The sequence below is a fragment of the Marmota monax genome, unplaced genomic scaffold (assembly GCF_021218885.2).
Source record: "Marmota monax isolate L192 unplaced genomic scaffold, Marmota_monax_Labrador192_F-V1.1 WCK01_AAM20220418_F8-fsc00097, whole genome shotgun sequence".
NCBI lineage: Eukaryota > Metazoa > Chordata > Mammalia > Rodentia > Sciuridae > Marmota > Marmota monax.
This window is the reverse complement of record NW_026694162.1, coordinates 2707147-2851325: the sequence shown is the minus strand read 5'-3', so window position 1 is coordinate 2851325 and position 144179 is coordinate 2707147. Positions and strand designations below refer to the sequence as shown.

At 35.6% G+C, this 144179-nt stretch overlaps 3 protein-coding genes across 8 annotated transcripts; 1 reads left to right on the top strand and 2 right to left on the bottom strand.

Moving 5' to 3' along the window:
- Positions 1-9526: 9526 nt before the first annotated feature.
- On the bottom strand, positions 9527-22540 carry Cdo1 (cysteine dioxygenase type 1). The gene is made up of 5 exons (XM_046465819.2): positions 22148-22540; positions 19230-19307; positions 15698-15852; positions 11448-11617; positions 9527-10268 (listed from the first exon to the last, which is right to left on the bottom strand). The coding sequence occupies exons 1-5, from the start codon at positions 22315-22317 to the stop codon at positions 10239-10241; spliced, it is 603 nt and encodes a 200-aa protein (XP_046321775.1). The 5' UTR covers positions 22318-22540; the 3' UTR covers positions 9527-10238.
- Positions 22541-29061: 6521 nt separating this feature from the next.
- On the bottom strand, positions 29062-39539 carry Atg12 (autophagy related 12). 2 transcript variants are annotated; one of them, XM_046465817.2, is made up of 4 exons: positions 39238-39539; positions 35702-35838; positions 31727-31789; positions 29062-30828 (listed from the first exon to the last, which is right to left on the bottom strand). In XM_046465817.2, exons 1-4 carry the CDS (start codon positions 39398-39400, stop codon positions 30769-30771), a joined length of 423 nt encoding a protein of 140 aa, XP_046321773.1. In that variant the 5' UTR covers positions 39401-39539; the 3' UTR covers positions 29062-30768. The 2 variants fall into 2 exon arrangements, with proteins under 2 accessions (XP_046321773.1, XP_046321774.1); XM_046465818.2 differs by lacking the exons at positions 29062-30828; positions 35702-35838 and having other exon boundaries at positions 31728-31789.
- On the top strand, positions 39536-128856 carry Ap3s1 (adaptor related protein complex 3 subunit sigma 1). Of its 5 annotated transcripts, XM_058585980.1 has the most exons (7): positions 39761-39951; positions 65949-66040; positions 69420-69531; positions 102995-103066; positions 119369-119476; positions 122376-122416; positions 128139-128313. In XM_058585980.1, exons 1-6 carry the CDS (start codon positions 39883-39885, stop codon positions 122409-122411), a joined length of 489 nt encoding a protein of 162 aa, XP_058441963.1. In that variant the 5' UTR covers positions 39761-39882; the 3' UTR covers positions 122412-122416; positions 128139-128313. The 5 variants fall into 5 exon arrangements, with proteins under 5 accessions (XP_046321772.1, XP_058441964.1, XP_058441963.1 ...); XM_046465816.2 differs by lacking the exons at positions 39761-39951; positions 122376-122416 and adding an exon at positions 39536-39666 and having other exon boundaries at positions 128139-128856; XM_058585981.1 differs by lacking the exon at positions 102995-103066 and having other exon boundaries at positions 39760-39951.
- Positions 128857-144179: the final 15323 nt, after the last annotated feature.

The following is a 144179-nucleotide window of genomic DNA, read 5'->3' as shown; positions in this document are numbered from 1 at the left end:
TCAGAGACCAGCCTTACATTCTTTCTCAAATGCTTCCAAGGGTTAGGGCACTGATCCCTACCACAAAAACCACGTCCTTTCCTTTACTATCTACAGAGGTTTCTAGAAGCTTGCCTCCCCACCCTACCCAAACCCTAAATACCATAATCTCTTCAATCACTTTAGGCTTTTGATAAACAGAAAAAAAAAAAACAGGAGGAGAAACTGTCCTGGAGCAGCTTCTTTTAGCCCCCGAGGCAAAAGAACACAAAGAAATAGTTCTCGCACGTAGACTGAGGGAAGGAAAATACAAAAAAAAACCTTCAAAAACTGTAATCTTTCTGATTTCTCTAAAGCAGCAAAAACTAAGACACAAATTAACATCTTTTTTTTTTTTTTTTTAAAGTTGTCCTGCAACAACTCCATAGAACAAGAATAGGCTGGGGCCTACTAAACAGAGCTCTGTCTGAAGGCCTGTTCTGACCTTCAACAACCTGTTATCTGGTAGCAGAGCAAACACAACTAATCCTTGTTTCAGAGAAAAATATGGCAAATGCCACAAGAAATTGAAAATAAAATTATATGGAAGTAAAAAAAAAAAAAACCAAAAGAAAGAAGGAAGGAAGGAAAGAGAGAGAGAGAGAGAAAGCAAGCTCTATGGAAGTTCAAAGGTGGAGAGAGGCCATCCCCCTGGGGAAAGAGCTGAAGAACTGGTGTTTGAGCTGGACCTTGGAGGGAGTCGTTATTTTGGTAGAAGGCAGTAAAGTGAGGCAGAGTACATTTTAGGCAGATGGTGGCAGGAGAACAAAGCCAGTGAGGTAGGAAAGTGTTATTTGGCTGGAGCACAGGGAAACCTAAGAACTGAAGAGAAAACCTAGCTCAACTGGGCAAGATGGGGAGAACAGAGTGTGAGGGTGGACTAGAGAGATGTGAGATGTGATGCTGCAGGAATTGGGTGAGGTCCTTAACAGATCCAATGCATCATAAGGACTCATTAGTAGGGGGTTTGAGTAGCTCATATGGCAATGAAAAAACAGCCTTGGGGCAGGGGTGCAGTTAGGAGAGCAGTCTCTAATAAGTCCTTAAGGGAAGTTTCTGACCTCCAGCACTTAGAAATTTCATCTGTTTTTTCTATGATAAGAGGATATTTGAGCTGGGCAGTGGTGGGGCACACCTATAATCCCAGTGTCTAGGGAGGCTGAGGCCAGAGGATAGGGAGTTCAAAGCCAGCCTTAGCAATTTAGAAAGGCCCTAAGCAACTAGCAACACGCTGTCTCTAAATTAAAAAAAAAAAAAAAAGCCTGGGAATGTGGCTCAGTGGTTGAATGCCCCTGGGTTCTATCCCTGGTACAAAAAAAAAAAAAAAGAGAGAGAAAGAGAGAGAGGAGTGGTAGGAGGGAGTGTGTGGCACATTCTGTTTTCAGTCTAGGGCCTTAGCTAGATTCTATACACTGGAAAAGTTTCAACTGTCTCCTGCTACAAAGCTTTAATTCTGGTGGGAGAATTTTGAGATGGGCGGAGTAGATGGAGGATGTTTACATACTAGAGCTTTCTTTGCAGCGCAACCATGAATCTGTGTAAAATCCTCTGTCTTTGGAGCAATAGGGGTGTTTTTATAATAAAAGAACAGAAACAAAACAACTAGCTTTTCATTTTTAAAATTTGCATTATCAAGGGCAAAAAGGTCATGGTGATTTAGTTGCTATGATCTTTTATTTAATTCCTTTTTTATTAATTCATTCAATAAATGGAGCTCCTACATAGTGGAAATCTACTAATTTTGCCTGCTTAGCCTCTAGTCTACACTTTCCTCTTCTGATTTTCCTTGGTCTGTTTGGTTTAGTGGAATAGGTTTCAGCCTTGACTCCAGAGGCACACACACATGTGCAGGCCAGGTCAGAGATCAAGCCCTGCCGGTCACAGCAAGTGTGTCAGGGAGCCCTTGTGATGCAACCAGGGCCTGTAGAGTTGGATTCCTCAACTGACATAAAAAGATGGTGAAGAAAATTCCCTTGGCTTGCCAAAATTGAAACTCAGATTTCAGGTGGCAGGCCTATAGGTATTGGGAACCATCTTAACCACAAAGACAGATTTTTAGAGTCAAGAACTGGGGCAAGGAAGATGGAGTCCAAATAAGCTGTTTGAGGCCCTTTGTCTACCCTGATCTGATTACCCTCTGGACTTTGCAATGACACAAGCTTGTTTTGTTCTGGTCAGTTTAGGTCACATTGTGTCATTTGGAACTGAGCAAGTCCAAATTGAAACAACTCAGAATACTGGCTTGGTACCACGCGGTGTATAGCTGTGAACAGCATCCCAGGTTTATTGTTTGTACCCCATCAAATAAGCAGCAATAAAGCCCAGCCCAATACCAGCCTATGTTATGGCATATAGTTAATGGAATCCACTCAGAAAAAATAAAACTACTCTCTGTTTCTTCCAGCCTGAGTACCTCATGAATATTTTTTTAAACTATGAAGTCAGAAACCAGTTGACCAATTTCAGACAGGAAGGCATGGAGTCATTATTGAGTTGGCCACATTGTTGAATTTCTGTCCTTGTTTGATAGTTTTCTCTTTTGCCAAAGGTTTACCATGTCCTTCCTGGGCAGACTGAATTTATTTTTTTCTTTTACCTAGCTGTGTGTCCTTGAGCGAAATATTTCATCTATGTGTTCCTAAACATTCTCATCTGTGAAATGGGATGGGGAAAAATGATATCTACTGTCTTACCTTAAAAGATCTATTTCTTTATTATTATTATTTGTTCTAATTAGTTACACATGACAATAGAATGTATTTTGACATATTGTACACAAATGGAGCACAGTTTCTCCTTCCTCTGGTTGTACACGGTGCAGAGTCACTCCAGTAGTGTAATCATAGATGTAATTATGTCTGTCTCATCCTACTGTCCCTCACATCCCCAGAGCCCCACCGCCCCCCACTCTCCTCTACACAAACCAAAGTTCACTCCCCTCTGCACAAACCAAAGTTCCCTCATTCTTTCCTATCCTCTGCCCCACTATGGATCAGCATCCTCTTATCAGAAAAAACATTCTGCTTTGGGTTCTGGGGGATTGGCTTATTTTACTTAGCATGATATTCTTTAGTTCCATCCATTTACCAGCAAATGCCATAATTTCATTCTTCTTTAAGGCTGAATAATTTTCCATTGTGTATATGTACTACATTTTCTTTGTCCATTCAGCTGTTGAAGGGCATCTAGGTTGGTACTGTAGCTTAACTATTGTGAATTGTGCTGCTATAAACATTGATGTGGCTGTGTCACTGCAGTGTGCTGATTTTAAGTCCTTGGGTATAAACTGAGGAGTGGGATAGCTGGGTCAAATAGTGGTGCCATTCCAAGTTTTCTAAGGAATCTCCATACTGCTTTCCATATTGGCTGCACCAATTCGCAGTCCCACCAGCAATGTATGAGTGTGCCTCGCCAACACATTATTGCTTGTATTCTTAATAGCTGCCATCTTACTGGAGTGGGTTGAAATCTGAGTAGTTTTGATTTGCACTTCTCTAATTGCTAGAAATGATGAACATTTTTTCATGTTTGTTGATCGATTGTATTTTTACTTCTGTGAGGTGTCTGTTCAGTTCCATTAGTTGATTGGGTTATTTGTTTTTTGGGTGTTAAGTTTTTTGAGTTAAAAGATCTATTTCTGTAATGTGATAATAACATATGTATGCATATATAATCATACACACATACACAACATTTAAAAATTTTGAAGTTGAATAAAAAAAGGGATACAAAATGCAGATTCAAATAGTATAAAGCAAATCTTTACTCTGGATTGAAAACACAAGCACACTGATCTGCTGGTCAGTTTCTAATGACAGGTTCTCTGGAGGAAAAAGAAAGTACCTCAATTTAGAGCATTGACTAATTTCCATGGTACCAATACTTGCGATATGGCCTATTTTTTTTTTTTTTTAAATTTTAATCTACAAATTTGCTTGCCGAATTCCTGAATATCAGCCCTCAGGGGGCTGTATGAGTCCGTGCCAGCACTTTGTTGCTTAGATACATTGGTTAACCTCACCTGCCCCAGTTTCCTCTTTTATCAGAACACCTATTTGACCATATCCTTACTCCAGTACATTTTATCAAAGGCCAATCAATCTTCGATTGTATTAGATTACTTCCTTCCGGTAATATTTTTCCCCCTCATCAGCTCTAATTCTGTACTATTTCTTCCTCTCGAAAGAAACTGTTGTGGTTGTGTTTTCACTATGTGGATATTCGCTACGGATGTTTTAAGCAGATGATCAATTCCTTGAGCTTGTATAAGAAAGCTCCTCAAACTTCTGAGGGAAATTCGATCTCTCCTTGTTGCTTGAAATCTCTCTAGGAATTGCTCACTGGGGGTTTAGCTCAGTGGTAGACCATCTGCCTGGCAGATGCAAGGCCCTGGGTTTGATCCCCAACACCACAAAAATAAAATAAATAACCAAACGCCTCTCTAACATGAAGCATCATGTGTTCGCCCATAAAACTCACATTGTCAACCACATAAAATGCTTAATGATAAAAAACACATATTGTAAGCCAATCCCAAGAAATCAAAGGCTGAATGTTCTCTCTGATATGTGGATGTTCACACACAACAGGCTGGGGTGGGGGGACAGAAATTCATCGGATTAGTCAAAGGGGAATAAAGGGAAGGGAGGGGGAGAGGAATAGGGAAGACTGTAGAATGAATCCGATGTAACTTTCCTGTGTCCACATATGAATTCATGCCCATTGTACTTTCACATCACATACAACCCCAATAATGGGATCTTAATTAGAATATGTTATACTCCATGTATGTATAATATGTCAAAACACACTCTACTGTCATGTATAATCTAAAAAGAACAAGTAAAACATGAAGAAATTGTCGAGAATGCATCAATTCTCTTCTTGAGAGCAGGGAAGAATTCAAAACTGATCATGACTAGATTGTTACTTTTCTTACTAGAACTTGGACTTCCTTTGGGTTTCCTTGGTAGTGATATGTGATCTCTCTGTGGGTAACAAACTTCTGAAAGCACTCGTGTGACCTCATTTAGCCTGTAGACAGGGTGGAGTGAGGACGTTGAGTGGCAGGCTCTGCACTAAGGGAGGCTTCAGGCAAGGACAACTTGCTGTGACCCTCTGCCATTACCTCAACTCCTGAGGCCTGTTTTCTTGCTTGCCTTGCAATAGAGAAATACAGCAACTGATATTTATGACACTATGCATGTGGTTTTCACTGTAGAATTGTTTGTAATGGTAAAAGGTTGGCAATAGCCATCAATGGAGGACTGGTTAATTAAACTATGGTCCTTTCTTATAAAAGAATACCAAGCAGCTGTCAGAGAAGAATGATGGATCTGACTGGCTTCTGATATGGAAAAGTCTTATGAATGCACACCATTAACTCTAGAATACTGTGGGGGTGTGAAAAATGGGGTGGGGGTATGGGACAAAAACAACAAAACTCAAGAGAATGGCACATTGTGGAGTGATGCAGCTCAGTGGTAGAGCACTTACTAGCATCCAGGAGGCCCTGGGTTTGATCCCTGGCAAAACACATACATGTGGTATATTGGCTACCTTTAGGAAGGAAAACTGAGCACCCGGTGATAAGAATGGAAGGAGAATTTTCACCATACGCCTTTCATATCTTTTGCACTATTTGCGTGTGTATGTATGTGGGAAGGTACTAGGAATTAAACCCAGGGATTCTCTAGGAATTGCTCATTGGGGCTTTAGCTCAGTGGCAGATGCAAGGCCCTGGGTTTGATCCCCTAGCCCTTTTAAAATATTTTATCTTGAGACAGGGCCTCACTAAGTTGCTGAAGATGGCCTTGAACTGATCCTCCTCCTTAACCTCTGGAGTAGCTGGGATTACAGGCATGCACAACCATTTGCGTTTTCTATGATGAATAGGTCTAATCTTTTCCAACACATGAACACATAGCTTTTTCACACATCATTTTTAGAAATAATTTGTGATTGTGGGAAAATGTATATATAAAGTTTAACAATTTGTGAATGTATAATTCTGTGGCATTGAATTCATTCATAATGCTGTGTACCTATCACGTACCCAAAACATATATATCCCAAACATTTTCATCAGCCCCACCAAAAACTCTGTACCAATTAAATAAGAACTCTTCAATCCCCTTATTATAATCTCCCATAACCTCTATTCTACTTTCTGTGAATTTGCCTATTCTAGGTACCTTAAATAAGTAGAATGATACAGTATTTATCCTTCTTTGTCTGGCTTATGTCACTCTTCCACATTTTCTTTTTTAGTCCACCTATCAGTTGGGTAAATAAAGTTGTGAAAGTCCCAAACATCTTTAGAAATAGAAAAAATCTTGTGAAATGTGTGGACATGTCTTGGACAAGGTAGTTCCTGCCTCATGTTTCCTAGGAACCCCTACATAACCTTTAAAAGATTAACGGATGATTCTGTGGGATAATACCCTCTTAATCACATAAAATAAAGTCATGTAGTCACCACCTCCCATGAACCTTGGCTCATAGATGGTTGTTTAACCAGGACCCCAGAAGTCTTCAGGGGATCCAAGAATCGTTTCTGAAATTGTGTGCAAATTTTTTGGTGATGCCTTTCTGAAAAAATGCTCCTAAGCACCATTGCTAAATAGAATAAATAATGCTGTTCCCTCCCATGAAATGTACGAAAAAGCCCTTTGTTCATTAAGTAGACTACATGCATGATTAATGAACCTACATCAAAAGATAAATCTCTGACATGGGTTTTACTTAAAAAGTCTGGGGCTTAAAAAATAATCCTTAGGCCAGGCATAGTGGCACATGCCTATAATCCCAGTGGCTCAGGAGGCTAAGGCAGGAGGATCATGAGTTCAAAGCCAGCCTCAGCAAGGCAAGGCGCTAAGCAACTCAGTGAGACCCTGTCTCTAAATAAAATACAAAATAGGGCTGGGGATGTGGCTCAGTGGTTGAGTGCTCAAGTTCAATTCCCAGTACCAAAACAAACAACAACAACAACAAAATGATCCTTAGAATTGGTATACTTAATGAAAATAACATGACATATTCGATTTTGTGGCTCACAGGACAGATAACAGCAATAAAATTACAAATTATCATATAAGGGGGTGGGTTTTTTTTCCATTCATTTCATAGATACAAAGCACACACTGAGTCATCTACAGTGTGAGTGTCCAGAATATAGCAGGAAATGAAACCATGTCTCTACTTGAATCTTATTAGTAGAATTAGTACATCAGGTAAGTGCTTCAGTGGAATTGAATAGAAAGTACCTGGAGATTTTATATTTAGGGTGCTTGGGAATTCCTCTGTGAAGAAGGGCATTTGAACTAAAACCTGAGGGGCAAGAATAAACCAGCCATGTAAAGAGATGGGAAAGGGTCATTCCCATTAGAATTAACAGCAGGTGCACAAGTTTAAGCCACAGGTGAGCTGAAAGTTACTGAGTGCTGCAATGGAGCTCAGGCTCCTCTGCATCTTCCAGCCTTGGGCCTTTGAGAGCCTTTGCATCCTTTTACATCCACCCATCTTTCAGCAACCAGAGTGCTTTCAGCCCCCACATTTCCTTACTCCTACAAAACCCACTTCAGATTTTGGTTCTGTCACTGCCCTGCTTTGCGTGCAAACACCCTAGGTGACCCAAGTGAACATGGAACACAGTGGGAAACAGCAGCAACACTGCTCCTGGGGGAATATTGTGATGGTGAAGACAGTAGAGACAATCACAGAGGCTGGGGGTGGGGTGGCAATGCTACCAGTGTGGCCTTGTGGGCTGACCCTCACATTCACAGGTGTCTTCAAGTCTACATGTTGCCATACATGCCATACAAAGGGTATTACCTTATTTGTGCATTAAGGTGCCATCTATTACAAATTTAAGCATATTATATGTATATAATATATAAATATATAACTATACCATAATGTTTTGGTTTTGTATAGTGGGATACAATGAAATGGGAAGTAGTCCAGGTTTCTCTTACCCTGAAAGACCCAAATATAATGAGTTTTAAAGGAAGCTTGAGATAAAGCACTGAATTTAAATTCTAGATTTCTAATATCTTGGCTGGCTACCTTTAGTAAATTTCTTAACCATGTTTGTAAGTTGGTCTGCATATAGAGATGAATATTCCAGGGTGAATTATAACAAGAATCTCCCCCATATCTAATTTAGGTGAGATTTCGATAAGATTTTCGGACTATAAGTTGATATTATAATAGAATGAGACTTTGGGGTCTAGGGATGCATGAGTCTTTGTCAAGTGAGATGGACATGGTTCACTGGGGACTAGAGATATCATACCTTATCCCCATAACTTATGAATGTTACCTTGGTAGGAAAAAGACTGTATGAGTGAGAGTACAATCTTGAGATGGAGACTACTAACCATGATTCTCAAAGTAAAAAAGGGAGGAGTCTATCATAGTGATGACATGTAGAACTAAATCTTTCCGCTGCTGGAATTTTGTTTGTGTGTGGTACTGGGGATTGAACTTTACTACATCCCCAGTGCTGCCTGAGACAAGGTCTTGCTAAATTTCCCACGCTGGCCTCAAACTTGTGATCCTCCTGCCTCAGCCTCCCTAGTCATTGGGATTATAGGCATGTGCCACTGGGCCCAGCTGCTGCTGCTGGTTTTGGAGATGGAGGAAGGGGCCAGTCAAGAGGCTGGGAAAACCAAAATACAAGAAAACAGAACCTACTCAGGACCTACTGAAAGGAAGGCAGCCCTGATAACACCTTGATGTTTGTGCTACGAAGCTGTTAGACTTCTGACCACATATTGCTTTAAGTCATGGAGTTTGTGGTGTTAGAGCAACAATAGACAGTCAACAACATCTTATTCCTTAAGCTTGTTTTCCAGAAGTTTGTCAGTATGCCCAACTATAATAAGGCCTTCTATGTTGTCAGCATTTATTAACATTTATTAAATGTTAATATCCTTCTTGAAGATGAGAGGAAGCCAAGATGTAAATAATCATGAGCCAATATAAACACAATCAGAAATTTTCAAAAGACTACTTTCTAATTGAGTTTTCAGAGATAATACACTTTAAGATTGTGATAGATATTCCTTAGACAATTGCCTAGCAAACTCAAAAAAATATGTATGGTTTGCATGTAACACAAACTAGGAAAGCAGGTGAGTTAAGGGCTGCAGCAGGTGGGATGAGTGGTCCTTTAAGGGGCAGACCCTAGCCTAGCTAACTGATAGTAATGAATATGTAATGCAGGCCCAGTGTTGCCAGATACTTCAAAATTTCAAGAAGCTAGAAATCTTCACCTTTTTCTACAAAATATATATATGCATGTATGATGTTGGAGATGGAACCCAGGGTTTCCTGCATGCTAGGCAAGCACTCTAACAATTCCCAGGTAAGTGGCTTTCGAATGCAGTTTTTTGACACACATGTTCTTAAAACAATAAAGTATTTTTCACAGTGCTTTTGGCATGCTTTCTAAATCTAAGAAGCTATAACTTATATGAATTTTTTTCAGAAAGACAGCTTCAACTTATATTCACATCTAGTTTTATTAAAATTATTTGGCAATTTTGATAGCAGTACAAACTCTTTTAACTATGACCATGGAACATATTTGATATGAGTCTGTGTTTTTGGTTTGTTATAGTTTGGGTACATGTACATTTCTAAATCCTTTACCCTTCATTTCATTACTAAAGGAGAATTGCCTTAAGTTTCTCTATCTATTATCCATAGAAAAGGAATTTGTAAAATAAGGCTGAAAAAATAAAACACACAGATCCAAAAAATTCTCTTTGAATATCAAGAACATACAAAGAATATTAAAGACATCTACGTTTAGTCCTCCAGATAGCAAAGCAGGCATTTGATGTCTATGGGTTCTTGTTTTTACTTATTGCTAATTACAATTCAGAGACCAAAGTATTTCTGAAAGTCATTTAAAAAACCCTCAGTGAAACAAACTCCTAGCCTGGTTCCATGGAATTAGAGGATAGAACCAGGAGAGCACATGATTTGGCCTGTAAAATCACAAGACTTTTTCCTTTAGTGAGATTTTTTCTTCTGCAATTGCACAGGGCACTATGGCTTGTTTAATGCCTTATCATTAACATCTGCCTTACAGTAGATCTAAATATTGGCTTATTTAAGTGTGTTACTGGACAGCAAGTGGTGAGAGCCTCCCTGTCCAAGGCAAAAGTTGCGTGGACCTTAAAGCAAAACCTTGTGGGGTTCAGTACTCCTTAGTTGTTCTCCAGCGAACCTGAAGTTGGCTGTAAGAAAGGAGAGAAGAAAGCTGGGTAAGGATTTTTTTCTCAAGACATTTCAGCTTATTTTAAGTCATCTTTCTTCTGCAGCAGGGGATGAGAACTTGGCAAGGCAGTGGAGCCTGGTTGTTTTGTTCCTGATAAGATTATCTCTTGGTTCAGAATAAGGGAGATAAAGACACAACATGGCAGTAACTTGAGAAAATTCCACTCTTGCTTCTCTCAAAGGCTGTGCTTTTGATAGCTTCAAGGGGATTATTTTCAGGTGCTATTTCTGGACATTCCAATTACCAGTAGAGACCATTTCACTCAACAGCCCATTTATTTCACCAGGTGTAGAAGACTGCTTGCTGTACAGATGCCGTATTATTTTTAATTGGGCAGCTGTCCTATTATTTTTAGGTGGAAATGTTTGTTCCTCAAGAAGGAATAGAATGAAAGTGGCAGAGCACTTGCCTTGCATGCACAAGGCCCTGGGTTCAATTCCCAGTACAGTAAAAAAGAAAAAGAAAAAACAACCCAAACTCTATTATCTGTGATCTAAATAGCATCACATCTCAAAGAAAAAGCAAATTTAGCAATCAAAATGGACAAGTTTCATTAGTTATATCATCAGAATAGAACCTCAACTTTATAAAGTTTAACTATGCAACTTATTTGTGCTGCTCCAACAAATGAAATCTATGAAGAGTAAGTCATGAAAGTTATGTGAAATCACTTCAATTGCCCAAATAAATGAAGAGAAAACATTTTCTTTTTTAAATTTTTTTAAAAAATATTTTTTTGGTTGTTGATAGACCTTTATTTTTATTTATTTATATGTGGTGCTGAGAATCGAACCCAGTGCCTCACACATGCCAGGCAAGTGCGTTACTGCTGAGCCCCAGCCCCAGCCCCAAGAAAACATTTTCTTTAAGAATGAGCTCACACTTTGAAGTTTCTCAATAAATAATATTTTGCATCTAATTTTTAATACAAATTGAGAATATAGTCTCCAAAATTCAAGATATAATTAAGATATATTGGGTCTTTCCCCTGAGCTCAGGTTCATCTCATTTTTTTAAAATTTGAGAATACTTAAAACTTAAGATATTCAAATAATATTTATAACAATAGCAATGCATACAGTGTAATATTGCCAACCCACAAAGCAGTAAAAACCCAGAAAAGAGAAATTATACTTACAAATGGAGTTCTGATTCCAAATTTGCTGTGGAATGTCATGGTGACTTTGTTTTTATGTCCTGTTCTTTGATCAAAGGCGTGGCACGTATCAAAAGGAGGACTGTACAAGTGCAGACTCACGGCAGGTTCTGTATGGCTGATATTCTCTACTCGGTGTAAGCCAATGGAATCTGAGTAATATCAAAGAGGAAAGAAGAGATACAGGAGCTTAGATTCTAAGACAGGCAAAAACTTTTGTTAATCACCTGATTCTGAGTCAATATTGTTACATATGGAATTAACAGAAATTAGTTAGAATTAAACTTTTATTTAAAGTCAGTGACAGATGGTTAGTGACAATGATTACTCAGACACATTAGCTTCTGCTCCTTCCTGAAAATCCCCTCCTATTGCAGTAAAGGAATAAAAAAAAAAAAAAAAATCAACATACAAAGACAAAAAAATGTAAAAGAGAAAATGTTAGTGAGGAAAGTCAAGGAATAAACTGATTTATGTCTTGAAGCTCTTACATAACTAGGAATTGGCAGCACCAGTTATTTCTGGAAATTAGGGTGAATATGGGGCTAAAATATACCAACTGGTTGAAAGACTACTTAGGAAGCAGAGTCTCAAATCTTTTACCGATTCTCTCTCCCTTTCCTTCCAGTAGAAAACAGATCTATTCTTCAGAAAGTATAATAGGTGAACTTGGGACTGGTGGACCATAGGTAAAAAACAAAAAAAAACAAAAAAAAACAAGTGAATTAAACAAAAATTTACATATTGAATGATAAGAACCCTGCTTTTATAACTACCTAGCTGCTGGACAGAATTTTTCTTTCCAGGTAGGAGATGGGAAGCTGCTTCTCAAGGAATTTTATTGGCTCAAAAAAAAAAAAAATACCCTAAAGTATATTTTCATTGGTAGTTTCTAAAGGAAAGGGCTCTGTCAGATGACCACAGAGTGAAATCCAGTTGACAAGCCCCGGTAGTTTAGATAGTTTAGAGCTATCTATTAACTTTTTTCTCCCTTGGTTTTTACACATTAGCACATGGCCAAGGCCACAGGATATTTGAGCTGGCCTCTAGTACATAGGCCAGAGCAACCTGAAAAATGCAACTTCAAACAATGGTTATTCAGGAAAAGACTTTAGAAGGCCTCTCATTAACATCCTCAGTAAGATAAAATTTTATAAAAGGGATCAAACAAGAAAAAAAAAATAAAAGGGATCAGAAAATGAAAAGGGCTTTAGAAATAAAAATCTGGATAGAAGAGTGGACAGAAAAAGCCGAGGGTGATTCAAAGAACAAAACGACAAAGAAAAAATAGAAAAGAAAAATATCAGATAGTTGAGGAGGTTTAAAATTTAAACAACAGGAGTTTCAGAAACATAACAAAAAAGAAAGAACCTGAGGATATTTTCTAGAATTGAAGGACGCAAATGTCCAGATTCAAAGAACCCACTGAATACCCTGCACAGTGAAGAAGTCATCAAGCAAGATGCATCTGTGTGACATTTTGCAACACAAAATAATGGCACTGAAAGAAAAGATTCCAAAAATTTCTAGAAAGCAAACAATGTCTAGGTTTCATAGATTTAAGAATCAAAATTGCACTGGACTTTTGACAAGAACACTAGTAAACCAAAAGACAAAAATGATGATCTTCATAGTTCTGAGGGATGGTGTTTGCCAGATAAGTCATCATCTATATCCAGCTTAATTACCAATTGAGTTGTAGGGACTGAAAACACAGATTTTTAGATATTTGAGGTCTCAAAAATTTACATTCCATGATTCTTTTCTCACAGTGCTGCTGGAGGATATGTTCACTAAAATAAGGGTGTGAAGCAAGAACAAAGGAAACAGGAGACCAGGAAACAGAGAACCAATACAAAGGAGCAAAGGGTTGCTTGGGATGTTGTAAGGGGAATCTCAAGTTGACAGCCAAGCCATGGTTTAGAGATCATCCCATTTGTATTGAAGTAGTCAAAAAGCCCTGGGAGAAATACTTTCAACCAGATTTTAAAAAACAAAACCCCAAAAGACTCAATGAAGAGTAATATCTAGAAGCAGAAAACTTAGGTTCTACTTCTAGCTAGAGTGAAAAGCTAGGCTACCATTGAACAAGTCACAATTTTGAGAATCTTCTTATTTTAGAAATAAGGGTTTTCCTATTTCTAAAAGTGCCTTGACTCTATAGCTTACTGCTTTTGTAATGCTTTAAGCACAATTCTGAATAAATGCTCAGCATTCCTAAGAATTAACTGCCCTGGATACAAATAATTTTGTTTCTCCAGTTGCAGGCACATATACCATCCAATCCACTATGGAAATCCTGCAGAGAAAGACCCTGAAAAAATAAGTCACCATCCTTTAGAGAAGCCCTTAGTCTCAGTATCATGTGTGAGCTCTACTATTAATAATCCCAGCACTGTCACTACTGCATTTTGATTTTTGCCTTCTCTTCCTTTATGTTCATGATGTGCCTTGCCTTTCTTAGTGATATTTAGGAAGGCTAGTTTCACCCATGCACTATTGATTTTTCACACATTACAATAGGTGACTTGGTCTCTTTACCCCAGTTCTCCCTTCTCTTCCAGCATGTGTTACCAAATTGATCAAGATATTCCCAATTACAACTCCATTTACTAAAGAAAGCTTATACTTTCATCTGTTTTTTGGAAGTCCAGGTCCCAATATCTCTCTGTTCTCTTACTACCACCTTCCAAGCCCATTCTTCCTTCTTTGTTTCCCCATTCCTGAAGTTTCCAGTCTTTGTGAGGACTGCCTTCACTCATCCTCTTTCTTGTACTCTATCCTCAATCTTGCATCTGTACAAATCAGAGGTTGAAAATCTGCAGCTTTTAAGTTTTTGGGGTAGTCTACAGAAAGATTTAGTATATCCCACCCAATATTTTATTGATTGACAAAAATTCACATAAAAACCAGAAGTTCCAACTTCTATGGAAAAAGAAATCAGTTGATATCATTGGAGCTGGCAATCACTGCTATCCCCTTAGTGTGGCTTGCACACTTCAGTTATCAGGTCCTCACCACAGCCTTATGCCAGGCTGCAGTACTCACTTATCTACATGCTTGGCTTCTACAGCCTTTTACATTGGAGGACCCCTGAAAAGGCTTATCTATTTTTCAAGATCTAATCTATTTTCTCAAAGACTCACTCCCGCTGCAAGTGATTGTTCTGAAAGGCTTTTGGCTTTATTGTGTATGGTACAGTTAAGAAACTGTCTTATAAATGTGGTATGCCTTATATATAGCAACCCTCAAATATCTGAGAAGATAAGTTAAGAATTTTCAAGTGCATAGGAAATGAATAACCTTGTGTTATGTAAATAGACGGAAAAATTCCCATGTGGTCTGACCTTTGTAAGTGACTTGCATTCCTAAACCAATGATTTAACAAATTTAGGCCAAGTATTAGGGCCAATAGAAGACTAAGACATATGAAGGAACAACTAGCTTTGAAGTCTATGTAATTCTTTGTTTTATATAAGTGGGAGAACATCCTAATTAAGAGCATATGCTCTGAGAGTTCAAATCCTGGCTGTCACTTAAAAGCTGAATGACTTCAGAAAAGTTATTTAATCTTCCTATGTGTTGGCAACCTCACATATAAATGAGAATTCAAGTTATTTATCTCATATGTTTTAATGAGCTTTTTGGAAAGTTCCCATCCCTTTTGGGAAAATAGAAGTTAAATCAGTACCTCTTCTGAAAAGTATTTGGCTTTCCTATACCATACCCAGGAAAAGAATGAATTCTTAGTAAGACATCTATAATAAATCACTGCCTCCAGATATATTCTTTTCCTTGAGGAAAGTCTTTTAAATATGCTGTTTGCATTTTAGAAAAACAGACACTAGCTGGTGTTCTTAATCACTTCCAGAACATTTCTTTACATTTTCTAACACAAAGATTACTATTTCCAACTTGATCTCTTTTGTTGAAAAACTATACTTAATGTGTGTCTCTAATTTTTTTTGTTTGTTTTGTGTGTTCTAATCTTCCCAAGTTTTGGCAGGTAAATCACCTTTTACCACCCCTTTAAGTAGTCTGCATATTTTTAATAAACGATTCAAACCCAAAAGCAAAGTTTAAAAAATAAAACACACTGTGTTTAGGTCATTACCCAAGTATTTTAAATCATGACTCTGACAAATTTCAAAAGATGCATGTAAGTAACCAGCATTTTAGATAAGAGACCATAGTTTATCCCACTTGCCCTTAGAGAAAGGATAGGATGTTACCATTGATGTAGGCACACTGGTTTTCCCTCAAGGTCCTTTCAGACTTCTTAATCATCTCATTGGATTTTTTGTCAGGCCAGGCAAATAAAGTCTCCTTTAGATTTCCTTGCAACAGCTTCAGAAAGCAGTGGGAGTCCGTGTGATCATGAATACTGCTATATATACACAAAAGGACAATTGAACTCAGTAGCTGGTCAAGTACCCAGTCTGCCCAGAGTGACACGTACATACTGTCCAGAGGACAACTCCCAGGCCCAAATCAATTTCTGCCAAATTTTCAAAATGTCATCAATTTATAATGCAACATTGTTCAGGGCCAAGTAATAAAATAATGTTTGCGTGGGGGGGAGGGCAGCTCTACCCTTCCTCAGGCCGCTGGGCCTGTTCTGTCTGTCGGTTGCAGGTCTGGCCTGTTCTGTTGGTGGTCAGCGATACCAGACTTCAAACTATACTACAGAGCAATAGTAACAAAAACAGCATGGTACTGGTACCAAAACAGGCGGTTGGACCAATGGTACAGAATAGAGGACACAGAAACCAATCCACAAAACTACAACTACCTTATATTTGATAAAGGGGCTAAAAGCATGCAATGGAGGAAGGATAGCATCTTCAACAAATGGTGCTGGGAAAACTGGAAATCCATATGCAACAAAACGAAACTGAATCCCTTTCTCTCGCCATGCACAAAAGTTAATTCAAAATGGATCAAGGAGCTTGATATCAAATCAGAGACACGCCGTCTGATAGAAGAAAAAGTTGGCTACGATCTACATACTGTGGGGTCGGGCTCCAAATTCCTCAATAGGACACCCATAGCACAAAAGTTAATAACTAGAATCAACAAATGGGACTTACTCAAACTAAAAAGTTTTTTCTCAGCAAAAGAAACAATAAGAGAGGTAAATAGAGAGCCTACATCCTGGGAACAAATCTTTACTCCTCACACTTCAGATAGAGCCCTAATATCCAGAGTATACAAAGAACTCAAAAAATTAGACAATAAGAGAACAAACAACCCAATCAACAAATGGGCCAAGGACCTGAACAGACACCTCTCAGAGGAGGACATACAATCAATCAACAAGTACATGAAAAAATGCTCACCATCTCTAGCAGTCAGAGAAATGCAAATCAAAACCACCCTAAGATACCATCTCACTCCAGTAAGATTGGCAGCCATTATGAAGTCAAACAACAACAAGTGCTGGCGAGGATGTGGGGAAAAGGGTACACTTGTACATTGCTGGTGGGACTGCAGATTGGTGCAGCCAATTTGGAAAGCAGTATGGAGATTTCTTGGAAAGCTGGGAATGGAGCCACCATTTGACCCAGCTATTCCCCTTCTCGGTCTATTCCCTAAAGACCTAAAAAGAGCATGCTACAGGGACACTGCTACATCGATGTTCATAGCAGCACAATTCACCATAGCAAGACTGTGGAACCAACCTAGATGCCCTTCAATAGACGAATGGATAAAAAAAATGTGGCATTTATACACAATGGAGTATTACTCTGCATTAAAAAATGACAAAATCATAGAATTTGCAGGGAAATGGATGGCATTAGAGCAGATTATGCTAAGTGAAGCTAGCCAATCCCTAAAAAACAAATGCCAAATGTCTTCTTTGATATAAGGAGAGTAACTAAGAACACAGTAGGGTCGAAGAGCATGAGAAGAAGATTAACATTAAACAGGGATAAGAGGTGGGAGGGAAAGGAAGAGAGAAGGGAAATTGCATGGAAATGGAAGGAGACCCTCAGGGTTTTACAAAATTACATACAAGAGGAAGTGAGGGGAAAGGGAAAAATAATACAAGGGGGACAAATGAATGTCAGTAGAGGGGGCAGAGAGAGAAGAGGGGAGGGGAGGGGGGATAGTAGAGGATAGGAAAGGCAGCAGAACACAACAGACACTAGTATGGCAATATGTAAATCAATGGATGTGTAACTGATGTGATTCTGCAATCTGTATATGGGGTAAAAATGGGAGTTCATAACCCGCTTGAATCAAAGTGTGAAATATGATATATCAAGAACTATGTAATGTTTTGAACAACCAACAATAAAAAATTAAAAAAAAATAAATAAAATAATGTATCATCCATCTCAAGGCTTTTATGGGGCACAATTTTGATACGTACCTCTACCAAAGAGCAGTTAATTTTTTTAACGTTGTTGTAATACTAATTTGACAACAAGAACATAAAACCAGAAATCTTTTATGTTTCCCAAATACAACTCTAAATAACTCACGCTGAGCTAGAATTTGATTATGATGGCACATTAGAAATGGCAAAGTAGTATGCAAGGCCCTGGTTTTAATTCCCAGCACCACGAAACAACAAAAAGTGCATTAGTGAAATTCTGAAAAGAATAAAGATAATCATCCATAATAATTACACCACACTGAAAAGATCACTTAATATTTTATTTAGGCCTTTCCTCTTTTCTCCTTTACATTTAAGGAAAGAATGGATTTATCATGTAATCTTAAATGGTCTCTAGGTATCTGAAGTAGAAATAACTGCAGAATTGATTAAAATATACATACCTATATATGTTTTTAGTATATATTTTGTATTTTGAATTCTATAACTACATCCACAGTCTAGTGATAAATACACTTTTAAAAAATGCTGGATGAATAAATACAACTCCATTCTATATGAATAAATAAACTCTAGGGACCTAACTTTCTAGAGTCATGTAAATTTATGTTTCCTTTCTCTAATAATTTTTTTTAGCACTCTCAAATACTAGGAAGGACCTGTTTAAAAAGTATTCAGTTGGCAATAAGACTGGCACATGTACAAACTAAAAACAGGAACCAGTTTTTATTTTAATTAATTAATTAATTTATTTATGGTACTGGGATTGAACTCAGAGGCACTTGACCACTGAACCACATCCCCAGCCCTATTTTGTATTTTATTTAGAGACAGGGAGGGTCTCACTGAGTTGCTTAGCATCTTGCTTTTGCTGAGGCTGGCTTTGAACTCACAATCCTCCTGTCTCAGCCTCTGGAGGTGCTGGGATTAAAGGCATGTGCCACTACACCCAGCCAGAACCAATTTTTAAAGAACCAGCATTAGTTTTAGTTGTGTACAGGTAAAGAAACTAACCAATTAACATGAAGTACAAAGAAATTTCCTGAATTTGTAAATATTTTTCTAGCTCAAAATCTTGAAGATTTGGTCTTTGGTCCCACAAATGTTTACATACCCCAAACACCACAAAGGTCAGTTTAAACAGAACTCCATTATTTTTTTTTTTTAACTACATAGAAGGCAGGAGAAACATTGAATTAGATAAATACTTACCTGATTTGCCTCATTTTGGGGACTGGTTTTAATATATAGTGTATGCCTTAACTCCTTATACTAATTTCCATGGAAATTTTTATTGGAATTTGCGGACCATGTGATCAAATAATTCTAAAATATGACATTAGTGGCTAGTCTGGTACTGTGTACTTCTCATATGCTTGGACAGATACTCTAAGAAATACCAAAAGGAATTATTATATTACCTGCCATGTCCTTCACCCCAACATAAAATCATCAAATTGAATTTCCCATTTCCTTGATCCACAAGATTTCGGGTATACCTAAAAGAAGAACATATTCAGACGTTTGAATTCACCGAAACAAGTACCAGGAAAAACAAGTGTTACAAAGTACCATTGCATTTACAAATCCAGGTCTCCAGAGAGACTGGAACCTAGATCTAGTGCCTTAGGCCACTAGGCCACACTAACTGTCCTGGGTACCTGTGTTACTACTTTTACCTCAAAACAACTTTGAATGTTTTTTTGCCCCCTGTATTTTGTGGTTTTAGGTTGTTTGTTGCAGGTCCATGAAGAATGAGAAGATCATATTGTGAAGCACCACATTTACAGAGTTAGCTAATCAGTTTTAATTAATTGCATGGAAAGATTATAGTGGTGGTGGTGGGGGGAAGCAGATTCCACGTTGGTCCATCACACAATCTCAAACTGATAAAAAGTTTCTTATAGAAGGTATTTGAAAATTGCTCCAGGGAAGAATGTTGCTATTGTTTTCAGCAATTTTTCTTCCCTGTAGCTAATGTAGGACTTGAGAAACAAGGTTTCATTAAATAGCTATTCTAGAATTCTCTTTAATTTTACTACTAAAGCCCAAACACAAACCACATTCAGAAGCACTCATGATGAAAAGTACTCTGCAAATAAGTTGGGGGTACCAGGGATATTATTGCCCCCATCTAATTAGCCAAGTTTGATAATTATGATATTTATTTATTTATTTTAAGAGAAAGAGATCTATACTTTTTTTTTGGTAGTGTTTGTTCCCTTAGTCACTCATATCCTGCATGCCCTTTCTGTCCTGTCCTTCCCCTCCCCAAAGCTCAGGGCCAGGTGCTTTGCAGCATGATCCTTGAGGGAGTTGCTTGGTAAGTGGATTTTAGCTGACACCCTTTCTTTGTAGCTCTTTATGACCTAGAAAGGGGTGGTACGTAAGAGTAAAAGTATTTCCAGTAAACTGAGTTTCTATACCAGAATCCTACTTTTCCCTCCACCAGTCTTAGGTGATCTCTTGTTTCTTTGGGCCTTATTCCAGAGAATTTACTGTCTGGCTCACACTAGAATATATTTTGTAGAACGTATTCTGCATTGGTAATGCATAGTCCACCCATAGGTCATACATCAGAATTCTTCAGTGCTAGGAACCTAGGCTATGATCAAAGTACTTCATTTCTGCTCTCCCTTTTTTCTTCTTCTCTATTCTCCCAACTACCCACTCAGGACTACACCATTATTTTAAAGAGCCTTGCCTTAACTCAAGCAACCCAACCAATTGTATTTCAAAAGGTTTTTCAATCAAGACTAATTCAAGGTCCCTAGAAATGCTCTTGTTTAAAGATGAGGAGCTATTATAGCCCACCCTGGTTAATTAATTTCACTTGGCCAATACGATATCTAGTCAGATATATTACTGGAATAAAACTATTAATGTCATATGTCCAATGGAAATTGAGTAGTGGTTTAAAGTGCAGGCTCTAGAACAATAATCTTATTTGAACCTTGACAGAAGTCCTCCTCAGGTTGTTCAGTCTTTTTGTAGCCTACTAGTCATCTCTTGTAAAGTCGGGATAAGAATGATGCCTGTATCATTCTTTGTAAAGAAGTAACTTTATATACATCTTTGGAAGAGTATCTAGCCCATAAGAAGTTCTCAATTGTATGGAGCAAATGCAGGCACATTTTAAAAATGTGGTAGGATTGTTGACAGCCATGGAAGGACTTGACTAGCAACTGAGTTGAAAGGTACCAAAGGAAATTCCTAAAGCCACTTTGCAAACAGAATGGAAGCCTAAGTGGCCTTCACCTTTAATCCTACAATAGTTGAAATGTCCCTGATAACAAAACTACCAAATACCCTTCCTGTTACTGGGAAGTAACTAACAGAAACTACTACCTGAGAAAAGAGATGTCATTCTTTGCTTGTTCCTTTCTTTCAGGTTTCTCCCCTCTGCCAGTCTCAACCCAATCAGCCATTAAAGATTGAAGCGCTGGCTGCCCTTTGGAAAAGCTGAACCTCTCACCCTTAGTGGTAATTAAATTTTATTTCTGCCCCTAGGGTATAGTTAATCATTTTTACTTAACAACTATTCTGGGCCTTTAAAGGTCTCAACCTACCAGGACATCTCCCTCAAGCTCCTCCTTGAAGTATGAGTCTTCAACTTACTTCCTACCCCTAGGATAAGAAAGAGCCAAAGAGCAGAAAATGCGACACTATTTTTAGTTTGCGGAAACCAGTTAGTGGATTTGAATAAACCCACAGTGGAAAAGTTAAATTGGTTTGGAAGAGGGAAGAGCAGAAATTGAATAGTAGCAACTGACAAACTCAAGACTCTGGTGCCCGGTTGGGGCAACCGAAGGCATAGTGATAGAAAACTGATGTCAGGGAATTGTGTCCTCTGCCATCACTCCATTTCCTCAATAGCAGATGTAGTTGTCTTCTCCGGACACCTCTATTGGTCCAGCCAGTCAGTTCCTCCAGGCTGCTAGCAAGCCAGAGCCTGAGTTCCTCTGGCTGTGGGGATGCGCCCGAGCCTCTGAGTGCGGGATTGACAATCGCTCCCTAGCGGAGGGCATTGTTCCTGAGGCTGAGGACCAGAGCAGTTGGGGTTGGAGCAAAGAGGTTTGTCGGGGAGAAGAAAACCTCCGCTGAAAAGTGGCCTCCCTCTCTTGGCTCCAGCCTGCCTGCTGTCTGTCTCCCGGCTGTGGCGACAGTAGGATCCACCTTTTGCATGCACGGCTGCAGCGCAGCCCCAAACGCAGAGCGCCAGCCTAGCCACCCACCATCCAGGGGCGAGAGAGTGGCGCGGTGGGCGCGGTGCGGCCTGGGCTCCACAGAGACAGACTCTTGTGAGTGTCGCTTGGCTTTAGGGCGACAGCGCACTCACCTGTACTGGTCGAACTTGGCATACATCGCCCACTCGGCGGGGTCGCTCTCGTAGGCTTCCAAGACGGCCTGCACCTCCTCTACATTGACCTCATCGCCTGCAAAGAGCTGGTGCAGAATGCGGATCAGATCGTTCAGGGTCCGGGGCTTCAGCACCTCAGTCTGTTCCATACCGCTCTGAGCTGGCTGCAGTAGAGTCGCTGAGCGAGTGGAGGCAGCGGGGGCGGAGGACCTTCACAGCAGAAAACACACACACACACACACACACACACACACACACACACCAGACCCTCGAACACCAAACGCAAAGAAACCCTTTCTAAAGCTCTCAAGACTCCCGACAGGCAGCGTGGAAGGTAGGAGGGCCGCTATAGACAAGCTGCGCGAAAAGGACTGGACCAAATCTGCGAAGATCACCCTCCCGGGCCCTTTTTAAGCTCTTGGAGTCGGCCGGGAATGTACCAATGGCCCTCAGGGGGTGGGGTGAGGCGGAGAGCCACCCAAGGAAGGTGGCAGAGGCGGGGACAGCCTGAGGGAAAGGCCAACACACACAGGCGTTCTTGCGCGTTCCCTTGGCTCCGTTCGCCCTACGAGGGCCCCATTCTCTCCCGTGTCCCCAGTGCTTGCCGTGGGCTTTGCGCAATCTCTCCCGGACCTTAACATTGTATTTTTGGCGGACCATCCCAACCTTTCTCCCCGCACCACTTCTTCCGCTGTGGATCGCATGCCGGGGTCGTGGACAGAAAGGGTCAGAAGGAGACCTCTGGGGTTACGCTGAGGAGGGGGATGGAAAGGAATCTGGGCTTCCAAATACAGCTAAGAAATTGTGAGGACCCTGCAAAGATTGAAGATGGATTCTTTTCCCAGGCAGGAAGGACTGTTTTATAGGTTGAAACTATAGATAATATGCCCAGGCCAGGTGACTTTGCCTTTTTTTCCCTTAATATTTGGTATTGTTAAATACATTTTAACAAAGGGAACTCTGATTTCTAGTAAGTATAATTAGTGAACCGATAGGTCACTCATTCTAGACATGTGTGACAGTGCATCAAATAGTATATCCAGTACAAAGAACCTAATGTTTTAATTGATGGTGAGAATAAGACACCCCCCTCCCGAAAAATGAAGTAATTATGCAGTTATTTGAAAGGTTTTAATTAGATTATTTGAATCCTTCAAGTTTAGGCATGTGCTGAGAAGAGCCTCCTGGTACTTACAAATAAGAAACATTTCTACCTGGTGCATAGCAACTAACATGCCTTGGTAAACCACGCAAATCAATCAAGTTTGGTTGAAAATGAGAAAACAGAACTGTAATCCTAGCGACTCTGGAGGCTGAGGCAGGAAGATCACGAATTCAAAGCCATCCTTAGCAATTTAGGAGACCCTAAGCAACTCAGTGAGACACTGTCACTAATGAAATACAAAAATAGGTTCCTTCTTTCTCAGTATAAATAGGATCCAGGGAATAACCTGGATTCAAGGTTATCAAATATATAGAATTCTGGAAGAATGGTCTGGATTTATCTAGACTTTGCACGTGCTCCCATTATATAAAATGAAACTTGTGCCACCGGAAGTCTTATTTTAACATTCCTAGTTAATGTTATTACACTATATTCTAACAATGTTGTTAAGAAAGAAAAACAATAGCTCCATCACCATTGTTCAAAAAGGGCTATAAGTAGAAAGCTTTTCAGAAGCCAATATTGGTAGGGTGTTTAACCGAGAGGTAATTTAAGTATATGGAGATCAAGTAATGTGTACACTTTTCATTATTTACTCAAAAATTATTTTTTATTTTTGTCAGTGTTTTTCCTTTTGCAGTGCTTGGAATCAAACCCAGGGACTCCAGCATGCTAGCAAGCAAGTGCTTTCCACTGAGTTACATTCCCAGCGGTTTTTTTTTTTTTTTTTAATTGAGTCAAGAATCTTACTAAATTGCCCAGTTTTGGCCTCAAATTTGTGATCCTCCTGCCTCAGCCGACCTGCTAGCTGGAATCACAAGCATGCACCATTGTGCTCAGCTTGTCAATATTTTGAGTCTCTTAATTACTTCATTTCAGCTATTCTAAGCCATTAATATTTGGAATGAACAAAAATCAGATACAAGCCAAACTTAATTTCTCTGTATTTCACGGTTGACATCTTACATTTACCAATTAAATTTCTATTTTCTTGACTCTATCTTCAAAGAACTCAAAGATCTTTACTAATATAGTTATAGACATTTTTATCCATTGTTGTTCTTTTCTCTAAATCTCTGTCTGGCAGGCACAGTAGCACAAGCCTTACTCAGTAGGCTGAGGCAGACAGATCACAAGTTTGAGGCTAGCCTGGGCAACTTAGATCCTGTCTAAAAAAATAAAAATAAAAAGACATGGGAATGTAGCTCAGTAGCAGAGTGCTTGCCTAGTATGGCTGAAGCCGTGGGTCTAATCCCCTAAACCTTCTGTTCCCTACCTTCATGATTTCATTGACCACCCCTGTGCACATCTTTAGTTTTACATGCTGAGTGCACTAACACCTTCTGGCACCTCAAATGTAGTACGTTAGAAACTTTTTTCAAGCATGTTCTTTAACTCTTAGAGGTTGTTTCTGCATTGAGGTACAAAGGCTCAGAACCCTCAACCACCACTGCCAACTCTTTCCCTTTTAACTAACTGCCAAGTTTTATTTCTCCTTATCTTTGTTTTTACCTCCTTTCTATCCTGTTACTCCACTTATTCTGTTGTGGCTGGGTTGCTGCTCTAACTTCCTATACTGGATTAATGGTTCCAGTTTTTCTAAAGCAAATCCTTTATGCATAGCCTTATAGATTAATTACTCCAAAGCATAGAACTGATGTTTTCTGGTCACAAACTTTCAGAAATGCTGATTTTCCAACGCAACAGGTTTTGTCAGATAGGCATTAAAGCTCTCCATGTTTTGCTCTCAACTACCATTTTTGGGTCTTTCACACTTTATCATTCATTCTTTACAAATATATCCTCCAGCCAAATTGAATAAGTCATTTTTTGTGTGTGTCTGCTCACTAAATCTATTTTTGCTTAATTTCTTCTTTCTACATAGATTCTAGGTCATTTCAGCATGTCCAAAAATCTTAATCCACCCTTTGCTTTCCTTTCAAATGAGCCATCTTTCCTCCTCTGGAACAACTGGAGCTATAATCATTTTTTTTTTTTAAAATGGCACTTAGCATTTCTCAGCATGCACTGCAGTCACTTATGTGAATCACCTTGATAATGAGAACCTTTAAGAGAGGCTCCACTTACATTTTATTTTTGAAATGAAGCCTCTCTATGGTTTCCTAGGCTGGCCTTCCACTCTTAGGCTCAAGCCACCATCAGCCTCTGTGCAGCTGGGGCTACAGGCATGCATCACCATGCCTAGTAACATTTTATATCTACATCCATTCCTAGCACACACAACTTTGTTATGTTAAACACTCAAAATACTTGAGTGCATGCATAAATGGTGAAGTTAGGGAAAACGTATTGGTAATTTGCTAGAGTAATTCAATTGATACTTCTTTGGAGATTCTGGAGTTCAATTCAAATCCAGCAAAGAACCCCAGAATTCTTCTCTAGAGCTTCACATTGTAACCTATTCATTATTAAAAGTCATAAACATTATAGGCTTTATTAATATAAGTAAAATACCAAGACCCAGAGAGTAATTCTACTGTACTCTGAATTGCCCAGACAATGATGGGCACATTTTAAGACACTGACATGGGAGAAGATATCCAGAAGATCCAGAAGGCAACTAGAACTAGATGTTTGGAAATAACGTCTACCCAAGATTTGTGTGTGTGTGGTACTGGGAATTGAACGCAGGGGGCTCTGCCACTGAGCCACTCCTCAGCACTTTTTATTTATAGGCAGGGTCTTGCTAAGTTTTCTGGGCAGGTCTCAAATTTGAGAGCCTCCTACCTCAGCCAAATTCACTGGGATTACAGATATGCACCACAACTCCCAGCTCATCTAGCACATTAAAAAAAAAAAAAAAAAAAAAAAAGCAAGTACTATGAGTTATGCACTATTCCAAAAGTAAATCTCTGCCCTTAGGGAGTTTATAGTTCAATGGCTGCAGGCAAGGACACACAAATATTGTATGCCATATGGATACACAACACCTGTACACAATGTATAATGGAAAAAAAATAAAGCAGGGGAAATAACCATTTTAGAGGGAATTCAGAGACTTCTTTAAAGTAGGTTTGAGCAGAGAATGAGGGAAATGGAAGTTTCCAGATGGAGGAAATAAGTGCAAAGGCCTTGGAATGGGTGCAACCTTAGTATTGGAATAAGAGCACAGATGAGTGGCAGAAATGTGTACTAGGGACTGCACATCACAGACTTCAGCTTTTACTCCTATATGGGATGTCTTTAGAGTTTTTTGTCAGATGAGTGCAGATGCAGGGGAATGAATTAGCTATTACAAGTAAGAATGGAAATTTTGTGTATTTAATGGTGGCTTTTGACCACAAGTATAGTAGAAGAGCTGAGAGACAGCTGAATTCTAAGTTTGCAAGGTAAATCTGTCTGGATTTGATGCAGATTGGAACTGGGTGGGAAGAGGAGTCAAGAAACAGCTAAGCAACTGGATGGATTTTACTGAAATGGTTAGAGAAAATTAAACTGGAAGAGGAAGAAAGATATGCTTTAGAGATCTAGATACTTTAAGTGGGAGCAGATAGTTGGAAGAGACAGGGCTGAAGACTGTAAGGAAGACAATTCTAGAAATAAAAGCCATTTCAAAACAGATGATCACAGTTCTAGAAATAAACGTCATTTCAAAACAGATGGTCATAGGCTTCTCGTCACCATCACAAGTAGCCAATACTAAGAATCATGTTTATCTGTTACAACACAAAATATCCTTAATACAACATAATGTAAAACCCCTATTATCAAATATCTTACTTTCCGTTATTTCTAAACATCACATGCCTGTAATCCCAGTGGCTCAGGAGGCTGAGACAGGAGGATCTAGAGTTAAAAGCTAGCCTAGGCAAAAGCAGGGCACTAGTAGGCAACTCTGTGAGACCCCATCTCTAATAAAATACAAAGAATAGGGCTGGGGATGTAGCTCAGTGGTCGAGTGCCCCTGAATTCGATCCCAGGTACTAAAAGGAAAAAAAAAAAGTCTTCAATTTAAATTAAATCTGAAAGTCTACTCCCCAACTTGTCATTAGAATAAAATTGTCTTATTCCAATGCTGAGGACAGACCAGGTACTGAAAACATTAATGAATAAATAGATGTTTATACTTACAAGGTTTTTGGGTAATGCCAAACTGGCTCCTAAAAATAAAGTGCAAATTCACATTCCATTCACCAAGAAAATGACAGGACTCATTTCCCCACAACTTTGCCAATATCAAGATTTGTTTTTAATTTAAGGATGGATGATAACCAGCATCTTTTTGTTTTAAGTACTAACTAAAGGGGTTAGGTTTTTCATACTATATTGGCATTTCTTCTTCCTTTGTGAATCCCATTAGATTTTTTTGTTTTGTTTTTTAAATGCTAGCGATTGAACCCAGGACTCTTACCACTGAACTACACCCCACCTCCTTTTTTTTTTTTTTTTTTGCTTATTTTTCAGTTAGTTGGCCTTACCAGATGAAACAAGTTCTTCATATATTAAAGCATTAAAATGCTATTATACATTGTAAATATTTTCCTTTACCTTCTGCCATATAAATTTTTTTTATACATTGCTGATTTCCTACACTAAATCACCTTGTTATCACAATTTCATTCACTCAATATGCCCAAATACCAAATTAAAAAAAAAATTCCCAAAACATCCTATTTTTAAGAACATGACATTCATGAAGGACTAATAAGCACATGTAGTTATATGCTATTATAGTTTGCTGTGTCTTTCTGAAGAGGGTATCTTCTCTAATTCAGACTGGCTCTAAGAGTTCAACTTTGAATTTAGGCATAGAAGAATTGATTGTTAACCGTTGAAGGAGTAAATATGTATGTGAACTGCATGAGCAGAGGTAGGAAACCAAAACCACAGGGAACAGTGAACAATCCAGTTTGGGTTGAAAACTGTTGTAAGGAAATAATATTTGTAGGACTAAACCACTAAACTGTTTTCTAAACACCTTCCCTGTCATTATGTGACCTATAGCTGGCTTCCCTGTGGTGTTAAAAGCTTACCCAACCTGTTATAATTCCAGGAAAATAAAGCAGAAGCTGCATGAAAGGCAATTTTCATTTTCACCACTCCTTCAACACTTAATGCTTTCCTACTTTGGGTTACACAATCTAAATAAGTAAATGGGTTGACTAATGTTCTATAATCTGAGGCATATCCTACAGTTTTTAGTTTTCTCATTTGATTAGAGGACATAGGCATTCTAGTCTTTTTAGGTCAAGACCTCAAGAAATCAGATTTTAGTAAGTATCCAGTCTTATTTTGATTACAGATAAAATATTCTTAACTTACCTTGTGCCCTAAACATGGAGAACTTGTTATGAAGTTTGTGGCACATATACCTCTAAGATTCTAATATCATATTATTTAATATGCTGTGGGTCATACTTGCACAATAAGCTAAAGATGACAAACTGACACTTTTCTTCTCAACACACAGAAAATTTAAAATATGACCCTAAGGGTTCAGTTCTTTTCCCCTAAGTTCAATCACACTTAAGACAGTTTGAACTGTAAACTCTTGTGAATAAACTATGTTTTAGGTTCTAACTTAAATTTTAGTTATTTAAGTTCCAATAACGTAGAGACTCCAGGCTTACAAGTTAAGTATTGCAAAGTTAGTGAAGAATGACTATTTGGGTAAAGATAAAAAAAAAAAAAAATGTAAATATAATTTGAAAATGTGTAAAGCCTTGTATGTTCTTCAAAGTTATTAGGGAAGAAAATAAAGTATACATTTAGTTAATCTTAGTTTAATAGACTACTGTTATTTGGATTAAAAAAATAATTACACTGATGTTAAAAATTTCAAACTCAAAATATTTTTCATTGTTGAGGCAGTTTCTATTTGAAACATCAACAGCAAAAATAACGCATAAATTCTATTTACACATGTAATCTAGTCCTTCCTTGAGTGAGCTATAAGTAGACAAAACTACAGAACATATCTTTTTTATATCTAACCCAATTGACTTGAAAATTTATTTCCATCTTTCAACATATATACACATTTCTTATAATTTTGTACAACTTAACCTGTCAATAATTTTCCACTGCTATTAGCCATATTCATTTATTATAAAGGGTCATTGGTATAAGGGAAATCAAGAATTCACATTCTTAGGCAGAAAATGAGAACTGAACAGCAATTTCTTCACTGTAAAGTGAATTGTTATTTAGCATATCCTCATGCTAATATGTGGTGTTAAAAGCTTACCCAACCTGTTATAATTCCAGGAAAATAAAGTACCATAAAGTACACTCTGGGATTTAAAGGATGTAAGTGTAGCTCAAGTACTTTCATAAAAATCACATTCTTCCTACCATATTATCTTTGAAAACAAACACTTGAAATTATAGTACATGTCACAAAACCTGTTTGAACATTCTATTCCCTTTATGGAATGGCTTTAAATATTATGCATGATAAATAAAGTACAGAAGAAAAAAAAGTTAAATCTCACTTTAAGCAATGAACAGTCTAACCACATCAGTAAAAATGGTACTCTTTTAGTCATGGCATGACATACACATAAAATTTGAGGCTATTTTACAATTATTCTTTGAATACTTTCAATCTGAATATGAAGTACACAATGATTTTAGGTTTACTCAGCAAGTTCTTTGAACATTGTTTAAATAAATGATAAAGCAGCACAACACTGGGACTCAATCTTGATAGTACCAAAAAAAAAAAAAAAAATCCTGTAAAACTCATTTGTCTAGAATTTGTAAAATTGTTTCTGTTTCCTAGCATAATTAAATTGTGATTATTTTCTCAAATTCTTCCAGTTTGTCAACATACTTGCTTTCTTGGCTAGATATTGGCCAGAAATTAACAAGAAAAGTCTTATTTCCTTTCACCTGGCAAAGATGTAGAACCAGATTAACCAAACCCTTTTTATCAGCTGGACTGCCCTCTAATGGACTATGTAAGGTATTTAGCTAAGAGGTCAATGCGACTTGGTTTGTCAAGGTAATTCAACAGAAAAAATTTAAACCTCTTATACCCCTGACGTTTCCTGAATGAGTTAAAAAGAAATAGAAAAACCTATTAGTAAATTAATTTTTACCATGAAAGAAATCAGCAGAGTGCCAGTTCTATAAGTAAACAATTTCAATCATTTTGAAAACTGGTAATGAAAGTTCATGTAGTTTCAATCTTTTCAATCTTGGAGGCAGATCTGAAACAATGGTAGTAATAGGCAGGAGTAACAGGCATACTGTGATGTCAATCTTTTATGAAGACTTGTGTATTAACACAAATCATATTTTTGTTAGTCTATTCACTCTACAGATGTTTTCTTATGTATAAATATGAGTTTCAGTAGACACATGCTGAGTAGTTGATATCTGTTAAGTCTCGTCACAGCATAAGAACTTTATGGAGCCATTTCCTCTGTGAAAACATCATCTTGAGTATCAAGCTGTTTTTCTCTGTGGCTCATCCCCAGGCCTGAGATTTGCAGTAATGTAGGACCAGTTTACCATCACTGCCAAAACACTACAAAAAGAAAAACGGCAATAAATTAAACTCCATTTTTGTTACTCTTAAATAAAACTAAGAAAAAGTCATATGTATCACAAATATCCATATATGTTCATGTTAGTTACCTATGTCATAAGGTAACTTTCTTTTAAAAAAATGCCTGTTTTTTACCAGACATGTAACCAATAATCATAAATGTTTCACAAAAATCCATCAGTTAAGCAAATTGGGTATGAATGGGCTTATATATTTTAATCTTGCTCTGATGATCAAGTATGTATTTTTAGATGTTCTCTACTAGTGCTTGTAAGTACACTCTAATAATTATCGCCATAGAACTGCAAGAATGTTGAGTAAAGTGGTTCTTATGTAGTTTTTTCAATTTCTTGGAGGCAGATTTGGATTACAGATCACATGAACAATGTAGAGAGACTGAATATAACTTCTAAAAATATGAAAAGATTATTTTGACATACAATTAATTTCTTGATCCTTCAATCACTGTATAAGTTATTAAAGTCCTACTACATTCAAGGTTTTAGAGATGAAACAAGAGAGTGAGAATGTCATCTCTTCTTTTTTTCCCACACAGACAATTAAGAATGGCATGCCAATTCTTTTGTTTTTGGTACTGAGGATTGAAGCGAGGGGTGCTTTACCATTGAACTACATCCTCAGTATATCAGTATTTTTTAAATTTTGAGGTAGGTTCTTGCTAAGTTGCTGTGCCTGGCCTTGAACTTATGATCCTCCTGCCTCAGCCTGCCAAGTCACTGGGATTACAGGAAGGTGTCAATGTGCTTGGCATGCCAATTCTTAAAGATATGAATGATTCATGCTATACACTATTATATGCATATTACACACATGTGCATACTCCATTAAGATTAAAAAAAAAAAAGTAACTTTTTACCTCATAGAGGGTTCCGACTTCCTGGTCTGGGGAAGGAGCAAAGGACTGATTCACATAAATAAACTATAAGAAAGAAAAGAAGAAAATACAGATTCATTTTTAATAGTACACTGATTAACCTGTATTTTTTTTTTTTTTGGTTCAAATCAAGCTATTTTAAGCTGTCTTCAGATTGAATAAAGCTCCCCTAAATAATTAATTCATCCATTTAAAGAGAACTTTATGAAAATTATCTTTCTTCCAGAAGAATAATAGAATTTTTGCTCCTATAAAGGAGTTTCCAGCTTTTAGTAATTAAAAACTTGTAAATCATTTTTATAAATAGTTTGTTCAGGCTTTCCAAGAAATCAGTATTACAAAAAATTCTACACTTGCACCTAACCATAAAGACAAAATTTCTTCTAAAAAATTCACACACAGCCCCAAATCAATAAATCTAATATTCAAGATAGTCTGTGCATGCATTTTTCTTGGTTAAATGTATGACATTCATGGTTAAGGCTTTTTCTTTTTTTTTAATGTTTATTACCTTTAAAAAAAAACTTTCAAAGGTACAAAACTACTTCAGGCCGGTTGCTACCATAAAGTCATTTCCAGGCAAAAGAAGGGGGCTAGGCAATATAATTAAAACCCAAGGCCCTTACAATCCTGTTCTTTAAAGGATTTGTTATTCAATGTTTCAGTGTTTTTTTAACAGTATCAGATCAGATGTTATTTTGATCACTAACTATAACATGAATAAATTTTGGTAACATTTTCTCCTTAGGTATGTCATTAAATGTGGTGATTAAAGTTTACAGTCTCTAGAGAGACCTGCCCTTGAATCCTGGGCCTAAATTCAAATAGAGCCAGGACATTTTTTGACCTGCTTCCTTATTTGTAAGCATGGAAAAATAATAATATCTATTCTTCTTGGGGTGGCTAGGAAAGAAAATGAGGGACTATACATTTAGTAACACTGACAGTTATATGTCCTCAACAAATGTTATTATAGTTAAATTATTTACAAATGGTTCATGCTTACATATCAATTCATGGTTAAGGATGAGTAAGTTTCTAACACATAAATTTAAGAAACATAACAGAAAGCAGTGTACATTTTACAGCATATATTTAAAAAAAATTTTTTTAGTTATTGATGGACATTTATTTTATTCATTTACTTATATGCGGTGCTGAGAATCGAACCCAGTGCCTCACACATGCGAGGCAAGCGCTTTACCACTCATCCATAACCCCAGCACCAGCAGTGTGCATTTTAATGTGAATTTGCAGTTAGTTCTTGGCATTTTAACTGCACAGGCCTTACTGTTTTGGTTCTTCTTCCTTCTAGTTGGCCTTCATAGCTGAAATAATGTTCCTTTTGTTAAATCTTTTCCTGAGTTTCGTCACTTCATTTCTCAATTTTACTAATGCTGATGTTGTTCTTTCTTGTCTTGTATCATTTTCTTAATCCCTTTTAGCTCATTTTGAAATACAGCTGTGGTTTTTGTCATGGAGGTACATTTTTTCTGGAATGGTTTCATTGTTTTCATGGATGTTATTCTGTTTTTTAATATTTCTTATAATATTTTATGTCATTTGACCTTGATATGTTCCTGCTGTTGGCTTTTATACGCATTCTGTTTTCCTCAAATTTAGAATCAGGTGGGTTAGAGCAGTTTTTCTAACTTCGCAGAGCTCCTTCTGTTGTTTTCTGTATAGTGTTAAAAAATATAGAGACCTGCTTCCTGAGCTTTCCACACTTTGTTCCTCTAATTCTGATCTGATCTCTACCCTTCCTTTCTCATGTCCCTGATTTTGCTCAATTTTTATTTCATTTCCATAGTTTCTTCTCAGAAAGGAGTCCTGCCCTTAGAGACTAGACTTCTCAAGTTTCTTCAGTTCTCCTTAGCGTAGAAATATTGTACTCACCCCCTAAAGGACAGAACCCCTCTATTTCAGCTACTACTGGTTGAAGGTGGGGACAGTTCTGGGGACCGAACTGCTAAATATGCATCGTACCATTGAGCTATACTCTCGGCCACTAAACTAGGATTCTTAAATCTGTCTACTTTGTTTTCCAGTAAGAACCTAAAAAAATTTGAGGTTCTTTTCTCAGTGTTGTCAGATGCCAACTCTGTTGTTTGCTGCTTCCTTTAATGCAGATGTTTGATACCATGCAGGTCCTTGCACTATCCATCAGCATGTTTGGGATTTGTTGGAATGCTTTGTCATTAAATTCTATCATAAATATTAATATGCATTTTTGGTTTTGATAGTTAAGACAGGGTTTTTGTGGAAATTCAGAGATTCAACTATGCCTTCTGATACCACTGCTATCTTCCCAGAATTCTTAGCATTACTCTTCTTTTTGCTACAATGATATTGGTTATATCTAGATAAAAGTCAGAAATCAGAAGTCCTAGTTTAATACAGCAATAAAACGAGTCTTATGTTTCCTCTTGCTTAAACAGGAAAGAATAATCAGATTCACCTTAAAGCCTTTACTCTGAACCACGCAAAATTGTTGTTTTTATAGGTTAATATGGGTGACCAATGGCAATTTTACATGGCTTAATTTAATACATGTTACTATCAATCAAGTCTTTTCAGATTACTGGATGTAGACAGTAAAAAATTTCAAAATTCTAACATTAACACCAAACAGAATGGTTTCTATATATATATTTCTAAAACACTAATGCCCTAAGTTAACTTAGCTTTCTTAACCTTACCAACTCTTATAGTAGCATCTTTAGTTTACCTCATTTTTCCTAGTATATATATCCTCACACTCCTGACTTTTCCATTTAGACTTAAGACTCTAGGCAAGGTCCTCTACTTCTGAGTGTTTAGCTACATACACATGTGGATGACCAAAATTGTGTTGCTGAGTTCTCTCTTTAACTAAATTCTATGACCATTCAACAAAATAGATGCTCTTCCAATTTTGAATGATCACGATGGCAGATGTTCACCTGCAAAAGTCAATTATTCCCCAAACTTTGCCCAAACAATTTTCTTTGGAGGGAGTCTAAAGAGGAATCTTTCCTGAATGTCCTTTCTTTGAGAGCTGGTTACAGCCAGAATCTTGGATCAGAGTTTTAGTATATTGCTACTTGTTGACAAAAAGAATGTCCAACATCTCACTTTAATACATATACATTTCATTTCACCTGTTCTTTCTTCTTCATTTACAGCAAATAAATCTCAACCCTATTCATACAAATTCTTGATTTCTATTTTAAAAATATTTAATGATTCTTAAACTACCTATCCATTTACATCAGTATTGTCCAAGATTGGGATCTACTGGCAGATAAAGGCGTCTAAATCAAAGTATTAATATAACACCTAACAAAATCCCAAACAGAGTCATGTGCCTCATAACATTTAGTCAATGAGGGACTGCATTTATGATGATTGTCCTATAAAATTATATCCTTAAGTGATGTAAGTCATTTTGGTTGGTGTAAGTATACTCTTTATATTCATACATCAGAATTGCCTAATGATGCTCTTCTTAGAGCATGTCCCCATCATTAAGTGATGCATAAGTATACATGTCGATATTTAAATTCCTGTAGTCAAATACCAAAGTAAAAACCAATGGCATTAAAAATATTAACCCTTCCTAGAAGTGAGTAAGGTATACTACAACATGAATTTAAATGTAAATTTCTTAGTTCTTTCATAGCACATGTCAGACATATTGCTTACCTTTAGAAAAATGGGACAAAAGCAACACTGGAATCAAAACAATGTTCTTTTCAGATTAAAAAATTGGTTTACAATGTAAAGCAAATCTCAAATTCATCTTATTTCAGAGTTCCCAAAGAATCCTTCAATAAAGTATATAAATTCCAACAAAAAAGACAGAAAAGGGATAACAAAGTAAAATGTAGCTCCATGTGTACTTCTATATACTTATTCACTGATGCCTAGGAACTATGGTACACTTCTAAGGGAAAATAATCACTATTAGTCTCATACCAACTGTTCTGAGGCCACAAGTTTAAGGAACTTCTTGATGAAGTCAATGAGTCCTTGGATGGTTCGGGTTCGCTCTACAGCCCACTTCTTTGTTTTCATTATAGGGGTGTCTCCCACAGCCTTCAGTAGGATGTCAACTGTGAAAGAAAAAAAAAAAACAACTATACTGAAATACTTAATGAGAGCATAATATAAAAGCCTTTAGAAAACTTAAAATATTACTTTCTTTTTCATGATTTTTCTTCTTCGATTCCCCCCATGGACTAATCTTTAAAATGCATTGACCTAACAAACAATTCCAAAAAGAAACAGAAATGGCCCATAAAGATGTGTAACAGCAGCAAAGTTTAATCTCACATTTTGTTTTTTACTTACCAAACTACAAAGATTAGAGTATTTGTGTGGCTACTACTGTTGAGAATAAAAAATGATATCCCCTTTCTGGAAAGCAACTTGGTAATACATATCCAATACTTGAAGACATACTTTTGACTCAGTAATACTTCTAAGAATATAATTGAAGAAAATATGTGATGTGCAAAGACTCATTTAGAAGAATTTCCCCTTCACTAAAGCATCTTAAAGGAAAAATACTGGTAAAACCAAGTATCCAACATGGATATTTAAAAGATACCGATTAAATAAAAGATGGTATACTCTCTTAGCTCTGTCACTTGCTGGGTATATACACATGGAAAACTTTTTAATCTCCCCATGCTAGTTTCTCCATTTGTAAGAGGGAGATAATAAATAGCACCTACCTCATAGGGTTGTAATGAGGATTAAATGAATTAACATGTTTATAACAGTATCCAGCACATAAGTCATTCTTATTGAACTTTAAGATTAAATATTAAAGAGACAGTATAAAAGCATATTTAACAACACAGTGATGCTAGCAAAATAAACCTAATGTAAACGGCACATATATTGTCTCAATTTCATTAAAAGCATCTTGAACACATATTCACATGATTACAGAAAATGGATAATAAAGTAAAATGTAGCTCCATATGTACTTCTATATACTTATTCATTGATGCCTAGGAACTATTACATACTTCTAAGGGAAAATAATCACTATTAGTTTCATACCAACTGTTCCAAGGCCACAAGTTTAAGGAATTTAAACAAAATGTTACTTTTCAGTAGTGACACAGGCAATTATTACTTGACATTACTTAGGCTTTTTGTAACTGCTGAGTTTTCTACAATAAACTCTTTAATAAAGAAAAACCATGTTATTAAAAATAAAATACAATTTGGAACCAAAAGTAAGGTTCGGAGAAATCCTTTCAATGATCCAAAATACAGCAATGCAAACCTGAAGACTATGATTCTGTCTTTTGAAGTTATGTCCCTTAAAAAAATCAAAAACACCTATAATCAAAGTAAGCAATACTGAAAGCAAAATAGCATACTGCTGCCCCCTACAGTTAATTTTGTTATATTACCCCCTAGGCCATTCTTGGAATTAAAAGCTTGGGGCCCATCTTTATCAGAGATCAATTTATTCTAGTTTACCCCTGGAATGAAGGCACTTAAAATATGTGATGCACATAGTTTATCTGCCTCTTCATCTGGAAGAATTTAGATGGGATTTTGGCTAGCTTGGCTTCCACACTTCCCTCCCTCTTTCCTCAGTCCCGAGGCACTGTAATTAGGGACCCAGTCATACTAAGAGCCTGAGGGCAACAAAAGAAGAAGAAATTTTCACTGCATAACCCTGCAATTCTTAAGGGGATCTGCCAATAGTTCCAAACTCTAGTTACCCATTAAAATCAACTGGGGGAACATTTAAAATACAGGTATACACATCAATTAAGTGAGAATCTTTTGACAGTAGAGACTTTAGCACAGTTTTGTTCAAAAGGTTCCCCAGGTGAGCCTAAGGTACACTAAGGGCCTACAACCTTGATAGGTTTCAACAATCCTCTAAAGTTGCAGAGATTGAAGTATTCAAGTTTCTTTCATCAGATCTTCCTCAAAAAGGATCACAATCAGGATAGGAATTCAATAGGATGGTTCAGTTTGTTAAAAAAAAAGAAAGAAAGAAAATTATGCATACCAAAGAAAACACACCTTCTGGGTGCTAGGTCACTGTTTTCCATCTCTGTAACGAAGCTATCCTGAGTGTCAAGCAGTAAATTTTTGGTTTTGGTAAATGAACCAAGGAGTGTTTTTATTTTTTATTCTGAGACAGGGTCTTGCTGCTAATTGGAAGGTGGCCTTGAACTTGCCATCCTCCTGAGTTGCTGGGATTACAGGCATGCATTCACCACCATGCCTGGCTTATTTAAGTAGTAAGTTTTGACTAAACCTTTAAAAAAATCCTTTCAATGTAGGCAAAATGGAAAAAAAAATCCACAACAATCTGTAAAACATATAGGACTCTTTTGAAGAAAGACTCTGGTGATTAATCTGTACAAGTAATCACAGTGCATCAGGTGGAATGACAACAGATTTTTTCCCAGAGGTAAAAGCAGTCTGATTTTTCTTTCTTTTTGTGGTGCTGGAGATTAAACTAGGGCTTACACTATCAAACAAGCATTTATCTTACAACCGAGCTCATTTTATCCCCAGCCACCAAATGAATCTGATTTAAAAGGGAAGCAGTGCTGGGAGAGGCAGAGGCAATTTTTCTCCACAGCATCAGAAAAAAGTTCAATGAAAGGCCAGTGAGATCATGGATCAGAAAACTTATCTACTGTTCAAGACTCTGGAGAGAAAACTTGTCTAAGGAAATTCAGTCTCTTTGCAGATGTTTTGCTCACAAGCAACTCTTAACTCTCCAGAGTGCTCAAAACAAATAACATTAGAAATTAATTTCCAACAACGAAAAAATTCTCAAGCAGTAAACCGTGAGGACTGATAGGTTCAAGCAATGAAATGATTCACAATGATTCCAAAATTAAAAAAAAAAAAAAGGTAATATCTGTATTTTCAAATTTCCCTTAGCAATGTCCATACTGAGTAAAACCTCAAGTTTTTTTCCGATTCAAGGAGTCAATTCACACTCTGTTGTAGGGGAGACAAAAGCAGCGATCTAATTCCAGGCCTTGCCACTGACCATCCCTAATTTGGTTGATTTCGTTCGCCAGTACTTCTCCATATTCTGACCAATCTGACCATCCTTATTACTTTAAATCATTATTCAAATAATTAGCTCCTATGTTAAGCACCGGAAGCTACTTAACTTTTACTCGGATCTCACCTTCAAGACTTGTAATCTAGCCAACTCACAGGTAGATTAGAATACACTGTAAAAAGCACGGAGGCAGCTAAGTACCTGGAACCACATGGATAACCAAGGCACCTAACGTAGCCCAGCAAGCACAATGTTGAGTCCAGAGACGGCTTCCTCGTGAAGCACTCGACAAGGTTTGAAAAATGAAAGCACGCTTCCTCTCTTCGGACTCCAGAAAATGTACCTCTGGTTTGGGCCTTCCTCTAAATTTCGATTCATTATTGGCCACCACCCTTAGAGACCGCAGCTACACCTCCCACCTCACTGCCCAGACTGCTCTCAAAATTACTTTTTTTCTTGGTGTCGCCTGAAGGCTCCTCTGTCCCCGGCGAGACTGCCGCAGAAGAAGGGGGCTCTGGAGTGGCTGTTTCTGGGGAGACATCCGTAAGTCCTTCACCGCCAGCAGCAGCAGTTGAAGGGAGTTGCAACACCGACTCGGGCTCCTCCGCCATATTGCACGGTGGAAAGCGAGAGCGGAAGTGGCAGCTGAGAGCGTGCAGTGGGCGGGCTCAGCGCTGAGGAGAATCGCAAAGGAGGCGCCAAAGGGGGATCTAACCCAACGGTGAACGTTGGAGCTTCCGGCTAGCTCTCCATATGGAAACTGTCTAGGACCCCTGGCTGTTACTATGGCATCTGGTGTTTTCTTACTGCGATAAACTTAAGGACGGGTTCCATGGGCAACATTCCCATGCGCCGCCAAGTGAAAAGCACCCCTCCGGTAAGTCGGCTCTGGCCGGAAAATGTTTCCGCTTCCCTCCACGTCTGCCCCGCCCTGGCCCCGCCCCTCAATCCCCGCCCAGCGGCTCGGGAGCGCGCGCGAGCGCGTGCGGGAGGGGGCGGGTGGGGAAGGATCGCTGGCAAGATCCCGAGGCGAGGCTCGCGTGCCCGCCCCCGCCCTGGCCCCCAGCGCCCACCCAGTCGGCCCGGCCCAGCCATGATCAAGGCGATCCTCATCTTCAACAACCACGGAAAGCCGCGGCTCTCCAAGTTCTACCAGCCCTACGTAAGTATCCAGCCGCCGCCGATCAGGGCGAGGAGGAGTCGTTGACGACTGGCAGCGCCCAGCGCGGCTTCCTCGGAGCGATTCCGTCCGGCGCGCTGCGGCCCTTCTAGCGCCCAGGCAGCCTCGAGCTCCCGGCTGTCAGCTTCCAGTGGGTGTGAGCCAGGTGCCCACCTCCTCGCCGGGCTCCCAGCCTCCGACGTGGCTCTGCGAAGCGGCTCCTCCGCCCGTCTGTGGGCAGGGTGGTTTCCCGGCAGCTCGGGCCCGGCCCTCAGGGGTCGGGCATCCGCAGCCCACCTGCGCCCGCTCCCAGCCCCGCGCCCTAAGTCCCGGGAGCCCACCCCGCGCGGTTGCCTTCGTGCTGTGGGCGGTTCGGGTTGGCCCCGCTCTTCTCACAGCCCCACCTCCCTTACTTCCAACCCTTCCAGGTGGATTTCTTTATGTTCGCCAGTGGACAGATGGGCTACTGTTTTTCCGCTGTAATCCTCTCATAGCGGAGGAACTTTAGCCTCCCGCGTTTCGGTGACGGCACGCTCTGTTCAGTCTCCCATGGATGTTTCCATGAGATCGACTGCCCAGTGTGACTTTCAAGGTGTCTCCTTACAAAAGAGGAAGATGAGTGAGGAGCTGATAGTTTTATCATGCTTTTTCACCTGATTGTGAATTACTTATTCTTGAAATAGCTGTTGACATTTTTCATGGCTGAAGTACGGTGATTCTATACCCAGAAGTTATGATTTCGGCTTCCGGTTGGGCATTTTTCAAGGGAATTTAGTTTCTCTTCTACTTACAAAGAATAGTAATATTTGTAAAACCTCTCTTTTAAAACTGCAAACGCTGTTAATATTCCTAAGTGCTCGAGGCTTTTAGGTAGTAATTTATAAATGATTGTGAAAGGGTTATATACATATGTGCCTACCTTAGGGCAAAATTCACCTCTAGGTTAAATACATACAATTAGGCTCTGGATGGTAGGATTAATGTGAGATGTAACATTGTGTTGTATTGGGGCATTTTGCTTGTAGCCAGAAATGAACTTTCAATTCAGTATTGAAACTGTGCCAAGACTAATACTTTTATGCAGTTAGGTCCCAGATGGAACTCATTCTTGCCATTAAAAATTAAATGTGAAAATGTCAGTTTGTCTAAAATGATAATATAGTCTGTGGAGGTGTTGGCTGAAGAGAAATCTTGAGCTTATTTATTTCCTTAAGTTGTTTTGCCTTTGCTGGTGATAGAGAATATTTTGCATTAATCCTGGGTAGTTTTAGTTTAGTGTAACTTAAATATGAATGCTCCGTTTAAAAATTCTACATTATTCTTTAATCCGGAATATAATTCTAATTGATCCTTCTGAATAAAAAAAAAAAATACCATTAACTTTCCGTTGTTACCCATTTCTTTAAAATGTTAATACCCTTTGTCAAAGGAACGTTTCTCTTAATCATTTTACCAGTGCCATTTTCAGTGAAGAAAAAGTATATTCCAATAGTGAAATAGAATTCAAAATTTTATTTTTCCGTATCTCAATTTAATATTCCTCTGCTGATCAGTAATCAGTATACCACCCCTGTAGTGTAGAATTTAACCATCTACTAAAATATGAATTTAATTAGGAAATCTAGAAATACATGTTTCTTGTTCAACAGTGGTAATAAAAATATTGCAGGGTGATACATTTACTCACTAGATAGCACTGAAGCTTAATATGGAAAGAGGCTTCATGGGAAAATGTAGCTAGAAGGTATAAAAGGTCAGTTTATTGGTTGTGAAGAAGTGGGGTGCCAGAAGCTGTTTCTGTGTATTAGTCTTTATAAGTTGGATTTTTGCCAATAATATGCTTTCTCCAGTATAATCTGTTTGAGGGTAGATATCTTTTTCATTCATTTAGTCCATCAGTTTATCAGTAAATATTTATTTCATGACTTATGTGTGCAGACACTGAAGATGAACAAATATATCTATCTTCTGCTCTTGTGGGAAGGGTGTAGACACAGCTAATAGGAAGCAGACTATATAGTGTGCCAGGTAGTAATAAATGCTGTGGAAAAAACAAAACAGGGCAAGGTGATAGGGAGTGTAAGGATGGCAGTTTTAAATAAGGTAGCCAGTTAAGTTCTCTTGAGAAGGTGACATTTGAAAAAATACTTGAAGGACATAAGAAAGCAAGCCTTGCAGATATCAGGGAAGAGCATTCCAGGCAAATGTGTAAGCCCCGAGGAGAGAATGCCTGTTTGAAGAAAACCAAGAAGACTGGTATAACAAGAGCAGACTGTGTCAGGGAAGAATTGTTGGAAATGATGTTTGTTTGCATAGGGTATTGGAGTGCATTCTATTCATACTACCTGGAATGTCCTTCTTTTCCATTGCCACGTGTCCAAATTTGACTCCTTGTTCTAGACCCAGCCTAAGCATCTCATAAGTGTTCCTTGAAGTATTTTATCTTGCTGTAAGACTCCTGGTTCTTAGGATTTAATTTTTTTATCCTTTAAAGGTACAGTATTCTGTTTCACAGCCTATATCCTTGAAGGGAGGTATTAGGGTTTAGGTATATTGGTGTCACCCCAAGCAATCAACAATGAATCTTTTTTTCTGAGCTATATCCCTAGCCCTTTTTATTGTATTTTTTATTTTGAGATAGGGTCTCCGTTGCCCAGGCTGGCCTCAAACTTGCCATCCTCCTGCCTCAGCCTCCTGAGTAGCTGGGATTATAGGCATGTCTCACTGTACCCAGCTTACATTAAGTCTTGAACTTAAAAAACTCTTGATGATTCTTTGCTGAAGACATTCATTTAGAACCTACCTTGGGATATAGTTCAGATTTAGAATTGACTCCTTAAATTTCCTTCCAACTCTCAACTCTCTTAGTCCTTCATTAACCAGAGGTTTTATGAATCCATTCCTTTGTTACAAAAGTAGAATAGCTGTTACTTCAACAGTTTCTGTTTAAGTTGAAAGAAGTCTCAAATAAATAAATAAATAAATCTCCAGTAACATTGACAGTTTCAAGTCTAACTTAAGTAATATCTAGGGATATGACTGGGTCAATAGTTCTGTACACTGATGTGCTGAGGTTTGAGTCCAGCTACATTGGTTTAGCACTGAGCAGTTTTGACTTTTTGTCAACAAGTTAATACTATTACATTGGATTTTCATTCTTCATTTATTTTTCCTCATGACATAACAATTTATATGTTCGTTTCTATCTGTTAGCAGTGCATATTTCCATTTCATGCTGCAATAGATTTTTAGCTTTGATTGTGCATCCAAGCTGTTGTCATGTGTGAAACATGAAGTCACACATCTGTTTCACTGAACTTAAGTTTTGGTTCATTCTAGTAGAGTCGGATATTAAGAATTTGAAGGTGTATCCTTTTTTGTTTTTCCCTTTTGTACACTTGAGCCATTATAGCAGAAGTTCAAATGTTTTTGTCTCTTCTATTTAATGCTTAGCCACAGTAAATTTAACCTTTACTTTTTTAATATTCACCTGGCAATGTCTGTGTGTTATTGAGACATGTTTCATAAACCAGCTATATTTTTACAGAGCTATCAAATAAGAGAAAAAAAAAACCCTGTGGGTTATGATTCCTGTATTATTAGTGTTCTTTGGTGAGTCACTCTAAGTAGAAATGCTTTCTTTTTTTTTTCTTCAAATATTTATTTTTTAGTTGTAGTTGGACACAATACCTTTATTTTATTTATTTGTTTTTATGTGGTGTGGAGGGTTGAACCCAGGGCCTCACACGTGCTAGGCAAGCACTCTGCCACTGAGCCACCACCCCAGCCCCAGAAATGCATTATTTTGAGTTGCCTTATGTGTTTCCACAGATATAAAAGATCAAGATATGTATATGCGTGCATACACACATACCACCCCTATATAAAATGCAAGCAGGAAAATTTCCAAATTTTAAAATGCCTGAGTTGCCTCAGTTTTCTTATCAACTGTGTCTGATTTGTTGTTTGTCGCCAAAAACAAATCCTAGAAGGAACTGTAAGACTGTTCTTTCCTTTTTTAAAAAAATTAATATGAAAAAAATTGAATGTATAATTTTTTTTCTTTTTTAAAGAATCCTTAAGAAAGACATATCTATATTTTTTGATAGTGTTTTTTTAGTGACTATTACAAAAGTGTGATGGATGTGATCGTTAAACTTACTCTCTGATCAAGCTGTAGTTATTAACAGTTCTGAATATTAAGGTGTTAGTATATATTAACATAATATTTCAGTTTTTTATTTAGAAGGAAGTTACAAATGATTTGTTTTCCTTTAATATTTAGTAGAATGCTTTCGACTACATAAATTGGGTTTTATATTGCATCACTCCAATGCCTAAAAAAGAACTGTGTACATTATAGGAAGTGCAGAGCAGTAGACAGATTACAAATTTATTTGCGTCAGCAAATCAGTGACTTCCTTATAGATCCAGTTTCTTTTTTTTTCTTTGTTTTATTCATCATAAAATTACTGTTATCCAAAGGCTGGTTTCTTTCCTTGTCAATTAAATCAGAAAGACACAGTGATCTGTTTCTTTCTGGGAATGTATCTTTTTTCTCTCTAGTCTGGTTAGTCCTACCCAACACCAGTATTACTTCTAACCATGAAGGGTGGAAACACAAATAAAATTGGTACATTTTGGAAAGTTGGAATAGAGGAGTGGATGTGGCATTGATCATCCAGGGGTCCACTATTCCTTTTCTAAAAAACTTTAAAAATTTTATTATTAGTAAGGTATACATGACAAAAATTTGTCACTTTATACTTATGGTGTGCAACATGATGTTTTGAGATATATATATTATATATATAAATGGGTAAATTAAGCTGATTAGTGATTAGTATATATATCACCACTTTTCCTTCTTTATTAGCGTACATTTTTCCTTTCAATAAATAATATTTTTCTTTTTTTTAATTTTAGTTTGCTTCTGAAGTTTTTGATATCAAGGAATGGTTCTTTGTCATATGTAGTCTGGAACATGTGCCACAGTAAATCCTAGTTCAAGGTATTCCTTATATAAAGCAGTCTTTGGAAAATTCAAATTTTGATATGGTCCCAACTTTTGTATGCAATTTGCCTTAAGCCTTGCTTTTTAAGAAGTTAAGATTAAATCTATTGGAAATTATATTGTAAAGGAGAAATTCTTTATCCACATCATTGATTATTAAATTATTTATTGTTTGACATTTTAAATAAAACTTTTTAAGATTATGTAGAAAATATTTGTGTTAAGATCACTGTCATCCTTGATTGCATTATACACAGATAATTATTAACATGTAGCATATTTCCTCCAGTGTTTATTAATTTTTCCTCAGTTTCTCAATGAAGGATATATACCTTTTTTAGAAAACTGAACTCATATATATAACCTAAGTTTATCAGGGCCCCTCCCTTTTATGATTCCAAGGGTAAGTCTTAGCTAACTTTTGTTGGAAAGTCAGCACCCATTCTTGTCCTTAGCACTTGGAGTCTTTGTACTTGTGGATTATGAATTTCTTCACTGCTGCTTATGATCCAAGGCAATTCTGAATTGTAGACTATCTTCAGAGTCCAATCCCCTTCTGCCTCTTGTTACATAAGAATAAGTTACACTTGTTCCTTCCTCATTATTTTTACCCTCTCAGCCTTCTTATCAAATATTTTGAACTGCAGTATAGGTAAATTTTTCTGAAGGATCAAGCATCTCTTAGAAAATATTTCATTATAAGAGGAATAAAGATAATTTTAGCTAACAGGTGTTTTTGTAAGACTCCAAGTGGAGGCACTTCTAGAGTTGGCCTTGGGAAGGAGAAGTGGCCTGTGGGGAAACTACCTGACATGTTCTTACTTGGCATTGTTTTCTCGTTCCCTGCCCATATTCTTCCAAAAAGTATGGCTCTGTTCTAAGCATTAATAATACAATGATAAGTAAGACAGATGTTATTCCTGCTCAATGAGTTCACATTCTAGTGATAGGAGGTAGAAGATTAAAAAAAATTATGTAAGATTATGACCTGTATATGAAGAAAAATGAAATCACTGGAAGAGAATGAAGAGTGATGGGGCAGAGGTATGTTTTAGGTAGGATTATCAGGGAAAGCCTCTTTAAGGACCTGGCATTTGAAAAGAGAATGAGGAGAGAGTCATGAGAACAGCAGAGGAAAGAATGTTTTAGGCAGAAAGAGGCAGAAAGCACCCTGAATGAGGCCAGATGTGATGTGTTCAGGTCTAACAAAAAGGCAACCTGAGTGGCAGGAGATGAAGTCAGAGGAAAAGATAAGGACAAATCATGCCTGTATGCCCCATTGTGCCTGCCACTTCTTCACAACTTTCTGTCTGATGACATCATCCCCACATGCCAACAAGAGGAGCTATTTCTGCTTGAACCCTACTTGTGATCTGCACAATTAAATAGTGCCTCTGCTGAAAAATTAATGGTTTTGTCCTCTGCTCAGTTTATTTTCTCCTGTTATCCTTAGGCTCTGGAGAGAGAGGAGTGTTTGTCTTGTGAATGAAGGTGAAAGTGAATGTTCCCATTCTGTGCATTCTCTATACCAATGAGACCTTGATCAAGCAGATTCCATTCTTGTTGCCTGTGAAGTAACAAAATGCAAGAAGAAAAGAATATATTTTTCTGAAACCTCTTTCAGTCTTAATTTCATGTGAACAGAGTTTGTGTGAAACCTACTAGAGTACCTCCATTATTGTGCTGAGAAGCATTTGTGTCTTTCCTGCCTTACTTGAAGCCTGATGTAATTACAAAAATCACTAGCTGTCACAGTTCATTTTGCTACTCAGGAGGAAAAGGCTTTTTTTCCAATGTTCTTTTTCAGTTGTTCAGTATTTTGATGTCTATGTGCTGAGTGGGGAACTGTACCAGTTTATCCCACTGTATATATCCTTCTATTTTCTGTCATTAATGTATCTTAATGTGGTATAAAATGGCAATGAAATAGTTTTATTGTAGTAGTACATGTATAATACAAAACTTTTTTAACCATTTTTAAGTGTGTAGTTCTCTGTCATTAGGTACATTCACATTGTTTTGCCACTGTCCGCCCTCCATCTCTATAATTTTTCATCTTTCCCAAGAGAAACTATAAATATTAAACACTAGCTCCCTGTGTTAGTCTTTCCATTGCTGTGAAAAAATATCTGAGATAATCAATTTAAAAAGAGGAAAGATTTATTTTAGCTAATGGTTTCAAAGTTCAGAGGCTGGTTGGTTCTGTCGCTTTTTGGCCTGTGGCGAGGCAAACACCATAGCAGAGAGCATGTGGCAGAACAAAACTGACTGTCTCATGGCAGCCAGCAACCAAAGAGAGAGAGGAAGGGTGTACCCCTAGTAACCTCACTTACATTAGGCCGTACTTCCTATAATTTGCTCCATCTCCGGATAGTGCCAGAGGCTGGCAACCAAGCTTTTAGCACATGGTCTGAGGGGGCATTTCATATTCAAACCATCATAGCTTTCCTCATTCTCACCTCCTAGCCCCTGGCAGACTTCCTTCTACTTTCTGTTTCTACAAAATTGACTACCTCATATAAGAGGAATCACAGAAAGTTTGTCATTCTTTGGCTTATTTCACTTACCATAATGTCCTCAAGGTTCACCCAGGTTGTAGTATGCTAAGGTGAAATAACATTCCATTGCATGTTTGTAAATGCCATATTTTGTTTATTCGTTCATTTAGCAATGGATGTTTGGCTTGCTTCCACCTTTGGCTATTGTGAAAAATACTGCTATGAACTTAGTTGTATAAATGTCTGGTCAAGTTCTTGCTTTTGGTTCTTCTGGATGCATACTTACAAGTAGAATTGCTGGATCATATGGTAATTCTTAGAAAGAAATTATTGGTGTATTATAATTATACATAATAATTATACACAATAGCAGGATTTGGTATTACATATTCATATGTTCACACAAGGTAATGATATAATTTGGTTGATTTCATTCAGGTACCTCCCCCTTTGCCTCCTCCTCTGTCTCTGGTAATTTTGTGTTTACTTCTTTTGAGGAATCACCCTATTGTTCTCAACAAAGGCTGCACCATTTTGCGTACCCACCAGCAATGCCCAAGGATTCTGGTTTCTCCAAATCCTTGATAACACTTGCTAGTCTCTGTTTTTTTTTTTTTTTTTTTTTTAATATTTATTTTTTAGTTGTAGTTGGGCACAATACCTTTGTTTTATTTATTTATTTTTATGTGGTGCTAAGGATCGAACCCAGGGCCCCGCATGTGCTTGGCAAGCGTTCTACCACTGAGCCACAACCCCAACCTAGTCTCTGTTTCTTTGTATTAGCCATTCTAATGGGGGTGAAGTGGTATTTCCTTGTGGTTTTGATTTGCAGTTCTCTAATGACTAGTGATGAGGAGTATCTTTTCATGTGCTTATTGGCCCTTTTTGTATCTTTGGAGAAATGTTTATTATCAAATAATTTGTCTATTTTTCAATCTAGTTTTGTTATTATTGATTGAAGGAGTTTATATGTTCTGAGTGTTAGTCTCTGTCAGATATATGATTTGCAAATATTTTCTTCCATTCAGCAGAAGAATTATGAATTTAAATTTAAATCTTGATGAGTTTCACCTTATCTGTGTTTTCCTGTACTTTCTTGTGCTTTGGGTACCCATATCCAGAAAATTATTTTTAATGACAAATAGTAGTTTATTGTATAGTTTACGGTAATTTATTTAAACAATCTTCTGTGTACTTTTATTTTGAATAATATTTTTTAGATTAGGATTAACTAAGAAAATACTTGTAAAACCTGACACCTAAGACTCAGTAATTGTTATCAAAATTAATAATAAGAGTTACTTTTATTATTAGTACTATTTGCTGCTTTCCTTGGTTGGAAAATCTTGTCACCAGGGGACTATAGAAAATCCCAGAGATTTTTCTCAAGTACTTCTTATTTCCTCAGAATGAATTGTCTCTATTATTTTTCTAAACAAAGAGCCCAGTGTTTAAATTATTTGGGCTCTCTTTTGGAATGAACTCTTTCTTTTTAATTTTTTTTAAGTTGTAGATGAACACAATACCTTTATTTTACTTATTTTGTAGTGCTGAAGATTGAACCCAGTGCCTCACATGTACTATGTGAACACTCTACCACTAAGCCACAACCCCAGCCCCTGAGTCACTGGGGTTACAGGCATGTCTAGTTATCTTTTTATTATTGAGCTGGAAGAGTTCTTTATATATTCTGGCTGGGAACAGTGCAAGCCTGTAATCCCAATGGCTCTTGAGGCTGAGGCATGAGAATCCTGAGTTCAGAGTCAGTCTTAACAACTTAGTGAGGCCCTAAGCAATTTAGCAAGATCCTGTCTCAAAATAAAATATAAAACAAAAAAGGCTGAGGATGACGCTCAGTGATTACGATTGATGAGGATAATGACATATTAACTATCTAATTACAGAAAAAGTTTTAATTTTAAATTTGCCTTTTATGACATGCAAAAGGATAGGAAGGGAACACAGGAAAAGAAAGTTGTATTAGTAGATTTCTGAATTAGTAGAATTCTGAAGACACTTTGTTTGTCTTTATTTTTCAGTAGTAATTTAAGAAATATTTAAAGTAATAGGTTATTGCCTTTATGTAATGCAGTATCTTTAAACAGATATAATGTACAAGTTACGACTAACTGAAATGTATCTCTTTTGACTTTTGTTATGAAACTATGGAGTTAGGAAAGTTGATCAGCCTAAAAGCAAGTTCCTGCCTTCTTTATGAAAGCTGTTAAATTAAATTGATTATTAAAGAGAGGGCAATTGTATTGTGTCATTGGAAACCTTAGCATAGAATTTGCTTGCTTCATTAAAATTTTAAGGCATTCTTTCCCCTATTGATTTTCATTTTTTTAAATGTTGTTTTAATTGACAGTAATTGTGTGTATAGGGTACAATTCAGTAATTCAGTGTTTTGATCTATTTATATCTTTTAGAAAGATTAATCAAGCTAGTTAGCATATCACCTCATCAACTTACTTTTTTGTGATTAGAACTTTAAAAATCTGTTCTATCAGAACTTTTGAAACATACATCATTAACTGTGATCATCATGCAGTACAATGGATACTAAAACTTATTCCTCCAGTGTTAACTGAAGATTTTACTCTTTGATCTCTACCTCTTTCTTCATCCTTCACCATTCATACCTTCCTCCAGTCTCTGGTAACCACTCATATTAATTCTCTTTAGTTGAGTATTGCCAGCATTCTGAGAAGATTCCAGATGGCAATCTTGATGTTCATATGAGAAATTATTTTCACTGTTAAAGTAATGAAACAGCAAACTTAACACATTTGTTATTTGTTGACAAACGGTAATATAATGTAAAAGGATAACTTTCCTCAAAAGAAAACTCCCTGTGATTTTTTTTGGGGGGGAGGGGATACCGAGGGGTGCTTAACCAGTAAGCCACACCCCCAACCCTTTTCATTTTTTATTTTGGGACAGGGTCTCTCTAAGTCATTTAGGGCCTCATTAAGTTGCTAAGGTTGCCTTTGAACTTGCAATCCTCCTGCCTCTGCCTCAGTTGCTGGGATCACAGGTGTGTGCCACCATGCCTGGCCTCCCTATAAAATTTTTGAACTGTCCTGAGAATTCTAGAACTTATTTTACAGGTGTAAAGTTTAGAGGTAAATACTTAAAAATAAGTCGTTACTATGTGTTTTCTATGGTGTGGGTCGTGTTCTAAGAGCTTTATATATGAACTCAGTCCTTATAACAACTCCATGAGGTAGACACTGTTATTTTCTCCATGCTCCAGACAAGAAAAACTCAGGCACAGAAAGCATAAGTGATTTGCTTAAAGTCTCACAATTAACACTGGGCACATCCAATAATAAACATATACAGTCTGGTTGCAGATTCTGTACTCTTTTCCCCCACATCTTAGTTTTTAGTTTGTTTTCGCAAGTTATAAGTACACATAAGTTAAAGAATCCAATAGTTCTATTTTATAGGGTTTATTATGAAAAATATCATTCCCTAACTTGCCCCTTCCTACCAATAACTTTTAGTTGATTATTGTAGTATTTCTGTACATGACTCTAAATAACATGCTTATTTTGCTGCTTGACTTTTCACTTGATGTGATCTCTTTGCTTCTGCTATTGAAAATAATTATTTAGCTCTCCTACAACTGATTCCCAGTGCCTTCATAGTTACTTCATCCATTGGGTGAGGTCAGTATTTATTATTTTTGGAAGGGGTTAATTTTTAATTTTTTCTTTTTAGTTAGACATGACAGTAAAATATAATTTGACATAGCATAAATACATGGAGTATAACTTCCCATTCTTGTGGCTGTACATGATATGGAGTTACACTGGTTGAATATTCATATATGAACATAGGAAAGTTATGTCCAGTTCATGCTACTGTCTTTCGCTTTTCTGTCTCCCCTCACTTCCCCAGTATTCAGTGTTTACATTAATTTATTATGGAAAAATGCCTTTAGGTGAGCCATGTTGTAAACTGTGCTTAGATTTTTTTTTATTTCCTGACATTTTATTTTCCTTGAAAATAATTGCTTTTTCCTTTAATCTAGTTTTTTCCATTCAGTTTTCACTAATTTACATCTTTGCCAGTTGTCTAAATTATATGCATCTGTTGTTATTTTCATGTCTCTAAGAAATCTCTCCTGAAATCTTGAACAGGAACCATCTGTCTCAGTTGTATGGCAGTTTCACTGCTGTGGATCTGTTTTCGTTAATTCTGGAAACTCTTCTCCTTTTTCCTCAGGAACATTTTTCAATTTTCTCTGTATTCTTTTTGAATCTCCTTTTATTCATCATTACTCTGAACTATTATATATTTCTTATCATTTCTTTTCTATTTTCTGTATTTTTACCTTTTCACTCTATTTTTTGGGTACTTCTCTATTATATTTTCTAGTTTTTCTCTAAATGTAAAAATTTCTCCTCATATTTTCACTTTCCACTAGCTGCTATTTTGTTATTGTATTTTATGTAGTATGTTTCTCTCCTGAGAATTTTTGAGATACAAAGTTCAGATTCCCATATTAGAATTTAGAGACTACAAAGGAAAGTTGAACGCATTATTTTCTGTACCTAAAAGGAATATCAACAGGACCAAAGAAGAGACTAATTTTATCTGACGTAGTTAAAAAAAAAAAAAAAAAAAAAACAAAAAAAACTTCATAGAAATGGTAATGACTTAAAAAAAATGGTAATGACTAAGCTGTGTGTCTAAAAAGGGTGTTGTTAGCAAATGGAGTGAGAAAGGTGTTCCAAAACAGAAGTGAGAAAATATAATGGGAGTGAATGGTGAGATATGCAGTGTGGTTAGAGGAGATTGGATAAGGGAGAAGAAATAAATAATGAAACTTCAAAGGTATGCCTAGATTTGGTTATATGGACCTTGGAGATCTTTAAGAAAGGAAGTAAATATTGTTTGTTTGTTTTTAAAGGAGGTAATGTATTTGGTGCTGTGTGTAGGTCAGTTGAGTAGGGAGACAGGTAGCAGAATAACATTTTGGTGGTTCATATGGTATTCTGAGTAAAAATAAAAATCTGAGTTGAAATAATGTGTTTGAATCTAGCATTACTGTTGTTTATGAAGAATTTACCTGCATCTGGACATGGGAAGTGAAAGAAAGGGAATTATCAAGATTTTTCATATGGAAGATGATAATTGGTGATGCTATTAGCTGAGACTAGAATATAGTAATAATATTTTTAGGAAAAATGTAATGTTTTTAGTCTTTAACATGTAATGTTTCATATGGTTTTGTGGAAAATAAGTAGAGATGTCTGTCTGGAAGCTGGAAGTACCTTGTGAGCAACTCAGGCACTGGGAACATAGGAGAATTAAAAATTAGGAAGATAGTAACATACTACTGTTGTGAAACCACAGGAGTAGGTAGATAACGATGATCCATGTAGAGCATTTAGTTCTACATGAAGACTAGAAGGAAGTGGGTGGGATATGATTAAGCACACATAAGGAAGGAAGAGGGCAGCTGTCTCACACAGTGCTTTTGTTCTTCTTCCAACCTCTTTTCAGTGTTTCTGTGAAATGCTGAGTATATATAAAAGAATATTTACATGTTAAATATATGTAAATTATAGTCAATAATAACCTAATTGCTGTATTTAAGAAAAATTACTAATACCTTTGAAGGTTTTCTGTTTTCCTCTGTATTCAGAGATAACCACTGTCTTAAATTTTTAATTTAATTTTTTGGTGCTGGGGATTGAATCCAGGGCCTTGCACATGCTAAGGACGTGTTCAACCACTGAGCTATAACCCCAACCCCACTGAATTTTTAAAAATATTCTCTTTTCATTTTGATATAATTTTTTTGTTCTTTTTAAAAAAATTTTTTTTTATTCTTTAGTTGTAGTTGGACAAATACCTTTATTTTATTTTTATGTGGTGCTGAGGATCGAACCCAGGGCCTTGCACATGCTAGACGAGCACTCTACCGCTGAGCCACAACTCCAGCCCCAATTTTTTTTGTTCTTAAACAATTATTGTTTTGCATCTTATTGAACTTTACAAAGATAGTCACGGTGTATATATTCTTTTGGAACTTAATTTTTTTTAAAAATTGTGTTCATTAGTTTTTGAGATTGACTTTTGGCATATTAGGTTCAGTTATAATCATTTTTAATACAGTGTATTATTCTTTGCATGAATAAACCAAATTTATGTGTAATCCTACTATTAATATTCTGTTAATACAGAGATTTACATTGATCAGTTTTATAATATTAAATCAACTTGGCATTGATAGAATCAACTCACTTTAGTAATACTTTATGCACATTTTAAAAAATGAATTGTGTTTGATTATTGGGGTTGGTTTCTAGGCTCTGTCTCCTATGCTTTGGAGACTGTTAGCTCTGATGTATGGGTGCTAGAAAATATACAGGGAGAACACTGGGCACCTTGAAAGCCAGGAAATGTCCTGGATTTTCAGAACTGCCTGGACATTACACTTAGTGCCCCTAAGGGCCATTTCTCTTGTATTATCTATACTGTCAGATTCCTGGTCACTGCCCCCTAGAGGACAGAATATCAGGGACAGAATTTCAAGATATCGGCTTGAATTATAGATAATCTCTCCTGAGAAAGATGTCCACAGAAGGAGGAGGAGAAGATGTAGTTGATTTTCAGGTGTGTGTCCAAGGTCAGGGACTGTACTGAATTTTTCTCCCAAACTACCTTGTATTTAGAACTTGCAAAACTTTACTTTTACAAAGTGTTTAACATATTTCAACTACTTTATTTCATTTTCTTCTTACAATAGACAGTTTTAGCTCTTTAAAATAATATATGCTTTGTGTACCCCATAGTCTTCCCTCTTTTCTTATACTTTTGTCTAATTTATGCTATGAATTCATAACCTATAGAGTTGAAAAGGTTTCTTTTTTCTTTCATTTTCATTTTCATTCATTCTAACTATTTATACATGAAAGTAGAATGCATTTTGACACTTTATACATAAATGGAGCACAACTTCTCCTTCCTCTGGCTGTACATGGTGCAGAGTCGCACTGGTAGTGGAAACATATAATAATGTCCATCTCATTCCACCGTCTTTCCCATTTCCACACTCCCTTCTCTCCCCTCACTCCCCTCTTCACAATCCAAAGTTCCTTCATTGTTCCCTACCCAACCCACATCTGCATCATCTGCTAATCAGAGAAAACATTAAACCTTTGTTTTTTGGGGGTTTGGCTTATTTTGCTTAGTGTGATATTCTCCAGCTGCATCCATTTACCTGCAAATGCCATAATTTCATTCTTTAATGCTGAGTAATATTTCATTTTGTGTACCACATTTTCTTTGTCCATTCTTCTGTTGAAGGGCATCTAGGTTGGTTCCATAGTTTAGCTATTGTGAATTGAGCTGCTATACACATTGATATAGCTGTGTCACTGAAGTATGCTGATTTTAAGTCCTTCGGGTATAAACTGAGGAGTGGAATAACTGGGTCAAATGGTGATTTCATTCCATGTTTTCTGAGGAATCTCCATACTGCTTTCCAGAGTGGTTGCACCAGTTTGCAGTCCCACAAGCAATGCATGAGTGTACCTTTTCCCTCCTGTTCTCGCCAACACTTATTATTGCTTGTATTCTTGATAATTGCCATTCCGACTGGATTGAGATGAAATCTTAGAGTAGCTTTGATTTGCATTTCTGTAAATGAACTTTTTATGTTCGTTGATTGATTATATTTCTTCTGAGAAGTGTCTGTTCAGTTCCTTAGCCCATTTATTGATTGGGTTATTTTATTTTATTGGGGTTAAGTTTTTTAGTTCTTTATATATACTGGAGATTAGTGCTGTATATGATATTCATGTGGTAAAGATTTTCTCCATTCTGTAGGCTGTCTTTTCATGTTATTGTTTCCTTTGCTGAGAAGAAGCTTTTTAGTTTGAATTCATCCCATTTATTGATTTTTGATTTTACTTCTTGTATTTTAGGAGTCTTGTTGAGGAAGCCAGTCTTAAGCTGACATGTGAAGATTTGGGCCTACTTTTTCTTCTTGTTAGGTGCAGGGTCTCTGTTCTAGTGCCTAAGTCTTTGATCCACTTTGAGATGATTTTTTGTGCAGGGTGAGAGATAAAGGTTTAATTTCAGTTTGCTATATATGGATTCCAGTTTTCCCAGCACCATTTGTTGAAGAGGCTATGTTTCTCCAATGTATGTTTTTGGCACCTTTGTCTAATATAAGATAATTGTAATTTTGTGGGTTAGCCTCTGAGTTCTCTCTTCTGTACCATTGGTCTACCTCTCTGTTTTGGTGCCAGTACCATACTGTTTTTGTTACTACTGCTCTATAGTATAGTTTAAGATCTGGTATTGTGATGCCTCCTGGTTCACTTTTCTTGCAAGGATTGCTTTGGCTATTCTGGGTCTCTTATTTTTCCAAATGAATTTCATGATTGCTTTTTCTATTTCTATAAGGAATGACATTGGGATTTTAATTGGAATCACATTGAATCTGTATAGAGCTTTAGGAAGTGTGGCCATTTTGACAGTATTAATTTTGCCTATCCAAGAGCATGGGAAATCTTTCTGAACTAAGGTCTTCTTCATTTTCTCTCTTTGGTATTCTGTAGTGTTCATTGTAGAGATCTTTCATCTCTTTTGTTAAGTTGATGCCAAGTTTTTTTTTTTTGTTGTTTTTTTTTTAATTTTTTGAGAGTTTTGTGAATAGGGTGGGTTTCCTAATTTCTCTTACTGTGGATTCATTGCTGAAGTATAGAAATGCATTTAATTTAATGGGTATTGATTTTATATTCTGCTACTTTGCTGAACTCATTTATTAGTTCTAGAAGTTTTCTGGTGGAATTTTTTAGATCTTCTAAGTATAGAATCATGTCCTCTGGAAATATTGATAGTTTTGAATTCTTCTCTTCCTGTTCATATCCCTTTAATTTCTTTGGTCTGTCTGATTGCTCTGGCTAGCGTTTCAAGGACAATGTTGAATAGAAGTGGTGAAAGAGAACATCACGGTCTTGAACAGTTTTTAGGGGGATGCTTTTAATTTTTCTCCTTTTAGAATGATGTTGGCCGTGGGCTTAGCACCTAGATAGATTTTACTATGTTGAGATAAGTTTCTACTATCTCTAGTTTTTCTAGTGTTTGGAACATAAAGAGGTGCTATATTTTTGTCAAATGCTTTTTTGTGCATCTATTGAGATGATCATATGATTCTTGTCTTTAAGTCTATTGATGTAATAAATTACATTTATTGATTTCCATATGTTGAACCAATCTTGCATCCCTGTGATATGAACCCCATTGATTATGGTGCATCATCTTTTTAATGTGTTTTTGAATGCAATTTGTCAGAATTTTATTGAGAATTTTCTCATCTGTGTTCATCAGGGATATTGGTCTGAAGTTTTCTTTCCTTGATGTGTCTTTGTCTGGTTTTGGTATTAGGGTGATACTTGCCTCATAGAATGAGTTTGGAAAGGTTCCCTTCTTTTCTATATCATGGAATAATTTGAGGAGTACTGGCGTTAATTCTTCTTTGAAGGTCTTGTAGAACTTGGCTGAGAATCTATCTGGTCCTGGGCTTTTCTTGGTTGGTAAGCTTCTGATGGCATCTTCTCTTTCATTGCTTGAAATTGATCCGTTTAAATTGTGTATGTCCTCCTGATTCAGTTTGGGTAGATCAGGTCTCTAGAAATTTGTTTGTGTCTTTGAGATTTTCTATTGGAGTGTAAATTTTCAAAATAGTTTCTAAGTATCTTCTGTATTTCAGTAGTGTCCATTGTGATATTTCATTTTTCTTCATGAATTTTAGTAATTTGAGTTTTCTCTCTTTTTCTCTTCATTAGTGTAGCTAAGGGTTTCTCTATTTTATTTATTTATTTTTTCAAAAAAACTTTTGTGTGTGCCAGTTTTTTGAATTGTTTCTTTTGTTTCAATTTCATGCTGATTTTAATTATTTCCTGTTTTCTACTGCTTTGGGTGTTGATTTTTTATTCTTTTTCTAGGGCTTTGAGATGTATTGTCAGGTCATTTATTCATTGACTTTCTAAAAATGAATGAGCTCAATGTAATGAACTTTCCTCTTAACATTGCTTTCATAGGTCCCAAAGATTTTGATATGTTGTATTGGTGTTCTCATTTAGCTCTAAGTATTGTTTTGTTTCTTCTGCTATCCATTTGTCATTCAGTAGCATGTTATTTAGTCTCCAGCTGTTGGAGTAGCTTCTATTTTTTTCTTTTTTATCATTGATTTCTAGTTTCATTGCTTTATGGTCTCACAGAATACAGGGTAGTATTTCTGATTTTTTGTATTTGCTAAGAGTTGCTTTGTGGCATAAGATATGGTCTATTTTAGAGAAGGATCCATGTGCTCCTGAGAAGAAAGTGTATTTAATCATTGATGGATGAAATTATGTGGTCCATTAAGTCTAAACCATTGATTGCATTATTTAGTTTTATAGTTTTCTTTGTTTGGTTTTTGAATGGAAGATCTATCCAGTGGTGAGACAGGTCTGTTAAAGTCATCAAGTATTGTTATATTGTGGTCTATTTGATTCTTGAAATTAAGAAGGGTTTGTTTGATGTATATAGATGCTCCATTGTTTGGGCATAAATATTTACGATTGTTATGTCTTGTTGATGTATAATTCCCTTAAACAGTATGAAATGTCCTTCTTTATCCATTTTGACTAACTTTATCTGATATGAGGATGGAAACCCCCACTTGTTTACGCTGTCCATGTGAGTGATATTATTTTTTTCAACCTTTCACCTTTAGTCTGTGGATGTCTTTTCCTGTGAGGTGAGTCTCTTGAAGACAGCATATTGTTGGGTTTTTTAAAATTTAATCCAGTCTGCCAGTCTGTGCCTTTTGATTGATGGGTTTAAGACATCAACATTCAGGGTTATTATTGAAATATGATTTGTATTCCTGGTCATTTTGGTTTATTTTGGTTTTAATTTGACTGTTTCTCCTTTGATTGACTTTTCCTTTAGTGTAATTCCTCCCTTTGCTGGTTTCATTGTTTTTTTCATTTACTCCTCAGGGATTATTTGCTGAGAATATTCTGTAGTGTAAGCTTTCTAATTGTGAATTCCTTTTACTTTTGTTTATCATGGAAAGTTTTTATTTCATCTTCAAACCTGAAACTTAGTTTTTCTGGATATTAAATTCCCGCTGGTATCCATTTTCTTTCAGTGTTTGATATAATTCTAAGACCTCCTGGTGTTGAGGGTCTGGGTTGAGAAATCAGCTGAACTCTGAATTGGTTTCCCCCATATGTAATTTGATTTTTTTCTCTGTGGTCTCTAAAATTCTGTCCTTTCTGCATGGTAGTCATTTTCATTATAATGTGCCTAGATGTGAGTCTGCTGTAATTTTGTACATTTTGAGTCCTATAACTCTTGTAGTTGATTTTCCTTCTCCATGCCTTCATCTGTTCTGATAAATCTTGAAGTTGCTCTTTTCATGTTATCCCTTATTTCTTGGAAGTTCTTCTCATGGTTTCTTACCATCTTTTCTGTATGCTCAACTTTATTTTCAAGAATGTGTATTTTGTCTTTATCGTCTGAGGTTCTATCTTCCAAGTGGTCTAGTCTGTTGGTGACACTTTCCATTGAGTTTTTAATTTGGTTCATTATTTGCTGAGAATATAAAAATAAAAAATTTTCTTTTTATAATCTCTGCCTCTTTATTGAAGTGATCTTTCACTTCCTGTATTTTTTCTCTCATACCATCCTTTATTTCAAAGATCAGTTTAACTATGTACCTTCTAAACTCCTTCTCTGACATTTATTCTACTGTGTTGTCTATGGGTTTTATTGTTGGAACATGTTAATTTGTTTGAGGCACTTTGTTCCCTTGTTTTGTCATGTTGTTTGTGTGTCTTCCCATTAGTGGTATGGATCTAAGGCCCTACAGTTTCTACCCTGTAGTTTTATAGTGTCCCTGAATGCTTCCAGTACCTCATCTTTAAGTGGGAGATCAGTATTAACAGCACCCAATGCAAATAATATACAATCTTAAACCACATAACTCCTATTAAAGCATCTACAGTTTTGTCACAATAAACAGAAATTATGTGTTCAATTATTGTCTACAATATTGACGATAAGTTTGCTAAAAGGGTTTATAATGATGAAAAAAAAAAGGAACAGAAGTAGTATAAGATGTGATGTTTATGAGGAACAAGGACAGAAGATAGAGTTAAAAAATTATAGAAAGAGCAAGGGAGGAATTAATAGAGGTTGGCCGTTAGCTTGAGAGAAATGAGAAAGAGAATCCAGGGAGACAGATAAGTGAGATAAAAAAATATATACAGATATAAAAAATATATAATTTTTTATATACAGATATATATTTTTTATATCTGTATATATTTTTTATCTCACTTATCTGTGAGATGTGGGGGTGGTCTCTATGGAAAATTTATCTCACTTATCTGTGAGATGTGGGGGTGGTCTCTATGGAAAATTCATCGATTGCTTTCATTGGCTTTCAGAAATTTTTTCCGTTTCCTTTCTCTGCTGATAAGGTGGGGTTGTCTGAAGTTTGATGATAGCTCTAGTCCAGTGGGTGCTGGACGATTGGCTGGGTGAACCAATAGCAAGATGCCCTCACACCCTTTTCCAGTCTTTCCACCTATTATAGCTGGCCTCTTCTGTCCCCGCACTTCAGGACTCACTGAGCTGGAGAGAGCCCAGTTTCTCCAACCTGTTCTCCGCCCAGGGAACTGCCCTTGGTCTCTGGCTTTGCACAGGTTTTCCAGGCCCAGACTTGCCCATGCAGACCCAGCTGTAATCTGATCTGGGCTCCAGATTGCCCAGGCTCTTACTTGTTGCACTCCCAAGATCTCAATGCTGTTTCAGCTCGGAGAGAAACCACCAGGGATGTGCTTACACAAAGGTACAACACTGCAAAGAGGCAGCTAGATGGCGGCCACTAGCACACCCAGCAGAAAGACCTCAGGTGCAACCAGACCTCTAGATACCCTGACATTATATCTCCAGGCCCTAACTAGTGTCCCCAGACAGAGGCTGCTGCACCCTGATATGATCGCAGTGGTGGAAGCAAACCTGCAGGTCACTTGGCCCTCGACTCTCATCCCAGGCCCTGGCTGGTGTCCTAAGATGGTGGTAGCCACATGTAACCAAACCTGTGAGTACCCTGACAATGGATTTCCAGGCAGCAGTAGGCAGCAGGCAGTGGGTGAACTGCAGGTGGTCAGCAGGCAGTTGTCCGGCTATCAGCAGGTGGACATCGGGAAATGGGTGATGGGCAGGCAAAAGGCGCCGGGCAAATAGGCAAACGGTGGGCGGTCAATGGTGGCCAGCAAGTGATCTCAAAAAAGTTAAGAACAGAGTAGGGAGGAAGAGCATGAGGAAAAGATTAACATTAAACAGAGACATGAGGTGGGGGGGAAAGGGAGAGAGAAGGGAAATTGCATGGAAATGGAAGGAGACCCTCATTGTTATACAAAATTACATATAAGAGGTTGTGAGGGGAAGGGAAAAAAAAACAAGGGAGAGAATTAAATTACAGCAGATGGAGTAGAGAGAGAAGATGGGAGGGGAGGGGAGTGGGGATAGTAGAGGATAGGAAAGGTAGCAGAATACAACAGTTACTAATATGGCATTATGTAAAAATGTGGATGTGTAACCGATGTGATTCTGCAATCTGTATTTGGGGTAAAAATGGGAGTTCATAACCCACTTGAATCAATGTATGAAATATGATATGTCAAGAGCTTTGTAATGTTTTGAACAACCAATAAAAAAAAAGTTTTCTTTTGAAAACTTTGGGAATGTCTGTCTATTCTTGATTTCCACTGGGGATGTTGTTGGATCATTGTGTATTACTGAAGGTGAACCATGCTTTGTTTACTGGAATGCTCCATCAGCTTTAAGTATACAGAAGTTAGTAAATGCAGATTCACTGCCCATAATAACCTGGAATTACTGAAGGAAGACAATAAGTAGAAGAGACTTCATTCTCTAGAATGCTAAAGAAAGTCTACTGAAATACCCTATTAGGGGTTACAGAGGATGGGAGACAAATATAGCTCAAACTGTACATGAAACTAGTGTATGTTCATGAGTAGATAGATATCATGCTTTACTTTTTATTTCATTTTGCCTTGACTGTTGATAACTCAGCAATGATGTGTTCTTCTATGTTATTGAAACCTGAATATCAATTTGTCCTATTACATCTGATTTAACAAGATTCAGAAACTGTGGCTCTTACTTTATTTCCTATACTTAAATGTGTGTATCTCAATAGTATATATTTTTTTAAGTAGATGAACACAGTACCTTTATTTTATTTATTTTTATGTGGTACTGAGGAATGGAACCTAGTGCTAGACAAGTGCTGTGCCACTGAGCTACAATCCCAGTCCAATAGTGTATTAAAAATTATTTTTTATTTTATTTATTTATCTTTATGTGGAGCTGAGAATTAAACCCAGGGCCCTCACACGTGCTAGAGCAATAGGTATATATTTGAAATGATCAAAAAGGAATGTTGTTGCTATGTGCTATTTTAATAAAATATTTAAATCCCTTAAAATAAATTCTGTTTATGTTTGAAAATGAGATTGTACTATGATTCATTTCTCATTGTCTGATTTGGTATGAGTGTTAAGTTAGTCTTATAAAATGAATGGGTATCTTTCAGCATTGTTTTCTAGTTTTCAGTGTACAAATCTTGTACATCTTTGATTAAATATATTCCTGAGTATTGTGTTTTTATTTTTATTGGATTTTCTTGGACAGTATCACGAATATGAATGGGATTTGCTTTTTAATTTTTTTTAGGTTTTATTGCTAATGGTTTCTTATGTGTTTATTTTGTATCTTTTCACTTGCTGAATTTGCTTATTAGCTCTGTCAATTTTTTCTTTTTAATCTATACGGCTTTGGGGGGATAAAATCTTATTATCTCTTAAAAGAGATAGTTTTACTTCTTGCTTTCCAGTTTATCTGGAAAGTAGTTTGATTTTTTTCACCTATTTGAATTATGGTTGGAGAATATAATTTTTGTGAAACTAATCCTTTAATATGTGTTATTCATTCCTTTAATTTTACTTTATAATTTGTTTTTATCACCTCTAGTCTATGTATATTTTTAAAATAACATATTGTTTAGTTTTGCTTAATTTTGAATTTTATATTAGTGGGATGGTTTATTGTTCTGGTATTTGCTTTTCTGTTCTGCTGTAGACTAAATTGTGTCTGCCCACAATGTTGGAGTTCCAACCCTGAAGTAATGGTAGTCAGAAATGGACTTTTCCTTAAATGATTAGATTAACTGAGATCATGATGTGGGACCCTCTTTGTGGCATTAGTTCCCTTATAAGAAGTAGTACTGGAGAGCTTGCTTTTTCTATTCTCCTTGCTATGTGAGGACACAGTGAGAAAGTGGTCAATTATAGGATAGCAGAAGAGCACTGCTCTACAAATGAGCATGCTGGCACCTTGGTCTTAGACTGATAGCTTCCTGAATCTTGTAAGAATATAAATATTGTTATATAAGCCATCCAGTCTGTGGTATTTTGTCATGGAGGATTAAAACTTTCTTTACCATATTAAGTTTTTAAGAATCATTCATATATAAGGAGATAATTTATAAGATCTTATTATGTCATTATTTATCTGTTCTGCAAATGGTGGACGTTTGAATTGTTTTCAGCTTTTTTTTTTGTTGTTACAAACATTGCTTTTATTAATAGTCTATGTATCTCCTGGTGCATGGGTTAAGAATTTATTAGAGTTTTGTGCATGGTGAGAGAGGTTTAATTTCATTTTGTTGTATATGGATTACCAGTTTTCCCAGCACCATTTGTTGAAGAGGCTATCTTTTCTCTAATGCATGTTTTTAGCACCTTTGTCTAATATAAGATAATTATAATTTTGTGCATTAGTCTCAGTGTCCTCTCTTCTGTATCATTGGTCTACCAGTCTAGTTGGTGCCAATATCATGCTGTTTTTGTTACTGTTGCTCTATAGTATAGTTTAAGGTCTAGTATACTGATGCCACCTGTTTCACTCCTTCTGCTAAGGACTGCTTTAGCTATTCTGGGTCTCTTATTTTTCCAGATGAATTTCATGATTACTTTTTCTACCTCTATGTGGAATGCCATTGGGATTTTGATCAGAATTGCCTTAAATCTGCATAGTGCTTTTGGAAACATGGTCATTTTGATAATATTAATTCTGCCTATCCAAGAGCAAGGTAGATCTTTCCATCTTTTAAGGTCTTCTTTGATTTCTTTCTTTAGAGTTCTATAGTTTTCATTGTATAGATCTTTCACCTCTTTTGTTTTGATTCCCAGTTTTTTTTTTGGGGGGGGGTGGTTATTGTAAATGTGGTAGCTTTCCTCATTTCCCTGTCAGAGGATTTGTCACTGATGTGCAGAAATGTCTTTGATTTATGGGTGTTGATTTTATATCCTGCTACTTTGCTGAATTCATTTACTAGTTGTAGAAGTTTTCTGATGGAACTTTTTGGGTCTTCTAAGTATAGAATCATATCATCAGCAAAAAGTAGGCCTAATCTTCATCATGTCAGATTAGGCCCCAATTTCCTTAATAAGACTCCTATAGTGCGAGACTTAAAATCAAGTATCAATAAATGGGGTGGACTCAAACTAAAAAGTTTCTTCTCAGCAAAAGAAACAATCCGTGAGGTGAATAGAGAGCTTACATCTTGGGAGCAAATTTTTACCCCTCATACATCAGAGCACTCGTCTCTAGTGTATATAAAGAACTCAAAAAGCTAACCACCAAAAAAACAAGTAACCCAATCAATAAAGGAGCAAAGGACCCGAACAGACACTTCTCAGAAGAGGATATACAATCCATCAACAAATATATGAAAAATGTTCAACATCTCTAGCAATTAGAGAAATGCAAATCAAAACTATTCTAAAATTTCATCTCACTCCAATTTGAATGGCAGCTGTTATGAAGACAAACAACAATAAGTGTTAGCAAGGATGTGAGGGAAAACGCACACTCATACATTGCTGGTGGGACTGCAAATTGGTGCAGCCAATATAGATAGCAGTATAGAGATTCCTTGGAAAACTGGGAATGGAACCACCATTTGACCCAGCTATCCCTCTCCTTGGTCTATACCCAAAGGATTTAAAAACAGCATATTGCCCGGACACAGCCACATCAATCTTTATAGAAGAACAATTCACAATAGCTAAACTGTGGAACCAACCTAGATGTCCTTCAGTAGGTGAATGGATTAAAAAAAAACGTGGTATATATACACAATGGAATATTATTCAGCAATGAAAAAGAATAAAATCATGGCATTTCCAGGTAAATAGATGGCGCTGGAGAAGATAATGCTAAGTGAAGTTAACCAATCCCAGGAAAACAAATGCCAAATGTTTTATCTGATATAAGGAGACTGATTCTTTGTTGGGTAGGAAGGGGGAGCATGGGAGGAATAGATGAACTCTAGATAAGGCAGTGGGGTGGGAGGAGAAGGGAGGAGGCAGGGGGTTAGAAATGATGGTGGAATGTGATGAACATCATTATCATGTATGAAGACACAAATTGGTGTGAATATACTTTATGTATATTCACCAGAGATATGAAAAATTGTGCTCTATATGTGTAATAAGAATTGTAATGCATTCCACTGTCAATATATTAAAAAAATCAATAAAAAAGAATTTGTTAGATATATGTAATTACCGATATTTAAGTGTTTGTGACTTTCAAAACCACGGGTTTCATATGGTGTAGAATAGTATCGAGGAGCAAAAATAAATGCTTGTAAATAAACTTCCTAAGTGATTGTACTCATTACTTTCACATATGTGGGATGAGAGTTTGCCTCCACATCTTTCTCAACATTGGATATTGTCATATTTTTATGCTCTTTTTGTACATAGTGTTACACTTTTTTTTTATGATGCATGTTGAGGTAATTTTGCTTAGTTCTCGCAGTGTTGGGAAGCTGATTTTTTTTTTAAACTGGAATGTGAATTACTTGGTTGAGTTTAATAAATATTTAATTAACCCAATTCTTGGTTTTAGCTTATGGTTATATAAAGATAAGTAAAGTGGATGAACTCTTACCTCAGTCTATCTCCAAACTTGTGCATTATTTTTTCATTCAAATATAGATTGGCTACATGAATTAATTCTAACATCTCTGTTTACTTCTTCATTTTACTCATTTGTAAAACGGTGGGCTTTGGCTAGTTGATATCTATTTTGCTTTGGCTAGTATTTCTAATTTATTTGTTATTCTTGTTAGTTTTTGAAATTTAGAAATAAGCTACTTTTACTATACTGGTAGTTTTTTGTTTTTCTTTTTTCATCAAAAAAAGTTGGGTTTTGCTTCTGTAAAGTATAACTCAAGTCATTTTTCCAAGGACTTCTCTTAGATGGAATTCTCACTCCAATATTGCTGTATTTTATTTTTAAAAATTCTAAAGATTTTGTTAAACCTATAAACTCAATCCTAATGTATATGACTTATTCTTTCTCAGAGTGAAGATACACAACAGCAAATCATCCGGGAGACTTTCCATTTGGTATCTAAGAGAGATGAAAATGTTTGTAATTTCCTAGAAGGCGGATTGTAAGTAAAGCATTTAGAGTGTTTCTAATTTTTTAACTATGTAATTGAATATATACTATTTAATAAAATGGGAAAAGATTCCTCATTTTTATCATTTGGTTTAGATAATTGATTACTACCTATATTAGTTATAAGTCTAATTTAAAGAATCTTTTAAGTTGTAAAAAATTTTGTAAGGACATTTTACATAAATTTTATTTTTATGGTAAAAATTGAAACATTATAGGGAAGTATAAAATGTTAATTGAGCCTCCCTCTCCCAATCTTAGTCCTTCCCAGTTTTATATATATCCTAGAAAATTCATTTTGCATTTACCAAAAAATTATACTTTTATACCAGCAAACATGCTTATTGGCATGTTGCTTATTATTGCTTAATATTTTTAAAAACTTTTAATATAAACAAATCTAGAGCAGCCTCATATATTTTAATGTCTATAGAGTATTTCTTAGGGTGAACATTAATAAACATTTGGAGTAAGTCAGGTACAGTTGCTTGGAGGAATGTTGGAACCTGAGGCGGGAGAATCCAAGTTTCAGGGTAGCTTGGACAACTTAGCAAGATCCTGTCTTAAAATAAAAATAATAGGGATAGAGTGGAACACAGTGGTACAGTGCTTTCCTAGCATGCACAAACCCTGGGTTCAGTTCCCGATACCCCCCCCAAAAAATTTAGTTTTATCCTTTATTCTCATATTATAAAAAAGACTAAAGTTTGTTTTTCAAATAAATCTATGTGTCTGTCTACATACCTATAGTATAAATTAGAATTCATCTGACTTCTCTATTTTTAAAGTGAATAAATAAAAATTACTTGTAATTAGCTTTTCAAGTATTATAAATTCTTTTAAATTAATAGATACTATGGAAATAGTTTGCTCATCACTGTTTTTATAAATATTTCTCCTCCTGTTTATGTAATTAATATACTTAATAATACATTTCTTCCCAGTGGCTCAGGAAGCTGAGACAGGAGGATCGCAAGTTCAAAGCCAGCCCTTAGTGAGGATCTTGCTAGGTTGTCCAAGCTACCCTGAAACTTGGATCTTCCTGCCTCAGGTTCCAATGTTCCTCCAAACCACTATACCTGACTTACTCCAAGTTTTTATTAATGTTCACCCTAAGAAGTACTCTATAGCCATTAACATATATAAGGTTGCTGTAAATCGCAAGTTCAAAGCCGGCCCTCCACTAAGTTGCTTAGGGCAACTTAGTGAGGCCCTAAGCAATTTAGGGAGACCCTATCTTAGAATGAAAAATGTAAAGCACTGGGGATATGGCATAATGTTTAAGTATCCCTGGGTTTAAGCCTTGGTATCAAAAAACAAAACAACAAAAACATTTCTTGGTTGAGAATTCAAACTAAATGGTGGCTTAGTCTCAGTATGAATAATCACAGATTGATTAGGCAAAACCTAGACTTTTATCTTAGTATATATGATTCATACTGTGAAAAAGTAGTTGGGGTAATGGAATTCATTCTTATCTGACCAAAAGTTACTTTTATCATGTAGAAAGTTTGCCTGCATTTCTTAAAAGTTTATATCATGCCACACCTAAATATATAATGCATACTTACAATTTGTTAAGTTTTACTGCTAACTTGAAATTTCTGATTTAATGATGGAGATAAAATGTACCTGCTTCCATATTTAAATTTTATTTGTAGTTATTCTCATAAACTTTTGTAGGATTTTGTAGTTTTTGCTATTATTATAATTTGCTCTCATCTCAGCCTCTTAATTTCTCATCTCATAGGAGTAGAAAGCAGATACTATAACCGAGACAAAACTGTACACATCTAGCTTAGTCCTAGTTTCATGACTGACAAGCTAATTTCCTCAATCAGCTTGCTCATATTCTTGGACTTCAGTTTATCTCCTAAAATGAGGCAACTTGGACTACAAATATTTCTAAAATTTTGTGTTTTATTTGCATTCACAGAGCATTCCTATCAGTATTGTACTATAAAGATGAAATTATGGTTTTAAAAGCAAAATATGTACTTACTATATTATTAATTTTGGTTTCTTTTAATAAGATTCATGGCCATTTAGCAACTATGAGTCTTCAGAAACTTGGACCTCTTTCAAAGCAAAGCAAAAGAAAAATTTTAGAAAATCACTACACTACTTATTCTAAAAGAAATGAAGCCTGCTGTTTGTGTTCTTTTTGTTCCTTTCAGGGAACAGTTGTGGCTATAATCATAAATATAATCTCAGAATTTTTAAAGTAGACTTCTAAGTATCTTGTCTAGCATAGAAGGAATTCTTAACTATTTTCAGAGGTCATTTCACCTTTGCTATTAGAGGACACAGGAAACATGTACTTAGGGAAGTAATTTCTACAAAACTCATAAGTTTAATGTTACTGAACACATGCTGTTTTCCTGTATTCTATTTAAATTTTCAGTTAGCTTTGATTACATTTTGCCTTTATTTTTTTTTTTAATTTGTTAGTGTTAAGAGGTTTTTGAGGAGGTGAGTTTTTTATTGTAAACTTAACTATGATATAACTAAACTATATTTAGAAAAATATCTTGACTGATTCCTGAGTTATTATTTTAAAATGCTGAAATTCTAGTCAATATCATGAAAGTATTTGATGAAAAAATTTATGTATTAGCTCAGTTTTCTGACTTTTGTATTTCAAAACAATGTATTTTTGGAGAAGATCTTGGTTGTAAATCTAAAACTTAAGAAATGTCATTCTTTTTTTTTTTTTCCTAGTTGATAATCAGTCTTAAGCTGTGTAATTTACTGTGACCTATGGAGTTAAATCTAGTAAGCACTTAAAAATGTCCTGTGATCTAATTTCTACCTCCTTCTTTTACCTCACTGTTCACTAATCCTTTCTTGCCCACTGGCCTTCTTTTCTCTTCTCAGAAATATACATTCTTTGTTTTTGATGAAGTGGCCTTTTTATTAGTTGTTACCTTAGCTTGAATGCTCATCCCTAAGTTTTTTCATGGCTGGCTGCTAGTCAGTAGATTTCAGCGTAAATGTCACTCTTTCTTAATCTTTAGTCTGAAGTAGTAAACCCTTCAATATGGCATTGTCCTATTTTGATTTTATATGTACGGTCATCTACCATCTGGTAATCTTATTTGTTTGTTGATCTTTATGTACTTTCGGTGCCTAGCACCTAGTAATCAGTGAATAGTTCACTGAATGTATGAACTAAAATTAAACACTGGCTTCTTTCACTTGACATTTCTGAGGAAAATAGTCATCTTAATTTACTTAGTTTCTGAAATAAGTTCATTTGAATGTTTCATTTTATAAGAGGTTTTAAACATATTGTTACTTTGTTTGAGCTAATGCAAATGATTTGAATTTTGTTCCCCTTAACATTTCAATTGTTTTGTTTTGTCATTTAGATTAATTGGAGGATCTGACAACAAACTGATTTATAGACATTATGCGACCCTATATTTTGTCTTCTGTGTGGATTCTTCAGAAAGTGAACTCGGCATTTTAGATCTAATTCAAGTAAGTTAACAACTGCTTCTTAATGTTTTAAGTAACAGTTTGATGTTTTTTGAAACTTTTATGTATAAAATTTTCTAAGAACTGGAGTGTAACTCATTGGTAGAATGCTTGCCTAGCATGCTGAGACCCTGGATTAAATTCATAGCACTGAAAAGATTTTTTTTTCCCCCTGGAATGATGTTTTGTACGATTAGAAAAAAAAAAGTGTTTCATAAGCTTTTGGGTGGATGAAAGAATAGAGACTATAGAAATAAGCAGACTAATTTAATCTGATTAAAACTAATCTCAACTGATTTCATTATGCTTTTTTCCTGTTCATGTGAATTACCACGAGGAGCCAAAAACTCATGGATCTCTCACCACATGTATCCAAATCTGACTCTAAAACCTACTTCCCGTCTCCTGAAAAATCTTTTCTAACGTCCCTACAACTTTTATTGTTAATCTCTATTTATATTACTTCACTTTTTTTCTAAGTTAAGTCTTCCTTTTCTTATGAAACTACCTTCAACCCTCTCAATAGTAGCTGTTTTCTCTTGCTTTTTTTTATATTACTGAGCCTGGAGGTATGCTCTTTGCTTTTTCCAGAACATTCTCTCTTCTAAAATATCTCCAGATTTTATCATATATTATCCCTTTTCTGCATTTGGTTGCAGTTATCTCTTTCTATCTCCCATTTCTTGGAGATTCTGTTAACAAACTGTCAAAGGTCTGAGATTTTACTTTGTTTGCAAGCTGACAAGTTAACCTTCATAGTTTCATGGATGTTGGCATAAGATAGGAAACTTCTGGGCCAGAGATAAAAGACTTTATTACTAATGGCAAAAGCATGATGTAAAAAAAAAAAAAAAAAAAAAAAAAAATCAGTTAAAATAACAACATTTGCTTTCACTGGTTCCTCAGTTTGAGGAGTGCCGTGAAGAGGGCCAGGAGAGACGTGTATACAGTATATTGAATTACATACAAGAAACCGCAAGCTTAGGGATCTGGAATTTTGATAAGGAGCACAGAACATGTCTGCCTTTGTTTGGCAGGAAAATATTGTCTCTTTCTTCGTGTTTTTCTCTGGAGGAGGATGCTCTCAGTTTTCTAAAGGTGTTTGTTATATAGCATGCTGTAAAAGATAATCCAGAACAAAGATAGAGTGTTTCCACTCACAGTATCTGCAGAAACATGAAATACACAGAGAATTGTTTCCTAACAGATTTTATTTTCTGTTCACTGAAAATGAACTCCAAGACTGTTTATAATTCTTGGTGATTTCAATGTTTCTGTGTATAATTTTTCCCATAGCCTGGTGTCTTCTTGAAACCCAGTACTCTTCCTCCAAAGAATTTTGCCTTCTAAATCATCTTACTAATAATTTCTATACCTTATTTTTATCTGGACTTCAGTCATTCCATAATCTCAATTTCAGTTTTTTTTCTTTTGTCAACACCTCTTATCTTTAGTTCCTTCAACAAGCCTTTGGGCCTATCAGGTCCCTTCATTTTAAAAATTGAATTAGAAAAATTTTTTACTCTGTGATCCTGCCATCCTACCTTTCCTTCCTCAGATTAAATTCCAGTCTGTCATTATAATCTTAGCTCTGTACTCTTTGCTCCTTTCCTGCATTCATAACATGTGAAAATATCTAGAGGAAAAGAAACAACCATACTTCCTGGTTTCACTTTTTTCCTTTATTTTTTTATTATAATCTGTTATATATGACAGCAGAATGCATTATAATTCTTATTACATATATAGTGCATGATTTTTTATATCTCTGGTTATACACAAAATAGAGTCACATCTTTCATGTCTTCATACATGTATTTAGGGTAATGATGTCCATCTCATTCCACCATCTTTCCTACCCTCATGCCCCCCCACCCCTCCCTCCCCTTTGCTGTGTCTAGAGTTTGTCTATTCCTCCCATGCTCCCCGCCAACCCCATTATGAATCAGCATCCTTATTTTTTATTTATTTTTTTTTTGTAGTAGAAGTTCATTTATTCAAATATTCTTACAAGGACATATTGGTATAGACATATATTGCTCTACTGATACTATTCTAAGTGCTGCAGATTAAACAGTGAACAAATAACAGGGGTCTGCTCATATGTTATTTACATACAGAAATTAATCAAATAATTATTCAAATGAATTCAAAACCAAAGGAAAAGGAGAAAATAGAGATTAACTAATGTTACCAAATAAACACATAAGTTGTCACGGAGGAGGAAATGACATTTGAGTTGGAGGAAATAACATTTGTACAGTATTTTGAAAACCTAGAAGGGATTTGTCAAGTAGATAAGTGGGAGAAGATACTCCACATGGAAGACATAGTGGGCATAATTGCATGGAGGTATAGGATGTTTGTGGTGTAATAAAGTCAGCAGAGTTATTACATGTGTTGCATACAGGGGGATGGTGTTGATCTGGGAAAGAAAACTATAATGGTATCAGATAGTGAAGGCCCCTACATAAACTACAGGACAGTTTCCCCTACATGTCCAGTGGTCATATCAAACTTTTTTTTTTTTTTTAATTTTTTATTGTTGGCTGTTCAAAACATTACATAGTTCTTGATATATCATATTTCACACTTTGATTCAAGTGGGTTATGAGCTCCCATTTTTACCCCATATACAGATTGCAGAATTACATCAGTTACACATCCATTGATTTACATATTGCCATACTAGTGTCTTTTGTGTTCTGCTGCCTTTCCTATCCTCTACTATCCCCCCTCCCCTCCCCTCTTCTCTCTCTGCCCCCTCTACTGACATTCATTTGTCCCCCTTGTATTATTTTTCCCTTTCCCCTCACTTCCTCTTGTATGTACTTTTGTATAACTCTGAGGGTCTCCTTCCATTTCCATGCAATTTCCCTTCTCTCTCCCTTTCCCTCCCACCTCTCATCCCTGTTTAATGTTAATCTTCTTCTCATGCTCTTCGACCCTACTGTGTTCTTAGTTACTCTCCTTATATCAAAGAAGACATTCAGCATTTGTTTTTTAGGGATTGGCTAGCTTCACTTAGCATAATCTGCTCTAATGCCATCCATTTCCCTGTAAATTCTATGATTTTGTCATTTTTTAATGCAGAGTAATACTCCATTGTGTATAAATGCCACATTTTTTTTATCCATTCATCTATTGAAGGGCATCTAGGTTGGTTCCACAGTCTTGCTATGGTGAATTGTGCTGCTATGAACATCGATGTAGCAGTGTCCCTGTAGCATGCTCTTTTTAGGTCTTTAGGGAATAGACCGAGAAGGGGAATAGCTGGGTCAAATGGTGGCTCCATTCCCAGCTTTCCAAGAAATCTCCATACTGCTTTCCAAATTGGCTGCACCAATCTGCAGTCCCACCAGCAATGTACAAGTGTACCCTTTTCCCCACATCCTCGCCAGCACTTGTTGTTGTTTGACTTCATAATGGCTGCCAATCTTACTGGAGTGAGATGGTATCTTAGGGTGGTTTTGATTTGCATTTCTCTGACAGCTAGAGATGGTGAGCATTTTTTCATGTACTTGTCGATTGATTGTATGTCCTCCTCTGAGAAGTGTCTGTTCAGGTCCTTGGCCCATTTGTTGATTGGGTTGTTTGTTCTCTTATTGTCTAATTTTTTGAGTTCTTTGTATACTCTGGATATTAGGGCTCTATCTGAAGTGTGAGGAGTAAAGATTTGTTCCCAGGATGTAGGCTCTCTATTTACCTCTCTTATTGTTTCTTTTGCTGAGAAAAAACTTTTTAGTTTGAGTAAGTCCCATTTGTTGATTCTAGTTATTAACTTTTGTGCTATGGGTGTCCTATTGAGGAATTTGGAGCCCGACCCCACAGTATGTAGATCGTAGCCAACTTTTTCTTCTATCAGACGGCGTGTCTCTGATTTGATATCAAGCTCCTTGATCCATTTTGAATTAACTTTTGTGCGTGGCGAGAGAAAGGGATTCAGTTTCGTTTTGTTGCATATGGATTTCCAGTTTTCCCAGCACCATTTGTTGAAGATGCTATCCTTCCTCCATTGCATGCTTTTAGCCCCTTTATCAAATATAAGATAGTTGTAGTTTTGTGGATTGGTTTCTGTGTCCTCTATTCTGTACCATTGGTCCAACTGCCTGTTTTGGTACCAGTACCATGCTGTTTTTGTTACTATTGCTCTGTAGTATAGTTTGAAGTCTGGTATCGCTATACCGCCTGATTCACACTTCCTGCTTAGAGTTGTTTTTGCTATTCTGGGTCGTTTATTTTTCCATATGAATTTCATGATTGCTTTCTCTATTTCTACAAGAAATGCCGTTGGGATTTTGATTGGCATTGCATTAAACCTATAGAGAACTTTTGGTAATATCGCTATTTTGATGATGTTAGTTCTGCCTATCCATGAACAGGGTATATTTTTCCATCTTCTAAGATCTTCTTCTATTTCTCTCTTTAGGGTTCTGTAGTTTTCATTGTATAAGTCTTTCACCTCTTTTGTTAGGTTGATTCCTAAGTATTTTATTTTTTTTGAAGATATTGTGAATGGAGTGGTTGTCCTCATTTCCATTTCAGAGGATTTGTCGCTGATATACAGGAATGCCTTTGATTTATGCGTGTTGATTTTATATCCTGCCACTTTGCTGAATTCATTTATTAGCTCTAATAGTTTCTTTGTAGAGCCTTTTGGGTCTGCTAGGTATAGAATCATATCATCTGCAAATAGTGATAATTTAAGTTCTTCTTTTCCTATTTTGATGCCTTTAATTTCTTTCGTCTGTCTAATTGCTCTGGCCAGTGTTTCGAGAACTATGTTGAACAGAAGTGGAGAGAGTGGGCATCCCTGTCTTGTTCCAGATTTTAGAGGGAATGCCTTCAGTTTTTCTCCATTCAGAATGATGCTAGCCTGAGGCTTAGCATAGATTGCTTTTACAATATTGAGGTATGTTCCTGTTATCCCTAGTTTTTCTAGAGTTTTGAACATAAAGGGATGCTGTACTTTGTCGAATGCTTTTTCCGCATCTATCGAGATGATCATATGGTTCTTATTTTTAAGTCTATTGATGTGGTGAATAACATTTATTGATTTCCGTATATTGAACCAGCCTTGCATCCCAGGGATGAGTCCTACTTGATCATGGTGCACAATTTTTTTGATATGTTTTTGTATCCGATTTGCCAGAATTTTATTGAGGATTTTTGCATCTAGGTTCATTAGAGATATTGGTCTGTAGTTTTCTTTCTTTGAAGTGTCTTTGTCTGGTTTAGGTATCAGGGTGATGTTGGCTTCGTAGAATGAATTTGGAAGTTCTCCCTCTTTTTCTATTTCCTGAAGTAGCTTGAAAAGTATTGGTATTAGTTCCTCTTTAAAGGTTTTGTAAAACTCTGCTGTATACCCATCCGGTCCTGGGCTTTTCTTAGTTGGTAGTCTTTTGATGGTTTCTTCTATTTCCTCAATTGATATTGGTCTGTTTAGGTTGTCTATATCCTCCTGACTCAATCTGGGCAGATCATATGACTTAAGAAATTTATCGATGCCTTCACTATCTTCTAATTTATTGGAGTATAAGGATTCAAAATAATTTTTGATTATCTTCTGTATATCTGAAGTGTCTGTTGTGATATTGCCTTTTTCATCCCGTATGCTAGTAATTTGAGTTCTCTCTCTTCTTCTCTTCGCTAGCATGGCTAAGGGTCTGTCGATTTTGTTTATTTTTTCAAAGAACCAACTTTTAGTTTTGTCAATTTTTTCAATTGTTTCTTTTGTTTCGATTTCATTAATTTCAGCTCTGATTTTAATTATTTCTTGCCTTCTACTTCTTTTGCTGTTGTTTTGCTCTTCTTTTTCTAGGATTTTGAGATGAAGTATGAGATCATTTACTTGTTGGTTTTTTCTTTTTTTAAGGAATGAACTCCAAGCAATGAATTTTCCTCTTAGAACTGCTTTCAATGTGTCCCATAGATTCCGATATGTTGTGTCAGTGTTTTCATTAATCTCTAAGAATTTTTTAATTTCCTCCTTGATGTCTTCTATAACCCATTGATCATTCAGTAACCTATTGTTCATTCTCCAATTGATGTATTCTTTTTCCTTCCTTCTTTTATCGTTGATTTTCAGTTCCATTCCATTATGATCAGATAGGATGCATGGTATTATCTCTACTCCTTTGTATTGTCTAAGAGTTTCCCTGTGACATAATATATGATCTATTTTTGAGAAGGTTCCATGTGCTGCTGAGAAAAAAGTGTAACTGCTTTATGTTGGGTGGTATATTCTATATATGTCAATTAAGTCTAGGTTATTTATTGTGTTATTGAGTTCTATAGTTTCCTTATTCAACTTTTGTTTGGAAGCTCTGTCCAGTGGCGAGAGAGGTGTGTTGAAGTCTCCCATGATTATTGTATGGTGGTCTATTAGACTCTTGAACTTGAGAAGAGTTTGTTTGATGAACATAGCTGCACCATTGTTTGGGGCATATATATTTATGATTGTTATGTCTTGTTGGTGTATGGTTCCCTTAAGCAGTATGTAGTGTCCCTCTTTATCCCTTTTGATTAACTTTGGCTTGAAATCTATTTTATTTGATATGAGTATGGACACTCCTGCTTGTTTCCGAAGTCCATATGAGTGATATGATTTTTCCCAACCTTTCACCTTCAGCCTATGTATGTCTTTTCCTATCAACTGCGTCTCCTGTAGGCAGCATATTGTTGGGTCTTGTTTTGTGATCCATTCTACTAGCCTGTGTCTCTTGATTGGTGAGTTTAAGCCATTCACATTTAGGGTTATTATTGAGATATGGGTTGTTCTTCCAGCCATATTTGTTTATTTCTGTTACTAAACATGGTTTGTTTTCCTCTTTGATTATTTTTCCCCCCTTTACTGTCCTACCTCCCACTGTTGGTTTTCATTGTTATTTTCCATTTCCTCTTCCTGTAATGTTTTGCCAAGGATGTTTAGAAGAGACGGTTTTCTAGCTGCAAATTCTTTTAACTTTTGTTTATCGTGGAAGGTTTTAATTTCATCTTCCATCCTGAAGCTTAATTTCGCTGGAAACACAATTCTTGGTTGGAACCCATTTTCTTTCAGTGTTTGAAATATGTTATTCCAGGATCTTCTAGCTTTCAGAGTCTGTGTTGAAAGATCAGCTGTTATCCTGATTGGCTTACCCCTAAATGTGATCTGCTTCCTTTCTCTTGTAGCTTTTAAAATTCTCTCCTTATTCTGTATGTTGGGCATCTTCATTATAATGTGTCTAGGTGTGGATCTCTTATGATTTTGCACATTTGGCGTCCTGTAGGCTTCTAGGATTTGGGACTCTGTCTCATTCTTCAAGTCTGGGAAGTTTTCTCGTATTATTTCATTGAATAGATTGCTCATTCCTTTGGTTTGAAACTCTGTCCCTTACTGTATCCCAATGACTCTTAAATTTGGTCTCTTGATGTTATCCCATATTTCTTGGATGTTCTGCTCATGGTTTCTTAACAGTCTTGCTGAGCTGTCTATGTTCTTTTCCAGTTGAAATACTTTGTCTTCATTGTCTGATGTTCTATCTTCTAAGTGTTCTACTCTGCTGGTAGTATTCTCCATTGAGTTTTTAAGTTGGTTTATTGCTTCCTGCATTTCTAGGATTTCTGTTTGTTTGTTTTTTATAACCTCTATCTCCCTGTATAGTTGATCTTTTGCTTCTTGGATTTGTTTATGTAATTCATTGTTGAAGTGATCTTTCATTGTCTGATTTTGCTGTCTGATGTGTTCCTTGAGACTCCAGATCATCTGAAGCATGTATATCCTGAATTCTTTATCTGACATTCCATCTGCTGCAGCTATTACCTCTTCTAACGTTGAGTTGACCTGCATTGCTTGTGGTCCTTTCTTTCCTTGTCTCTTCATACTGTTCGCGTTCCTTTCTACTTGGTGAAACTGTTGTGCTATTGAATTTTCCCCCTATATATTTATATTGGTCTTGTATAGTTGCAAAGTCTCCCTCGCAGGCGCGGGCAGCAGCTCTGCCCCTCCTCCAATTGGGGCAATGTGCCTACCACGCCGGCAGGCCACTGGGCCTGCTCTGCCGGTCGGTAGCAGGTCCGCCTACCTTGCAGGCGCGGGCGGCGGCTCTGTTTCTCTGCAGGCCGCTAGGCTTGTTCTATCGGTGGTCGCAGTTCTGCGTACTTTGCAGGCGCAGGCAGCAGCACTGCCCCTCTGTAGGCCTCTGGGGCTGTTCTGCCATTGGGTCGCAGGTCCGCCTACCTTGCAGGCGCGGGGGGCGGGGCGGTTCTACCCTTCCTCAGGCCACTGGGCCTGTTCTGTCTGTCGGTTGCAGGTCTGGCCTGTTCTGATGGTGGTCACAGTTCCGTCTACCTTGCAGGCGTGGGGGTAGGGGGCGGCTCTGCCTCTCAGCAGGCCGTTGCTCCTCTTCTGCCGGTGGGTCGCAGGCCCGCCTACCTTGCAGGAGTGATTGGAAGCTCTGCCCCTCCGCGGGCCACTGGGCCTTTTCTGTCGGTGGTCACAGTTCCGCCTACCTGGCAGGCACGGGGGGAGGGGGGTGGCTCTGCCCCTCAGCAGGCCGCTGGGCCTGCTCTGTGGGTGGTCACAGTTCCCTCTACCTTGCCGGCGCAGGGGGAGGGGGCGGCTCTGCCTCTCAGCAGGCTGCTGCTCCTCTTCTGCCGGTGGGTCGCAGGCCCGCCTACCTTGCAGGAGTGATTGGAAGCTCTGTCCCGCCGCGGGTCACTGGGCCTTTTCTGTTGGTGGTCACAGTTCCGCCTACCTGGCAGGCGCGGGGGGTGGGGGGTGGCTCTGCCTCTCAGCAGGCCGGTGCTCCTCTTCTTCCGGTGGGTTGCAGGCCCGCCTACCTTGCAGGAGTGATTGGAAGTTCTGTGCCGCCGCGCGAATCAGCATCCTTATATCAGAGAAAACATTCAGCATTTGTTTTTTTGGGATTGGCTAACTTCACTTAGTATTATAGTCTCCAACTCCATCCATTTACCTGCAAATGCCATGATTTTATTCTCTGTTAATGCTGAATAATATTCCATTGTGTGTGTGTGTGTGTGTGTGTGTGTGTGTGTGTGTGTGTATATATACATACATACATATATACATATACATATATATCACATTTTCTTTATCCATTAATCTACTGAAGGGCATCTAAGTTGGTTCCACAATTTAGCTATAGTGAATTGTGCTGCTTTGTTTGGCAGGAAAATATTATCTCTTTCTGTAAAGATTGATGTGACTATGTCCTGGTAATATGCTGTTTTTAAGTCCTTTGGGTATAGACTGAGCAGTGGGATAGCTGGGTCAAATGGTGGTTCCATTCCCAGTTTTCCAAGGAATCTCTATACTGCTTTCCATATTGGCTACACCAATTTGCAAACCCACCAGCAATGTATGAGTGTGCCTTTCCCCCCACATCCTCGCCAATACTTATTGTTGTTTGTATTCTTAATAGCTGCCGTTTTGACTGGAGTGAGATGAAATCTTGGAGTAGTTTTGATTTGCATTTCTCTAATTGCTAGAGATGTTGAACATTTTTGCATATATTTGTTGATTGTATATCATCTTCTGAGAGTGTCTGTTCAGTTCGTTGGCCCATTTATTGATTGGGTTATTTGGTTTTTTGGTGTTAAGATTTTTGAGTTCTTTATATACCCTAGAGATTAATGCTCTATCTGATGTACATGTGGTAAAAATTCTCTCCCAAAATGTAGGCTCTCTATTCACCTCACTGATTGTTTGTTTCGCTGAGAAGAAGCTTTTTAATTTGAATCCATCCCATTTATTGATTCTTGATTTTAATTCTTGTGCTACAGGAGTCTTATTAAGGAAGTTGGGGCCTAATCCAACATGATGAAAATTTGGGCCTACTTTTTCTTCTGTTAAATTCAGTGTCTCTGAACTAATTCATAGGTCCTTGATCCACTTTGAGTTTTGTGCATGGTGAGAGATAGGGATATAATTTCATTTTGTTGCACACCTGGTCTCACTTTTAGTTCATGATCCCTAATCTCATGAGTCCTTAATGCTACACAGTAATCAGATTTTATTTACTCTCATACTTCTAGATGACTTCTGATGTATCCCGCTTTCTGCTCAAACCTGCAGCACTGTTTCCACCTTGCTGCTTAGATCAAAAATAAAATTGACTCAATCAGAAGAGAATTTCTGCAGGCTTCCACTATCTACCTAGCTATCTATATCCATGTCTATGTATTTTTCTTTGTCTTCTGTGAGAAAGCAATTCACCATGCTCCCTGCTAAGGCCAATTCAGGCACTCATATAGTAGTTTTTACCTTGTCATCATTCTGGCAATCCTCCTTTTTTTCTTTTATATCTTTATTTTTTCCTGTCTTTTAAATCATTCCTACCAACCTACAAGATGTTCTTTCATTAAAAAAAAAAAAAAGAATCTTTCCCCTAGTTCACTCTCCAGCCATTGCCTCATTTTGTTCCCTCCCTTGAGAATAAAACACTTTTTAAAAAGGATATACTATCTCAGATTTTTCTTCTCTTGTTCTCTCTTAAGCCCTCCAGTCAGACATCTAACCTTACTGTTGCTGAATCCAAGTGTTCTCATCTTTATTTGATGAAATACTTGCTTTACTTGGTTTCTAGGACAACCTGCTTACCTAATCTAAACTTTGATAATGTTTAGACCTAAGGTTCCATCCTTGAATGTCTTCACTTTTTTGGCTCTATTCATTTGCTAGGTGATTTTCCCCAAATGCTATGTATTGATGACATCAACATTTAAGTCTTCAGCCTAGACCTTTCTTCTACTACCTATTGGGCAGCTCCTTTGAGTATCTTATAAAGACCTCAAACTTAACATATTCCAAACTGTAGTAGTCCATCAAAAATCTGTACCTCCTGCACTTTTCCCTTATCATTTAATAGTAACTTCACTCTTCCAGTTGAACCAGCCAAATCTTGGCTTTTCCTTGACTTTGATTTTCTGATCCCTCCCACATCTGTTTCTTCCACAAATCCTATTGGATACACAGGATCTGACTGATTACTTCCTTCTGCACTGCCACCACCTTGGTCCAAGCCATCATAATTCTTGCCTGGATTATACTAGTAGTTTTCTGATTGGTCTCCCTGCTTTCACTGTTTTGTCTGTTTTCTCTTTGGTCTTTTCTCTGTGCAACAACCAGAGTGACATTATTAAAATGCACGCCTTATGCTCTTTCATCCAAAATTCTTCCATGACTTCATTTTTCACTCAGAGTAAAAGCCAGATTCCTTAACCATGCTGCCATGAATGATCTGACTCCTGTCCCCTGTTACTTATCTTACTTCATCATCTAATTCCTTCATCATCCAACATTTCTTTCCACTTTGCTTAGTCTCCTTGCTGTTTCTCACATATACTAGACATGCCCCTATCTCAGAGCCTTTTGTACTTGCTGATCTTTGCACCTAGAATGTTTTTGTATTTGATACTCCCATTGCTAGCTCCATCATTCTTTCTGATTTTGACCCAGATATAACCTTCTCAATATGGTATTCTCTGGCCATTCTTCCTAAAAGTTCTACATTTCCTAACCCTTTGCCTGTTTTTATTATTCTTTTCCTTAGCACCTATCACCAATATAGTATATAGTTGACCTACTTTGTTGTTTTTGTTATCATTTACCCTTATTAGAATATAAGCTCTGTGATGGCTAGGATTTTCATTTATTTTTTTTACCTATTTATTCCCAGTGTATAGAGTGGCTTCATACATATAGTGGGTACTCAAACAATTATTGCTGAAAGAGTAAGTGAGCTAGTGAATGAGTGAGTACAGTTAAAGCCTCATATTTAGCATTCTATGTAAAATATCAAAGGTTAAAGGAGTTAGCTAGAACTTAAAATATAATAGGTACTAAATGGTGCAGAAGTTACTAAATAAATATAATAGTTACGAACACCATTTAAAAAAATCTGAGCTAAGTTGTTATGTTTAATTTATGAAAACCAGTAAGTTCTGTATACACTTAGGATTTTTGTATTTCCTCTTTATAATACCTTCTATTAAAAAGTTAAAAATTAACTTCCAAAATATGTAGTTGCTAGAAATAATTGTACTGAATTAAGATTATTATGAAGGAACACACAGAATTTATGTTTTCTTTCTGAATAGTACAAAAATGTAAAGGTGTGATGGTAATTGTAAGTTGGAGAAAACTGCATGTCAAAAGGAAGTTTTCTTTGTCAAATAAGTTTTACATTTTTGAAATCAGGTAAGGAGACACGGTTTGATCTCTAATGTTATAGAATAAATGAGAAATTAACCCATGCAGAAGCAGAAAACATAATAAATTCTAAGAAACCAAGCTTAGAAATATCAGAAGTAGTTAAAGCTTTAGATATTAAAAATTGTCAATAAAGCAAAGAAGAAAAAGTAGTTAAATGATAATTGGACCTATTAATATTACCAGATTACTCTCAAATCTTTAATTCCAGGTTTTGAGGAAGGGATAGGTATCAGAGTTACGTGAAACAAAATAATTGTGGGAAATATTCCAAGGGTATGTTTTTTTTTTTTTAATTCGGAGGTGATGGGGTGAGAAAATTACACTTTTAAGATAAATGTGTGTGTGTGCATGCGCACAAATATAATGAGGTAGAATATACATTTTTCTTAATATGTAAAGCTGTAAGAAAATTCAAAAAAATTTTTGAACTTGTGATATTAAATAAGCCCCAAGATCCTTGAACGTATGTTCATTTTATTCCACTACTTAAAAAATACTGTTTTGTTTTGGTTTTCTAGAATTTTCTTTTCTTTTTTAAAATATTTATTTTTTAGTTGGTCACAATATCTTTATTTATTTATTTTTATGTGGTGCTGAGGATCGAACTCAGGGCCTCACACGTGCTTAGGTGAGCGCACTACTGCTGAGCCACGCCCAGCCCCCTTTTTTTCTTTTTTTATAAACAAATGGAATCCACATTTGGCTTACATATGGATTAGTTTAATGTTGATCAGGACTATGTACTGCCATTGCCTTCTAACTTCATTCATTATTGCATTTCTTTATTTATTTCACATATGGAATAGTTAATTGATTATATACATTTTATTTTAAGGTATCTTTGTATTTCTACAGAACAAGATTTTTTAATATGGAATTCTGCTTTTTATAACTCAGTTGTCTCTGACTGATATACATGGTAGATAAACACTACATTACACATATTGTCTTTTACTTATCTGAGCTAACCACTAGAAGTGTTAAGAGGTAAAAGAGGAGAAAGTATTTCATTTCAAATTCAGTCTGTTCTGTTGAAGAGAAATTGTAGTTAAGAACAGTTAAAATACATGTGAATTTTCCTAGAAGTAAATAAAAAAAATTTTTTTTGTCTTGTGTCCTGAGAGTAAGTAATTACCTCTGATTATTTTTTGATGCTGTATCTCAACTTAATTATTAAGACAGAATAGTTGGTATATCTTAGAGGGAAATCAGGAGGGGAATTGTCAAAGAACAAATATCCTACATATTTCCTACGTGTATCTGAAGTACATTCTGTGATGTGGAAAGTGAAAACTATCTTTTGTGTTTTACAGAATTTTTTAGCCATTAATGTTCAAACATTGACAATATCTTTTTTCTTTGTTTTTGGGTTGGGAATTGAGCTCAGCGCCTCACACATGCTAAGCATATGCTCTACCATTGAGCTAGCTACTCCCCTCACTCCAATAATTTGTTTTGATATTAAATAAGTTAAAACAGAATTTCAGGAGAATTGTGTCATTTTTCCCATTACAAAAGTCAACTAAAGCTATTTTCAAAAGACCTTGTAGAGTGTTTCTATGGGAGTCGATTGGAAATAAGTCTATAGTCTACCTTACAATTACCAAGTCTGTCACTACAAAGAACATATTGGAAGTTCTGTAGTTTTTGTCTTTCACCTTGATTACTTAAAGTGATTAAATACTTATGAGGGAGTGCTGAGCATGCATGATTCAGTCACTCTAAAAACATTGAATGAACAAAGATGCAAGTGAAAAACTTATTATGTTTGCTTCTCTTTCATCAGACAGCTTTTAGAGCTTATTTAAAACTGATTTTCTTGATTTGTTCATGTTCTGGTTTTTGAGAAAGGCAACTTTCATGTAAAAAGTAAAAGTGAAAAATTTATAAACCAAGAATTTAGATCCAAATCTCTTTGTCTTACATATTTTAAGAACAGATCTAGAAAGTATCAATGTATAACTACTAAACATGTTTATAATTATTATATTTTAGGTGTTTGAAATGATACCATTCAAATGATAATTGGAGGCAAAAATTTTTATGCAAAGAGTTAGTGTTCCTAAAGTATGCATATGTTGTCTGAGATTTTACTGTATATCTTGTATCTAGGAGAAGGCATTATAAGTAAATTCTATGTGGAATTTTTAATATCATAGAACCCAAATGAATAATCAGCTTCTGTTTGCTTTATCCTCCAGTTCTTCATAAATTGGAAAAGAAAAAGAAAACTCCTTTTTTATTCTTGATCTATACCATTTTGTTGTGATATTGATTACCATGTAAGCAAATTTCAGAATTGATACCTAGCTTTTTGAGGAGTCCTTTCTGTTGTAGCATGTCTTCGTTGGAAGTGTTAAAATATTTACAGACCTAGAATAAAAGTTCATTAAATATTAATGTTAGGTTGTTTGAGTTATTTATAAGTGGTCATATTGTCTCCAATTAGTTTCTTATGCCATACTGATAATGTTGAAGCATAAAACGTTCACTGGCTCGTTCTGAATTCCTACTAGTTTTCTGTATTATGAGTAACAATTATCACAGCATCAGACTTGTTCATTTGTAGTGAAAAAATTAACAACTAAACTTTTCTTTATGTTTGGAAAGATGTTTTGACTACAGTGTTAGAATATGTTTTTAAATCAAAGCACTCTGTATAGTATTTGTTATTATTATATTACTGTTAGTCTAACTTTTGTAAAATTGTTTTATTTATGGCTGCTATGCTAATTTAGTATAATATAGACCAAGTTATTTCATCTTCATAGGCCTAAAATTGTTCAACTCTGTCTGAAGTATGCTTGTTTCAAACATGCTGCCTATAGATCTTTTAAGGTTGTTAGAAAGATCAGCAAATTAAAGCAATTTTGTATCTTGTAGTAGTTAAATCCATCCGGGTTCTGTCATATACTAGGTATATAACTTTTGGTAAGTTATTTAACCTCTTTGACCCTATCTAATTTTCCTTGCCTGCAAAGTGGAGGTAATAATATCAACCCATAAAGTAGGGTGAGCATTAATTTAAAAAAAAGATATTGTACAGATGATTGTGACTAGATCATTGATGTATGATATATGATAGTCTGGTTTTTCAGTTAACGTTTTCATTAAAGCATATATTTTTAAGAAAGGCATTTAAACTATTTTATTACTATCCAATTAGATAAAGGATTCCTTTTATTTTCTAACTTTCTCATTTTTAGAAATTTTTGTGAAAGAAATATTTATATCTACCTTGCCATGCTATCCTATTTGTTGTGTGATAGCATGGGATGAATTTTACATGGTAGCACATTTATATGATAAGAAATGGGCTGAATTGGGGAAACTTGTAAGCCAACAATATTTAAATGAGAAAAGATCCCTTGATTTTCCCATTATCCCATAGCGAATTAATGCTAAGGCAGGTGCTATGGACCTACTGACCATAGAGTGGTATATCTGTGGAACCACCCCCAGCCCATCATTGTCCTTTTATTATCAGAATAGGCTTGAAAGGATCATCCATAGTGGAGTGACAGATATGCTGTTTAAGCCTGGGATATCTAGGATTAGTTGCCACCTGGTTTTAAAAATTGGGAAAACCTACCCGGTCCTTGGAGATTGTGGGAAGTTGTGGCTCCTCTGTGGAGGTGAAACAAACTTCTGGTTCTATGGGAAATCGAGTTCTTGTGCAGTTCCTACTGATGGAAAAAGAGGGAGATCTGGCCCAGCAGACTTCTTTTCTAGGCACTCTAGAGTGAATTGTGAATGCCCAGGATCATTTTAGAATGATTTTGTCTACTAACCGTATTCTTGTTTCTAGAATATTTTGAATAATATTTGTTTCTCATGTATATGTGGGAAACCAGGAAAATATTTCTACAAACAATTTGGAGACTATTAAACTTGCCTAGTATTAATCTTTTCCTCTTATTTTCATAGTTGAGAAGTTCAGTTTCCAGTAATTAGAAATAAAATAATTGCTTCCAATTTTTTTATTACCACTTTTTCATGATTAATCCTGGTATAAAATTTGATGATACCTACATGTTTTGTTGCTATCTCAGCAGTCGCCTTGGGCAGCATCATGGTGTCAAGTTGGTGTCAAGGTAGAGTCAGATGATAGTATGAGCTTCAGCCTTAGGTCTACAATCTAACAATTGGGAAAATTACTTAGCTTCTTCTTTTCCTAGTTTTCTTTTTAGTAAGTGATGATATACATCCTTATCTTGACAGCACTTTGTAAAAATTAGTGCTGATGAAATATTTATATCTACCTTGCCATCTTTTTTTTTTTTTAAAGAATTAGAGCTAATGAATATAAGCAGCTGGCATAGAGCATAGAATATAATGGACACATTATTCCTGATTTCAAAGCGATAAAGGGTATATTTTGGAACTTAGATACTTACAGTCAGAATTTTGGAGCTGGGAAGCATTTACAATTTATTTTCTCTTCCATAATATCGGTTTAGGAGAGAAAAATTAAGCCTATGATACTGTTTTCCTTTGCTTTAAGGTAAACTGGTCATTTCCTAGTGTAGAATGGTTGTTTATAAGGAAGTAGTAGGAAAGTGACCTTTGAGCTTAATATAATTTTTTTTTCTTTTTAGCTGGGTGCAGTGGCACATATCTATAATCCCAGCAGTTCAGGAGGCTGAGGCAGGAGGATGGCAAGTTCAAGTCCAGCTTCAGCAACTCAACAAGGCCCTAAGCAACTTAGCAAGACCCTTTCTCAAAATAAAAAATAAAAAGGGCTGAAGACATGCTCAGTGGTAAAGTGCCGCTGGGTTCAATCCCATTACCAACAAAATTCTTTTTTCTTTTTAGAATTTTAAAAAAAATTTCCTTATTGAAATTATTCTAAACTTACAGAAGAATGGAGTATATAATACAAAGAATTCTCACATACCATATATGTTCACCCAGACTCCTCAAATTTAATATCTTCCATAAATACAGTATAATTATTAAAATTAGGAATGTGAATTGAGCTACTATAAACATTGATGTGGCTATGTTACTTACTATAATATGATGATTTTAAGTTTTTTGGGTATAGACCAAGGAGTGGGATAACTGGATCAAATGGTAGTTCCATTCCCAGCTTTCTTGCACAATAGAAATCTTGTTAAGGAAGTCAGGGTCTAATCTGATGTGATGAAGATTTGGGCCTTCCTTTTCCTCTATTAGGTGCAGGGTCTCTGGACTAATTCCTAGGTCCTTGATCCACTCTGAGTTGAGATTTGTCCATAGTAAGAGATAGGGGTTTAGTTTCATTTTACTGCATATGGATTTCCAGTTCTCCTGGCACCATTTGTTGAAGAGGCTATCTTTTCTCCAATGTATGTTTTTAACACCTTATCTAGTGTGAAATAATTGTATTTATGTGGGTTTGTCTCTGTATCATCTATTCTGTACCATTGTTCTACATGTCTATTTTTGTGCCAATACCATGCCATTTTTGTGCCAATACCATGCAGTTTTTGTTACTATAGCTTTGTAGCACAGTTTAAGGTCTGGTATTGTGATGCCTCCTGCTCCACTCTTCTTGCTAAGAATTGCTTTGGCTATTCTGGGTCTCTTATTTTTCCAAATGAATTTCATGTTTTCTTTTTCTATTTCTATAAGGAATGACATTGGGATTTTAATTGGAATCACATTGAATCAGTATAGTGTTTTAGGTAGTATGGCCATTTTGACAATATTAATTTTGCCTATCCAAGAGCATGGGAGAGCTGTCCATCTTCCAAGGTCTTCTTCAATTTCTTTCTTTAGTCTTCTATAGTTTTCATTGTAGAGGGGAATCAACAAAATACTTGGGAATCAACAAAAGAGGTGAAAAACAAGTATTTAATTTAATTTTTTTTTTTTTTGAGGCTACTGTGAATGGTGTAGGTTTCCTAATTTGTCTTTCAGAGGATTCATCACTGATGTATAAAAATGCATTTGATTTATGGGTGTTGATTTATATTCTTCTGCTTTGCTGAATTCATTTATTAATTCATTTATTAAGTTTTGTGGTAGAGTTTTTTGGATCCTTTATGTATAGAATCAGGTCATCAGCAAATAATGGTAGTTTTGAGTTCTTCTTTTCCTATTCATAACCCTTTAATTTCTTTCGTCTGTCTAGTTGCTCTGGCTAGAGTTTCAAGGACGATGTTGAATAGAAGTGGTAAAAAAGAGCATCACTGTCTTGTTCCAGTTTGTAGGGGATGCTTTTAATTTTTCTCCATTTAGAATGATGATATATTTTACAGTATTAAAGTATGTTCCTACCATCCCTAGTTTTTCTAGTGTTTTGAACATGAAAAAGTACTGTATTTTGTCAAATGCTTTCTCTGCATCAATTGATATAATCATATGATTCTTTTTTTATATATGCAGAATGCATTACAATTTTTATTACACATATAGAGCACAATTTTCATATCTCTGGTTGTATACAAAGTATATTCACACCAATTCATGTCTTCATACATTTACTTTAGATAATAATGACTATTACATTCCACCGTCATTTCTAACCCCATATCCCCTCTCCTCCCCTCCAACCCTTCTGCCCTCTCTAGAGTTCATCTGTTTCTAATGCTAAGTGAAATTAGCCAATCCCAAAATACCAAATGCCAAATGATTTTTTTTTTATATAAGGAGGCTGAATCATATGATTCTTATCTTCAAGTCTATTGATGTGATGAATTACATTATAACCTTGCATTCCTGGAATGAATCCACTTGATCATGATGCACTATTTTTTAAATGTTTTTGTGTGCGATTTGCCAGAATTTTGTTGAGAATTTTTGTATCAATGTTCATCAGGAATATTGGTCTAAAGTTTTCTTTCCTTGATATGTCTCTGCCTGGTTTTTGGTATTAGGATGATATTAGTTTCATAGAATGAGTTTGGAAGGGTTCCCTCCTTTCTGTTTCATTGAATAATTTGAAGAATATTGGTATTCTTCTTTGTAGGTTTTGTAGAACTCAGCTGTGAATCTGTCTGGTCCTGGGCTTTTCTTGGTTGGTAGGTTTTTGATGGCGTGTTCTGTTTCCTTGCTTGAGATTGATCTGTTTAGATTGTGTATATCATCTTGACTCAAGTTTGGTTGATCATATGCCTCTAAATTTGTTGGTATCTTCGAGGTTTTTTTATTTTACTGGAGTATAAATTTTCAAAATAGTTTCTAATTGTCTTCTGTATTTCAGTAGTGTCTGTGATGATATTTCCTTTTTCATCAAGAATTTTAGTAATTTGAGTTTTCTCTCTCCTTCTTTTCATTAGTGTTGCTAAGGGTTTGTCAGTTTTATTTTTTTTTTAAAGAATCAGCTTTTTGTCATTTTTTTGAATTGTTTCTTTTGTTTCAATTTCATTGATTTCTGCCCTGATTTTAATTATTTCCTGTCTTCTATTACTTTTGGTGCTGGTTTGCTACTCTTTTTCTAGAGCTTGTCTTGAAAGTCAGGTCATTTATTTGTGGACTTTTTCTTCTTTTAATGAATGAACTCCATGTGATGAACTTTCCTCTTAGCACTGCCTTCATAGTACCAGAGATTTTGGTAAGTTGTATCAGAGTTCTCATTTATCTCTGAGATTTTTTTTTATCTCCTCCCTGATGTCTTCTGTTATCCAGGTGTCATTCAATAGTGTAGTGTTTAGTCTCCAGGTGTTGGAGTACCTTCTATTTTTTACTTTATCATTGATTTATAATTTCATTCTGTATATGGTCAGATAGAATTCAGGGTAGTATCTCTGTTTTTTTTTTTGTATTTGCTAACACTCGCTTTGTGGCATAACATTTGGTCTATTTTGGAGAAGTATCCATGTGCTGCTGAGAAGAGAAGAAAGTGTATTTGCTCATTGATAGATGGAATATTCTATATATGTCTGTTAAGTCTAACTTATTGATTGTATTATTGAGTTTTATAGTTTCTTTGTTTTGTTTTTGTTTGAAGATCTATCCAGTGGCGATAGCGGTGTATTAAAGTCACCCAGTGTTATTGTGTTGTGGTCTGTTTGGTTCTTGTAGTTGAGAAGGGTTTGTTTGATATACTTAGCTTCCTTGTTTTTTGGAGTATAGATATTTATGGTTGTTTTATATCTTTTGATGTAGAATCCCTTAAGCAGTATGAAATGTCCTTTATCTCTTTTCACTAGCTTTGGTTTGAAGTCCACTTTATCTGAGGATGGAAACCCCTGTTTATGTGGCCCATGTGAGTGGTACATTTTTTCCCACACTTTCACCTTCATTCTATGGATGTCTTTTCCTGTGAGATGAGTCTCTTGAAGACAGCATATTGTTGGATCTTTTTACTTTTTTAATCCACTCTGTCAATCTATGACTTTTAATTGATGAGTTTAGGCCATTCACATTCAGGGTTATTATTGAAACATAATTTGTATTCCCGGTCATTTTGGTTTATTTTTTATTTTTAACTTGACTTGGTTTCTCCTTTGATTGAACTAAAAATCATTTCACTAGCAAGGCAACCATTTTTTTAGTTTCTAAGGTTATCTATTGACTTCAGAAGCCTTGGACAGATCCTGAGATTAATTCTTTCCCACATACTAATGAGGATACTGTAGCAGGCACTCCATTACATAGATATAGGATTGGTCTCAAAACCCTTTTCCCTAGGTCAAAGTCTCAATAATATGACTTCCCTCTAGTGTCAGAAGACAATACTACCATTATGGCCAACAACACAGCTTCTGCTGTGTGTTTTCCATTTCTTTTGCTTTTTTGAGGTACTCAGATGTATTCCTCCTGGTTTCCAAAGACACATAATGACTTTTCATTTGGTTCTTATTTTTATGTTTTCTTTGAATTTTATCATCTGATTTAGGTAGATGAAATTCTGTCGCCCTGCCAACTGGACTAGTTTATAATTCCCATAGATTGAATTTATGTTCTCATGGATTTGTCTAGCTGTATGGTTAAAGCACTGTAAAACCATTGAGAATTTACTGAATGTACTTCAATGAATGCTGTGAGCCACTTTTTTGTTATTTTTCTATTTTAAAGGAATTTGCAAATGGGATATTATCTGTGAAGTATAAACATTTTAAATTTTTGCTATATAATTTTCTATATTTTTCAAAAAATGTAATTTCTTACTTCCTACATTAAAAACAAAGTACTATTTTTTGTTGTTATTTGAGGGGTATAAATAGTAAATAAGAAGGTGAGTTCTGCATTGAGACCTTTTAGATTAAATTAGGACCCTGCCATTTACCTGTTAGTAGTTAACTTTTTGCTTTAGATTACTTTTCTGCAAATGGTTGTTAGTAAGAGTATCTGTCTTATGAGATTACATGAAGGATCAAGTAAAATAATCTATTTAGAACACTTGCAACAGTGACAATAATATGTATTTAATTTGTTAGGTTTCTTTTAAAAACAAATCACAAAAGAGTCATTGATGTAAACTCTTTCAGAATCATTATGATGATATAGAAGGTAGATGGTCCTTTCAGCAACTCTTAATTTCCTTATATTGAAGCCAAGAGTTGAGTACGTGTTAGGTACACAGTAAATGTTTATTTTTACTAATATTGGCATGTGAATGTCCATAAACTCATCATAGGCTGAGTTGAGTGCTGTTTACACACTTTCAACATCATACTTTAAAGATTCCAAATAGAACATTCAATAGTACCTATTGGAGAATGACATAGGTAGGCTTCATTCATAGCTATTGTTCAATTGATTTGGTTTTAAGTTCAACCTATCTTCCTTACCTCTGTTGGTATATTCAGTATTTTAGTGGTAATTTTTTGTTTGCATGAACTAAATAAACCAAGTTGTATTTCTCTAGAACATTTTGCTGGTGACTAAAAAGGTTTTTTTAAGGTCTCTGGGAACACTATTAGTATTCTTAAATCCATGGCTCCTTTTCTTGCACTGAATAATTTCTCTGTCATAAAACATGTCAATTTAACCCTTTTTAAAAAAGATATTCATACATTTTATTTTATTTTTTTACCTTTTTAAAAAAATTTATATGACCATGGAATGCATTACAATTCTTATTACACATATAGAACACAATTTTTCATATCTCTAATTGTATACACAGTATATTCACACCAATTAGTGTCTTCATACATGTACTTTGAATAATAATGACCATCACATTTCACCATCATTTCTAATCCCATGTCCCTTTCTTCCCCTCCAGCCCTTCTGCCCTATCTAGAGTTCATCTAGTCCTCCCATGCTCCCTCTCCCTATCCTACTATGAATCAGTCACCTTATATTAGAGAAAACATTTGGCATTTGGTTTTTTGGGATTGGCTAACTTCACTTAGCATTATCTTCTCTAGCTCCATCCACTTACCTGCAAATGCCATGATTTTATTCTCTTTTAATGCTGAGTAATATTCCATTGTGTATATATGCCACATTTTTTGAGAGAGAGAGAGAGAGAGAGGAAATTTTTTTAGTATTTATTTCCTTTAGTTTTCAGCAGACACAACATCTTTGTTTGTATGTGGTGCTGAGGATCGAACCCGGGCCGCACGCATGCCAGGCGAGTGCGCTACCGCTTGAGCCACATCCCCAGCCCCTGCCACATTTTTTTAATCCATTCATCTGCTGAAGGGCATCTAAGTTGGTTCCACAATTAGCTATTGTGAATTGTGCTGCTATAAACATTGATGTGGCTGTGTCCCTGTAGTATGCTGTTTTTAAATCCTTTGGTTATAGACTGAGGAGAGGGATAGCTGGGTCAAATGGTGGTTCCATTCCCAGTTTTCCAAAGAATCTCTGTACTGCTTTCCATATTGGCTGCACCAATTTGCAGTCCTACCAGCAGTGTATGAGTGTACCTTTTTCCCCACATTCTCTCCAACACTTATTGTTGTTTATATTCATAATAGCTGCTATTTGGACTGGAGTGAGATGAAATCTTAGAGTGATTTTGATTCGTATTTCTTTAATTGCTAGCAATGATGAACATTTTTTTTTATATATTTGTTGATTGATTATATATTCTCTTCTAAGAAGTGTCTGTTCAGGTCCTTGGCCCATTTATTGATTAGGTTATTTGTTTTTTGTGTGTGTGCTTAGCTTTTTGAGTTTATATGCCCTAAAGATTAGTGCTCTGTCTGATGTGTGAGGGGTAAAGATTTGCTCCCAAGATGTAGGCTCTCTATTCACCTCACTGATTGTTTCTTTTGCTGAGAGGAGACTTCTTAGTTTGAGTCCATCCCATTTATTGATTCTTGGTTTTAATTCTTGCACCAAAGGAGTCGTATTAAGGAAGTTGGGGCCTAATCCCACATGATGGAGTTTAGGGCCTATCTTTTCTTCTGTTAGAGTCAGATCTCTGGTTTCATTCCTAAATCCTTGATCCATTTTGAGTTAGTTTTGTACATGGTGAGAGATAGGGGTTTATTTTCATTTTGTTGCATATGGATTTCCAGTTTTCCTAGCACCATTTGTTGAAGAGGCTATCTTTTCTGCAGTGCATGTTTTTGGCACCTTTGTCTAATATAAGATAATTGTAATTTTGTGTGTTAGTCTCTGTGTCCTCTCTTCTGTACCATTGGTCTACCAGTCTGTTTTGGTGCCAATGCCATGCTGTTTTTGTTACTATTGCTCTGTAGTGTAGTTAAAGGTCTGGTATCGTGATGCCTCCTGGTTCACTCTTCTTGCTAAGTATTGCTTTAGCTATTCTGGGTCTCTTATTTTTCCAGGTGAATTTCATGATTGCTTTTTCTATTTCTATGAGGAATGTCATTGAGATTTTGATCAGGATTGCATTAAATCTGTATAGTGCTTTTGGAAACATGGTCATTTTGATAATATTAATTCTGCCTATCCAAGAGCAAGGTAGATCTTTCTATCTTCTAAGGTCTTCTTTAACTTCTTTCTTTAGGGTTCTGTAATTTTCATTATATAGATCTTTCACCTCTTTTGTTGATTCCCAAGTATTTTTTTTTTTTTGAGGCTATTGTAAATGGGGTAGTTATCCTCATTTCCCTTTCTGAGGATTTGTCACTGATGTGCAGAAATGCTTTGATTTATGGGTGTTGATTTTATATCCTGCTACTTGCTGAATTCATTTACTAGTTTTAGAAGCTTTCTGGTGGAACTTTTAGGGTCTTCTAGGTATAGAATCATATCATAAGCCAATTTGAGTTCTTCTTTTCCTATGTGTATCCCTTTATTTTCTTTATTCTAATTGCTCTGGCCAGTGTTTCAAGAACTATGTTAAATAGAAGTGGTGAAAGAGGGCATCCCTATCTTGTTCCATTTTTTAGAACAATTTTTCTTCATTTAGAATGATGTTGGCCTGGGGCTTAGCATAGATAGCCTTTATGATGTTGAGATATGTTCCTGTTATCCCTAATTTTTCTAGTGTTTTGAACATGAAGCGGTGCTGTATTTTGTCAAATGCTTTTTCTGAATCTATTGAAATAATCATATGATTCTTATCTTTAAGTCTATTGATGTAATGAATTGCATTTTTGATTTTCGTATGTTGAACCAACCTTGCATCCCTGGGATGAATCCCAGTTGATCGTGGTGCACAATCCTTTTTATATGTTTTTGTATTCAATTTGCCAGAATTTTATTGAGAATTTTTGCATCTATGTTCATTAGAGATATTGGTCTGAAGTTTTCTTTCTTTGATGTGTCTTTGCTTGGTTTTGGAATCAGAGTGATATTGGCCTCATAGAATGAGTTTGGAAATACTCCCTCTTTTTTCTATTTCCTGAAATAAATTGAAGAGTATTGGTATTGATTCTTCTTTAAAGGTCTCGAAGAACTCGGCTGTGTATCCATCCAGTCCTGGGCTTTTCGTGGTTGGTAGACTTTTTATGGTGTCTTCTATTTCGTCACTTGAAATTGATCTGTTTAAATTATGTATATTACCCTGATACATTTTAACCCTTTATAATTTCATGTATTATTGTAGAGCAGCAGGATCTATTTCTCCTGAATTTTAACAATTTCCTAAACCCAGAAATCAATTATTTTTTTTTTAACTCAGAAACTCCACTTAAGGATATATTTTGGCATCTATTTTTATTTTTTCTTGGGCACATTTTTTGCACAAACAAAGGGATAATGTAAAATTAATGTGTAAAATTAATATTGACATATATTGAATGCTTTCTTTTATGAAATGTTATTCTGATTCTTTTTTTTTTTTTTTTTTGGTATGAAGGATTAAACCCAGGGTGCTTAACCACTGAGCCACATCCCCAGCTCTGTTTATTTAGACAGGGTCTCACAGTCCTGCCTTAGCTCCCAAACCAACAGGCATTACAGGTATGCACCACCATGCCTGGCTAAATTCTTTATATTTATTCATTTTGTCACTTATTATTTATTGTTACTTATTTATTATTTACTGTTATTTGTAACTCATTGTTACATTAGAGTAGCTCCTTCCCAGGGGGGGAAAAATGTTTAGGGTAAAACAGTGTATTCTGTGTTAAATTTCTAGTGGCCTCATATATCTTATATTCACCATTTCTGTGTTTTTTCTCCTGTGGTGCTGGAAATTGAACTCAAGGTCTTAGACATGCTGAGCTATATCCTCAACCCTCAGTATTCTCTTAATTGCATCATTTTCTCTTGAGTTTGATTTAATCTCAGGTTGTTTTGTTCAGATACATGGAGTATACCATGTATATGTACAGACAGCCTCAGTATGTAACAGGCTATACCATCCACTTTTGTGGACGTATACTGTACAATGTTTTCCCAATGAAGAAATTGTCTAATGATATAATTCTTAAGATATAACCCTTTGTTATTAAGTGATATGTGACTTTCTTTAAGTACTTTTTATTTTATTTTATTTTTATTTTTTGGTGATGCTAGAGTTCGAACCCAGGGCCTCATGCATGCTAGGCAAGCATTCTACCATTGAGCTACATATCTAGCCTCTTAAATACTCTTAAGTACCAAATTGCCTTTCTGTTACCCTTTGGTGCCTGAGTATATAGATTTTTTTTTTTTTTAATGAAACACAGGAAAAATTCTGTTGATTAAAAAAAAGAACAGGAAAAGGGAACTCTTTTGGGCTCAGGCTGTAACTCAATAGTAGAGCGCTTGTCTAGCATGCATGAGGCCCTGGGTTCAGTCCTCAGTACTAGGGCAGGGCAGGGGGTGGGGTAGGAATCCTTTTTATGTATAGATGTGACATTTTTCTGATTAGCTTTTATATTTATGTTGAAGCATTATTAATTTTTGGTAATTATTAAAATGAAATAAAACTTAAAAAAATATGATTCTTTTAGGAAATTGAAAGACTAATGGGAGAGTAATTCCTCTCCCATTAGTCTTTGAATTCCTTGAGGCCAGAGATTAAGTCTTTGATGTTATATGGACTTTAGTGGGTAGTTACTTGATAGATAACCTGTTAAGAGTGAAATTGGTTTGGAACTCTTATCATTCTTTAAACGAAACACAAGGGGGTGCTATTTACCATGTCTCTTCTAGATTTACCTCTTTCTTTTTCCTTATAAAATTATAATACAACAGTAGTTTTATTATTATTTTTGTCCTGGTTAGAACTCCAAGAAACTTTAAATGTTTTACATAATTTCATAAGTTTTAGGAGTATTTGTTTTGTATTGGCCTTCTCCATGTAACATATGAATTTTTATTTGCCTTGTGGGCTCTGGGTTTCTAATTATATTAAATAATTTTTGCTAAATCAAAAGAAAATGAGTGGAAAATTGTTTGCAGAAGGTCTTTGATTTTTTTAAAAAAAAAAACCCTGAACTTAGTATTATGCTTCAAATCTTAAAAATTCTTTTTTGTAAATTAAGAACATGTAGTTATAATGACATTTTGCTGCAAGGCACTTTTTTTTTTTTTTTTTTTTTTTACTATGCACATTTTTCATAGTTACTATTTTGGCTTAAATATGGGCAGTGTGTTTTTCTAAGCCAACAAGAAAACCACCCAATTCTGGTAGCTCGAGCATTTAGTTACCTTTCTTTCATATCAGTTTTTACCAGGAGAATAGACTTTCCTATTTGTTTTAGTATTTATTACAGTCATCACATTTTGAGCAGCCAGATACATAATACTGGGTGCTGTTTGTTAGCTATCTTCAGGAATTGTGCTGGGTATTCTATCTAAATGGTTTAACTTAATTGTTGTGATAATCCAGAAAGTTAAGTAGTTTTTTCACTATTTTATAGTTCTGATATTTTAAAGAAGTTAAGTAAAGCTCAAGGCTATGAAGATAGATAGCAGCACAGCAGGAATTTAAAGCCAAGTCTTTAGATTCAATGCATATGTCTTCATCTTTCTACCATATTGCCTTTGTAGGCAGCCCATGGTTTTGGCCATTCTGAGTTCACTGGTGGCACACTTAATGTTCTGAAGAATATTTTTTCTTTTTTTTTCCCCAACATAGTATGTTCATTTAGTAAATTATGATAATGTTCTATTAGTACATGTAAGTGAATAAAAGCAGTGGAACTGGTGAAGGAATACTGGAAATTCTGTTCTGATAGTAATCTTTGTTCTGATATTAGTAAATTATTTTAGAATTAAGGAAGACTATGCACACTATAAACAAAAATTAATTCCAGATGGATTTGGTACAAACATGAAAACTAAAATAATGGAACTTCAATTTTCTTTTGTGAAACAATCTTCCTGTCCCTATTGTAGGCAAAGTTTTCTCAAGTTGAGCATTAAAAAAATATTAACCATAAAGGGGAAAAACATAAAAATTGGGCTGTATTGGATGTTAAAACTTCTTTCCTTCCAAGGATACTTATTCGGAGAATGAAAGGCATGTCACAGAGTAGAACAACATATTTGTAATATGTACATATAACAAACGACAGTATCTAGAGTATATAAAGAATTCCTATATATCAATAAGATAAACAGACCAATAGAAAAATGAGCAGAAGTCTTGAATAGGAATTAAAAAGAAGTTATCTAAATGGCTAATAAAAGTGAAATGGTTCACAGTCTCATTGGCTATCAGGGAAATACAAATTAATATCATGATCTATCTACACACATCCATGAATAGGACTAAAATTACAGTTGACAGTATATGTACTGACAAGAATCTGGAACAACAGGAACTTTCATATACTGCTATTTTGAGAGTAATTTTATTTAGTTTGAAAATCTATTTAGTGCATTGTATGCTGAACCTGAACACATTACTTTTTTACTCAGCAATTCTGCTCTAGATATACATTCAGTAGGTTCATTCATTAAGACATAAGGATGTTCTTAATTGTACTAATTGTAATAACCCCATATTGCATAACCAAGTTTATGTCAGTAGTAGAATGGATAAACAAGTTGTGGCATATACATTCAATGGCATATTGTATGAGAATGAGCAAGCATTTTATTATGTAATAATGTGAGAGAATATTACACAAAAAAAATGAATAAAAGAAACCATTCACAAAAGAGTGCCAGTTATATGATCCCTTTTAAATGTGATTCAGAAATAAGCAAAAGATTCTGTAGTGTTAAAAACCTTTGATGGATACCAATGGATGATGAGTGGGGCTTTGGTAGTGTTAGCAATATTCTAAAACTTGATTTGGGCTTTAATTATGCAGATTATGTTGACTTTTTGGGAATTTGTGGTGGTGTATAGTCTTATAATTTGTGTGATTTTCTGTATGTATGCTATACTTCAGTAAAAATTTATTAAGGAGAGTTAGAAGTTAAATGGCTTTACTTACCTAACTTTTAAGTATGATTTTATAAATTAGCATTGAGATCATTTTTAAATTAAAGACTTTCAGAAGTAAATATGCTTTTTCTTTTTTCTATTTTAAAATTTTTATTTGTTCTTTTTAGATACACATGGCACTAGAGTGTATTTTGACATTATACATACGTGAAGTATAATCTTCGCATTCTTGTGGTTGTACATGATGTGGAGTTACGCTGGTTATGTATTCAAATATGAACATAGGAAAGTTATGTCTGATTCATTCTACTGTCCTTCCTATTCCCATCTTCTCTCCCTTCCTTTCATTCCCCTTCATCTAATTCAGTGAACCCCCTTTATGTGTTAGAATCTGCACATCAGAGAGAACATTAGGCCTTTGGTTTTTTGGGTTTGGCTCATTTCACTTAGAGTATGCCATAATTTCGTTCTTCTTTATGGCTGAGTAATATCTCATAGTGTACACATACCACATTTTCTTTATCCATTCATCTGTTGAAGGGCACCTAGGTTGTTTTCATAGCTTGGCTATTGTGAATTGAACTGCTATAAACATTCATGCGGCCGAGTCACTGTAGTATGTTGATTTTTCAGAATGGCTGTACCAATTTACAGTCCCATCAGCAATATATGAATGTACCTTTTCCCCCACATCCGTGCCAACATTTATTGTTACTTATATTCTTGACAGTTGCCATTCAGACTGGAGTGAGATGGAATCTTGGTGTAGTTTTAATTCACATTTCTCTAATTGCTAGAGATGTTGAACGTTTTTCAAATATTTGTCGAGCATTTGTAGTTCTTTTGTGAAGGGTCTGTTCAGTTCCTGTGCCCATTTATTGATTAAGTTATTTGGGGTTTTCTTTTTTGGTTTTAAGTTTTTTGAGTTCTTTATCTTGGAGATTAATGCTCTGAGGTACAGGTGGCAAATGTTTTCTCCCATTCTGTAGGCTCTCTGTTTCCATTCTTGATGGTTTCTTTTCTTGTGAAGAAGTTTTTTAGTCTGAATCCATCCCATTTATTGATTCTGATTTCATTTTGCTTTAGGAATCTTGTCGAGGAAGTCAGTTCCTAAGCCAATATGTTGGAGATTTGGGCCTACTTATTCTTCTAGTATGTGCAGGGTCTCTGGTCTAATGTCTTTATCCTTGATCCACTTTTAGTTGAGTTTTGTGCAGGGTGAGAGATAGGGGTTTAATTTCATTTTTTTATTTTACATATGGAATTCTAGTTATCCAAGCACCATTTGTTGAAGAAGCTATCTTTTCACTAATGTATGTTTATGGCACCTTTGTCTAGTATGAGATAACTGTGTTTAGGTGGGTTTGTCGCTGTGTCTTCTATTCTGTACTACTGGTCTTCATGTCTGTTTTTGTGCCAATACCATGCCTTTTTTGTTACTATAGCTCTGTAGTATAATTTTAATGTCTGGTATTGTGATGCCTCCTGCTTCACTTTTCTCACTAAGGATTGCTTTGGCTATTCTTGGCCTCTTATTTTTCCAGATGAATTTCCTGACTTAAGTATGTGCTTTCTCAATGGGAAAAATTTTCTTCTTATTATTTTCCCCAGGAAGTTAATATTTAAGTGCTTTATCAGTGATCAAGCAACATTTCATCAATTTAGTCCTCATAAAGGAACCTGTTGTATCAGAATGGAACAATGTATAGAAGGAATGAAGTTGTTTCAGAGATCATGTCTACAAAATTTCAGGAGAAAAAAGATGAAGTTGGGAGTGTGGGTGGCTGCTCAATAATATTTGTTTTCTACCGCAAAATTGCAGTAATCTAAAAACATGAGGCCCAACTGTTGTAAAAGAAAAAGACAAACTCATTTTTTCCCCTTTATTCAACGTAGTTACTCAGCACAGTATTTCTGATACTATGTGTGTGTGGAAATGCACACGCTTGCGCCCACACACACACACACACCTAGCAGTTGTGCAGCAGATACTAACTAGGTGTCCTATTCTGCCAATTCTGGAGATAGCGTCATATCCCACAGGTTGAGGACCACAAAACTACCCCCTAATACAGATACCAGTTGCAAGTAGTAGATTTTTGTGACCAGTACTTATGACCAACCAGCAATAAATTGAGTTTTTGATTAATTTGCTAAAGCAACTCAGAACTCAGGGAAACACATTTACCTACTTATTATAAAGGATATTACGAAGGATACAGATAAGAGATGGATAGGACAATGTTTTGTGGGAGCAGTGCAGTTTCCAACTCCTCTTTGTTGTAAGCTATCTGGAAGATCCCTGAATCCAGTTCTTTTTGGTGTAGATAAGTAGATATGATTGATTAAAAAAAATCATTGGCTATTGATGCTTAACATCTTCACCTCCCTGAAGATTGGAAGGTAGGGTGGAACTGAAACTTTCAAGTCTCTAATCAAGAGATTAGTTCTCCTGCAATCCCTGTCCCCCATCCTGAGGCCATCCCGGAGTCCCCAGCCATTCGTCTCTCATTAGCATAAAAAGAGATATCATAGCCAGGTGTAATCCTGGAGGCTGAGGCTGGAGGATCACAAGTTTAAAAACAAGGCTCTAAACAACTCTGAGAGACGGTCTCTAAGTAAAATACCAATAGGGCTGGGGATGTGGTTCAGTGGTCAAGTGCCCTGAGTTCAATCCCTGAGAGAGAGATCACTTTGGAGATTTCAAGGGTTTTAGGAGTTCTGTAAAAGGAAGAGTACCAACAGTAAGTTTCAGAATGCACCTGTGTATTCTTTACTCTTGATTATCTTAATAACTTACCTGCTTCTCACAAATGAAATTATGAGTAAAACTATGTACTGTTGTTGTCTTTCTCCTAGTGACTGGTCTAAGTCCAACTGTAGCCTGCAGGTTAAGTCGAGGCTGCTGCCTATTTTGATAAATAAAGTTTTTTTAACATAACCATGCTCATTTGTTTAGAGGCCCTTAGACTCTAAGGGCCTCAATGCCTAAAGTATTTATTGTGTGGCCTTTTGCAAACTTTGCCAACTTCTGGACTAAGAAAATGTTAATTATAGTCAGATGATAATATAGCTACATTTTTGAATTGTCTTATTCATCAACCTAAATGACAGGAAAGAACCCTGGATTGTGCATCTGTGGATATTAGACTAAGGTTGGAGCACTTAGAGCAGGAAGATTACTCTTTACTCCTTGCCCTATAAGCTCACCTTTGTGTAGGATGATCATAATTTTTAGTTTGCATAATAGATATTGGTAACTGTTTCTGTTTACTCTTAATATTGTCCCAATATAGACAATAAAGTCCTAGTACAGTCACTCTATCTTGTGAAGGCTACCACTGAGAGGTGTGATGGGAATAGAAATGGAATGCAATAGTTAAGAGATGACCATTGCATGGTAGAATTTAAGAGATTAATTTATTAAGGTTTGTTTCAAGGGTCTCCATGATTTGTTAAGGTTATGAGGGCTCAGAAGTTGCTATATACTAATGGTTATGATTTCTTATAATGAAAGGATCTACAGAAAAAAAATCAGCAGAGAAGTCTGGAAAAATCATATGGGACATGCTTAATTCCTTTAGGAATATGTGATGATGAGTGCAAAGTGTTCCCATTCAGGAAAGCTTATCCAGGCTTAGGTGTCCAGGAATTTTATTGGGTGTCAATCACATAGGTGTATACTACCTGCAGGACTGATCTTGGTTATTTAAGCTCCAGACCCCCAGAGAAAAAGCCAGGTGTTCACCAATCTGCTACATCAAGGCCCAAGATCTCAGGGATACAAAAAAACACTCTTATTAGGTAGAACATTCAAAAGCTTACAGATTAGTTCTCAGGAGTTGGCCAAGGTCTAGTCCTAAAAACAGGCCATTTGGGGAAAATGTGTAGGGTTTGAACCTTGGTCTCCTGACTCTTCTCCGCATTATATAATGTTTTTTCCAGCCAGAGTTTAAGCCCAGGTAAGTCTGATTCTCAGGTCTAGACTCTTTTCTGCATGTAATTTTTAGTGGTATTTTATACTGATTTGCAAATTAAAAATTTCATCTTTCTTGATAACTATTTCTAATGAGATTTTTTTCCTGTTTACCTTAAGATAAGGAGCCTGTATAAAGTACTTTTAAAAAATATTTTTAAAATAAGAAATGATGCTGAGATTTTTTGGTTTTAGTAATTTTTAGAAAAGATTGTTTTTATATTTATATATATACACATATATTTATATATGACAGTGGAATGCATTACAAATCTTATTACACATATAAAGCACAATTTTTCATATCTCTGGTTGTATACACAGTATATTCACACCAATTCGTGTCTTCTTACCTATACTTTGGATAATAATGGTCATCACATTTTACCATCATTAATAACCCCATTCTCCCTCTCTTTCCCTCCAATCCTTCTTATATTTGTACATTAAAAAGTAGCCTACATGTAGCTTACTTGAAGAAGTGTTTTTTTTAACTTTATATTTAATACAGTTTTTAGTTTTAAAATGGAAAATGTGATGTATAATTAGAAAAGTTTTGGTTCGCAATTAAGAATTGCCTGCCTTATAGATAATAAATTTGAATATACCTACCCAACATTTTTTCTTTTGTTTTTTTCTGTAGGTATTCGTGGAAACCTTAGACAAATGTTTTGAAAATGTGTGTGAACTGGATTTAATTTTCCATGTAGACAAGGTACTACTTCTATATTGTCAAATCTCAACTTTTAAGAAAAACATAAATCTGTATTTGTCAATGTGAAAATGAGTTTAATGAATAATACTGTTTCTATTCCATTATTTATTATTTAATTTATAAATATTTTTATCATGAGCTGGGTACTGTGCTTGGTAGTGAAAATTCAGACCCTAAAGAGGTTTTGCATCTAACGCAGGAAAAAATGGCTTTAACAAGTGTGTATAGTGTTACTAGGAACACACATGAACTATCTGCCTATGTCTGGGAGAAAATAATGGAGGAAATTACATTTAAACTGAATTTTAAATAATTAGTAGATATCTTACCAGTACGAAAAGAAAGAATGACCCTACCAGCAGAGACAATATATAGGCTTTTTTGTGAAACGTGAAAGAGGCCTGATTTTGAAGAACGATTAGTGCCATTGACTTTGTACTTTATTCTGAAACAACTTGGTGCTTTTAAACAAATTTCTGTTGGCATTATTATTTTGTTGTTGTTGTTGTTTTGGAAGTGTATTGGCAAGAGATTTTTTTCCTGCATTATGGAGGTTGAATCGGTAATGAGATTAGATAGGGAAGTCGAGTAAGAATCTCTTGGAAATTCCAGAAAGAAATGAACTAAAGCACTAAGATGGGGATGAAAGAAAGAATTGATAGGACTTGATGACTTATTGAAAGCTGAAGACGAGAAAAAAATCTTACTGCGGTTTCTAAACAATATTGCTGGGTATTGGTAATACAGAATTTAGTAGGAAGAGATTCTACTTAGGTATAGGGTTTTATTTGTATTAAGTTTGCATGATCTGATTGATCTTTTTGAACGATTAAGCCATTGAATAAAAATTATAAATAATAAAAAATTTTAGCAAAACCCAAAACATTGGCTTTATTGAAGTGTAGTACATATATATTAGTAGTCGGCAGTTATAAGCATGTGGTTAACTGAGTTTTGGCAAATATATGTAGTTAGGTAACCACTACCACAATCAAGATATAGCACAAGAATGCTTTTTTATTATTATTTGTGATAATCAAAAGAATACAATTTTTAATTTCTCTTTTACTAAATGATTTGATTTTATATATGAACTCACTTTGAACAGATAACTTAATATTTTTAGAAATCTACTTTTAGTGTTCTGCTTTTCTCTAATATATCTCAAGTTTTTTTCACACTTAAAAAGGCTACTGTTGTTTTCAGGTCTTAGGGCTCACAGTATTCAAAATTATGTTCTGGCACATAATTAAAAATTTAAAATGGCTGCTCAAGTCATCAGCTTATGTAATATATTAGCAGTTTTTAAGAAAATTGAAGATTGTCTTATGAAGTGTGGTAGTAGTAAAGTTCTTATATTTGTTACTAGAGAATGAAAGCTTTCCTTAAGGAAATTAAGTTCTCATATCTAATATATATGACATACAATGTTTTTAAAACTTCTATTTTATGTTAATATAATTTCATTTTAGATCAGAAAATAGAGAAAAATAAGTGAAGCCATCTGGATACCAGAGATTGCCTAGTGTTAGCATTGTAGAATATATATATTTCTAGATTTTTTTGTACAAATGTACAGAAACAAATGTATCTTTTAAAAAAAGTAAGATGGGAACACATATATTGTGTATATATTCTCCTTTCATTTAACAATCTGTTAGTGTATTGGAACCTGCCAAAATTAGCTGTGTCTCTTCTCTTTGGGCTGAGCTCTTGTTTTAATTTTTTTTTTTCCCCAATGTATTGAGATAGGTTTCAGGATGCCAAGAGTTAGAGACTAGTCAAGTAGATACTTTCTGTCTCAACCTTTTCTGTCCAAAATAATGCTAGCCTGAAAATGGGATTGTTTTCACTTTTAAGCAGCCTTGGACTTCCATCTGTTAGGGATCTTCTCACTGGCTTAGCTCAGTTTTTTCTTAGAGGTAAATGTAGAGTTTTGCATACCATCTCAGGCTGCTTCTGAGCTACAACTCAATGGATGACAGGGAGAAGTTGTAGAGAATTCATCCCCTTAGTTTAGCACTACAAACATGGATCACTAACTTTGTAGCCTCCAATATAACTGTTTCCATGTGGCCTTCTACCTAATCCCTAAGCCAGTGTTATGTATTTTCTTTTATGATGGTTATCAGTTTCTCATTAAAAAATCTTTATTAATTTCTATATCAGTCACAAAAGCTAACATTCACCCTGAAGTAGTAGAACAGACTACACACACACACACACAAAAAAAAAAAAAAATTAGTTGGGTATTCAGACTGGTGATGCATGAGAGGATATGAAAAGTTTATTACTCAAATAATGAGGTTTTATGGTAAGAGCAGGGAACAATTGGCTAGGAGTTTTATGGTAGTTAGGGATGAGGCTGGAGTAAAAGTTTTTGCATATGGGTCAAGTTTTGTGTGATTTAGCTTTCCCATCAGTGCAAAGGAAGGAGAAACCCAGGCCTAACCAGCTTGTCCAGAAGTAGACAAAAGAGGAGGGGAGGCTGATGAGGCTCAAGGGCTATGATCCATCAAACATCAAGAATGGAGTCAGGTGGCTGGGACTGGGGCTCAGTAATAGAGCTCTTGCCTACCATGTGTGAGGCACTGGGTTCGATCCTCAGCACTGCATATAAGTAAAATGAATAAAATAAAGATCCATCAACGTCTAAAAAATATAAAAAAATAAAGAATTGAGTCAGCATCTTTATTACACTTAAGTTAATGCTTTGTTAATAACCTCTACAATCTTACAAATATGGATAACTTGATTTACTTTCTTTTTTATACTACATGTCCCTTTTAAGATTGCTGAGAGGTTCTGCTTATTTTCTCAGCTGAGTTATCTGCACATGTCCTGAAAAGTAAGGCTCTGATTGGAAAATGCTGGGTTGTTGCCCCTACTTGGGACAAAAAAAAAAAAAAAAAAAAAAAAAATCAGGTTGATTGAGCAAGAAAACTGAAAATTCTAGGATGAGCTTGGTTTGAAGGGTGTATGAATTTGACAGTGGCAGCTTTGAATATATTTTCTCTCTCTGATCTGCATTCTTCCGCCCACTCACCTATGATCAGAGAAGGAGATCTAATTGGTGGCATAAGTGTCTTCCTACCATTGAGGCAGGGGAAATTTAGACTTAAGAGCAGAGTGTTTTCTTCTAGCCTGATTTCTTGTGAGTAAGGAGTTTTGACAACCTGATCTTAAATCACAGGCCAGAGAGACCTTTTCTTTTCAGTTCTAAAGGAGTCTAGCCATTACTAATAGCTTGGTAACTAGAGCTGAATACTTGTAATCCAACAGAGAAGAAGGACTACTGTCTCAACCAGAGAGAGGGGAAAAACAGTCAGTCAGAACAGAGGCTTCATTGAAAAAGAACTCCTGGAGGAGGTAGAGGGACTCATGACATTTTAAAATGATTTTTAAAAAAAAGTACTTAAGGAGACTATAAAAAGTCTTCCAAGGTTTTAAAAATATGTTTTTCAGACTAAAATGTTTAAGAGAAGAGGACAGTCGCATAATTGAGACTGAAATTAGAAGATCAGATGGAGGAAATAACCTCAAAACAGGACTAAAAGATGAAGAGATAGAAAACATGAAGGAAAAGATTAGAGACTTTGAAGAGTACATTTACTGTATATTGTAAAAGTATTTTGAAGATCTTATCCACTTGGGAGAAAGGAGATTAGGGAATAACTAGAGCATTTTAGTAGGAAAACAAGATTTCTCAATGGTGAAGAAAGACTTAATATTTGTTTTACAAGTAATAATAAAATCTTATGTGTTCAATTAGTAGAGAGAGGCCAGACAGTAATTGTTAATGGAAAGTTTAAGTACAGTAGAATCTCTTATTTAAAAGGGAAGGAATGGAACAAATAAAATGCAACCAAACTAAGTATATTAAGGAAAAAGAGAAAATATAATTAAAAATATGAATATTAATACACTAAAAGTGATTTGAATGAAATAATATATTAAGGCAGAAATGATGGGTTTAAAAAGCACAGTTTATATAGGAAAGGAAGGATAAATTTTAGAGTATTTCACTTTATATTTAACAGTTTCCCTAATGGTTTGCTTTCCTAATACCCATCAAACATTATAATTGATGTTATTAGTGTCCTTGTGGCAGAATTTTAATTAATTTTGATTTATTTTAATCAAATGCTGATATCATTCCTTTTGGTGCTCATACTGTCCATCTTTGACCCATGAGAACTCCCTTCAGATTGTCCTCTGGGTTCTTTTGACTTGATCCTACACAGATCTTGATGGCTGCTTTGTGTTCTGGTACAGTTAGATGTTCTAGACTTGTTTTATTCATTCCCTTTTCCAGATGAACCATCGTGTCTTCTAGTAGCCCTGGTTCCTTTTAGCAGGGAGATAATATATTGAAACCATAGTCTTCAGATGTTCATAATTACAAGGCTGGCCATTGTTTTAGGCCTTTTCAGTGGATGGAGTATCTTGTATATTTTCTGCTCCAGACCTCAAACAGCCATTTCTCAAAGAATCTTGGTTCCTCTTACTGGAAAAGGATGTTCAGAAGTGACCATGTGGGCACCATGTTTGCTTATTGCTATGGAGGTGATGGTATTCCTGGTTCTTAGTGTACTGAGCTGGAAAATAGATTTATATGTACACATGCCACACATACACAACTTTTAAAAAAATTTATATGTATTAAAAGTCATTGCAGTAGGGCTGTAGCTCAGTGGTAAGGTACATGTTTTAGCATTCATAAAGCCCTGGATTCCATACCTAGCACCACAAAACAACCAACCAACCAAACAAGCCCATTTAGTTTTTAATACTTCACCATCTAGTACAACACTACATAATTTATTCTAGCCTTCTTTGCCATATTTGCAACTTACTTTGATTATCATAAGTATTTTTATTCCCATTATTCCCATTATTTTTTATGTGTTTTACTCAGTCTTTCCTTTCTGTAATCAAACTCCTGAAAGCTTAGTGTCAGTATGCCAGTCTCTATCCTTGTCTCCCAGCACAGAAAATTGACCATAGAAACACCATCTCCTACCCTGCCTGCTAAGCAAGTTGTTAAAAAGTTGATTTCCCAACTGGGGTTGTGACTCAGTTGGTAGAGCACTGGCCTAGCATGTGTGAGGCACTGGGTTCAATTCTCAGCACCACATATAAATAAACGAATAAAATAAAGGCCCATCAACAACCAAAAATATATAGAGAAATAATTTTTTTAAAGTTTACTCCCAATAAAGAAGGAAGAGAAAGAAGCGTCTGTATAAGTGTTAATCCTGATAAAAATTGCACTGAATAAAGTATAAGTAGTGACCCAAGTGATTAAAAAAAAACTTTATAAAATTTTAAGAGGAAATATCACAAGAGTTTCAATGGATAGGTTTAGTGATATATCAGACATATTTGAGTAAGTAGTACACATTATCTATAATGAACCATAAAGAGAACCCCCCAAAAAAAGAAAAAGAGGAAAATGTGAAAGATAGCCTTTGTATCATAGAGGATAGAGTGAGAAAGATCTAATCAACATTTATTCTTTGTTTGAGAAAAAGAAAATAATAAAACAGATTCATTATCTGAGTTTCTAAAGTCTGATATTTTCAAGAATTAATGAAAGATAATAATCTGCAGGTAAAAGAATCACATTAGACTGTATAGAAAGAAACCTGTACTTAGACTAATGATGGCAAAGTTGGATAAAAGAGAAAGAGCTTCTAAAAGCACCTAGAAATAAAAGATGAATTTCCTTCACAGGAGACATAATTATAGATTGACAACCAATTTCTCAGTAGCAGCAACAGCAGTTAGAAGACATTGTGTTCAGTGAAAATAACTGCCAAATTGTGATTCTGGAATTGACAAGAATATCTTTCAAGAATATGGAGAAAACAAATAATGAGGAAATATGCCACCAGTAGGTCTTCACTAAAGGAAATTCTAAAGTGGGTACTTTGCACAGAGGAGGTCAAGCGATGAAGGAGAAGCATATTAAAAGATGAAGAGTAAAGAAAGCGTAAATCTGTAGATAATCTAACTGAACCCTGATAGCTATAGCCTTTGTGCAATTAAAACAAGCAAAAAAAAAAAAAAAAAAAACTGTAATGTTAAATATAAGTGAAAAATAACACATAAGCCAGAAGGTGTAGAAATAGAGCTGGCATATTCTAAGGTTTTTGTTTGTTTGTTTCTTTGTTTAATGGACACCTGTGTCTTTCATAATAAATAAGCAGCTCTTCAGGATACAGAATAGAAAATAGAACAGCTTTCTAGTTTTTTTAGTCATACCTAAATATTTTGCATTTTCAAATTTTATCTGTTACTTTGAATTGTTCCCCCTCTGCTTTCCTTCACTCAGTTATTAGTAAATGTCTTCATTATTACTATTGCCACTATTTTATATATTTTCCCTTGCTATTTTTTTTTAAATACTACCAGAATTTTGATAGAATGATAAAATATAGTCCTAGATTCCTTTTGGATTTTTTTCAGAATCTTTATATGTTGGAGTTTCTTTCATAATATAATACTCAATAAAAATATAGGGTTTTTGGGGGGTGGGTAGTCATCTTTTACTAGATCCTTTTAAATTGAATTAATCTCAAGATAATATTAGTCAAGGGTTGGGATATTTAGCTCAGTGGCAGAGCATATACCTAGCATGTGCAAGACCCTGAGTTCAATCCTCAGCCCTAGGGGGAAAAAGATAATATTAGTCAAGTTACTTATAGAACTGATTTTTTTTTTTGGGGGGGGGTACTAGAGATTGAACCTAGGGGCATTTAACTACTGAGCCACATCTTTAGCCCTTTATGTATCCTTTTATATTTTATTTTGAGACAGGGTCTTGCTAAGTTGTTGAGGCTGGCTTTGAATTCATGGTCCTCCTGCCTCAGCCTCCCAAAGTCCTAGGATTATAGGAGTGCATCACCATGCCCAACTTAGCAAACACTTTCTTAAAATTAAAAACATAATTAAGTGTTGGGCCCAGTGTGCATGCCTCTAATGCCAGAGGCTCAGGAAGCTGAAACAGGAGGATCTCGAGATCTCAGCAACAGCGAGGCACTAAGCAACTCAGTGAGACCCTCTTTCTAAATAAAATATAAAATTGGGCTGAGGGTGTGGCTCGGGGGTTGAGTGCCCCTGAGTTCAATCCCTGGTACCTAAAAAAACATAATTAAGTAAAAATTTTGAGTTGTGTAACAGTTTGATATGTCCAATATCTTCTTGGAAAACAATTACACTGAAATTTTAAATATTTTTTTTTAGAGAGAGAGAAAAAGACAGAATTTTTTAATATTTATTTTTCAGTTTTCAGTGGACACAACATTTTCATTTTATTTTTATGTGGTGCTGAGGATCGAACCCAGCGCTCTGTGCTCCATGTGCGTTACCGCTTGAGCCACATCCCCAGCCCTAAATATTTTTTTATTTAACAAAATTCAGGTAAAGATATTTGGAGATATATTTTAGAAACTAAGCATTTTCTTAATATCAGTAGTGACTTTAGTAAAACCCAAAGACACCCATTTTCTTATTAATATTTTTCATGATAGCTTTTATTTTATCTGTTAACTCTTACAGAGCTAAAGAAGGATGAAAAAATACCATATTTTGAGATCCTTAGATGCATATTTTATTCCATATTTTAACATTCTGAGGTTAGGGTACATATTATATTCTATAACTTGTAATGATTTAATTGGCCATATTTAATTGGTACAATTTTTTTTTTTATCATCGGTGGTAGCATGATTTTGAAGAAATACCAAAATATGAAGAAAAATATTTAGATCATTTACAATTGTAAATGCAAGTTTTCATTAATTATCAAATGAGTATATATGTATTAAAAACATTTATCATCAGATTATTTAGAAAGGTCATGACTTACAGAAGCAAATAAATAAGTAATTTAAATTAATAATTTAAAATAACATTTAGCTATTCTGTCTTAATAATAACAGCATTGTGCTTTATTAGTTTTTAGAGTAGATTTACCACTCTGCTTTGGTCTCATTTTTTCTTACCTCCTATTTAGTTTCCTTGTGTAAACAAAATGAAATGTTCTTTGCAAAACACATCTTAAAATATTTATTGAATGCTTAATACAGCAGGATTATGTGAAGGACGTGACTTATCTCTGTCCTTAAATAGTTTCATGAACTTTAATGTCTGTTTGTCTCTGTCTTCCTCTTACCTTCCAGAATTTAAAAAAAGAAAAATTAGTGTTACCTAGTCAGATATTTTACTATTTTAAAATTACAACAGTAGTATTTTGTTTAGAAAGAGTCAAATAATACTGAAGACTATTTGATCAAATATGAACATTTTCACCTTGTTCTCCTCTCCTCATACCTACTTACTGCCACCCATACTGCTTCTCTGAAGTTTCATCTCTTAAGTTTAATCTCTTAATGTTTGAGCTAGGGTAGGATTCTAGACTTTTTCTCTATGTTTTATGCCGTACTGTATTTAAACTCATCTATCTCTAGATCCTTTAATATCAATGCATAATGTTGTCTTTATTTTTAAGGCAAGTATTAAATAGAATGTACATACCGTATTTTGTTTGACCACCCCATAGTCAGGTGTTGAAATAGTAAAATTTTACACTGTGGTATTAAGGACCTAATTTTTAGCTAAAATTATAGCAAAGTGCATAGCTTTTAGGCTGTGAAAATGGGTAATAATGTAATGAAAGGAATCTGTATAATAGGATCTTCTACTTTTCTTTATCCTTTTTCAGATTCTTGATTTGGTCTAGTGGAGGGCTTCTGACTGTTTAAACTGAAATATATGTGATTAACTTTTGTTCTGTTGTCCAATGACCATGTATGTAGGCTTTATTCAAGTGTTTGGAAGCATTCCATCTAAATATTTAATAAACATTATTTACTGATTGTGGGGTAGTGAAAACTAATTAATACAAGTAAATACCATGTTCATTTCTTTTGAATTTTAACTTAATTGACAAAAATAACTTTGAAAAGTTTACTATTTATTAGATACCCAAAATGTGCTTTATATAAATATTAATAAAATAATATTGAGATCATTTAGTCTTTAAATATAGTTTTTTTAAGCAGAAGTTTCCAGTTTCTTCATAGACACACTTAAAGTGGCATGCTTAATTTTTCTTATCAACAACAAATATTCAGCTCCTTTGTGCTACCTTATAAATAACTTCAATATATGCATGGCCACTGCTTTAGTTTAGCCCCTTTATATTGTTCCTCTGAATTACTGCTGTGATCTCTCTTACTTTTTTGCAAGCTTTTTTTTTTTTAAAGTAATAGGTGCACATGTTAAAAATTTTTCAAAAGAAAACTATAAAATAAAAGGTGTTTTTTCACTCAGTCCTTTAGTCTGATCCTTAAGATAAGTGCTATTAAAAGGTATGCATGGGTGCCTTTCCAAAACATTTCTGGACATATCCAAGTTTGTAATCATATAATTTTTAAAAAAAATCTCAGTGGGAACATATCATTGGTATCGTTTGATTCCATTGGTTTTTACTAAGTGGTCGTATTTTTAAAAATCTATAGATTTCTTCTATTTTTAGTTTTATGATGATTAGAGTCCCCATCATATATTTTTGTATTTTTTGGTTATATGTTCTTGTCAACACAGTTTCATTGATCGTTTTTGTACATATATCAGGCACCAGTTTTTTTTTTTTTTTAATTTTAAGTCGGCTTCTCATTCTCTCCTTTTTTTTTTTACAGCATATTTATTTTCTTATAGGAAAGAATATGTATATATGTATAATATGTATGTATGTGTAGTATGATCTCACTAGTGTAAATTAGTTATTCATACACACACATAATAAGTTTAGTAGGAGGATGTATAAGATACAGCTAATTGAATATCTTTGGATAGAGAGACCTACTAACAGATGCAGAGTGTGTTAGAGACTATGATTGTTGACACAAATTTCTGTATGGCTTAAATATTTTATCATTTGCTTGTATTGCTATTTTTTTTAAAACATAGAAATGAAACTCAGAAGTTATGTCTATGTTCAGAAGTAGCTATGTGGTGGGTAGATGGAGCATATATTTAAAACATACATATACAGTAGAAATACATTGTTAATGTGATAGTTGCCATTCATAAAGAGCAGGCTGTGCTTTGCCCTGAGTTACTTCAATTTGAATACAAATGCTAAGGTAGAGTGACTTGGCACCTTGTTTGTGCAAGTAGATAACCTCTTGATGTTGGGCACACAAAACTTATTGCATTGTCACAAGTCATAAGTCAAAGACTGATAAATAACTTACCTGTGCTAACAAACAGTTGTCATCTGTGAACTTACCAAATTGAATCAGGGGCACACAGACCCATGATTCTCAAGATCAACTAAAGAAACCAGGCATATGAGCTTATCAGGAACATCAGACCAGTGGGTGATATGATCACCTCATCTAGAACCCATAGAAGGAATGGTATGCCTGAGACTATGAGATGGCTCACCCATCCTACCTTCTGGTTTAAGTATCATGGCCTGTGCCCAAAAGATCATCATGGCAATGAACTGGCTCTGTCCCAATTCTTCACCTCATTCCCCTTCCATTTTAATACTACTCACTTGGAAATTTCCCTCAGGACCCTTTTGCCTTGACATCTCACTCTTGGGTTTGGGTTTTCCCTCTTATATGAACCACCTACAGTGATTTCATTTGTATGGGCTCTATGTTTTTATTCGCCTTTGTTTTTCCTATGCCTATTTTAAGTCTTTTGGCCATCTTACCTCTTTCTCAGCCTCTCTGTGGCCTAATAACAACTTTTTGAAGTATGATGTGTGAAGTATGAAGTATTAATGTTATAGATATTAGTAATTAAGATTGCAGTGGAATAAAGAACTTGTAGTTGCCATGGTCAAGACTGAGAAACTGAATATAATATGTCCAGTGACAGAAGAATTCATGTTCCAAGTGAAATCAGGTGATGAAACTGACATAGCTAATGAATTTATTGATATTCAGTAAATTTGTCATTGTGGAAAGACAAACATATCAGTCTAGAACAATGACATAACTTGCTCACTGCACTATTTTCTTAGATAATTGAGAACTTGTAAAAATTCAGAAAAAGGGTAAAAACTCATTTAACTTATCTTAGCTAAATATCCAAATAGTTTAACATATGAGTTTAATATAAAGATGTTACCACTCTGTCCTTTTTATTTCCACAAAAATCTGTTTTAAATAAAATTACAAACTACCAGACTCTTGTCAACCATATAAGTTAGGACTGAGCTAAAAGCACATTCTTTGTCATTCTCTTTCTCTTATTTAAATTTATAAAAATTCTTTCCAGTTCTTGGAACATGAATTCTTCTGTCCCTAGACATATTATATTCAGTTTCTCAATTTTTCCTCCTTGTGACATATATCACTGTGGATACTATATGCTTAATAATACTGGAGTATTCTTCTAATGAATAATTCTCATTTGGTTCATGCTTATCCCCCTGAATTTTCATATTCTGTAATGTTTATCACCTCTTCATTAAGAATACTGTCTTTAGGCATTTATTATCCTTATAATTGTGATATTGTGATGTATAGTAAACACACACACACACACACACACAACAAACACATTCAGATATATATACTCTTTGTCCATGAGTTCCATCCTTGACTTCAACCAGTTGTGGATCCAAAATAATTTTTATTGCATCTATATCTAACATGGACAGATTTTTTTTTACCATTATTCCCAAAACAATACAGTATAACAATGATTAACTTGACATTTGCATTACATCAATTATTATATGTAATCTAAAAATGATGCAAGTACATGGAAGGATGTGTAGGAAGATGTACCTAGATTATACTTTTACATTTTATTCAAAAAACTTGAGTTTCTGCTTTGGTTTCCTTAGGTGTCCTGGAACCAGCCTTCTCCCTACCCCACCCCCAGGACACCAAGGGATGACTGTATTTGGTCATGGTTCTCTTTTCCTGCCAAATAGCTCTTGTAAACCTTGGAATCTCCAGAGTGATGACTGCCTTTTGTATATTGGTAAGATGACTAGTGCCCTGCAGACCCTAGTTACCTTCAGGATGGGGTGGGGAATGGTCATCTGAAAGACCATACATAATCAGGGTTGATAATTTCAGCTTAGGAAGAGAGACTGAAGTTTTAGTTGATCACCAGTGGCCAAAGATTTAGTCAATCTTGCCTACATAATATAGCTTTTATAAATGCTAAAGGACAGGGTTCCTAGAACTTCCAGATAAATGAACACATGTAGGTTCCTGGAAGATGGCGCACCTATAGTGGGCAAAGCAGCTCTGCAGCCCTTCCTGTACTGTTAACTCCCTGTCCATCTCTTTATATCTTTTGTAATATTCTTTATAATAAGCCAGTAAGTATAAGTAAAGTGCATTCCTAAGTTCTGGGCTGCTTTAGCAAATAGTTGAACTCCGAGAGGGGGTAGTGAGGAACCCCAGTGGTTTTAGCAGCTTTTTCACTGCTGTGACTAAATGATCTGACAAGAACAGATATAGAGGAGGAAAAGTTTATTTGGGGGCTCACAGTTTCAGAGGTCTAAGTCTAGACAGCTGGCTCCATTTCTCAGGGCTTGAGGTGAGGCAGAACAGGGCGAAGAGTATGACAGAAGGAAGCAACTCACAAAATGATCAGGAAGCAGAGAGATTCCACTCTCCAGGTGCAAAATATATACCCAAAGGCACACCTCCAATGCCCCACCTCCTCTGGCCACACCCTATCCACTTTCAGATACCATTAATCCTAAGGGATTAATTCACTGATTGGATTAAGACTCTCAATAATTGTCATTTCTCCTCTGAACTTTGTCTCACACATTAGTTTTAGGGGGACACCTCACATTCAAACCATAACACTCAGTGTATAGTCAGTCAGTCAGAAGTATCTAAAATAGAGGGCTGATTTGTGGAATTGAACCCTTTCCCTTTAGAATACAGTGAGCTCTGACGGTAGATGATGTCGGCATTGCATTGAATTAGAGGACACCCATTTGTGTTGTTGCGGAATTCATGCTTGCTTTGATCATATGGGAAGAACTGCACCACCCACCCACCTATCTCTCTCTCTCTCTCTCTCTCTCTCTCTCACACACACACACACACACACACACACACACACACACACACCCCTATCTTTGGTCACAGGAGTGTAGTTGAGATTATAGGAATAATAAACTTTGTCCCTCCTCCCCTTAATAATAAATAGGAAAACTCACTGGACCCTACTTTTCTATTTTCTGTCACTTCTGGATTTCTAAATTTGCTGTCCTAGTTGTTTTTGCCTTGAGAATCAATTTGCATCTTAGTTCCTATCACTTAAATTGACACATATTCTTCAAATTTCTTGGGCATTACCCCCATTTTTAGGCCACCCATATTCTAAACCTGCTTGATTTTTCCTATAATACTGAAATGTATAGTTTTTTTTTTTGTTTGTTTGTTTGTTTTTTACTAATCTATCACTTGTGTTGTGGGATGTTTCTGGAAAAGCAGTAGTGCAATATATATATAGGTATAAGAAGGTCATGAACCCACAGAGAGACTGAGCTAAGGAGGTAGGGAAATTGCTGCAGTTTTATAAGCCTATCAATTGTGCTTTCTCATAATAATTTGTTTTACAGAGAAAAGGGGTGGTTTTACTTCTAAAGCAGAAATTTTAATGAATATGTATTCATTGGCTCTAGCCTTTCTGAACACTTTTCCTCTACCTATTAGCAATGAATTAAGATAATTTTATTATATGTTTAATCACCTTGACCTTTAATCAATTAGCTATATCAATTACAATCATTATTGTTAGTGAAGAAAGCAGGGAATTGGACTTGGGTAGCTTAGACTTAGGTTTGAATTATTGGTTTGCCAAATACTAGATCATGTGCCTCAACTGAACCAAATGTGAGAATAAAATCATATCACATAAGTATAGCATCAGAACATTTCTTTAAAAAATGATATCTAGTGCAGTATTGATGGTAGTAGAAGTGATAGTATTTAGCACTAGTTTTAAAAAAAATTGTGGTTTCTGATTTGGTTTTATTTCCTGGAAAAATGTAATTTATATAGATCTTTCTTCAAAATTTGTACATTTGTTCATCTTTGTAAAAGGAAAAGTGAGTAAATGATAGGATACTTTTAGTTTGAAATCTTATACAAGAATTAAAATTGAATAATATATTTAAAGCTTTTCTTAATTTTTAAAAAATACATAATAGGTCCTATGCTAAGCGCTTACATGACTCATTCATTTAATTGTTAGGCTAACCCTAGAAGATACCTATACTGTTTTCATCTCTATAAACACTGTATTGTTTTTGTCTGTTTCATCAGTAAGGTAACAACAGACTCAGAAGTGATGTGACTGCTGAAGTTCATACAAATAAGTGGTAGAGTCAGTATTCATACCTATATAATTTTGGAGTCTGTACTCTTAACCTTATCACATTATGTTTTTGAAAAAAATTGTAGCACTGTATACTATCTTATGGAACTTATTTCAGCTCTGAATTATTTAATTTTTGTCCAGTAAACACTATGAAAAAATATCTGGGTTATATTTTTACTTTTTAATGGAAGACACTATTTTTAGTCATTTTCAGATATATTTATAATAAAAGTTCTGAATATTTTATATGTAGAGTGTTTTGAGGGTACACTATTAAATTACTTACAGTAAAAAGAAAATTCTTTTTTTTCCCAGTGTGTTCATTGTTTTTTAAATTGCCTACAGTATAATATTGTAACCTAACAATTATTAACTAAGAATCTGATATGAAAAGCCTTCCTATATCATTTTTTGAGTATTAAATATGACATTATTATAGGTAGGGGAATTACTGCACTTTTATGAGCCTTATCAATTGTGCTCATAAGAATTTGTTTTACAAAGAGAAGGGGTATTTCTACTTCTAGAATAGAAATTTTAATGAATATCTATTCATTGGCTCTGACCTTGAATGTAATATCATTTTGATATTATCATAATAGTGGTACAGTAGCTCCTCTTTTCTAAGGATCACATGTTCCAAGGCCTCCCAGTAGTTGCCTTATACCACAGATATTACCTATGTTGGTTAACTTTCTATCACTGTGACAAAATAATCAATTAAAAAAGGAGGAAAGGTTTGTTTTTTGCTTACAGTTTTAGAGATTTCAGTCCATGAACACTCAGCTCTAATTTTTTGGGCCGGTGGCAGCATGGTATATCATGATGAGATTGTGTGATGGAAGATACCTCTTTACCTCCTGGTGGCCAGAAAGCAAAGAGAATAAGAGGAAAGGGCTAGATCCCAATAGTTCCTTCAAGGGGGTACCCCGAGTGACTCAACCTCCTTCCAGGTGGCCCTACTTCCTAAAGGTTGCATCATATCCCCAAAGTGCCACAAACTGGTGCCTTTAACATATGCCTTTAAAACGTGGAACTTTGGGAGATAATCTAGATCCAAATTACATACTACATTTTTCATATGCATACGTTCCTTTGATAAAGTTTAATTTAATTTAAGATAAATTAGGCACAACAATCAGTTAACTATAATATTAAAGTAATACACTTATAACAATATACAGTGATAAAAGTTATTATGGTAACACTCTGAAAATATACTGTACTCACCCTTATTTTTTGATAATGATAAATGACAGTGCCTATATGATGAGATTTAATGAGGTGAATGATGTAGGCGTTGTGACGTAGCATTAGATTACTATTGATCTGCTGACCTGAAGTCAGAACTGTTTCAAGTGATCCTGGATTATAGAGTCGTCATAATGTTGGGTGGGTGGCATAATACAGCATAGATACACTGGGCAAAGGGATGATTCACATCCTGGGTAGGATGAAGTGGAGTGCCTAAGAATTTCATCAGGCATACAATTTTAAAGTTATGAATTATTTCTATAATTTTCCATTTAATATATTTGGACCAAATTTAATATATTTGGTTACCTGTTATCTGCAGGTAACCAAAACCAAGGAAGTGAAAGTATAGATAAGGGAAGACTACTAAAGTTAGTATTTATCAGTTACTTTGTTCGGGTATTTCCATGGATTTCCTCATTTAATCCTTTCAACAGTCCTTTGTAGAATATATATTCTTGTTTCTGGTTTTCAGCCCATTAAACTAAGACTTAAAGAGCTTATATAACTGCCTAAAGGTTCACAGAGTGATGAAAGTGGATTATGAGCCCTCAATTATTTTTACTACTTATAAAATAGAATCAGCAGTTTTGAAACAAGTTACTGAAATTATGAAACATTTGTGAGATTTTCTTTATGTTTTTATGTTTTTTCTTTTAGGTTCACAATATTCTTGCAGAAATGGTGATGGGGGGAATGGTATTAGAGACCAACATGAATGAGATTGTTACACAAATTGATGCACAAAATAAACTGGAGAAATCTGAGGTAAGAAGGGAAATTTTTGCTCTAGTTAATGAAGGTTCTAAGCATGATCATAAATAATGCATGGTATGTAACTTTCACCGTTTGTCGTTCAATATCACCCTTTAGGTATAGCTGGTTTGTTTATTCAGGTTTTAGAAATGGAATATACACATTTTAGTATGTTAAATGTCCTGTGACTATTATCCAACAACTAGCTTTATGTTATTATTCTTTTAGCCACAATTGTAACTGCCTTGGTTAATAAACACAATTCCAAATTCTTTCTGGAAAGGGAAAGGAGAGGTGATGGAATTCTTATGAGGAAGTAATATTTCAGATTATGTGCTTGGATAGTCTGAGTACACACTGAAAAAACAAATTCAGTACCTCAATTTTTAGATTCTGGACTTTCTCAAAGGTCATTGACAAATTAGTTAAGCCACATTTTAATACATTGATACAGATATTTATGATTTTTATGGCATTATAAAAAGAAAGTTTGGGTTTACTTTGCTAACTTTGTGCTATTTGATTCGGTGTTAGAATGCATGAATTAAGGATACTCACACTTCTGTATTGTATAAAACCCTACTTTACTTTAGAAATCTAGTGACTATTTCCTCAAAAACTAGGCTGAATGTCAGCAGAACATGTTGTGGCCAGGCCACTCAAATTCTCATTATTTTGGTGCTGTCTTATTATCTTAGCCAAAGTTTAGAAAGGTAAAGTGTCTTGATATCTCATTCAATGCTGTATTAGAAATTTCATCAGAAAATTTCCATACTCTTATATTTGATACTTCTACTTTTAGCTCACATGTTTGATTGGTTTAAAGTAAATATTGCTATAAAAGCAGCAAAGGATTAATTAATACACTAGCATTAATGTACAAAAGGTGAGTTCTGAAAAATTTTCTGTTGGCATTTTAAAGAATCAGTTTGACACAATTCTGGCTCATTTGAATTATGGAAATAAAAGATGATGGATTAAAATAAATTTGAGGATTAGCAACAATTGAGGCTTTCTGACAAACACTTTCCAGAGTTCTTTAAGTAAAAATAGTCCTATATTTCTCCTCATCTAAAGTTGCTAATTCCCTTTGACTTTCCTAAGGGGAGAGGCTTGTAGTGATGATAAAGAGCTTAAACTTAGGACTGTTTTAAGTGACTGTATATATTTTGTATGTTCTGTAGCCAGTTTTTAAAATATTGGAGTTTGAATGAAGAAAGCATAATGTAGGGTAATAGAGAAAATTTTGTTTTAGAACAAAGAAAAGGACTCCAAATATTTAGTACAATTGAATATACTATTTAGTATAGTAAAAGACTCATTGCAAAATCTACACTACAGTTTGTAAAGTCTTAAAATGACAATTTGAAATGTATGTAAATTACTAAACATTGCTTCAAAAAGCTTGTACAGTTATAAATCTTAAATGCAAAGGAACAGTGACATGATTCATTAATAATAGGTCTAAAGTGAATGAATAATTTGTGAATTTTGTATAATTATCTGTAAAAATATATTGACCACTTGTTTGGAATTTTCACATTTTTAAGTACTTACCTCTTTCCATTGGTGGTGTCCCCCCCCGCTTTTTTTTCTTTTGCTCTTTAGTGTTAACTATGTATAGTTTTTACAAAAGTCATGAAGGGCCTGTAATGCATTATAGGTATTTTCTTTTTGATTGTCCATTAAAAATATTTTAATAAAACAGTTTTTCTTATCTATAAAGAGCAGTGAAGTGCAGTTTACATTTTTATGGGAATATTATAGTTATGAAATTGCCCTAACTTAAAAAAATATTTTGCAGAAACAGCACTATTTAAATAGACACTGGTGCATGCTTCTATTATTTATCTACTGATCATATTCTAACACATATAACCAGTTGTTATCTGTGACCATATTAGTTTTTCTTTTTGTGCTTTAAAGGAAGGCATGTTTTAAATCTGGGAATAAACCACAAAGTTGTACTTGTATCAAGTGTTTCTCTACACAGGGTACATGCTAATATTTTAATGATGAAATACCTTTTTGTGTGTCAAAAGTGAGACCATTTAGTCCTTATCATAGTTTAAGAAATAGTGTTGAAAAATATATCAACTTAATGTAATCTTCTAGCAATGTTTGTATTTTTAAGTATGTTTACATGGCTGTGAGCTTTATTCCAGACACATTGAAATGAGAAAAGTTTTCATATATTTTTATTTTACTTCAACTGGTTAGATTTATCAAGAAATATAACTCTATAGATAAACCCAAATTATTTGAGAGCAAAGTATAGACTTATTAATCTCTTACCAAATTTGTTATAATTTTTTATAAAGCAAAAACTGAAGAAGAAAATTAAAATTCTGAATATCATGATTGATGAGAAGAACTGATAATTATATTTTTAAAATTCTAAGCAGTTCTTTAGGAGTAGCATTCATCTTTTAAAAAAACCACTCTGAATATAATGTGGATTCATCTAGGTGCTTGTCAGAAATAAAAGATTTTATTACATTGGTTCAAAGGTGATACACTTCCAGTTTAATTCCCAACACCTAAACAGATAAAAACAAAGATCTACCAGATCCTCAAAGAGGAGAAACAGAAATACTCTGAATGTATTTTCATCTATTCTGGTTTACTATAACATTGGGATCTTGGGAGAGGAGGGTTTAAGCTGGGAGGTTGGTGGGATTTGGTAAGTTTAAGAGGTACTCAGGAATCTGCCTAAAAATGAAATGACTCTCTGGGGGCGGAGGTAGAGGGTGAGGTTGGGGAGGCTTGTTAGCTTTTATATATTTCATGTTATTCTTTAGATGGATAAATGAGTCTGAATTTAGTCACTATTTTTTTTTTTAAAAAATCAGTCCTCTTTTTTTCTGAACATCCTGATCTTTCTAGCTCTTTCCATTCTTCTCTCTTACAGACCTTTATCTTTCAGTCTCCCAGACAGGACAGGTAGACAAGGTATTGCTGACTTTGAGAAAAATGTACTTTAACAAAGGGAAAGCAAAATGATGTCAAAGGCAATTAATCATTTAGGCCAGACTCAAAAATTCTTTGTGTTAATGAACCCATATAGTCCCTGTAGCCTATTTTCCATTCTAGTTTCTCCTTGTAGTTTCTTCATCTTTTATTGGACTTAGTGTATTTTACTAGTATATCATTGATGTCATGTTTGTTCTGTTTTGTCTGCCTGCATTGTAAAAGGAAAGTTTAAATTTTTTGTTCCTTTTTAAAATATTGTCATTTAACTGACAAATTGAATTTGTAGAAATGACAATTTACTTTGTATATTTTGAGCATGATGTGACAGAACCAATCTTAATTTAACTTTCAAATGTTTTATCCATCTCCAAATTAGGATTCTAACATAAAATTGCCTGCTGGGTTTTGGAAGCTGTGAATTTAAAAACCCAAAGCTGAACCCTTAGAGTTTTGCATACAAAGTGGGAAGCAGTAAAGTCTTAGAATAATGACTGTTAAATAGTACTTCTTCCCCCCAAAATGGTTTTCAGTTCCAAAGTCTTAACAGAATTGCCTTTAGAGTTTTTGACCTGCAGGTGCATGTTAATAGTGGCCAACAAAAAGTAAGATCAGAAATCTCTTAAAACTTGATGAAGTGCTCTAAAAATAGGATTAGATGTATTACCAAGAAACACTTGATTTCTGCTGTAGCAAATCTTCTGACATCCAAATATATCCTAATTAGAATCAATTAAATTTCTTGAAGCTTGAAAAATTTTGCAAAGTATATTGGCAAATATTGGAAGTGTTTTTAATAGAGTCCTTGCTTTACAAAATTATTTTTTCTTCAGTTTTTTGTATATGTTTCATACCATAAATTAGAGTAAACTACATTTTTGAGAGTTCTGTGTAGATGGTGATGAGCAGTTTTTTTTTGGCAACAAGCAATTTCAGGAAAGGATAAAAATATTTATATGCCTCCAATAAGAACTTTCAGTTGAAAATACCTTACTTGAGTCTTATGGAGGAAAAACAGTTTATAAATTTTACAAGGTAGGTTGTTATCCAGTTGACTAATTAGAAAAACATGAGAATTTGGCATGCTTTTCAGCTACTGCATTATTTGTGTTTTGAGAAGTAGCAACATACAGGTGGCTTTGTAATATCTTAGAATAAAATTATGGGCTGTATCATGAAGCTGGAGTACCATTTTTGGTTCCAGTGTTTAATTTTATTTTGTCTCTGGTATGGAAAATACTTGGTAACCTATTCACTCTATAAATTGAGAGCACTGCCAATTTCTATGTTGCAGTATTTAGTTTATATTAATCTGCAATTTTCTATCAAAGAAACCATCAACCATTTGGGTATATTACAATTATTAATTGGCTTTTTAAAAATTCAGGTATTAATTTCAAAGAGTAGAGAGTAGGAAGAGTGACCTTAAGATAAAGATGGTGAGAAGGTCAGCCATGAGTTGATTCTGCCCCTCTCCCTTGATGTGCACATTTATTTTGTACTTCTACAGAATCATGGTGAGGACCCTTAAGATCCATTTACGATCAAACTAGTTGTAATAAATCCAGGAATGTCATTAGTCTGCTATATTTATTTCACTCATACAGGCAAATTCTGTTAGAAATTAAAACTATAACTGAAGGTAATTTATAAAATGACTAGTAATTTTTTAAGATTTAAAAATTTTTGAACATTCTAATTTTGATAAAATTGTTTATAAAATCCTTTAGTTTTTGCTCACATCATCAACATTTTTAATGTGTTTATAATTACAGTGTTAAAGCACTGTCTTTGAAGTACAGAACAAGCCTATTGTAAATCCTGATTTAAAATTATTATGCCTCATATTCAGAAATTAAAACATTGAAATTTATGTTTTGCTCAAAAGCATGCATTCAAAATCTGACATTATTTTGTTAATGATTTTGAGTCTGAAACCATTTAATATCATATTTATTAATGTTGGTGTTCTTTCACCTTCCTGTTAGGTCAAAGTTATGAATATGCACTTAGCAATTTCCAGCCGAAGGTTGAGGAAAGAATTTAGTATGTACAAATGATTCCAGCTGCCATCTTATTATACTATATTTCAAGCTTGCAGAAACTATTTTTAAGGTGGTAGATGGTATTTTATGTCTTAGATGAAATAAGATTATTCATTCCCATTTCCCTTCAGGAAAGTTAATTCCTTATTGCATGAGGAAAGGGGAGCTTTCCAGTTCTTTGAAATATATTTTAGCAATGCTGCTTTTTCAGTTTTGCTTGCTCATATTTTGTTTATTTTTGGGTCTGGCAATTTAAAAAGAAAATAAAAAATGAATCATATCCATCCATTACTATCTTTGTGATTCAAGTGCTTGAAATTTCCAAGAGTATGTCTGTATAAGTCTTCTATCTGTTTGGCCTCATTTTGGTATACTTGCAGACTTCATTTTGTTTTCTTTCTCTTAATTCTGTTAATTTAATCTCATGGGAGAGAAAACATGCCCATTCTTTTATATACTGTACTTCATTTTTTCATCCAGTTTCATACTCTTAACTGCTTTGGATTCATATATTTGTTTTTGTTAGTGGAGTTGCTGCAGTTTACCTGCCATGGTGGTGCTCAAGTATAACAGACGAAACAAGTTATTTCTCTAGTAGAATTTCGTTCTTTTTCTTTTTGCTTTGTGTCAATTATGTAATCTTAAATCTTTAAGAACTATGTTGTACTGTCAGGAATATCTTCCTTTATATTTTTAAATTGTGTGTACTACTAAACAAGTCAGGTAAATAATTTCGGTAAATTTTAGTGTTAAAAAAGTTAAGGTTTAGTAAAAGTTATCCTGTTGCTCTGCATATATCTTACTAGAAAAAAAAATTTAACCAAGATAAAAATTACTTTATATCTCAGTGTTAGCAAATGGATTTTCTAATCGCAGATTACTTCCTTTACATTTTATGCTTTAATAAAAATGTTTCAGACTTTACTTTGATGGAAGTCTGAAAACAAAATTTGTTTCATGACCGTTCTGGTGTTGATTGCCTGAGTAACATAGTCCTTTTTTTTAAGCCATAGTTTTTATATATCAAAATTGACAGTTTATTTAAGCATCTGCTTTCTGATCAACAGTCTTTATTTTTTCTTCTTCACATTTAATATTCTTCACAATCTGATTTCTTAAAATGTCAAATAAAATTTAACATATATGTTATAATATTTAAATTTCTTACTACTTCAATTTATGATATACTACACAAACGTATTGAACATGCTTGAGAAATAATTTGATTCTCTTAATTCATCTGCGTGTTCTAAATAGTTCCCATCCTTTGCATGTCTATGGCTTGCTGCTTATGTTTAGAAGAATTATAGATTGTTGTATTTAGAAACTTCTGGTTGTATATAATAAGAACATGGCACATACATGCTATTTAAATCAATTGCTATATTGAATTTATATATTCTTATTAATAATCCACAACCGAACACCATTTTTAGTCAAAAAGAAGCAATTTAACCTAATGAAATAACAAGATAAATTTTTTTAATTCTCATTTTCCTTGCTTAAGTTTAGTTTAGCTATACATGGTAAAGGATATTGTGGAAAACAAGGCTTTATGACATTTAATTTAATAGTAAAATATTTATGTTTTACTATTTATAAATGTAAACCATAAAATCCATTAAATACACACCTACATATTCTTTTTCACAATAACATCCTTTAATACTTCATAACTTTTAAAATAATTATGTCCAAATATTTTATCAATATATTCTATAGTCCACTTATAATTTGTATCTTTATGGAAATTGCAAAGTGAAAATACTGGCATTTTATTAGAAAAATTACAAAATCCCTTTACCTGGAAAAATGATGCTAATTCCATAATGTCTGCAGTTTGTAAAATAATTTTTGTTCCTTTGGTAGACAACATGCTTTCTGGTAAAAGAATGTTTACAGGGTGGTAAACCTGTTTGAGCTGAATTCTTCTTTGATCGTAATCTATTCTAAATTTTGGTAGCTACACCTTTAATTTGAAATGATTAAATTAAAGAAACTTTTGAATATGGTGCTTACTACCCTAAGTAAACATTTTTTGAAGGAATAGGAGGGAAGTGGGGTATTACATAAATTTCTCTGCTTCAGGTAGGTGTAAATATAGAAGTCAATCGAATTTTTAGTTGTATATTAAGAACAGCTAAACTCCATTAAATAATAAAAATTGAATTATCCAGCCCTGCATAGTCTTTAGTTTGGGTATGGAGTTTTTGATGCATCTAGATAACTCTTATTGCCTATGTGCACCATATCTATTATTAACACTATTTTACTAACTTTTCTATTTCCAATTCTGAATTGATGATCCATGGCTTTTATTTCATTGCTTAACAATGTTTGTATCCTTTATTCAGCAAATAGTTTACACTGGCCTATTTTGTATCAGTCAAGATTTTTCTCAGGTAACAGCTTTATTATTATTATTATTTTAATTAGCAAAAGAGGTAGGATTACATAAAAGAAAAAATAAAATTATGAAAAGGGACTTTAAAAACTACTTAATTTCTCATACTATCTTACATATATGTAATCTAAACAAATTGGAAGATTTGTTTTTGTTAGTACTTAATTTTCTACTTTTGTGCAAGATGATACCACTGAACTCCCTTGAGTTTGTTGGCTTTGCTTTATTATATTGAAGTGGTGCTATTATGTTTTACTTCATAAAAGTGCTGAAATTTTATTGGTATATAAGTTATACCTGAAATATGAATGCTATTGATTTTCACATTCAGAAAAATGATATACATGAATTTTTCTTTTATTTTTAAGCATAATTTCTTCCAAAATTATTTCAAAATTTTTAAGTATTCCTATTAAGCAGAAAGCCAAATATTGTGCACTAGTGGTACTGACTGAAAATTTTAAATTTCATTCATTTACATATGCTTTTCCTTCTCTATAACTGTATGCTACAAATTAAACATGATGTTGAATCTATATAAAACATTTTTAATCATTAGAAGTTTTACTAATGCATTAAAGTTAAAATCTTTTTTTTTTTTTTTTTTTTTTGCAGTTTCATCTTTAGGTAAAACTTTTATCTTTGGATTCAGACTTCATTTAAAAACCCTGATTTTTTTTTTTTCCTTTTTAGTGTTCTAGAAATTTTACAAAAGTTTAGAAGAACCCCCACAATTAAAAAAAAAACACAATTTTGTTGTTTTGAAATGTTTATAAGGGTTTAGCCCTGAATAATGAAACTAAAGTATAATTTATTAATTTTTTTGAAGCACATATTGATAATAAATGCCATTTTAAAAGAAAAAAATCATGATTGTTTGCAAGAGATGTTTAATAAGGAAACTAATATAAATTATGCTCTGGGCTTATATGTCACTTAAATCAAAATATAGGTAAAGATTTAGCTTTTGTTTTGTGAATATTGCCTGTCATATCTAGGTAGTACCCATTAATTTGTATTTAAATCTTTACATTGTTATTATTGCATGTATTCACTGTATCTTTAAATGTGTCAACTGTTTTCTCTTTATAGATTAGTATTCAGAGTAACCATCTCATATCAGTTCAAACTACCATCTGGTTTCTAAACTTGTTATGTGAAAATCTTTTTTCATTGTCTTCCATTATAAGTGTTTTATGATGAACTACACCTGAGTTGTACATTTTCTTTTTCTTTTATTTACTTCTGTATGCAGGCTGGCTTAGCGGGAGCTCCAGCCCGTGCTGTATCAGCTGTAAAGAATATGAATCTTCCTGAGATCCCAAGAAATATTAACATTGGTGACATCAGTATAAAAGTGCCAAACCTGCCCTCTTTTAAATAAAATATTAAAAAGGCCACTCCCAGGTAAAATCCAGGGGGAAAAGTCATCTAAGTTTACTGTGCAGTTGTTTACCAAAAATAGAGGAGGAGAGTTTTAACTTTTGCTCTTGGATTTAAGTCAAGGTACTGTATAGAAATTGTGTAAAATCAGTATGGAAGTTCAATGTTGCTTTTCTTGCTCAGTGGTTTAAAAGAAATTGAGTAGTTCCAGTGTGATTTTTTTTTTTTTTTCCTTTTTAAAACTGCATTCCTATGCCCACCTAAGGCATGCCTCTGTGTATTGGCTATTACAGTATTTCGAAAAGTAAGATATTTCTTTAATTATGTACAACCTAAAATGTTGGTGTTTTGTATGGATCATCAGTGCAGCATTCCTTAATTCTTTCTGCTATTTGTCACAATTGTTATTTAAAGAACCAAGTGTGTATTGCATGAAAACATTATGACCTTTTTCTCTCAGTTTAAATAAATTCCAAGGTAACTGGACTTCTAAAGCACCTGTCTGTTTGCCTGATATCTACTTTAGCAATAATTTTTTTATGACCCTCTGACTCAACAAAGTAAATAAAAGTATATTTTATCACTGTTAAGCAGTTGTTAATGTTGATTTATTTAATATGTTATCATGCTTTTGATATTTAGAAGCTCACTAAATTATTCTGAAACTTGATCATTTCATAAGTCAAGGGTAGTGTATTTTAGTGTATTTTACACCTTATTTACTGTGTAAGAGGAAATCTACAGTGGGAGATGACAAATCTTTTTGTAAAATGTAAATTAAGAAAACGTAAAATCATCTTTACATAAATAGCTTTACACCTTACTTCTCACTTCTTCTTGCCCAGATGATGGAAAATAATTTCAGCAAGTACCGATTTGATTTTGACCCAAACCCTTTGTAAAGCTAAACTAATTCTTTTAAGTCATGAAACATATATTTTAATTTCTCATAATTGGCTCATAATTTCTTATTTGGTCTTATCTCAGGAATGCGCTCTCTCTCTCTCTCTCTCTCTCTCTCTCTCTCTGTATGTATAAATTAAGGAATTAGATCACATGATATTCAAGAGGTTGACAAACCCCCACGACTTCAGGATGAGTAGGTAAGTCAAAGACCCAGGATTGCTGACAGTGTAATTATAGGCAGGCTCTAGGCCAGGAAGAACCAATGTTTCTATTCACATCCTAAGTCAGGAGAAAGACAATGTTCCAGTTCAAAGCAGTGAGGCACAAGAAATTTTCTTTGTAAGGGAAAAGGGGCCAGGCTTTTTGGTTCAGGCCTTCAACTGATGGGATGAGCCCACTCACAGTAGGCAGGGCAGTCTGCTGTAGTCAGACTACCAACTTAAATGTCAGTCTCTTCCAAAACTACATGTATAGGATCATCCAAAATAATTTTGGACCAAATATCTGAGTACTTTATGACCCAGTCAAGTTTACACAAAAAATTAACCATCATAGTATGTTATCAGTTATCTTAGGAAAAATGAAGAAATATATGTTTATATTTTTTAAATGGAAAAATAAATGATGCATATTTTAATAACTACCTATCATGCAAGGGAGGAAGATTGGATAAAAACTAAACTTATCTGAAAGGGCCTTATTTTGGAATCATTTTAATATTTTACATGATTAGTAAGCAAAATTAACTTTTCAGAAAATAACCCCTAAAAATTGGAAGCAAAGCAAATGAACTGAACCATTCAATAAGTTGGTTCCCAGAGAATATTTTACAAGATTTTAAAGTACTGACTATGTACCAATAAAGACAAAAAAGACCTACCCTGCCTTCTCCATCTTCCTCCCTCCCCCAGAAAAAAGTTTTTAGTAATCACAATGTCAATGGTATTTTTATTCTGAGACTGTATATGTAGGTGGTGGGTTGAGGATAAGGAAAAAGTACATTGGTGTCTATAAATGGTGCTATTGTGTATATCCATCAAGACTGAGGCATTCACACCTCTGCTACTGGCAGTGAGTACTCAGCTGATTTGCCATTTAAGAATTGTCACCAGCTGGAGACAGTTGCTTCATCCAAAGTCAAGGCTTCTTTCCAATTCTTTCTCCTTCCAAATTGTAAAAATCAAGGCCCCTTGGCTAAGGCAAAGCAAGGCCATCTTCACTCTCTTGCTACCCATGGGATCTGTTGTAGCCTTCATTGCAGCTGAACTCTACCCTCACAGGTTTTGGTCTGAAAGGCATACCACAGTAAATGTTGTGCACATAAGTCTTCATCTCAAATCAGTTTTTCCGGAAAGCCCTTCAAAGCAGTTATTGCCAAGATTAATTTGAAGAACTAAATTCTAAAATGAAAGTTTGGAACTGGATCATCCTGCTAGGTTAGCTTGGAGGGTCTTATTACTGGTGGCACATGCAGTGTCGATCACCCACATGCTCTTGCAACATAATTGTTAAAATTTCCACTGATGGTAAACTGGAATGGGATACTGGGAATACTCTGGGGACAGTGTCTCAAAAATTTGAGAGGTTCAAGGGAAGTAGTAATTATAAAGAATATGGAATTGGATGGCAACTTCATTGAATCTGGGTATTCGGCACATTCAAGAAATGCTGAAGATGATTAATCACCAGTTAAGGCCCAGAGGGCCTTCTTGGCAACATATAAACTCTCATCTTCAGCTGGAGGACAGAAAAAGTTTAGGAGCAGGTCCAGGACTTCTTTGTCTGCAGCACCTTGCCAAAACAAACATCAAGAGCTGAGAGACTGTGTGTGTGTGTGTGTGTGTGTGTGTGTGTGTGTGTGTGTGTATGCTTGGATCCTGAGTATTCTGGGTCAAGGGGGAAGGTACATAAAGTTTAACACTTTGGGAAGAACACTAATATTTAGGGTAGTGACCTGAGCCACTTACCTTGGCTTAGCTAAGTGAAGTATAACCAGAACTATCAAGGTAGTGAGGGGAAGAAAGGATCAAAAAGCTCAGAGGAGTGGTGTGTGCTACAGTGAATATACTGCATAAGGCAGGAGGGCCCAGCAGTAGTTTCATTTGCCAGAGCAATAAGGGGTGTGCTGTTTAAAGGGACCCCAGCATTATTTAGCAGTTCAATAGTAACTGTAGTTTGAAGGTCAAGGCTGATGGTAGGAAATGTTGCAGAACTGAGTGCCTTGATAACAATTGGAGGGATGAGATTTGTGAAATAGTAGACATCATCAGGTTGTAGTACTCAACTTCCCGGAGCAAAGTGGATAAGTTATCTTAAAAAACTGCAAGACCAGTAGCAGTCAAAGGTCATGAACTATAGTGAGTCATAGAGATATTTAATGGAATAAATCTTCAATAAATGCAAGATAGATGGTCAGCCAGTAAGAACATAACCTAATCTATATAATCAGAACAAATCAAGAATGGATTATCAGGAGACAGAGCTGCCGCTACAATAAAAAAATCATGAACCTTTACCCAGTTCTAAGGCCCAGAACTAATCAATTGAGAAAAAGTTTGAAGCTCTAGGAGGAAAGACCCTCCAATACCACAGCAAGTGCATAAGTTAGTGATTTTCCCAGTGCTTCTCCAAAAGGACTTGACTTATATAACTATACTGGGAATTGAAAAAATACCCAATATTTGACTGTTGGGCACAATTTCCAGGTTGGCATTGATGCATAGGAACCAAGAATTGTCATTCCTCTTGCCCCATTATAGTGTGGAGCATGTGAAAGTTAGGTAATAAATCTAATCTATGGGTAGTCCTCAGCCAAGTCTAGTTCATAGTCCATTGTGCCTACAGATTCAACATACCAATTAAATACCTTCAGGAGTAGGTGATTTTCCTTACTCCTGACTATATTTAATTGGTATGGACTTGGTGTTTGGAAAATCCCTACTGTGTTTTCTTAGTCTATGGAATTAGAATTACTATCAGAAGGAAAATTAAGTGGAATCTTTGAAACTACTCCCACACTTTTAACAACAATAGTAAGTAAATAGCACTATTGCCACTTGGGGAAAGGGGCAGAGATGAATGCCTAAAAGATCTGAGGATTAAAGACCCAAAGAACTCAGATCGGTGGTCTTTATTATGTCCCCATTTAATTGATCAGTCTGTTTCCTCCAGATGGGTCCTGGAAGATAACCGTACTACTATGAACTCCAAGCTGCAGCCCCAATTGCAGTTGTTTTGCCAAACATGATATCTGTTAAAGCATCTTAGTAAGGCCTCCCTCCAATTGACGTTATGTGGCCACTGATCTGGTAAATACTTTCTTTGCCATCCCCATTAGAAAGGGTCAGAAAATTCACATTCATCCTGGATACATAAGAGTGTACTATAAATATTAACCCCTCTGTCCTTCCTCTTACTGTAGTCAGAAAGTATCTGGATCTTCTGGATGTAATACTGCATTGGTACACATGTTGATAACATTGTGTGATTTGGACTGGATGAACAAGAAGTCAAAAGCTCATTGAAGGCCTTAATAAGATAAGATACCTACCCTCTGTGGTCAGGAGACAAGCTCTATGAAGATTCAGGGCCTGCCATATCAGTGAAGTTTTTAGAGATCCAGTGGTCTACAATAGCCCTTTCACAATAACATTGCATCTCATTTTTTTCTACTAAGAGGAAAATGGTGATTGGTAGGCCTTTTCAGATTCTGGAGGCAGCATATTTCATATAATTCATTTACACAAACAGCTTTCATCTTGAGGCCTAGAACTAAAGGACTCTGTAAGAGGTTTATGCTGCAGTGCAAGTGATTCTCCTCTGTGTACCCCACTACCTGATAGACCCAGTGTTGTTAAAGCTATCCAGTGATGGGAAAAGATACTGTGTGGTGCTTATGGGCATGCCTGAGGGTAGAGAATCACAACATAGGCCCCAAGGATTTTGCAGCCAAGCCATGCCACCTGTAGTGGGAAATCATGTGTTGTTTGAAAAACAGCTCCTTCAGCTTCTGGTGATTGTGTGTCCAGAACTGAGTTGGGATCTGGAAAAACCCACAAAATCATGAGGTCAGGCAGACCCACCAACAATCCAATAGATTGAAATGGTACCTGGGAAAGGATAGGGCCTGAGGGCATAGTAATTTGAACTAGCCCCTGTCCCAATTTTATTCTCCACTGTTGACCAGCACCTCTCCTTCAGCTAGTAAGTAAGGCAGTAGCAAGAAAAATCCTTCCTGTGGGCAGAGTTTTTAGTTTTGCACATGGACATCCACTTAGGGTGTGTGTTTGTGTGTGATTGTTAATTTGGGGTGTCAACTTGATGAAGAGATGTCTAGGGAACTGATAAATCATTACTTACAAGTGTGTCTATGAAAAAAGATTAGTATATGGGTCAGCACACTAAAAGCGAAAACAACCTTGGATTGGATGGGCAGGTACCATCTAATCAGTTGGAGCCCTAGATGGTGAAGAAATAAGGAAGATAGGAAGAGGGAAAACTCTAGCTCTTTCTTCCAAAGTGGGGTGCTTCCTCTCCCATTGCTGCCCTTGGACATCAGAGTACCAATTTATCAGCCTTTGGACTCTGGGACTTAACACCAATGACCTTCTGGGTTCTCAGGCCTTTGGCCTTTCTTCTGAGGCTTTCAAACTTGAACTGAGCCTCACCACCAACATCCTGTAGTCTCCAGTTTGCAGATGACCACCAAGGAACTTCTCCGCCTTCTGTGATTGTGAATCAGTCTAACGAATAAATATATTCTATTGGTTCTCTCTCTCTGGAGAACCCTAACACAGTATGAAAATAGAAGTGGCTCAAGGTAAGACTATATGTGGAATCACAGACAATGGCTACTATCTTTACTATTTGGTTGAAAGTATCAGGAAGATCAGAAGCAAGGACATTTAGGGAAGAGGCATGCAAATGGACCTATGGGATTAGCATAGAAATATAAAAGTTCATTGTTGCATTTGAGTTTTGTTTTTTTTTTTTTTTGGTCATATGTTATCCATCAGAGATTCTGTCACAGAATAGAGCATTATACAATTGAATAGGCAAATGACTTGGCAAAGAGTCACTCTGTCTCTGTAACTGGCCACTAGTGTTGGCGCAGTGGGAACTTGGAGTAGCCTTGGAATCAGGGATGGAGATTAAACATGGGCTTAAGAGCAAAGGATCCTCCTCACTAAGGCTGATCTAGCTACTTCTTCTGTCGAATAGTCCAAATACCAGTAACAGACCAAAGCCAAAGACCCTGGCACTGTGAAACTAAGAAGCCATTTTGGTGACAAATGACATTTGACTCCTTCCATCTTGACAGGGAATTAAATTAAGCCTGACTGGAATGGTTATTTATTCTGGGTACAAGCTTATCCTTCCTAGCTGTGTGGCTTCAGCCAACATCCTTATCAAAGGACTTAAAAAGGTTTAGTTGACTACCTAGTTATTGTTGTAAACTTTTTTACTGCTGTGACCAAAAAGACCTGACAAGAACATTTAGAGGAAGAAAAATTTATTGGGGGGCTTACAGTTTCAGAGGTCTCCATCTATAGATGGCTGACTTTATTCCTTAGGCCTGAGATGAGGCAAGACATCACAGCAAAGGCATGTGCAGAGGAGAGCAGCTGGAGACATGACACCAGGAAGCAGAGAGAGAGACTCCAGACTAGGGACAAAATATATACCCCAAAGGCATATATGCCCTCAGTGACCCACCTCCTACAGCCACATTCTGCCTGCCTTCAGTTATCACCCAGTTAATCCCTATTAGGAAATCAATGCATTGATTATGTCAAGACTTACACATAAGCCAGTCACTTCACCTCTAAACTTTCTTGCATTGTCTTACACATGAGCTTTTGGGGGACATCTCACATCTAAACCAAAACACTAGGGTCCTGTATAACATCACAAAGGACCAAGAAATCCACTGTATAGTAAAAGGTGTGCTGCAGTGAATACAGATCCATGAGATCCACTGATCATGGACCTTGCCAGAAAATCTAGTCACTAGAATGATCTTTTAAAAGTACACCTGAGCACCAGCTTGGGTGTGATACCCAGCAAAAATGGAGCACCATACCCTGGAATATAGTATACCTTAATTCAGTAATCATTGTATGGTTTTGTGTCCCCACAAGTATACCACATAGGACCAGGCCCCACTTCCACCACTCCTAATGGATCCACTTGGGGAATTTGTACTTGTGGTCACAAGTCTAGGATCTATCGGTATAGAGGTCTTGGTTCCCAGAAAGGAAATGCTTTTCCTTAAGACACAGTCATGTTAACTTTTAATCTACAGCTGCCTTCTAGTCTTTTCAGGCTTCTCATATCAAGAGAGCAAAGAGTTGGCAAAGAAAGAATTCCCCACCCACCCTGCCACCATGCCTTCACAGTTCATTGAAGTCTGCCCCCCCCAAAAAAATGTCTTTCATGGCACCATAAAGAATAGCTATTATGGCTTATGTGGTGGAAATAATAGCCACTTTGGAGATACGTTTTATTGAAACCATGATGCTTGGGTTATTGCTTCTGACTTACAGATCTCTCAGTAGACTCTAAAACCAGATGTTAAGTCTGGCGTGTATGGGGGTGGGGAGAGGATAAGAAGGAGGAGGCATGAAACTGAAGAGTAACTGATTACTGCAGGTGAGGAAAGGTAGGGATACCTACTAGGCTACTATCTATGTATGATCACAGGATTTAGAAAAATGTAATCTCTATATCACAATTATTGACCATAGTAGGTTGCTCCATAGATATTGAAAGGGTTGAAAAAGGTAACTCTGACTTCTCCCATTTCAACAGTCCATACCTTAACATGCCCTGCAATTTGAGCCCATTTAAAAGTAAACCTTTGGCAGTGCTTGAAAGAATCCCATGCACTGCATGTCCCAGGAGATTAGTTGCATGATTTCTAGTGTCAAAATGCCTGGTTTCTAAACCTACCTTGGTCCCTTATTTAACCTAGTAATCCCCTGAAGCCTTAGTTTTCAAATCTGTAAATTGGAACACCAATGGTACTTACTTTCTAGAATGACTGTGACAGTTGTATGAATTAATCCATGTAAAGTGCTTAGTACAGTGCCAAACAGGTCAGCAGCATTTAGTAAATGATGGGGGTTTTGTTCTTCATATGTTTTGTTTTTAACTTATGTGCCTTTGCTCTATACAAATATAGAAGAATTCCATACACATATAGAAGGAGCCTGACTGGTTAATAAAAAATGTTTTTCACTTTCACGGGTTTGTTCTGCTTGGAACCTTACCTTCTGGAACCTTTCCACACACTTTCCTAAACTGTTCAAGTTCCTGAATTTTGGTTTGTTAAGACCTCACCTCACCAGCACTCCAGCCTCCCCCAGGGTTGGGGAGGGGCTGCATATTAAAACACAGAAATTTAGATCACAGCATTTTCCACAGTAAAGCTATTTTAGTTTCAGGAGGCAAGAATTCTAATTATTATGTTTAAAACTCTTTGTAGTCTATCTTCCACTTCCTGGAGTTTATTTTTATTGGTGCTTTCATGTTCCTGTGAAAGGAGAAGAGACTAGGACTCAAACCTCAAAGTAATTGACTGTAGAACTATTAATGATACATGTTAAGATTTTTTTCCCCAAGGACCCCCAAATTTGGAAGCTAAAATAGATTATTTTCATATTCTGTCTTTTGACACTCACCACCACCACTCTGTGCCCAATGTGTACCACCCCAACCCCCAACCCCAGAGGGCTGGCTCTGTAATAAGAACCTTGGGCCTGTCTTAGTTGTCCCATATTGGCTTTAATTAGATGTCATTTCCTAAACATATGGTGTATTTCATCCCAGTTATTTGTAGAAGCCAGTTACTGATTATTCCTTTTACCCTTAAGCTGCTTTCTAGCACCCTAAAATGGAACATAGAATTAGAGACACTGGTAAAGTTATTTTTAGAGTGAAAAGAATTTTTAAATGGCTTTATGATGTAGATGTTATTATCTTTACAGTTTTCAATGGGCCAGTACAACCTATGTCCTTTTCAAAGTCTCTTCCAATGTACTTTTCATACAATTGCAGTAAAATCAAACCTCAAATAGCAGATTTTTAGATGGTAGAGATTAGCAGTTTTGCAGTTTTGGAAGCTTGAAACAATTTGCAGATGTGCTTGTTTAGTTCTCTAACAGTGACAGCCTAAAATAGGCCATGGTATACCAAGATCTCATGCACACATCCCCATTCACTGCTTTCAGATTCATTAGTTAACGCCTTTAAATGCAGCTATCACTTATTACAAGCCCAACTCACAGGAGCTCATGATGATTTCTATTAGGTAGGAGAGGTACTGGAGGACAGGAGACACAGAGACGGGTTTCAAAAGATACTGAACTGCCACTGGGCACAGCTGACTCAAGAGAAAATGTATCTGGAGCAGGATTTCTCATCCTTGGTGCTGTTGACATTTTGGACTGGATAATTTGTCCCTGTGGGGGACTGTGCTATGCTTTATAGCATACCTGCCTCTACCTTCTAGATAAGTGTAGCAGCCTCCTTCCCACCTGTGACAGCAAAAATGTCTCCAAGCACTGTCTACCCTTCTTAGAATCTACTCTCTTCCCTGAATGCCAACATTGTTCAAGATGCTGTTTAGGGGAATATGAAGTCAATTTAATGACTACAAATCTGCATTTTTTGAAGAAATAACAAGAATATAATAAAATAATAAATAAAATTTCAGTGTGTTTCCATGGAATAAATACTGATTTGCAAACTTTTGTTCTCTGTTTTGGGTGTACAACTGTATGCTTGCTCATATTAGCTATTGATATAAAATGTATTTCTTACCAAGAGTTGCAGTCAACAACGTTTTAGAATCTATATTCTATTTTAACATATCCCAAACATACACATTTCTCCTAATGTCTGATGTATTCATCTCCTATTGCTGTAACAAATTACTACAAACTCGGTTACTTGGAACAACACAAGTTTATTTTCTTGCAGGAGGTGAGAAACTCAACATTAGCTTCAGTACACTAAACCCAAAGCGTCCAAAGGGCTGGTTCTTTCTGGGAGATTATTGTGACCCCAACCCCTCTTCTGTTCCTGCCCCCTTTGTTCTTCTTGGCCATCATGAAGTGAGCAGTTTTGCTCCACCACACACTCCCTACCATGATGTTCTAGCTCACAACAAGCCCAAAAGTAATGGAGCTAATAATCATCCATGGACTGAAAAGTCTCTGAAACTGTGTGCCAAAATAAATCTTTCCTCCTTTAAGTTGATTTATTTCAGGTGTCTTGTCACAGCAACAAATCTGACTAACAGAGAAGATGAGATTTTGATTCAGACAATGGATTGATTATACAGGTAGAGAACTAAAACAGCAAAAAGCAATGTTAGAGTAATTCAGAAATAATTGTAGAAATGAAACCTAAGAGGCTAGCGGGAGAGCCCTGAGGAGCAGGTGCTGGCTGGCTTCTGGCAGCATCCCTATGGGGACTGGCCCTTTCTGAAAGAACCAAAAGAAGCTGGTAGACATCAGCAGTTGAAACCAACTGTCACACAATTACTTGGGTGACTGTCAAAAAAAAAAATAAAAAACAGAAAAAAGCAATAAGTTCTTTTCTCACCTTCTGGTCTCCGTATTGACAGAACTTAACTGGGAACCAGCTGCCAAAGGCTCATTCAAAATATAGTTTGCAGAGTCCTAGCTCCAGTATTAAAAGAACTGTGTGTAGAACAGAGAATTTGGAACCCAGACTCCATTCATAATTTTATCCAGATTACAAACCTGATGTGCTGGCCAATGAATGAGCAGTGTCCAAGCTGCAGATGGAGATTGGGAACATGAACATGGTGTGCAAGTTCAGCTGTTCTGCTGATGGCCAAGGAGTCACTGGCATCACACCAGTTATCCAGTGTTATCCTTAAAGTTAAGCAAAGCAAAATGATCTAAGAGAACTTATAAACAGGGGAAATTGCTTTAGTCATTCCTAAGTATTCAGTCACTGTAATCACGACTGGTGGTTCTTTAGAAATGTGATGAGAAAAATGTGGCAGAAATCCGTGAGCCAAGAAGGTCCAGTTTATTCAGTGCTGAGACATGGCCTATAAATCAACAGTCCTTACTCATCAACAGTAAATACTGTGTCTTTTGACCTAGGACTTATATGCCTGCTCTTACCCACACCTAAAAACAAAAATCCCAAAGAATTTCATCTTCTGTTAAAATTAAATTATTCTGCAACCCTTAAAATGTTTTCCTGAAGCTTGCCTGCTTAATAGATCCCATCATTACTTTTCATTAGCACTAAATAAAGCAGAATGAAGTTCTTCATATGAAACTTCAGAGTTTTTGCCATGATAATTCAAGTGCCTACTATTAATACATTTCTTTTTTATTCAATAAACTTATGACTTACATAAAAAGTATTCATTGCTCAATCAAAATTGGCATTACCAAATAAAAGTGAGTTGAATTATCATATTCTGTGGGCTGCTTCTATGAAGATGAAAGTATCCATAATAGAAGATTTCTAATTAATAAAGAATGTCACCTATCCATGAAGGTGTCCTATAGACTAAAAGCCTGGAAATAAAAAAAAAAAATTCAAGAATTCAATTTCCATGTTCAGAGTAAGGAGGATGCTGTCCTACTGATCGCTGGTAATCATCAGAGTTTCCAACCCAGGAATCGAAATTTGCAGTGAAACAATTTGTTGGTAAATTGTTTTACAATAGCTTTTCCCCCGCTTTGTTTAACCCACTTCTGTGAAGTGAAATTTATAAAATAATTAAGAAGCAAAATCATCTATTTTATGGCTGCTCATATATTAGATCATCTGGCAGATGAGCAAGAGAACAGGTGCAGAAATGAACTGTTCTATTAAAGAGAGAAAAGATTTGGCCTTCAGGAGTGTGAAGCTGCAAGAGAGGGAATGGTGGTGTAATATTTGAAAAGTAAACCAGAACTTGAAAACCAGGCTAAGAAGGTCTGATGTTATTCCCTGGAAGCTTTTTAAGTGCATTGACAATGTCTTGTGTTGAGTATTTGATAAATGCACATTTAATCAGAGTTTGAATTATCTGGTTCTGCCAATTTGGAAAATGGTTAGGGAAAGAAACACTTAAGAAATCATCAAGTGTTCCAGTTAAGCATAATTGAAGAAAGCATTTTTTTACTCCAATGTTCTCAAAACTCATTGAAAAATCTAACAATAATGGAACAGTAAGAAAAAGACCCCACCCAAAATATAACCAAATGACCATTCCATCTTCAATAAAATAAAGAAATGTTTGCAAGTTCAAGCCACAAACTCTGAAACATACTTGACAGTATTGTGAAATCGAAGTGAAGGAGAAAAGTGAAAGTTGAACCTATGTTCTAAGATCTTTAATTGGAAACATTTCCCTGAAAGGAAATTTTACATTGTGGAAAAGTCTATCTAAAGAAAAAAAATCTTAGTGTGGTCAACCTAAGAATGTAGATGACCCAGAAGAGAAGTAGGGGATGTCTCTAGAGACAGTTCCCTAACCACAGAACAGCAGGGAAATGGGGCTGAAGAAGGACTCTGTCCATGTGTCACCCCCATGCATTTCAGGCCTCCTACTCTGGGAACACCACATGTGTTCAGAGCCCCTCTACTTTAGATACCAGTACAGAAAGCCTTTGACTGAAAGCCTTGGCTGCCATATTGCCTCTTGAATGCCAGCAAACTAGATAAACTTCCAGAATAAAGGAAATAAAAGATATGTGATCACTGACATCATTAATCTGAAACAAAGCCAAGGGCTTTGTTCACTCCACTCCTCTTCACCCATTTTTTCGACCCCATTTGACAGTAAGTAATGACTATTAAGAAATAACATGTTACATAAGTCCATAGATATTACTACAGAAGTGGGTGGGAGAGGAAGAAAGGAAAATGCACTGAAAGACAAGCAGAAATTAATCAAAGAACTCAGAGTTATGTATAGTTTCAAAGAAATGTCACATGGGATAATTTCTTTAAAAAGAGAAGACAAAAAGTATAGACAGTAGCATGTGAGTATACTTCACAAGAAAAAGAAAGGAAGGGAGGAAGGGAAGGAAGGAGGAAAGAAGAAAAGAGAAAGATGAATGAAAACCTCCATAAGGCACTGGGGGCAACTCAATATATGACCCGAGGAAGTCACTCAATTTCCAAAATAAGCAACATGGTTGGAAAAGTCACTTGTGTAGTAGAGGGAAAATCTAGTTGGCTGTGTTCTTCTCCACAGTTGCAATTTCTACAAAATAGGTGATAATGGATTCAAATTGGAAGCTTTGTGATTTCATGTTTATCTTAATAGAGTACAGCTGGATAAATGTAGAAATATTTATAAATATGTGCATATATACCAATACACACACATATATTTCTTTTTTTTAGATAACCAATATTTTTTTATTGGTTGTTCAAAACATTACAAAGCTCTTGACATATCATATTTCATACATTTGATTCAAGTGGGTTATGAACTCCCATTTTTACCCCGTATACAGATTGCAGAATCACATCGGTTACACATCCACGTTTTTACATATTGCCATACTAGTGACTGTTGTATTCTGCTGCCTTTCCTATCCTCTACTATCCCCCCTCCCCTCCCCTCCCATCTTCTCTCTCTGCCCCATCTACTGTAATTCATTTCTCTCCCTTGTTTTTTTTTTTTTCCCTTTCCCCTCACATCCTCTTATCACATATATTTCTTTACTCCATTGGCTGAAATGGTCTAAAGGAAGGAAAAGGAAAGAAGTACCATACCCAAAGGCAATGAGGACACCCACTCAAATCTTGGATTCTAAATATCAATAACCAATAAAGCGGAACAGGGCTTCTTGGAGAAATGGGAGATTCTAGGTCTGGGGCAGGGATATGCAAGATGGGCCTGGAGCAACTTGTAGTGACAGGAAGTACTGCTTAAGAGCCAACTGAAGGATCTCCCAGTGGCAGAAACTAAAACAATTTTAGTAACAAAATAAATAACATAGGATTGCATCATAAACCAAAGTACAAAATAATATCCTGGAGTCCATACTGATGCAAATAAATGATTGAGTAAATAAATTCATAAATAAGAACAGGCGAATCTGTACAAAAGAATTCCAAATGTATGTAGATGTTTCCACTCCAAGTAGATAAAACATAATTCCCTACCTTTCAAGTACAGGCTGCACACAGTGACTTTCATCCAAAGAGTATATATGTCAGATCTGACAAGAGCAACTAAAAGAGGAAAAGTTTATTTTGGCTAATGATTTCAGAGGCCTCAGTTCATAGATAGGGAACGTCATTGCTCTGGGGTAGGGGTGAGGAGGAACATCACAGCAGAAGGGTGTGGCAAAGGAAAGTGCTCAGGACATGGAAGTAGAAAGAGAAAGCTCTGCTCACCAGGGACAAAATACAAATTCCAAAGGCACCACCACCCCCAGCCCAGTGATCTACCTCCTCCAGCCACACCTTACCTGCTACAGATACTGCCCAGTTAATCCATATCAATAGATCATACCTCTCATCTTCATTTCACCTCTGAACATTCTTGCATTGTCTCACATATGAGCTTTTGGAGGATACCTCATATCTAAAACATAATAGTGATCAAGATAACAGCATCACTGATAAGTCATGTTGGTAGTATGTGCCCTTGATACAATGTGATAAGAATGATACTTTTTCTCTCTGCTCTGTTGTCCAAGAACCCCAAACCCTAATTTCATTGTGAGAAATACATCAGGCAAATTAAATTGAGGCCCATCTACAAATCACCCTGAGCTGTATTCCTCAAAACTGCCAAGGCCGTTCAAAACTTCTGGTACAGCCAGAGGAGCCTAAAGAGACATGATGGTTTAATGTGATATGATGTCCTGGATGGGATTCTGGATCAGAAGAAAAAAATCAGATTAAAAACTAAAGGAATTCAAGTAAAGTATAAACTTTGGTTAATAATAACTCATCAATAGTGGTTCATTAGTTTAGACCAATATATTAACAATAAGGGAAACTGGGTATTGGGCATCTTTTTAACTTTTCTGTAAGTCTAAAACTATCTTAAAATTTAAAAATCATAAAAACATTTTCATAATATATTTATTTCACAAAATAATTTAAGGCAGTGTTCCTTGAAATATGCTCCCCATATGTTTTAAAATTATGATTCAACTTATAAAACTTGAATGCATACCAACTTTTTGGAATTCATCTAAATTTAGCAAATACACATTCCTGAAACAACTTCTGTATATGAGGCTCTGTGCTAGGCACCTCAGGAATTGCAGAAATGAACCACAGCTCTTCTGGAAAGTAATGTATGACCTTGCAGAAAACAATTCATCCTGTAAGTTGACACTTTCTGCAAACATGCATAGCAGTTCTCAGAAATCATCAGAGTTCAGCAATAAGCAGCAAAAGCTCTTGTCGGAGCCTCACTCCCACTCTTCCTGGTGCCTTCATCTTTCTCCAATCTCTGCTTTACTCATGTACCAGTAGGCAAGCCCACAAATATCCAGCTAAAGCAAGTCAAGGGTTTATATAAACAAATTTTCAAGAAAACAAAGCACCCAAATGAATAAACCAGATGGAAGAAAATATTCATATTTTTCTAAGTCCTTTACCTATTCAATTGGCTTCATTTTTAAACTTTTTATTATGCAGTAGCCTTGATACTTTAATTAGCCAGATAATTGTCTTCTAGCTTTAATCATACATTTGGGGATTGAATAAAACCCTACTGTTTGTCTTTTTGAAAGGAATATATTGAGATTTTACCAGCAAGGGAAAAGAATATGAAAAAGTCATCTAAGTATCATTCAGCACAGTTTTGAAGGCCCCACCCTGCTAGAAGGTGTTTGCCTGTAGACAATCATAGACTGTCTAATTTCTTGGACAATTTGTAAAGTCAAATAGGCCAACTCCAGAACAAGGAATAAAATGAAAAGGAAACACAATTTAATCCTTAATTTATAGAAGCAAAGAAGCAATGTGGAAGTGAGGGCAATTATTTGTAAAG

Excerpts from the sequence above, each read along its gene's own strand:
- Cdo1 (XM_046465819.2), bottom strand. The coding sequence starts at position 22,317 with ATGGAACAGACTGAGGTGCTGAAGCCCCGGACCCTGAACGATCTGATC. Across the intron at positions 19,308-22,147 it reads GCCAAGTTCGACCAGTACAG|GTATACCCGAAATCTTGTGG; the intron begins GTGAGTGCGCTG and ends TTCTTCTTTTAG. Across the intron at positions 11,618-15,697 it reads CCAGTGTGCCTACATCAATG|ATTCCATTGGCTTACACCGA; the intron begins GTAACATCCTAT and ends GATATTACTCAG.
- Atg12 (XM_046465817.2), bottom strand. The coding sequence starts at position 39,400 with ATGGCGGAGGAGCCCGAGTCGGTGTTGCAACTCCCTTCAACTGCTGCT. Across the intron at positions 35,839-39,237 it reads AGGCGACACCAAGAAAAAAA|TTGACATCCTACTGAAGGCT; the intron begins GTAATTTTGAGA and ends TTTCTTTCACAG. Across the intron at positions 31,790-35,701 it reads TTGTGGCCTCAGAACAGTTG|TTTATTTATGTGAATCAGTC; the intron begins GTATGAGACTAA and ends TCTTTCTTATAG.
- Ap3s1 (XM_046465815.2), top strand. The coding sequence starts at position 39,883 with ATGATCAAGGCGATCCTCATCTTCAACAACCACGGAAAGCCGCGGCTC. Across the intron at positions 103,067-119,368 it reads TAATTTTCCATGTAGACAAG|GTTCACAATATTCTTGCAGA; the intron begins GTACTACTTCTA and ends TTTTTCTTTTAG. Across the intron at positions 119,477-128,138 it reads ATAAACTGGAGAAATCTGAG|GCTGGCTTAGCGGGAGCTCC; the intron begins GTAAGAAGGGAA and ends TTCTGTATGCAG.